Genomic DNA, 114,360 nt, shown 5'->3' on the forward strand with positions numbered 1-114,360 from the left:
GGACACGGTCATAGAAAGGGGCGGTATGGGTGGGGTGGTATCGACCCCCTCTCTTTTTCTTTCTTTTCTTAAAAAAATTGTGTCTTTGTTTTATTATTGATTATGTCCTGGCACGTGCCCCCTCAATCATGCCACTCCACTGTGCGTGGGTATCTATAGTGGGCATTCTCTTGACCAGTTTTTCATATGAGGGAAGACGTGAAAGACGGATGTGGAAGTAAGTGCTTACCGTAGAAAGGTGGTTGATTTGTAAGACGCGTATTTGGATTGTTGATGCATGATAAAAGGGGGGGGGGTACGTACTTTCAGGACGGATCGTTCAGAATAAATGGATGGACGAATAATAAATCATAAAGCTGGATTCATTAACGCTTGGTCGATACGGAATACTGTCTCTGAGCGCTTTACAGATTATCATTACCCTGGTTGGATTAAATCATGCATATAGTGTGCATCATCTCCACTCCATGGGGAGTATTGCTACCGTATGGTCACCGCAAATGCATAATGGCAATTACTATCACAAAGGCTTCGTCATGCTACCATGCAGGTCATCACTTCTCTCCTGGGTATGGAGTGGCAAATCTAGATTAATGTCTAGCCAAAGGACACTAGTCGAGATCGAACCCACGACCTTTGCATTTCCAGTCAAGTGCTCAAACATCTCAATCACTAAATCTCTCTCTTGAACTCTCCTGGTTGGGGTCGCCTCTTTTTCCCCCTCTTTCTACCAATCTCTCTCAGTCCCCTATTCCTTTTTCTCTGTATACCTTTCCTCATTCCTTCCTCCCCATTTCTATGATCTCTCTGTCTGTCTCCCTGCTTATCTGTCTCTCTATATCTAACACACACACCACTGGCCAACATCTGTATCTTTTAAATGGTATTTACCGTGGGAGTCTTGCACAATCCATTCAAAGTTTCATCTTGAATAAAATGCCCGTGTTTGAACTACACAGTGCGACCCAGAAAAAACGAAACCGAGAATTATCGATGTTTTATCATAACTTAATCACAATTATAATGAATAAATGACACATATTTGTAAAGCTTAGATCCTCCTCTTTCATTTGATGAACTCATATGATGCATATTTGACGGAAGGAAACCAAAAAGTCATTTGGCGGGCAGTATCTGAATTTCGAAGAAAAATTCACATTTCTAGAAAGTTCAGTTTCTGCCCTTTCATATGACACCTCAATCAGGAAAAATGAGCAAGGAATAACAAAGTTCTGTTTGTTTAAAGTGATGCTTGCATTTCCATAATTCGATTTTAAAAGTTCGTTTTCACTGGCTGCCTGCCGTAGCAACAAGCAGAATTGACAAAAGACTAAACTCCATTTCATTGACAATCAGCCATGCATGAAGTCTTTCGTCTATGTCTCATCGTCAACGAAACAGAGTTAAGTCTTTTGTCAATTCCGTTTGTTGCTACGGCAGGCAGCCAGTGAAAACAAACTTTTTAAAACAAATTATGGAAATGCAAGCATCACTTTAAACGGTTTCGTTCTTTTCTGGGTCGCACTGTATATCTCTCATATTTTAAAGTTTTTATTTTGTGGAGATTAAATGGATACATACACTGTTGCTCATAACGGTGGAATATTTTTTTTTATCCCAATTTATGGAATTATTTTAAAAATAATTTTAAAATACTAGATCTAGATAATAGTATACAGTCTCAGATTTTATTGAATAATAATTTGCCAATATGTGTTTTGCGTGACTGCTAAAGCATGTATATTATGCTACTATGTTTATCAACTAGGGGACCTATGCCCTTAAGTCATAAATGACAGTAATGAGGATTAATGCCTCACAAAAGGGCACTAATATAGCACATCGACACGGTGTTGATCCTGGGGCCTCACAGTTACGAGGCCATTGCTTTGTCACTGAACCATGACTGTACGCAGCGGGGGCTATGGTAGGGGGCAGTTTCCATAAATTAAAAAAAAACAGAAAATGCAATAAATTTTCAATAATTTATTGCATTCTACCCCGGTCCCCAACATAAAAAATCTTCTGTGTGCCCATGCCTTGAGCCATAATGCATGGCCGTCCAGAGGATTTTTTTTATGTTGGGGACCTGGGTAGAATGCAATAAATTATTCAAAATTTATTGCATTTTCTTTCTTTTTTTAAATTTATGGAAACTGCCCCCTACCATAGCCCCCGCTGCGTACAGTCATGGTTCAGTGACAAAGCAATGGCCTCGTAACTGTGAGGCCCTAGGATCAACACCGTGTCGATGTGCTATATCAGAGCCCTTTTGTGAGGCATTAATCCTCATTACTGTCCTTTATGACTTAAGGGCATAGGTCCCCTAGTTGATAAACATAGTAGCATAATATACATGCTTTAGCAGTCACGCAAAACACATATTGGCAAATTATTATTCAATAAAATCTGAGACTGTATACTATTATCTAGATCTAGTATTTTTAAATTATTTTTAAAATAATTCCAAAAATTGGGATAAAAAAAAATATTCCACCGTTATGAGCAACAGTGTATATTATGATGGACAGTAACAATGTGCCTTATATACATAGCTTAATATTGTATTTAAAAAATGAAACAAAAACAGCTAATGAGTTTAGAGCATATAATTTCAATTATTCAATCATTTAAATTACAATAGTAAAAAATTTAAAAGTACAAACAATATATAATATATCCCATTTCAATATATTTCTATTTCTTAATAAATTACATACAATTTATCTATTTTTCTTTGAAAATTCAAACAATAATGTAATCATGCAAGGCTTATGTCAATCCTAAAATATAAAGTAGTAACAATACTGTAAATATGGCTGCAACACAAATATAAACATGTCTCCTAAAATCTCACCAGCAATTACAGACCATTCACTGACATACGGACATCTACATTTCAACAAACATACAATATGATGTAGCCCATTTCATTGTCATGAAGCAAAAAATGTACTAAATAATATGAAAGGAGACCACATTTCATAATATCAATCATTAGAAGGAAAAAAAGGAAAAAAGATAAAAGAAACAAAAAAATATTGGAACAGTTAGCCCCAAATAGGTAAATATCAAGAGAATGATGCCATTACATCTGAAGAAGAATATAAGAGTATTGTCTAGTATACAAAAGGCAGACAAAGGTAAATCGACGCCCTTCTGGCTCATAGCAGACAAATTAAATATATACAGCATTCAATCACAAAGTATGAATATCTCTTTAAGGAAATTAAAGACAAGGAACATACTTTGTGCTGTCACTAAATGCAAAATTGATTCCCTGAATTCGTCTTGTTTAAATGAGGTATTAGGACAGCATTTTAGAAACAAACTATTTTCTTTTCAAATATTGCTATTTTCTTCTCCATTATTTCAGTTCAAATACAATATTTGGTATTATTAAATAGAATAAAAACTACAGTACTATAAACACAATACTAAGAAAAAAATACAAAAATACATTTTGCTGATGTTTATACCAAGAAGAAAGGAACACAATTCCTATAAGAAGCTATTAATTTCATTGTCTTACGTTTAAATACTTTTTTTCTAATGAATGACAGCGAGGCTCACACTTTAAGCTTTACTGGTTTATAAGTTTTCAACAAGGTTTTGTTTTAAGTTGGCCATCCACATGGACCAATGAAGAACCATGTTTGTGAATATGAAAAGGAAGATATCATAACTATAACATAACTACCACAATATATTTCACCTTGATTCTTGATAGATTTAATTAGAACCAATCAAAAGTGTTTTTGCTGAAGAACCCCTTGGATCCTAAGACAAGATTTATCCTCATTGGCTTAGTTGTCTTTGGTCAGTAATTTCCATCCAATCAAAAGCTTTCTTCTCTGATGAAGTAATTTTTCATACAAGATTCATCCTGATTGGCAGAGGGGTGTTTTTTCAGTCATTTCCATCCAATCATAAACCTTCTTCTCTGATGAAGTCCTTTTATCAGCCATAGAACCCATGGCACCACTGAACAGATCAAACACTCCTCCTGTCAGAGCAAAACAGAGAAATATCAAGAGTGAATTCATTCTGCAAAATCTACCATCAATAGATTTAAATTTTATGCATAATATTTAAACAAAAGTTGTTCTTGACAGCCTGAAAGCATGCCAAAGGCTTGCCCTACATAGCAAAAAGTAATATATGCAGGCTAGATTCCAAATATTGTAGTTCATTTATTAATAACAGTTCATGGAATAACCCGTCACTAGGTCCCCAGGAAAGACACATCCTTATATTTGACAAAATGAAGCCTGGAGAGAATGTCTCCTGAGCAACTGTCGTATTTACCTGTATGAATGAAGAGAATCTTGGATCCTTGGAATCTGTCTGGTTCCTCCTTCATCAGACGCATGAGGTGAAAGGTTGCCTTACCAGTATAGACTGGGTCAACAAAGATACCAGTGGTCCTGGCTACTTGGTTAATGCATTCAAGTTCTTCAGGCTGAGATAAACCATACCCGAGCCCTCTGACCCCTTCCACGACATCTACAATGTCCTCTGACCTGACCCCTGATGACCCTTGACCTTCCTGCATGCCAAGTTCACGTAAAACCTTGTTGATTTCTCCATGAAAATATTTTGCGTCATCACATATTGCCATTCCATGAATCCTGTAAGAATAGAATAAGATGGAATGAAAATGGACCATGTCACACAAAAACAATATAAACACACTGTTAACTAATAGAAGTGTCAAGAAGTATATCTCCCTGGGTCCAAAACACAAGATGTTTATTTATTAAAGTCATTTATACCAGTATTCATGCTGGTCCTTCCTTTATTTTCTGCCAATTAAATGACTGCAATTCACCCTGTTTATATCACCTGGTGCTATGTTCGTCTAGTCTTGGGCAATTTTGTGGTATCAGTAGTACCAATTTATGATTCTGGATATTAAAGCTCATGGAACGAACCTGAGTTTGCTTCCTGTCAGATAGTTGCCAATTGCAAGACCAGCTAGTGATCCACTACTGCCTGATGTTATGACAATATCGCTGAACCTCTCCTGAACATTCTACAATCACATGAAAAAAATGAAGGACGATTCTAGTTTGCACTAGTTGTAATAATAATAATAATAATACTTTGTTCTTTTTTAGCGATTTCATGTCTGTTGAAATTTCAATGCGCTCTACAATAAAGATATACATAAAGTAGTTGTCATTTTAGGGGGTTATATTTATCACTTGCTTGTTTAAAAAAAAATATGATTTTCTTCGTTATTTTCAAATGTCTCTTCCTTTTAATTCAAGGACATTATCAAATTGACTTTAAGTCATCTAAGAGGGCAGCAAGAAAGATTAATCTAGACAGTGTATAAACACAACAAATTCCTTTGATACCATTGATAATGTCATTAATCGGGAGAGAGCATCGATTACCAATATGAGACAGAAACAAAAGTTTTAAAAAAAAAAACAACAACAAAACCCACAAAATTATATTCAATTAGAAACACTACTGGATAGTAGCCTAGTAAACCTAGTGAACTTCAAAAACTGAATGAAATTATGTTTTATAAAACATACTTCTACATTTATCAACGATAGATCCTGATCTTTAAGTGTGGTATATCCTTAAAGAATTCAGTCAACTAAAGTAGACAACATATATCTCTGTAAATAAACATGACCTACAGAAAGTTTTTATGTTGCAAACAAATTTGCATCAGTATAATAGAGTTTGTGAATAAGAGGCATGCCAGAACTCTGAGCTATGTTGAGAGCTATTTTAAAAGTATTTTGCTAATGACCTGCTGGAGGAGTTCTCTGAAGCATTCCAGGTATCCAAAGACTCCTACTGAGTTAGATCCACCTATTGGGATTGGGTAGGCTTTCTTTCCTAGAGAATCTCTAAAAACAGAAAAGAAAGAAGGCAATATTTTCTCTCTCGCAATGTTACTGGCATTCATATTTTCTATAAATGTTAATTGATGGCATCACCGAACATTTACAACTTAGTTAATGTAGGAAATCAGCAGACACTCACCGATAGCTGAAAATAACTTCAAGCCACTGGCCCGTATTCTGAAGTCAGGTTTAACTTTAAACCTAGGTTTAAGTCTAGTCTAAGCCTCGCCTAACTCTCAGATTTAAACCTAGGTTTAATTTTGCGTTTCTGAAGTCAGGTTTAACTTAAACCTAGGTTTAAGCCTGGTCTAACTCTGTGGAAATTGTACACATATCTAAACCTGGGGTACACCTAGTTTAAGTCTGGCTTAAGTCAGGTCTAACTATTTGTTGGAAATTCAGAGGAGAAGAAGACACCATTAAAAGGCATTACGACGAATTATTGCAAATAATGAGACCGGAGAGACCTCTTGTGGAAAGAAAAGAACCTTTCATAATCATTGCGACGATGATTTTTGTGCATCGCTGTTGGTTTTTAAATACCAAACAAACAGCGATTTGCACTGACTCCAACAGTAAAAGGTGACACACACATCGGTTGCGGATGAAAGTGGGCCTTGCGATTTTATGCCTTCGGCAAGTTTGAACATTAATTTGGATACTTCATTTGCTTATTGAATCTTTATGCCTAAGTCTTAAGATTTTATATTTTATATAAGATTGTGTGATTTGTATAGTACGACAATACTTGAAACTAAAAAGTTGCCAAAGTAAATCGACAACACGTATCACTTTGTTGCAGAGGAAAACAAATATAGTAGCCCCATACCTTTTGTTTGACGTTATGCTCACGTAGTTTTGAAACTGTGAGTGCAATGCACATTTTTGAATTGCGTCCCAACGATGTAAACAAGCGCGAGTTAAAATAAAACTGTAAAAGTTAGGCCTAAGGTTGAATTAGAATTAAGAGTAAATTAATGAAGAGCTAAATCTATATTTATAATGGATTATCATGGATTAGCATAATTAAGAGCCAACGAGTGTGTTAAGCCGGAACTCTAGACCTAGTAGAGTTTTGGGTAGAATCTAATCCTACAATTTCTGCCCTAGATCTAGTCTAGACTCTAGACCGATTAGGCGCGCCTAGTCTATTAATATTATGATGTCAAAACATCCATAACATCCTAAAGATGCCCCGAAAGATGCACTAGAGGTCTAGATCTAGATCTAGATATCTAGATCTAGACCTAAATAAGATTAAAATGACTAAAAGAGAAATGATCACAAATACCTTCTTGATGCAGAATAACTAGTCCAAAGTCAACATTGAAGCTCATATAATATGGTCGAATTTCAAGCGTTTTTTTTTTAGGACAATGCAATATTTCTAAACTTACTTGAACGAATGAATGCGCGCACGATCGATGATGCGCGCACGGTGACCAAGAAGGAGATCGTGATACCCGAGGTATCCAATACCCGACACGTCGGTTCGAAAAAGGATTCCATTGTCCTAAAAAAAACTAAAAATCAAACAAATAAGCTTCTGCAATGTTGACTTTGGACTAGCTATTTTGCATCAAGAAGGTATTTTTGATCGTTTTTAGTTTCTCTTTTAGTCATTTAAATCTTATTTAGAGCATTTGTATGATGTTCTGGAAGTTTTGACCAATCTGGGCATACAGAAATTGTAGAATCCTGATTTTTGTATTATTTATTTTTCGTAAAGAACAATTCCACCTCGATTCAGACTTTTTCAGCAGTTTAACAATAAATCAAAGGGTAAAACAAAACAAAAAATCAGGTCATAACGTTCAATGGTTGCTTCGAAAGAGATTTGTTTGTGTCGAATATTTTAAATTGAAGTTATTAAATTTGCAGCACGAAATCCAGCTATAAAAAAGCCTATATCAGCTACCCTTGAAGATGGATGAGCTGTACTGAGCATGTGCAGTAGAAGCAGACTACATCTCCATGGTAGTTAAACCTTGGCTTAACTTTAAACCTGGGTTTAACTAAACCTGGCTTTCAGAAACTGAAATGATACTTAGACCTGAAGTCTGGCTTAGTTAAACCCGGGTTTAAAGTTAAACCTAGGTTTAACTAAACCTGACTTCAGAATACGGGCCATTGAGTATAGTCTGAATTAAGTGCAAGTAAATTATATATTTCATTGCATGCCCCTCCTCCGTTTCTCCCCTAGAAATATTTTTGGCAAAATTTTCAGAAGCTTAATCTTACAGTCCCATCATGCATCCTGCATTAATCAAAGCGTAATGACTAGAGATAAGAATAATAAACATGGCGATTCATCATCACTTGCCTTAGATACTCTACAAGCTGTTGCATTCTGGGATAGATGTGTGTGTTGTACTGAGATTTCTTGGGTATGAGATAGAAACTACATCCAACCATACTGTCTAGCAATGTGTTGCCTGTGAATGATCCATCTAGGTTCTGTGGTAAAATGTGAGAGAGATAGGGAGAGTGGAGAAACAGAAAGAAGCAATATACTACATAATTCAACTGGAGATACCCAGACATGTATCCTTAATCTTGAATCAAATCAAATCAAATCAAAATAACCAAAACTAAGGGTGATAAGTCAGTACAAAAGTGCTTTATTTGTCTTTTTGTGATAACCAATGGAATCTAAAGCAAAATGACAACTTTGACAAATGTAGTTGGTATATCTTCTTCTCATAAAAGGAAATCAAACAAATATAACATTCTACATGATTAGGATGTGAGATCACCCATGTTGTACTGGGGGATACAGAGTAAAAGAGTCAAGAGTGAACCCTTTATATGCCTCTTTTCAGTAAATACATGTATTTGTGTGTAGTTGGGAAAATAACCATCGATCAGATCTGATTAGTTACTGTCTGACAACCAAACTTTAATGTCACCATCAAATAGACACAACTCGGTTTCAACAAGGGTTGTTAGAGAGTCTGTTTAAAGGCAAATGCAGAGAGCTAGGAAATAGATCAACCAACAATTCCATTTCTTTATTTTTTGCCCCCCCCCCCCCCCCACTTCGGGGTCGGAGGGATCGCATGCATGTTCCCAAAATGTCCGGTAAAGGGGTAGTTTTCAAGCACCAAAGTCCGGCTCGTAGTACACAAAATTCCAGCCCGTATTGAATTTACCCACCGGACTTAGGGGGGTGTTTTCAAAAGGAGGGAACATGCATATGCTTACCCTAAATAACACTGAGTGGGGGGGGGGGGGGCAGGATTTTTTGTTTTTACTTACTGTTGCCTCTGATCTGAGAAGGAGATGACAGTCCATACCAAGTTGTCTGGTTGCTACGGCTGTGGTTCTACAGTGGTTGGATCTTACTCCACCACACGTTATCACTGTATCACAACCCTGGCTTACTGCATCTGCTAACAAGAATTCAAGCTTACGAATCTACAGAGAGAAGAAAAGGGCATACATAATCAACATCTATTATAGTTTTTGTTAAAAATATATATTAAAATAAATGAGAATGTATTGCTTTCAAGAACATTATTCTCATGGTTTTCCTTATTCTTCCCCTTCTCTCTCTCTCTCTCTCTCTCTCTCTCTCTCTATCACTCTCCATTACTTTCTCTTTCTGTCTCTCCTAGCACTTACTGTCTTTCCAAGTCTGTATGTTTGTCTCTCTGTTGCTCTCTATGTGTTTGTCTCTCACTCTCTCCCTCCCTCTTCCCCGCCCCCCCCCCCCACTCAGTGTTATTTAGGGTACGCATATGCGTGTTCCAACCGACCCCCCCCCCCCCCCCCCTTTTCAGCAAAAGTCCGGTGTGTAAAGTCAATACGCCTCGACCTTTTTCTTTTGTATACGAGCCTTTTTCAGCACCCCCCTCCCCCCCCCCCCCCTTTTCAGCAAAAGTCCGGTGTGTAAAGTCAATACGGGTCGACCTTTTTCTTTTGTTACGAAAAGGACATTTTGGCAACACGCATGGGGTCTGTTCGTTCTCGGAGTGGGGGGGGGGGGGCCGGGCCCTCTTCCCTTCTTCATTAGAGGTCTCTCTGCTTCTGTATTCATACCATCTTATCAACCGTCACAATAAACGCATGATACACATTTAACTGTAACTACTACAGATCAACGTCAAAAACAATAATTAGTCAACATCCACTTTAGCCTCAAACTAATGAAACATCCGAAATCAAAATATGGGCAAAGAGCAAGTCATTGCAAAAATGAATAGATAAATACAGTTAGATGGTATTATTCTCTCTCTAAAGCCATAAAAGGCTTAGCTCTTGATCATTGTGGCATATATCTAATAACACTTTTTAGGCCTGACATAAGGCAAGAAATTGTAAGTGCTTTGTAAAATCTAATATAGTACCGTAATACAAATTGTACAATATCAGCATCATCACACAAAATAGCTAGCATGTCCGTACCTTATTTCCTGACAATGAGCTCCCTGTCATGTCATCTCTCTTAATGAAAACGTCAAAGTTTGCTGGTGTTCCAGGAAGATTCCATCTGTGTATGGGGGTGTTCAGCATGGCAAGCTAGTAAGGGAGAAATAAGAAATAACCCTTTTGAGTAAAGCAGATATTGTTCACATGAAATAGGTAGTAAATTATGAATGTTCAAATCAGAATCAATAATCTCAAGACAGTTAGAGAGGAGTTGTCTTCAATCAAAATACCTTTTCAAGGTCAGTTTGACTCATAGTTATCAGCACTTGATTTAGACCAATCACTCACAATAATATAAGACATAGAATACCCTTTCATATAAACTACACTACAAGCATTATCAACAACTATTATGTTGAAACAAATAATATTCCAACTGTTGGGTCCTGGAAGTAAGATGTACATTGTAGTTTTAATCAACAAAAAAACATCATTCTTTCTAAAATATTTTGTAGGAACATTGCAATCTGTCTTTTGAAGGGTTCTTATAATAGCAAATAAATGGATATCATCATTAGTGATGTACAGTTATCAAAATCATGATTGACTTCAAATATTCAATTATTAGATGCATTGTATTGCACTGAAGATTGAAGAATATAAATCAGACACACACAACAACAAAATACTAACACAAATGACAGATGTGAGTAGAATGCTTTTGAAAGAAAAACAATTGAGAATAGACTAGGTTTACATCTACCAAAGATGAAATTTACTTGTCCATCCATTAAATTGCCTGGAATACACTATGAATAGGGAGGCCAATGCCCAAATCTAACTTTTTAATTACTAATTTGTTTATACTAAAACTAAGATTAAAAGAAAGCATTTACTTTCACTAAGAAAATCCACCCATCTGCCGACTCCATAGGTTCCATCAAATAGGAGATATCCAGCTGGTTTGTAGCCATTTCCTTCTACGCCTTTCCGTACGTAAGAGCCTTGAAACAATTATATTTCATGTCGCAAAGTTACGTTCATAATTAGACAGGCCCGAGGGACAAAGTTCATGATGAAGTTTAAAACTTCGCGCGAAAGTGCAATCACTCAACAGCGGCTAGCCTTGAATCGGTCGCACACGTACACACCTTCTTCTTCTTAGTTGATCCCTCCACCGACACAGGCAAGCCCCGATGCAGGCTGAAGTCCAGCCATCAATGTGCGAACGATTACATCTTCTACTACTACGAGCCGAAGACGATGGTTCAAAAAAGGAAAGAAATATATATAATTCATTGATATTTACCTTAGATGTGTATTCCAATAATTTGATTTCCTCATGAGTATTCCTTATTATCAACGATCGAGAAGTTACGAGGTCCAATTAAAATCCATCTTGCAGCGAACACAATCATAGCGCACATCCATGCATGCAACGTACGTGTACTAATATTTCTCTCACTCTCTCTCTCTCTCTCTCTCCCTTTCGCTATACGTAACATACACACTCACTAACCATGTATCATATACAACACACACCTTCAAATCATGGCTTTCATTTCAATTCTCAATTGGAGTATAGACTGCTCACGTAGACTTTTTTTTTTACTGAAATATCTTTTTTAACACTTCTCATACATTACTGCACGACACTCGTATCTAGTGCTGTGAGAATAAGGTACTAGGGTCTATAAATAAGACTACGCTTTGGGCACGCTCTGACCGGAGCTCAGATTATGTCGCAATACCCTTTATTTTTGGCGCGAACAATGACGTCACTGTTCACTGTTTTCCTTCTCATTTTGAGATGGATGTAGCTATAGGGCTCAAACCAACGCAAGATTGACAGAAACATCGTACTCTATCTACTTTCGAATGTTCAGTTTGTAAAAATCTGTATTTAAAAAGATATAATCTTTTTTCTTTATATTTTCTAGTTGTTAGAAGTGGCAATTGTGAACATCTGAAATGTTGATCTCTATCAAAAGTTCTTTACTCAAAACGGATCCCATATTTTTAGGGTCTACCTTCTGCCAATGAGAAGGTTTTTAGTGAGCAAACCTCTACGCCCTCTAGGATTTTCTTAGTCGGTGGTGCGAGTGCGTCAAGGTCGTCTGCAACCACAATTATTGGATTAAAAAACGTCAAAATCTGCAAGATTGTCAACAAATGGTGAAAGACTGTTACAGATCCGTGATTATAGGTATGTTGTGAAATGTATAATTGTATTTTCTTTTCATATTTTCTTCAATTTTTATTTTTACATCATTTTTTTCCCTTTGCTAATTTTTTGAAGTGGGCGACGAGCGCACAAATCGTAGGTGTAGAAGCCTTACGCCCGGGCATTGGCCTCCCTACTATGAAGTAATGTAATTACTAATTAGTTGTCATTGCTATGAAAAGGTGAAGGGGATTTTTAATATTTTTTTTGCAAAAATAATTAGATCTAGGGTCTAGTCTTCATCATGATAAACTCATACTCATAGTGTTTCAAATTTCAGGCACAATACAATTACAAACTAGTTGAAGAAAGGACAACGTTTACACAATTCCATTTCATCATAGATTTTAGACAATAATTATACTAGTAAAACTAGTAAAAGCACAGACTTCATATTTCATAATTGAATTCATAAAGATTGTGCAACATTCATGAAATGTGCAGGACTGACAACTCATTTTCATTTTCCTCTTTGAAAAAATGAAAGTTCGATAGTCTATTGAAGTTTGAAAAATCTACTTGCACTCCCCCACACCCACCTCGAGTCTATGCCTTGGAATATGCTTCAATTTCTCCATCCATGGCGCTGCAGAGTAAGACTTAAGAGGGAAATCGGCCATGGTTGCTCCCGATGAAAAAAGTCGTGATCGTGAGTTCAGATTTGTATTTGAACGCCCTGCTAATGTAGGCACTGGTAGGCAACAATCAAGTCTACGTGTGGGACTTAGGAGTAAGAATTTGCCTAAAACCTTGGTCATCTGGGCCGTGGAACTGGAAGACTTCTCGTGCAGAGAAACTTTATCGTCGATAGGTAAATAGCTTTGAAGCAATGCCCGGAATCAAAATGGTTGTTAAATTTGTTTTTATTAAACTATTACTCTGTAAAAATGGGAGGATAAAGTCTTTTTGAAGAAGATTTAACTTTTTATGGCACCAACTTAGTTATGAAATGCCAAATAAGGCGGAGGCAAATTAAAATAAGAATTATTTAATAAGTACAGTAATAGTTGAGGATTGTCAAAATGTTATCTAAATCATCATTTTAATCTTTTTTAGATTTAAAACATCAATCAGAGTGACACTTTACAACATATATCGGTCATGTACTGTCATTATTGTCACAACCATTCTCAAACTTGGTAACTTGGCTTGCCGTAGAACAACTGAGAGAGTAAATATGAAAATAAGCTACATGTAGACTCTATGGCCAAAATTAAGCCACGTATGACGTAGCTAGGAAGTCGTTTTGCCAATTTTCAGATCAGGTACTTTAATTTCATATACTTATTTCTAATCTTACTCTGATAATTCATTATCGCTTGATGTGAGATGTCATTTGATTATTTTAACTGGTGGTGAAGTATGTATTGAGTAAACATAGTCACTTAGTGTGGAGATACTGAGTCAGTGACACTAGATTCTAGACTAGAGTGATTGTTATTGCGCCGCGCCTAGCTTGTGTTGATGCTATATGAATAACGATCCTTCAAGCCGACCAACCCGGCGGGCTGGCGCGCAGCGCAGGCCTCCTTTGGCTCGGGGTAAGCGTTGGCTTAAACCGAAAGCTCAAGTCTCTGATATCGACAGTTGTTCACTTGTTAAGTATTTCACTTAAGTTTAAGTCTTATGTAACTATATTTAAGTTTGAAAAATTCTCATTTTCGTCATATTTAAGGTACAAACTGGAAATTTATTCTGAAATGTTCATTGATTTGTCTATTTTATGTTGTCTGCGTCAGTTATGTGTGAAGTGCGTTACCTGTTTAAAGTATGACATGTCAAAATCTCCATGGTGTGACATAATATTACGTATTGACATTTCCATTGAACTTAAGTTGCGCTTAAGAGTTAAGTTAAGAAGGCCCTCTCTTACTTAAATTCGAAGCAAGTTTGTTTTAAAAAACAGACTTATAAAACCACATTTTGTCATCATACCTTCTTCTTCTTAGTTGATCCCTCCACTGTTTTGGAGATTCCTGGAGTCCAAATAAAGTAAATGTTTATAATCCGACCGGTTAGGAGCTTTGGAGAGTCTTAGAACGAGAAGCATCAATTTTATGTAGGAAAAAGAGCGATAGTAGAAGTAAGTTATTATGAATTTCGGAAGGCAAGCATGGATGCAGGGGTAACAGAGTAGCAGGAGTAAATTGCTGTGGGTCATCAACAACATATAGGTTTAGACAGATACCATAGTCACACGCCGGAAAGTGGTAATATTTCATGTGTAGAATGTTCACAAAGAGCCTCCAACCCATTTGTTCAAATAGCTTTCCTGTAAATTTACTTTTATGTTGGAAGTTATTATTGTTCTGAATGTGTATGTTGTTTTTGTTGATCTCCTTGTGTAGGTGATGGTGCCATACTTGTGATCAGTTGTAGCCAAGCCTGTTGAGATGTCTCAGGCTGCATCACCCAGTGCAAAGGAGGGAGGGGACACTAAACAGTCCCCTGCCCCCAAGGCTGGCAAGGTGAGTAGTCAAACAACAGAAAATTTAAAGGGATCCGGTAACTTTGACGTAGATCCTTTATAAAAATCCTTGATTTCGCTCATGTCTCGTACACTCATTGCAAGTTGTATCAATTTCCAATGTATGTCGGTACTGTATTATTCTGGATACAGCTAAGTTTCTTCTCTTGCAATATTACACATTAAGATGTTAAACCTCTATCATCTGTTCAATATAGTGGCTCTTTAGATTATTGTTGGGTGAGGGTGCATAGTCATGCTATAATATGCTAGTGTTAAGCTTTTAATTCTTTTAATTTTCTTTATCAGCTGGAGAGTCTACCTAAGGAAGATCTAATCAAGTATGTCAAGAAACAAGCCATGCAGGTTCAGAAGATGAAAGCTAAATGTGAAGGTAGGCTCATATACAGTACAAAGGACAAGGGGTGTGCATGTAAGTTGCTTACATTGCAAGTTGTATCCTCCTTGACTTTCAAAATGGCAATTGACCATTTTCATAATGAATCAAATTTAATGCACAAATCTTTGTTAAGTGCCTTGTGCCAAATTATTTCATTCACCTGATAAGAATAATAGTAATTCAATAGTCAGAATGCAAACTGCATATATCAAGTGTTGCTAGGTAGGTCAAGCCATAATGTTTGTCCGACCTGGCAACGATTAATGTATGCAGTATGGATTATGTCTATTGAAATACTATAATTCTTACCAGGTGAATGAAATAATTTATATTGAGGCACTTCACAAATGCATTAAATTTGGTTACATTACGAAAATGGCCTATTGTACAACTAACATTATGGCTTGTCCTACCCACACTATGAACATGACAGACAAAGAAAGCGGACAAAATATACAGTTCCTCAGGTAGACAAAGGAACATCCCTTCACTGCTATTATGTAAAAAGGTGAATATGCATGTGACACCTGTTCTGCACATTTTTACATAATAACAGGGAAATGATGTTCCTTTGTCTACCTGAGGAACTGTATATTTTGTCCGCTTTCTTTGTCAGTCATGTTCATAGTGTCAGCAACACCTAATGTATGGAATTTGCATTCTGACAATTGAAATACAAGTATTCTCGACAGGTCAATGAAATAATTTGAAACAAGACACTTAAAGTTTTGTGCATTTGATTTGACTTGTGTACAAAAATGGTCTACAGATGCATGTATTTTGATGTACTGTGCAAGTATAAATATTTCTAGACACAACACAAGTGGAGTGCAAAACCTATGTGCAGATGGTTTTAATTTCTCCATAATATTGTGAAACCTGTCAATAAAGACTACCCAAGGGAGACAAGAAAGGTGGTCTTTATGTACAGGTTCCTTTAGTAATGCTGAGAACACAGCATTCTTCCAGAATCTCGGGTAAAGGTAAAGGTAAAGTACAAGTTTCAATGAGAAACCATTTTCAAGGGAAACAAAAAATGTGATCATTGTAGACAGGTGGTCTTTCTATAGAGGTGTTCATCAAAGTAGGTTTGACTGTACATGAATGCAGTTCATGGAATAACACACTTGTCTTACTTTATGGCTAGACAGCTGACTGGCAGTGTTTACTCACTGCTATGTAAAGAGTAGAATGTAAATTCTAATTTCTGTGGTAGTACTCTGCAAATTCCAGTCCTAGCGTTTATATTGGTACAGCTGCTCACAAGTAGAATTTCTATTCATGGATACAGTACGTCCCAGAAAAAACGAGACAAAGACAAAGAATTTAAGAATTGTCAATTGGCCATTTATTGCACCAAAGCTTTTGTAAGGGCACTGATATAACTGTGGTTTCTCAGACCTGCATGTGGCAGCGATTTTTTCATAACTCCCAAGTATTAATTAACCCTGTGTGACTGATATGTACTATTTATTTGTTACCTCATAGATTTGGCAAAGAAGAACGCAGAGCTTCAGAGTGAGAAGAAAAGTAGCCCTGCATCAGCGGAGTCAGATGGAAAGACAAGTAAGATGGAGGAAGAGCTGAAAGAATTAAGAGAGGAGAATGAGGGAGTACAAGCAGCATATAATGCCGTCCAGCAACAGCTTGCTCAGGCAGCAGAAGTACAAGAGGTATGATATGATCACACATAGTTGCATTACTATCCTGGCTGTGTATTAAAAGCTGTGCTATTGATTCTCAACATTTCAAACACCACTGTACAAAACTCAACTGATTTCACTAAAAATCGGTACTTTAGTGATAATTGATGACACCTAAAAAGCAGTAAGATACAATTTTTTCTACTTTCCGATGTTAGAAAGAATAATTTCAAATTTCAAATTGTAAGTCTACTGTCAAACTTGCCGATCAGCCGCATCGGCATGATTGTGTGCATTTGTTTGTTGTGAGTATATTGACTATTCATGTATTCAAATGCTGCCTATTAACTTGTAATGCAGTGGTATGTATGTAATACATATTAGCAATGACTCTCTATGCTTTGCTGGAGTATGGTATGATGGTGGTTGTTTGTTTAATGTATATCCAGCAAAGAGCAGTTGTGTATATGTCATGCAAGAGATGAGCCTTAAGAGAATGGTGATCCATGAAATATGATATTGATATCACCAAGCCTTAGTTAGCATGCATTTGAACTACAGAGCTAGTCATTCCCAAACACAACAAACCTTGCAAACTATCTTTGAGTTCACTGGAGGACTCTTCTTTATCTCGTCCAACACACTTTGTATTGTATTGTATTGTGTTAATTTACCTGACTGCTAAGAAAGCACAAACCAACAACCAGACGGCCGACAGGTTTAGGTCCTCTCTGAGGGACCTGGTAATGAGGATTAATGCCTTACCAAAGGGCACTAGCACATCGACTTAGTTTTGAACCCGGGTCACCGGATAACGAAACCACTGCTCTACCGACTTGGTATCGGCCAAGAATTTAAATGAAAAATGGGGAAATTTGTTACTGGAGTGATGCAGCTTTGCTGACCTTCCACATGTTACTGATGATAATGAATTAATATGAGATTTACATTACACAAACATTTTCCACTGCCAAGAGTTCGCGATGTTGATCATTGCCAGGGACACAAGTAAAGATTGGTGTAACAAAAAGGCTGATTTCGCGGTGTCAACTTCAAGACAATAGCGATTTGTGTTAAAAGGCGTATTCTGGTAATGTCGTTAAATTCAGTGAACTCCCTGCATGCGCCTTTGTACACAAAATGAATCACTTAGTGGCACAGGCCTTATAATTACCAGATTTTTTTTTTTTTAATCCCATTTTTTTTTTTTTTTTCTTCCAGATTTTATCCCAATTTTCTTACTCAAAAGGAGGAATGTTGTTCGATACCATTTTTCCCCCGAATCCTCTTCTTTTTTTTTACTCAAGGGGGGGCGTGGTTGAGGAAAAAAACTACTTTTTTTTTTTTTAGTGCTCACTACACTTTGAACATGGCGGACAAAGAAAGCAGACAAAATATACAGTTCCTCAGGTAGACAAAGGAACATCCTTTCACTGCTATTAGGTAAAAATGTGTAGGACAGGTGTCACATGCAATTCACCTGTTCTACAATTTTTTACATAATAGCAGTGAAGGGATGTTCCTTTGTCTACCTGAGGAACTGTATATTTTGTCCACTTTCTTTGTCCGTCATGTTCATAGTGCTATCACCCCTGGTGGCAAGGAAGAGGTTAACAAACTTTTCTTTTGTTTTGATGCTCTGTAGACTCTGCAAGAGGCTCTGAATGCCGCATCAGACCAGAGGAGTGAAGCTGAGAAACAACAGCAGGCTGCTGTAGCTCAACTAGAGAAGGCTAACTCCAAGATGAAGGTGAGTACTATAATATAAACCTCTTTATGAATAGACATACTCAGATTGTGGATGTATATGGCTAAGGTTTGTATGCCTCCGCACCAAAGTAGACAAGAGGCATGTTTTCGGGTTGTCCGTCAGACCGTACGTCCCGTTCTCGTGATCGCGTTATCTCTAGAACCGATTTATAGATTCCCGCCAAACTTGGGTCATGTTTATATCTTGCAGAGACAATAAGCTGAGTATACTTTAGGGCCACGAGGTCAAAGGTCATGGGGCTCATTATGTATGCAAAATAAACTCATGACATGTATGTATCTTGCAGAGCCAATGAACTGATTAGATTTTAGGGTCATGAGGTCAAAGATCAAAGGGTCATACATGTACAGTCAAACCTGCTTTAGTGACCACCTATCTACAAAGGCCACATTTGTTGTTTTCCTTGAAAATGGTTTCTCATTGAATCATTTGATTTGATTTGATTTATTTATTTCTGTTTGATTTTCTTTTTCTTTTGCATTTTTACAAATATATAACAACAAATATTGCAAATTTACACATGACAAAAGAATATATGTAGAATAAGGTAAGGCTGGGTGTAACTAATCGAGAACATCAAACAGGAGGGTTGACAAAATAAGCAAAGCTTGATAGTATGACTACCCTCAAAGGATACATAATAATACAAATATGGAAGAACAAAATATTGGTAAAAAGGGGGAAAAGACAGAAAAAAAGAAGAGAAAAGAAAGAGGGGATGCACATCAATATTCACAGACTTATGTGGTAGTTGGATTTCAAATTGATATATAAAGATTTTAAATAAGAAAAGAAATGCAAATTTGAATACTGAGTGGCCAACTTGGGATACAATAGAATGAGAAGACTCTCAAGGTTCGGACAGTAAGAATGTGAAAGTAAGATCAGCCAGCTGGTTTTAAACCTGGGCCTGCGAGTCAGAGCCTTGAAATGTTTGTATAGAAGACAGTGTTTATTCAGTATCCCAAGTAGGCCACTCTCTATTCATACGTGTATTCATACCAGGTCATGGAAGGTTATAATCAACGTTTCAATAAATGGAAGCAAAAAAAAGTAAACAGTACAGAAAATTATCGAGTTTTGTAATGATGGGTAAACGAGGAGAATTTATTTTGTTGATGGATTTAAAGATAATTTAAATCATGTCATCATAAATCATTGAATCATGTACTAAAGGAACCTGTCTATAAAGACCACCTGTCCACAAAGACCACTTTTTGTGTTTCCCTTGGGTGGTCGCTGTAGACAGGTTTGACTGTATATGAAAGATAGCGTGTAGTCACGATATTCTGAGAACTTGTTATGGATTACAATCAAACTTTAATTTTAAAATTGCTTCCATTTTGGTTTACATTTTCAACTGTGCTCAGTCGAAGATCCATCTAGTTTATTTCTTAATTATTTCTCATTGAACTTTCCCATTATAGCTTGCTATGACAGTTCATTGTGTAGAGTCTGGAGTAATGTTTGAATTTGAGCGTTCCTGCTCATATTCACGATTATTATTCAACCTAAATGAGTAGAATTCCAAGCTTCATTCCTACCACATTATACATTTGGTAACTTGTTTTAAGATGGCCATGCAAATTATTGTTCCATCCACACGGTAAACAATAATAATATCAGTCAAGCCCATTTAGAAAGACCATCTAAGGGAAGTGATCTTGATACTCATTTTGCCAACTTAATTTTGTTTTATCATGTACTTTACGTCGCTATTGTTTGTGGGTTTTTGGTTTGTTTTTGTTTTTTATTTGTTTTTATATATAAAATATCCAAAAAATCTAATATTGTTCTGGGGATTAGCCTCGACAGGCCCCTGGCCTTTGTTGGTCCCCCCACATGTTTTTTTTTATATCTACATGTATTTAGTTGTTCTTAGATTTTGTTCGCTTTTTGTTTATCTTAATATTATTGTTTGTTAATTGTGTATTTTTATACGTCTGAACATGTATGTAAAATTGTTGTTTTTTATGAACCACATGTGGAAATAAAACTTGAACTTGAACTTGAACTGAACTCAGTTTGTCTTTAAGTTTGTCTTTATGAGAAATAGTGTTCAAGAAAAAGCTCGAGTTCTGGTAATGATAGAAAATAAATATTCACAGTATCCAACAAAACTTGCATTAAATGTTCAATAATACAAATAAATGACATGTGCCAAACGTGGCTGAGTAATGAGCAAAGAATGATAAGGAAATCAAGGTAAGTAGGCCTAACACAATGTAAATAACACAGGTCACTATGTACAAATGAGAGTTGTGGATTTTATTGAAGGTTTTTATTGGTTCAAACAACCAATCTACTGCTGGATAAACAATCCAGAATGAATTATAGAATATAGCCATGTTCTCCATGATTCCCATACCAGAGCTCAAGATTAGCTTTAAAGCAATGTACATTGTATGAGTTGATGTGACTACCGGGTATATTATATTTGCTGCAGGGTTTGGAGGAACAGATTCAATGCATGGAGATGAAAGAAGAGACAATGCGAACTACATTCCAATGTTTACAAGAAGATCAACAAGCAATCACAAGCGAGAATAAGGTGAGTTATAAAACCATTGTCCTGTATTTTCAGAATTAGATTAGATCATACCAATTTTCATTGGCCTGTATTCTGAAAAGCAGGCTAAATTATACCAACATATGTGTAGTGATTATTGCTTCATTATGTAAAATGTTAATGTTATTTTCTATGATCATGTATAGTTGCTAACCACTAAGTTATTCATACCATTACCACGTTTTTTAAATCGTAAGTACCGGTATGTGAAAATTGTATTTGTCTAGATTTATGTTTCTTAACAATGTAGCATTTTAAAGTTTACATCTATAAAGTATTTAGCAAGGTCTTAATTCAACCAGTCCACCTTTCATTCTTAAATTACGAAGAAGAAAAAAAAAAGATTTCATGTGGTATGAATAATTTTGTTGTTAACGGTATGTGCACTATTGAGAGCAACTATACATTCTCATAGAAAACATTTTCTTTTATAATATTGATGCCATCTACTTTTTCTTACTTTTTGTTGACAGAGTCTGAAAGAGCAAATCACAATCCTGACTGAAGCCAGAGATCAGACCATTGAATCCTTAAAAGCCTTGAAACAATCTATGTCGTCAGAATCAAGCAAGGATGACGAGACCAAGAGACGGTTAGATGAAGTCATCTCAGAGAAAAATGAGCATGCCCAGAAGATTTCTTGTCTCCAGGAAGATCAGGTGACCATGCTGCAGGAGATGGATTCTTTGAAGTCAGAGCTGAAGAGTATCAACGAGGAGAAGAAGGAAATAGAGGATGTTTCAAGAAAGGCAAGTGAGGAGGCAGAGGAGGGATTGAAGATCATGGAGGAGGAAAAGCAAGTGATGATGAAGGCTGGGGTAGAGTTACAGGAACAGGTAGAGAATCTCCAGAAACAACTTACAGATGCAGAAGAGGGATATAAGACACGCCTTGAGACCCTGATGCAGACGTCAGAGGAAGCCTCCGGTTGTGCTCAACAGCTGCGAGAAGAACTGAAGACGATGAACGAAGACATAGCCGGACTTCTTCAAGAGAAGGAAGATCTCATCGTAACCAAAGATGAGGCTAATGCCAGAGCTAATGTCTTGGAGGAGAAAGTTCATGAATGGGAGAGAGAGAAGGAACGAGAACAGAGGAAGATGGAGGAATATGAAGAAGATATGTCACGTCTCAGAGTCCAGGTGGAAGAGCTGAACACTCTTAAGGGTCAACTGACAGAGCTTGGTGCAGAAAAGGACAGCTTAAAGACTGAAGGGGAGAGATTGTCTGGAGACAATTCAAGATTAACAGCAAGCGTGAGAGAGACTGCAGAGGAAAGAACACGTCTGTCAGAAGAACTTGAGTCTTTGAAATCAGGTCAGACTGATTTGAATCAAGTTCTCCAGAAGCAACTTGATGATACCACAGAAGAGAAGATCAGTCTTAAAAATAGTCTTCAAGAGCTTGAGCTGAGTTATGGGTGCCTTCAGAAGGAAGTTACTGCAAATGAGGCTGAACTTGAAGAGATAAAGAGATCAGTTAGAGAAAAAGAGCAACAACTTGAGAAATTACAAGAAGACAAATTGAAGAAGGAAGAAGAAATGACCAAGATCGAAGGTTCGCTGAAAGAATCTCTTGCTGCTGCGGTAGGAGACGCTGAGAGGATGAAAGAAGAATTGAAGAGTGTCGGGGAAGGTGTGGCAAGCGAGGAAAACAAACTGGTAGAGGACCTCACCAACGCCAAGGGAGAACTTGAGAAAATCATCAGGGAAATGAAAGAAGATGTTGTCAGAAAGGATGAAGAGATGAAAGATTTGAAGGAGAAGCTTGAATTAATGGCTCAAGAAGCAGAGGGAGTATTGGCGAGGAGCAAGGAAGAACTTGAGGGCGCTTTAGAGTCATCCAGAGAGGAGAAACGAAAGAAGGCGCAGTTGGTGGAAGATCTAGAAAAGGAATTGACAGCTCTGAAACACACTATGATGAAAGGAGATAATGAGAAGATAGAGGAGATGTGCCGAAAAGAAGAAGAATTACAATTAGCCCTGGGAACTGCAAAAGAAGATGCTCAAAAGAAGGAAGAGGAGATGAAAGAGTTGAAGGAAGAGATGGATGGAGTGAAGGAACAATTGATGCTGATCAGAACGGCTCATCTTGAAAGCATGCAGCAAAGCTCAGAATACCAACAACAAGTGGAGACCCTTCAGAATACACAGAGCTCTACAGTGAGTACAGTTGGCCTTTGTAGGAATCATGCAAAATTGACCATCACATGCATTCTATTTCACCATGATCTAGATGAATATGAATACATTTACTCTTTGCATAAAAGCGGAAAAGGGATGTTTGGTACAGTTTTTTTTTAAACAACAACAAACAAAAACTTACAGCTAATTATGTTGAAAGAAAAAAGCCTTAAAATGTTATGAACTCTGTGTCCATTGAAATAGGGAGGTTTATGAAGTTATAAGAAATACACAAAAATACATAAATTTAAATGAATTCATCAGCCAAAAGAATTTGATGGAAGTTGAATGATAGCTGTGAATCCACCAAAATGAGTTTAGGCATCCAAACTTACAAAACAACCATTCAAATTTGTTGTCCTTAATTTTCATGATTTATTTTACATTTTATGAACTCTCATTTATTACCTGATTGATTATTCAGAATACAGATTACAGATAGAAACAAGGAAAATATAATGCTCAGAATTTAAAAATGTAAATGTTCTCCATTCTTTTATATATTTTGTTTTTCCTTTGACAGAGTAAAGGAGATGATATAAGAGCAAGTAAGCTGGAATCCAAAAAAGCTGAACTGGAGCAGGAGAAAGGGGAAATAGAGAAGAAAGTTACAGCATTGCAGAAAGAGGTAGATCAAGGTAAAAAAAATTGTTTTGAACTACATCTTTGTCTGTGAAATTTGTCCTTGGGGGTTGTGGTGCCAGAAGCTTGTTTTCCTATGGGGTGCATGTAGTTGTCCAGGAGTAGTTGTCTTAAAAAAAGTTATCCAATGTAGGTTACTCCAGGGGTAGTTGTCTTATAATCAAGTTTTTATTGTGGACTCTTTGGTTTTACCCTTTAATATGTAGGTAAGAAAATCATCGAAGAATTGCAAGAGCAGAAGGAGCAGCTCCAAGCTTGCATCACCAAACTTGAAACAGAGATGAGCTCCACCATGAAGGAGCTTCAAGACCAGATGACCTTGCATGAGCAAGAGAAGGAGACGTACCAGACCAGTCTGCAGGAGCTTCTAGACCAGATGACCTTACATGAGCAGGAGAAGGAGACATACCAGGCCCGTCTGCAGGATCTTCAAGACCAGATGACCTTACATGAGCAGGAGAAGGAGACGTACCAGGCCAGTCTGAAGGAGCTGGAGCAGGGAGCTGTTCAGGAACGTAGGAGATTGGAAGAGAAGATCCTGGAGCTCGAGGGAAGCAAGGAGAAGTATGCATCAAACTTTGAGAAGCTGAAGAAAGCAAGCACGGCTAAGGTCCAGGAGCTGCAGGAACAGATCAAGGAGCTGAGGAGCTCCAGGGAGCAAGGAGACAACAACAAGGAGACACAGCTCATACAACTACAAGGTATACATGAAACCTGATAGACTAGCTTCCCAGTGTAGTCTCTGCTGACACCATGTGTGTATTGGGGTATTACAGACATGTATCAATCAGATATGATTATTTACGTCTGGGGACCGACCTTTAAATGTCACCATCTGAAAGACGTGACTCAGTTTCAAACCTGCGTCCTCGACTTAATCAGTTTGTAACTTCCATTGTTAGCTGGATTACAGGCGCACGCCACAACGCCTAGTTATGCCTACACCATTCATAATGATCTTAACTTTATCTATTTATAAATATTTTTGTTATAGTTATTGAAACATCCCATGCACAGATGTGATAGTCATACTTGCTAAATCGACAACCTGTCTATAAGGAGCATATAGTTTGTTTTCCCTTTAACTGTATTTCTCATTGAAATATGTTCTAAGAGCACTTGTCTTTATTGACACCTTTTCTAGTTGCCCTTGAGAGGGCGTCATTGATGGGCTTCATGGTCTGTGCCTTGATTTAAAGAAATGTTCCAAACTTTACGTTAGTCATCTTTCATCAATAGTGATCTGTCAGTTTATGACAGGTTCAGTGACCCAATCAAAATTTCATATCAAGTGTCTCTTCAAGTTCCTCGGTCTTGAGCCATCCTTTTCAGTCATCTTTACTATTCATTAAAAGGAGGAATTCTATTTTTGTTTTATAAACAGATAAAATAAGTGCACTGAATGATACTATCACTCAACTCCAAGATGCCAATGATAGCCTTCAGTCCAGACTGGATGAAGTATTGTCGGAGAAGAATGCCCTCTATGCTGACTTGGAGACAGCCATGCATCAGAACGAGGTCATGGGTCAGAAGGAGAGTGACATCACCCATCAAGTCAATGACCTAGAGGTCACTCGGCAGAAGCTGATAGGTCAAATGCAAACAATGCAGGTTTGTACTTCTCTGTAGTGTCTTGTGTGCTCATCAGAAGAATGCATCACTATGAAAATGTGTAGCACAGGTGAATATGCATGTGACACCTGTTCTACGCATGTTTACATAATAGCAGTGAAGGGATGTTTCTTTGTCTACCACAGCAATTGTTGAGGGTAGAATGAGGAACTGTATATTTTGTCCTCTTTCTTTGTCCATCATGTTCATAGTGCATGTGATTCATGTAGAATGGATGTGCATTTATATATATATATAATAAACATTCCAAAGATTTGACTGACTGCATTAGTGAATTACTTCAGCTATCAAAAATAACATAATGATAATGATAATAATTGGCATTTATATAGTGCCGTCTATCTAGACAATTCTATTCCGAGGCGCACAAGAAAAATAGAAAGAATGAGAGAGTTTGGATGAGTGTCATCATGCCAAGTACAGCTATTGTTGAAAAAGATAAGATTTCAGCTTGGATTTAAAGGTCTCTACGGAAGTTATGGTTCTCAAATTAAATGGGAAATTATTCCAAAGAGATATGCTTGACATTTGACGATTATACTAAGGTTTTCTTGCCAAAAAATATTTTACTCTTTATACTGCTTCAAGGATATATTTCATGTTTCATAAGTTGTCAAAGTATTTACTTCCCAAATCATTTTGAACTGAAAACTGGGGAAGCTATTTGTTTGGAAATAAGGAGTATGTAGCCATTCTTGAGTGCCATTTGCTATCGGAAAGACGATTTTATGCATAATACATGTACATATATTTTCTTTTTTTTAATGGATAATTTCTTGAATCCAAGTTATAATTTGATTTTAAGTAAAAAAAAAATATATTCTTTATATTATCTCTCTTAGTCTAAACTAGATGGGCATATTACTGAGAATGAGAGTCTGAAATCAACGGTGGAGGAGCTAAGATCTCAGAAAGATGATGTCACTAACCAGATGACTCAACTCAGAGAAACAGTAGCTGAACTCAATGCAAAGGTGAGTCTATGTAAGATCCTGAATTGTTACATAAATAGTGATGATGCTGCTTGTAAGTATCGGCTTGCATGGTGATGTAGATGTACAGTAGGCTTGCGGATGCACCATGTGAGAGAGAGGGAGGATTGAGGAGTCCTGAAAAGGACTCTCTGTAATCTTTCTTGAGGGTGTGTAGTCCTGAAAAGACTGTTGGTTATCTTTCTTAGCTTATAGTTCTAAGGAGAACTATAGCGCTTGGAGAGGATGGGTGGCGGGAGTGGCTCAACGTTTCAAACAGGTTGACTATCCATCGTCAGGAGAGATATTTAGATTGCTAAGTTTTTTTATTCTTCTATCTAGAAAAAATGCCCGATTAGCAGCAAATTATAGTGACATCAGACCAGTAGCACTTAAATCCTCTGACTTCTCACTACAAGGCTTACTGAGATACCATGCAATATTTATTAACATGTATGATCAGTATTCAGGACCTCGGTCAAATACTGTACAATTTACTCTTAGTCAGGTCGTAAAGTGTGCAGAAGTCTTTACTAGTATGAATATTTATGAGCTAGGTATCTTTTTAACTTGATTTCTTCACCATATGCCGTATGGCTATAAAATCAAGGACAGTGCTCTCCTAATATGCTTGGTGTAACAGGTGGAATGTGTAACAGGTGGATTGTGTGCTATATGAATATATAATTATTTCAAACCTGCCTTGTCTCTATAGAAAGGACAGTTGGAAGAGGAGTCCCTGCAGAGATCAGCCAGTCACAGTGAAGATACCCAACAAGAAATAGGTAAGACTATCAGTACTTCAAAAGAGTTTTGCAAATTATTACTCTGGCTTTCACTCTGGCAACTATTTTTCAGTTCAAAATACATTCCAAGGAATAATCTTGCCAGGTACTCAGTTGCCTCACCTGGGTCAAGAGAGGTGCTTGTAGATGGTTGTTTTGGCAACACCTTTACATCTTCTGGGGAGTGTTTCACAAAGACTAAGATTGACTTTCAAGTTAGACTCAACTATGGCAGGCCTTTCATGCCACTGTTTGATCTCACCATTTACTGGCATTGGTCTCTCAAGGGACGTACAAATCATGGTCACAAATCTACAGAATTTACATTATGTGATAGTTCTTTATTGAAGGAAAAAATATGTTCTAAAGATCATAATGGTGAGAGCAACCAGTGGCATGAATGGTCTGCCATAGTTTAGTCCAACTTCATTTCATTTTTCATTTCATTTTTATTTTTTCATTTCCAACAAAATACAATACATAATAACGAATACAATGTAAAATGTATGCAAAACATAGTTACATTTGTAATAAACAAATCTTAATAGTAATTTATATATTTGATGAAGACAAAAATTTTAGGTCGATCTTAGTCCTTGTGTAGTATTATGCACTCCAACATGATGTATGCACCACACTCCTGATATAAGACTTTCTATCTTTCTATCTACTGATGTACTTTCTTCTTTAAAAGGTAATCGCTATTTCTGTTAGCAGAGATGGGATTGTTGTCCATTAGGCAGTAATTGATTACTTTTTGTAATAAAATTTGTTTCTTAATTTCAAAATTGGTTCACAAAGAGAGGAATATCTGAAGATATTGTTGATTTCTGTTCATGGGTTTGGATTATCTTATACACTGTGTCTTGTGTGTTTAGCTGTAGTATTTAGTGTTGTCTTTTATCACAGTTTCTTTGAAGAAATCAGTGAGAGAATCTGAAGAGAAAGTCCAGAAGATGAAAGCAGTTGCTCTGAAAGCTAAGAAGGAGCTTGACCTTAACAAGAAACAGGTAAGATTACAGCTTTCATGGCCGCAGTTTTTGTTCCGCCTGCATATCAAAAAGCAAGACATCGCCTCTTTTCCGGTGACGTTGATATCATTTTGAAAGTATAACTTCTTATTTAAAGATAAGGGTGAGTTCTGGTCATCCGATTGCATTGTGAAAGAAAAGGTGTGGAATGGATCAGAAAAATTTGATCATGTAGCATATAAGTATTGGTGTGTACTGCAAAGTGCTGGAGTCATCATAATCATAATAAATTTGGCCCAGTCTTGGTAAAGTAACAATCACTGTATACAGAAATATGTATATGGGACTACACAAATGGTGTCTGGGCTACCAACCTTGATTTCCTAATCTTTCTATGCTCATTACTCAGCCAGTATACATTTTCTACCAAAATTGTTTTGCAAATGACATTTATTTGTAGTCTTGAACATCCAGTGTAAGTTTTGTTTGATTCTGAAAGAATTCATTTTCTTTTTTGTACAAGAACTCACCTTTATCTTTAATGAAACTTGGTTCAAGGAGTAATATTTCCAAAAGATCGGAAAGTTGATTGAGTGACGTGTTATTCAGTCGTGGCCATTTCTTACTTGAGCCTGTTCCTTGTGTTTCTTACTCATCATCGTGTCAGCTCCGTTGTGAATTCATAAATACAGTTGAATATGAGGTACAATTTCACGCACATTAAGTATCACGAATCATATGACACAAATTCTAGGTCAGTTTAGGTCAGTAGACTTGGATTATGTTTTCACAACTTAATATGAGAATTAATAAATCGATTTTTGTTAATTGTTCATATTTCATGAAAGTTATCAATGTTGGTACAAATAATAGTAAATTATTGTTCTGATGATTCTTAGTCAATATTCACTCCAAAATGCTGATTATATTCAGAGGATTCCATTTTAGGGGGCCTGCTAATGAGCCACCCTGCCTATAAATAATGTCCCGACCACAATTTTTCATCATATCGTATCGTGTATTGCAGGCAAGACCGCCGAGTGTTTTTCCCTTGGTTTGTTTTTACCTTGAGGGGTATGTTTGGGGTATATTATACAAATTATTATTTCATTTTTAGTTCTATAATGCTCCAGAGTACAGGAACCGGGATCCACAAAACACAGCTTTCTATAAGCTATCTGTCAGTAAACTATAGAGAATGTTTATTAAGCGCACAATAAATTAATTTCTCTATGCACTTTACAATCATGACAAATTTGAATATATAAACAGTATAATAAATAACAAAGTAGATAAGCAAATGACAAATAAAATATATTTATGGGAAAATAAACCAATTCACCTATAATTACATCTACCGGTAAGTAAAACTATTTGACTTTACATATAACAAATTCAACAAACAAACAGACACCCATAATGTCGAACCCACCTCCTAACCAGCAAAAAGACAAAGCAGCTCTAGGAAACCCTCAAAACAAATAGATTTTCAGGGCTCTTCCACAGCTATCAGTGCTCCCAACAACTCAAAGCTGGTCATGAAGTTGGTTTCACAAGACAGGCGCTGCCGTTGAAAAAGCACGAGAACCATACGTTTGGGTTGATACATACGTTATTACTAGTACCATATACAAATTGGTACACAAATGTTTGTTTACAGGTTATGCATGTTTTGAAGTAATTTATCAGAACATTCTACAACTCATGCTCTGCTGTCTATTGCCTTTAGGAACTTCAATCCAAGACTAAACACTAATTAACTTAAAGGTGATTTTAATCATAATATATTGATGAAGTAAAGCCTAGGCGTAATATCATTGGAGCATTGAAATATATAGTGTAATGTGCTATATGAATGTAATGCTATTATTATTATTGTACTCATCATTGGGTCACTGATGAGTGTAAATGAATTCTCTTTATCAGATGGTAGCTATTTCACAACAGAAGGAACAGACACAGTCTGAGCTGCAGACTATGAGTAAGAGATATGAATCTTTGGAAGCTAGGCTCTCTGGGAGTCACCAACATGTAGAGAACTATCAGGTTGGTCAAATTCCCTTGTCTTTTTTGTTCTTTCCCCTTTTCTGACTACTACTTACCTGCTTCCTGTTTCTGTTCCAGACATTGGCGATCAAGCTTCTTCCTGTTTCTGTTCCAGACATTGGCGATCAAGCTTCTTCCTGTTTCTGTTCCAGACATTGGCGATCAAGCTTCTTTCTACTTCTATCTCTAGTTCTTTGTAATGTGACGTTACCTCTGTTACAAGTCAGTCGTGTAAAGCATTGTCTTGTCCCTTTCTCGTCTCTGTTGGCATCCCCCTATCGGTATTTCTTTCCCCTAATTTGTAGTTCTTTTGGTAGTTCCGGATTATTTTATTTAATTCTCATTATTGCTAAGTATCATTTGAGGTGTTCACACTTGTACAAGCATTGCTTTTTAGTGGACCCCTCTGTTTCCAACATGTATTTCTTACTTTTGTTTTAAATGCTTATAATTGATTTGTAATGTTTTGTTGGAAACATGAATAAATTGAAATTGAATTAAAATTGAATGAACTTATCCATGTATATGATGGCTGTCTCCCTCTGCTTCTCTTTCTCTTTCCTTCAATATTTCCTGTCAGTATCACTGCTTACTGCCTACAGTTATTCCTCATTTTATATACTTCAATTCATAACTGATTGATTTCCTTGTAATAGCATTTATTTGTAATTATTCTTTGGTGACTTGAGCATCCATAATGATGGATATGTGTACTTTATAAATACAGTCAAACCTTACTATAGCGACCACCCAAGGGAAACACAAAAAGTGGCCTTAGTAGACAGGTGGTCTTTGTAGACAGGTTCCTTTATTACATGATTCAATGAGAATCCATTTTCAATGGAAACAACAAATGTGGCCTTTGTAGGCAAGTGGTCTTTGCAGACAGGTGGTCACTAAAGCAGGTTTGACTGTATTGTCATAATTATTGTGCTTCCTCTCTCATTATCATCTTCCTAAATAACAAGGATGGTATGCTGACTTTGTTTTCAACAAGAGACATTTTGATTGGAAGAACAAAATTACAATATGAAGGTTCTTTGGTGGAACACTAATGAAGAGGCACAGTCATGCAAACTGAAAGTTTTGAGTAATTAGATCATTAATATATATATGTTTTCTCCTCTTTCTAAATTTCAGAGTCTACACAATGAGTATGAGAAGCTTCAAGATGAATTGGAGGCAAAAACTGAAAGGTAAATCTAACAAATCATTAAGAATAAGTTCTATGACTCATTGGTGATCGGCAAAATTGCATCTTGCAGCAATAGGAAAAACTGGTAGCTAACTTCAGTGTGCCAGAACACATTTGAGGAAGGTCTCTGAACAATGACGTCAAAACTGTCACAGGTTAATACATGTACCCATGTGATGTATCACAGAACTTATTCCTAATCATTTAAACCATACTGATAAACTTGTGAACAGAAGACGAAAATTGTTTTAAAAATTATTTTTATTTAGTCCAATAAAGAGGCAAGAATACACTTTTTATGGTGTTGTACAATAATTACTTATATATAAATAAGAATATGATTGGTCTTCACATAATTCAGTTGAATCTGTTTCCATATCACAGATTTATAATACTTGTGTAACATTCCATTTTCTTTTTCTTTTTCTTGTTTTATTTGAAGGATAAAAGAATTGGAGAAGCAGATTTCAGAAACACAGCAAGACTTGAATGTAAGTGAATTTTATTGATCAAACATATGCCATGTTTAAAACAGTGTATATAGTGAGATACGTATTCACTTATAAGATACTCCCCTAAAGCTCAATTCTATGAATAAAATGAATTAATACTTGACATCTGAACACACTAGAATCTCTCAGTGGAGTGTACCCAGAAAGGCAAGTAGATCAAATTCCAAGACAGGTGTGTTTCTTAAATGTACAAATTATGTTTGAAATCTACATGTAGTAAGATAGATATTCACTTGATATGACCCTCATACCTTGAATATACCTTGAGGGCCACACCTCGCCATCGTTGTGATGAAGATCCAGTAGATAGTGTGGTGTGGCAGGGTTAAGGGGGTCCCATTGGACCCATTTAAAAACCCTGGGGGTGTTTCACAAAGACTAAGATTGACTTTAAGTTAGATGTAACTATGGCAGGCTGTTTATGCTACTGTTTGCTCTCACCATCTACTGGCATTGGTGTATCCAGGGACTTATAAAATCGTGGTCACAAATCTACAGAAAATATGTTTTTGATAGTTCATTATAGAAGGAAAAATGTTATCTAAAGATCATAATTGAGAGACCAATAGTGAATAGTGAGAGCAACCAGTGGCATGAATGGCATGTCATAGTTAAGTCCAACTTAAAGTTGACCTTGGTCTTCGTGAAACACCCCCCAGGTTGGATAATTGTCGTTTGAAGCTGAGGATAGCCTTTCTTAATAAGATGAATGAATTCTCTACATCCTAGAATCTCTCGATGGAGTGTACTCAGACGAAGCAATTGAAGGAAGAGCTAGTCCAGAGACTTGACGGTCAAGACAAGGAGATTAAGACTTTAGAGAGGGGCGTGGCCGAGATGAGGAGCAGGGCGACGGTTGCCGAGGAGGAGAGGGATGCTGAGAGGACAGAGAAGACAGAGAAAGAGCAACAACTGCAACAGGTCAGAATTCTATTTGAATTTATTTTTCTTCTTCTAAGTATATGTTATTATTACTTCTGCGCCTGGTGCATTCAATTGTCAAGCCTTATTGGCTTTTTACGGATGCACCATTGTCCATTTGTACTATGGTTTATACTCATATTTTCTGTCAATTTATATGTAATTTTGATTTTGTTATCTGTTATGAAATTCCATATTTTATCTTTGTATATATTGTCATGATGGCGACTCAGCTACACCCGGGGTAATAATATGGTACTTTGTGTTTAGCACATTAGAGTATATTCATATAGTAGCTGCGCAATATAAATGGACCTATTATTATTATTTACAGGCAAATGAGAGAGTTGTCATCCTTGAGAAATCCTTGAACGAACAGAAGACAACACATGATAACACCACTAGGAAACTAGGAGCTGCTCTTCAAGTAAGTTGAGTCTTTTTATACTTATGAACATATCAATACAGAACATGGAGAGAACTGTAATAAATTCGCCATTTATCAATCAGCAATCGATATTTGAGTCAGATTTTTATCATTTCATGTTGTCACTTTTATACATTTTTTATATTTTCACAAACAAATTTTATAAGATTTTTCACAGAACAATTGTGCTTCATGTGACAGTATACACTAATTTTTACGGGTACCTTTGTGATGTATAGGATGCTTATGTAAATATGATATGCTACAAAATGGGCTGAACCTCATGCAATGTGATCATATTTACAGGAACAGTTCCAATGAACATTCCATGCATCTACCTCTCTTTGCTATGAAGGAAGCCAATCAGGGACCTGTTTCACATCTCATGAGTCTTCAGACTTTATTGAACAACTATTATGAATTGGTTCTTTGATACATCCAAACATTATTAACCTTTGACAGTTTTACCTTCTATGATCAAGACATCTTCATCAGAAATGTACCGGTGAACCAATGTTAAAGTTAACTGCTAGTTTTTTAGATGACAACTAAGCGAAATAGAGTATTTTGAATATAACCATCGATGAGAGATGCATGAAGTTTACTAGTCTTGTATGATTCTAACTTTGTTTGTAGGAAGCCAGTCAGAGCAATCTTATGGATCTAGAAATAGCAGACTATGAGAAAACGGTATCAAGTCTGAACGCAACTATCGATGAGAGAGACACCAAGATTACTACCCTCACAACAGAGGTGGACAATCTGGAGAAGAGACTAGATGCGATGCAGAATGAAGTTGGTAAGATGTAATGTTCTTGCAGTAATTACGTTTCAAAAAATTGCTTTCTTCCAATCAGCTCCTTCTTCCCTAGAACTACCAAGGACTGGAACAACCTTCCAGTAGATCCAGTCTGCTCACTCTCCCTTGAGGCATTTAAATTCTCACTGGGGAAGATTCACCCCTTACTGCCCTCACGGGATTGAAAGTTTTTACTCGCACCCTGTACATATATGCACAAAGGATCCTGGCCAGCAGGCTCACACAGGCTCCTCACATGCACACACAGTGCGCGCAATCTTCAAGGCCTTGAAACACTTTCCTTGGAAGAAGAAGAATCAAGATATGTGCTTTGCAGAGTTTGAAATTGTCAATCTTAAGCTAAATGAAAATTATAAAGAGTAGATGAAGGAATTAGAAGCATGCAAGTTGATGAGGCATAGTTCCAAACCAAGGCAATACATTGTTGCATCAAGATTACCCTTCAGTTGGTATCTTTGTGTTTTAATGGCATTTGATTCTGTTAAGGAATCCTGAATTATGTTGATTCTGTGAGGAACATTCATAATATAATGAAATTTGTTGCTTACATAAATATCTTAATTTGTTTGTGTAAAAACTACAAACATGTACCGTAAATCTCCGTGTATAAGACACCGCCGAAAAAAATTGAAAGTCGGGGGTTGCGTCTTATACACAGGTACAATTTTTTTTTTTTTTTTTTTCTTGACCCCAAAATAGGGGTGCGTCTTATACATGGAGATTTACGGTATGGAAAAATAAAACTGATATTAAAACGGACTGGATTTTCTTATTTTGACCTTTGACCTTGATGTGCAGCTGCGGTGGGTAACCAGCGTGACCAGGCGGAGGAGAGAGCAAACAAGATAAAGGGGATGTTGATGAAAGCTAAGAAGGAGCTCTCTGATCTGAAGAAGACGGAGAGCGAGCAGAGAAGTGCAGAGGCTGCCCTCTATGGCCAGGTGGAGTATCTCACTCAGCAGGCCGAGGATGGCAAGATGGAGCAAGCTAAGATGGCCGCAGACAATCAGAAACTCAAAGACCAGGTTGGTTTTTTCATTATTTTTCAGAAGTGACATACATGTAACCTCTACAAAATATGTAACAGATCATAACAAGGATACTAATTGTTGTGTGTATTTACCACTTGTTGTTTCCCTTGAAAATAGCTTCTCATCGAATCATGTACTAAAGGAACCTGTCTACAAAGAACATCTGTCTACAAAGGCCACTTTTTGTGTGTCCCTTGGATGGTTGCTATAGAAAGGTGTGACTGTATAGAAATATATAATGCTTTGAGAGCCAGACCTCGAATAATTAAAGCAGTCTTTTATATGCCGAATTGAGACAAAAATCTACCAAGAAATTCTTACCTTATCCTTTTATTGAGTAAAGATTGGTTAAAACATCATGGAAAATCTGAGACACTGTCTGTTAATCTTTGCTGGAAAAATGACTGAAAGTTTCAATCATTTGGGAATCGCAGACAAAAAGCACTGTACGGTGTCCGCGCTCGCACAAAGACAATTTTAACATGTAAACCAATGGGGATCGCAGCATTAGGGCATTTTTTGAAAGACTATTGACCGATAGGCGGGTATGAGGGCACTTTTCAAAAGACTATTAACTGGTAGGCTGGGCATGGCTAAAATCACAACTCCAATTGCGACCAATCAGATGGATAGATTTCTAAAGTGAGGTATACAATAGTGATGCTATATGTATGCGTTGTCCCATGTACAGTATCCATATATGAGTGCCTTGCTTCTCACTGGATGTTATTTTAAAAGCAAGATTGTTGATTCCAAAACCTCACAAGAGACAATTTTATGAAATGCACAGATCAGACCACCAAAGGGAGACAAGGTCTTTATGTAGAGGTTCCTTTAGTACATGTTTCATTGAGAAACCATTTTCAAGGGAAGCAAAAAATGTGGTCCTTGTAGACAGGTGGTCGCTAAAGCAGGTTTGACTGTACAGAGCATGCAATGAGCTACACACTTTGGTAATGTCTCTCCTCCTGTTTGTATTCCTCAGATGCGCACATCCAACGAGGCTAACATGAGGGCGGTAAGGAGTCTAGAACAGAAGGCTACTCTGCTCCAGGAGGACCTAGACCTAGCCAACAGAGAACTCACTGGCTGCCAGGCTGAGTTTGAGAGCTATAAGGTATCAGTTAAAACATGTGCATACTAGACAGTTGTCAAATTCATTCTTCTGTGCATTCATGCACTTTACCCTGATGAGTGCAAGACAGCAAGCTTGGGTATGTTTGCATGTAAGCTAGACAGAGGAGCCTACAGAACCTTCTTATTCTTCTTAAATGATCCCTTCACTATTTTGGGGATTCCCAGAGTCCAAATAAAGAAAACGTGTAAATCCAACCGGTTAGGAGCTTTGGATAGCATTAGAACGAAAGGCATCGATTTTATAATAGAAAAAAGAGCGATATTAGAAGAAGGCTATTATGAATTTGGGAAGGCAGGCATGGATGAAAGGGTAATGGAGTAGCGTGGGTATATTTCTGTGGGTCATCATCGTACAGATTTTGTTTTTCAACATTCTCTCCTTTGCCTCCCTCTCTTTCTCCCACCTCAGGTCAGAGTTCATAGCGTCCTCAAGCAACAGAAGACCAGGGAGACCAATCCTGTTGCCATGGCAATGGATGCAAGGGAGAGGGAGGAGTCAGAGCAGATGATGCAAGCCTTGAGGAGTAAACTGAATGAGACGGGTGATAAGATGGTTGCTTTGAGGGCAGAGCATGAGCTGTTACAAGGAGAGCATGATCGTTTGTCAGCGAGACACAGTGAGGTCATACAAGATATGGAGGCTAAGGAAGCTCTGGCAAGAGAAAGGTAATAATAATGACAATGTCAATTTATAGAGCGCACATAACCATTCTAAAAGACTGCTCAAGGCGCTCTTGTACAACATCAAAATAATTATACAATATTCAAACTACGACATAAACAAATGGTGCTTAAGTTTCTTCTTAAATATTTAAATTGATGATGATTGTCTTATTTCTAATGGTAAAGTGTTCCATAATTTGGGTGCAATGTTAGCAAAAGCCCTGTCCCCCTATTTGTTATTGGTTTTGGGTGTACATAACTGGAGCTGTGAACCTGAATGTAAATTCCGTTGTGGGTGTAAGGTTTCAAAATCTGATACAAGTAATGGGGTGAAGAATGAAGAAGTGTTTTGTAAGTAATGAGTAACAGCTTATACATTATTCTTTTTGAGACTGATAACCAATGAAGAGGTATCTTAACTATCAGATACTGTACAATTCAGTCATAGGCCTGTAATGTTAACTCATTGCCTATGGGATCCAAGTTGTCACTGTATTAAGCCTATGTGAGTTAGAGAATTCAGTAGTCAAATGGGTGCACGTGCCAATAAGAATCACAAAAATATCCTGATATTTCCAAAAATAGAGTCTGTCGCAATCCAAAGCAGAACTGGGGAAGTTATCACACAGTAATTTTAGATATCAAATCACTGATTTCTATACTTAACCAATTGACTACTGAGTTCTCATATTCCCCATAGGGTTAATACAAAACCACCAGGTTCCAGTAGGCAATGTGTTCATAGTTTCCTCATCGTGCAATATGTTGTAAATCACTATCATGCTTAAAGAGAAGAGGGAAGAGGTGAAAAATAATTTGTGAGCGTCATCGTTGTATTAAGCAAGCGTGGAAGAACATCACATCACAAAGCATGTCTCTTTAAATTCCTTCATATTCTAAATATGGCATGTAACATCATAACAATTGGAACAATATGTCACATGTTTGTGTAGTCCCATATACATCTTTCTGTGTACAGTGCTTGTAAATTTGCCAAGACTGGGCCAATTTCTTATCATTTTGATGATTCCAAAACCTTGCAGTACGCACCAACACTTATATGCTAGATGATCAACCTTTTCTGATCAATTCCACAACAATTCTTTCACAGGAGTGTCAGGAGTGTCAAGTCTCACAGACATGAGCGCTATACAAGAACCCACTATTATTATTATTATTATCATTATTTATTAATCGCATGACCAGGGGGGTGTTTCACTAAGATCATAAGTTGGACTTAACAATTATGGAAAGCCATTAGCATCTTTAAAAATATTTTGTAAAAGTTATTTTAAATGGCATAAAATTTTGATTCAAATCGTTCATATTTTCTATTATGAAAGATTTTATGTTCTTGATGTGGAATTTATGAAAAGTCTAAAATACTCCCATTTTTTCTGTTCAAAATATTTTATTCTAAGGCTACAAATGGCTCTCCATAAAATTGTAAGTCAAACTTGTAGAATATTTGTGAAACACCCCCCAGAACTCAACTTTATCTTTAAGATATTCTATGTCATTATCTTTGTTAGGTTGGAGAAGCTTCGTATTGAGAGTCACAGCAGGAACATAGAGCATACTGAATCCATCAAAGAATTAACAGCACAGAATGAGGCCTTGACGTCGTCCTTCAAGGTAAGCCGTTGTGACTTCTGGATCCCCTCCCCCTGGAACTATCCACTAGACGATTAACCCTTGCCTTGAACATCCAAAACTAACAAGGGTTAATAAGTATATAATAACATCATTTTTTTTTGCTTCAATTTAATTCATTTATTTATGCATGGTATAATCAGGCCTGATAATTACCAGATTTCTATCGGTTTCCTGATTTTTTTTCTTCCAGATTTTTTTTTTTTTTTTTTTTCCTCCTGATTTTCCAGATTTCCCCCTTATGTTCTCTCTTCTTCTCTATTCTTTCCTATTTTTCCAATTTTCTCACTCAAAAGGGGGGGAATGTTGTTGTTTTTTTCCCCCGAGTCCTCTTTTTTTTTTACTCAAAGGGGGCATGGTTGAGGGGGAAAAAGAAACCCTTTTTTTTTAATTGCTCACTATCACCCCTGTATAATACAAAATGTGATGAGCAGCCAATGGCTGAATTGCTCACATTTTACAAGCAAGTTTTAAAAATACATAGACTACAATATTTCAAATGGTAAATTATAGGAAGACCAGATGATAATCAGGGTACATTGACCACAGTGGTTTAAAAATTCAAGGATAACAAAAATAGAACAAACATCATGTCATAGAACATAATTAATCTATTTTCTTTTTTGTGTGTGCTTCTTTAAAACCAAATACCTTTGCAACATGAAACTTAAGTGAATTATAAATTGGCTATCAATTCAGTGTCGTTTCTATGAAAAAAACTTTGTTTTAGCTAGCTTTTGGTAATAAAGTTGGCCGAAAACAATGAATGAATTTCAGGAAATGGAGATGTTTTTTCTAGTCATTATCATTTTCTAGGAATCTAATTTGAGTGTTTTATTTTTGTGATTAGATTCAAATGAGGCAACTGCAGGATGATCATCACCGAACGATGGACAGCTTACAGCGCCAGCTAGAGTCCACCGAGAACCAGCTTTACCGTGCCCAGCAGGAGATACAGAGGAATAACAGCATGGTCGTCATCCCAACACGCACTCCAGTGGAGTCTAGTAAAGAGAGCCCTCTAGAGTCAGCTATTAGGACAGTGCCTGGGGAGAGAGAACAGGCTGAAGTAAGTGGATATGAGACTGTCCTATGCCCCATAACAGCTAGGGAAGCCAGTTTGAATTCTGTTAAGTGGTTTCAGGCCCTGACACTCCCCAATACAGGCCTTACAGGCTTTATATAGTAAACCACATATAAACAATTTCTGCTGAGGAACCATCATACTCTAACCAATAATCGATGTATGTTATTATACAATAACGCTCTCACATGTTGATCATTTGTACAGGGTATGGAGCATACAGATACAGAGATACCCAAAAGTAAGCTCCGCCCCACTCTTCCACCAATCAGCACACAGAGCCCCACCCAAGCCCCGCCCTCTGTACCCTTCGCACAGCTCCTCTCCTCACCGACCGATGACAGACAGAGCATCTTCAGCGCAGTCAGCTCTACGGCCGAAGAGGAGCAGCTTAAAAGCCAGTTGACTGCTGCCCAGCATAGAATTGACCATTTCACAGAGGTATGTTTATCTTCTGGTTTGACCCGTTCACATTTAATTTGGAGTCCTAACAAATATACCACACGCACAAGAAGAAAGGGAAACAATTTCTGCTCACACTGCCAGGATCCATTTTGGTTTCATGACTATATTGCATGTGATGCCAGGAATTTTAAAAAAGGAAAATAAGCTTTAAAATCCTAATAATAAATTATATCTGATATTTATATGGCGCATATATCCACCATGCAAGGTGCTCCAGGTGATCTGAATATTACCCGGCTCTGCTAGGCTACCGATTTCGGCGCTCACAGCATTCAAGGAATTCTTTAGCGATTCCTTAGGACCTTTTTGTGTCTCCTTCAACAGTCTTTTTTGTACAGTTTTGCCAAAAGCAATATACCCTTATCTTATCCCAAGCATGTAAAGATTAGAAGAAGACCATTTAAAGGTAAAGACCAGTTTTGGAAATGCCCCCCCCCCCCTCAAAAAATGAAATGGAGGCTCTTATTACCTACCATGTGAAAGAATATGTTATGACTAATACATGATCATACAAATCTGATATATTTGGTAAATCATTATATCTATTTGGACCTGATAGATATCGTGCACGTGTCGCGTAGTCCCATATACATCTTTCTGTGTACAGTGCTTGTAACTTTACCAAGACTGGGCCTAATTTCTTATAATTTTGATAATTGCAGAACCTTGCTTTAACACACCAATACTTATATGCTAGATGATCAACCTTTTCTGATTGATTCCGCAACGTTTCTTTCACAATGCAGTAACATGACCAGAACTGATCTTTATCTTTAAGGTCACTTGTTTCTATGCCTCTTTTCTGCTAAACCGTAGATCACTGGAGAGAATGAAGCAGCTATCCTGAGGTTGACAGAGCAAGCAAAGGTCTTAAAGGAAGAGATCAGACGATTAGAAAGAAACCAAGCCAGGGAAAATGCAATCTCAAACATGGAATACTTGAAAAATGTTGTACTCAAGGTGAGAACTGTTTAGAGTTACTTGTGGCGTGAGGCTGATTTGCCTCTGAGATTCCAGTATTTAACAGAGTGTGTGACTTTAAAAAGAGCAGGCAAGTTGACTCAGACATTAGCGTGTTCTGTCTTGAAAACCAAGTTGGAAGTTGTATAAAATAAAAAGGATAATTTTTGTGATTTTTCTTCTTTTAATTTCAAACCGTTTTATTAATCAAGTACACACATTTTTGAAAGACCTCTTTATTCTTTTGTATAGATAATTCAATTCAATTAAAATTTCATTTGACACTCTTTATAAAAACATACAAATACATAATGGACTGATAAAAATAATAACAAGATGGTGCTAAAAATCACAATAGCAAGTTATGAATGCATTTGGTATAGGTAGACAGGAGGGATTCCTTATATGAAAGCCTACCTTTAAAGGCATCGTTAAATAATGTTAAATCTGAGATGCATGGCCCTACATGCTACCAGTGTCTTGTGATATGGTGTAATATTGAAGCCCTAAAATATCGCGCTTTGTATCTACTTGTAGAAAAGGCGCTATACAAATGTTCATTATTATTATTATTATTCAAAATGATCAAGAAGTGCCTCAAAAAAGTAAAAATCTTTGAGTGACCGGTTTTACCATACTCAATATCCCCAATAGACTGTAGTGTTATGAAAACCGTTTGGCAAACGCAGAATTTGGTTTTGATTTTCAATCATAAATATCTTGATAATCAGACTGGCAATCTGCGTGTAAAAGGCATGGAGTTCCTGACTGACCTAAGGTTTATAATTATCATTGCAACATGAGCTAAATCCAAGATTTTGATGCAGAATCTGAGACAAAGTTGCTGAATCCCTTTAAATACGCACATACAGGAAGAAATAGAAGGAAAAAAAGAGAAAAAATAAGTATTACGTGATTATTTATATTACTTTCTGATTCTCTTTCCATCAGTTTGTATCTCTTCCTCAAGGAGATGAGAAGGGGCGTCTTCTACCAGTGCTGAAGACCATGTTGAAACTCAGTGATACAGAGATCAAGCACTTAGCTACTATTGCCCAAGGTATATATTCAAATCTCATCATCTTACACTATGAATATGATGGACAAAGAAAGAGGACAAAATATACAGTTCCTCATTCTACCCTCAGCAATTGCTGTGGTACACAAAGGAACTTCCCTTCACTGCTATTATATAAAAATGTGTAGAACTGGTGTCACATGCATATTCACCTGTTCTACAAATTTTTACATAACAGCAGTGAAGGGATGTTCCTTTGTCTACCACAGCAATTGCTGAGGGTAGAATGAGGAACTGTTTATTTTGTCCTCTTTCTTTGTCCGTCATGTTCATAGTGAGAAGGGCATTAGCTCATACACAGTCAAACCTGTCCATGGAGGCTACCCATGGCAAACAGAGAAAGTGGCCACTGCATGTAGACAGATGGCCTTTCTAGACAGGTTCTACAACACATACTTCTTTCTAGAGGGAGATGGAATACATGGCCACTATATACAGGTAGCCTTTATAGAGAGGTGGCCACTAAGACAGGTTTGACTGACAAGACTATTACTTTTGGGCTCTATAGCCCTAAAGTTGATTTGACAACTAATAGTCATTATTTTCCCACTTGAAGACATTTTCAAGCCCCACCTTTTTTAGGGAAGTTCTAAATTAGTATTATGTTTCAAATGCAGTTGGAATTTAACTTTTTCATTTTTTTGGCCTGCAAATGGGACATAGTACCTTTAACAGAGAATTAATGCCCTTCTAGCTCTGAAGAGACAATATTCTCATGTCATGTCAATTGAATGTAGAGTCAGCATTTTATTTTTAAAATGTACTCATTTTTGTGAGCTTATGCAAATCTGCTTTTTAAGTGAATTCTTAAGACTATGTGAATAGTTTGACTGAAGTATTGACCTTTTTGTAAAAGGTGTATCAACATCATCATCATCAGCGTTTAAAGTCCATTTGTCCCACTTTGGTGGGGTTGGACATTTCATTTCCTTAATGGCTGCTTTCCAAGCTTTCATGTCTGTGGGATCCATATGACTGATACCCGATGTTTTGGCATCTTCTTCTATGGTTTCCCTCTCAAGTTTTCCTGTATGGTACTCATTTTCTGTGAGCTAATTGCAAGCATGTTGTAAAATGAAAACATAACACTATGTGAAAAGTATGATTGACATATTTACCACTTCGTAAAAGGGGTACATTATACAGATTCAGTGCGGAGCTTTTATATATTTACATTTTCAGGTTTGAGTATATCGTTAGCCTAAGGTTGTATTTTGTGTTTGTTTATTTACATTAAGCACATAGAGAGACTATAGTTTGATATGCACTATATAAATATATCTGCCTATTTAATTTGTTTCTCTCTCATTTTCATGTTCAGGTGATGATGCGACGCAGAAGTCTGGATCCCCAGCTGGCTCCTATCTTCATCGATGGTCAGGTGGCCTCTTATAGGCACCATGAACACCATTAAACTTAAGAAGGGGGCAAATCTGTCCCCCTCCTTTCCTGTTATAGACATGTTTGACTGTTGAATCTCGATTTTAAAGTGCATTAGAAAATATATCCACCAAGATGAGTACCTTCATTTTACTTTGTGTCACATGAATTTGTATACTGTAATGATACGTATTGAGATTTTATGATTGTGCCACTGGGCTTTCTGCTTTTAAATTTCATAGAAAGGTAAATAGTTGTGTTCATAACTTAAAGAACAAAATTACATGTATAGTTCTTCTACGTATCATCAAACTTCATTTGAATTATACATTATTTGTGTACATAGTGATAGTAATGGGGAATGATTTAATAAACAGAAGAAAAAACCTTCAGGTTTGTATTTTATATAGAGAGGTGTCGTGGTCGAGTGGATACGTCAACGGACTGTCGATCACAAGGTCCGCGGTTCGAGTCCCGTTGCGGCACTAATGTCCTTTGGCGAGACATTGATGTACATTTGCCACACTCAACCCAGGTGATGTAAATGGGTACCTAGCAGGAATTTATTCCTTGAAATGCAAGAGCGCCATAAAGCGCCGTAAATAACTCTACATGTGAAGGGATAGATTGTAGACTTTTGATTTTTGTTTTATATCACATATTTATTTTGTGCAGTAAGTTATGCTTCATTGTGGTGTTTGTACATGTATGTGTGTGCCTATTGACTGTCCTGAGGGGCGTTTCACAAAACTTGTCATCAGTGACAAATGACAGTTTTTGTTATAAGCTACTGAAATCCTTGCTTCTGATTGGTTATCAGCAGATTTGTCACTGATATTTGTCATTTATCATTGAAAAAAGGCTTTGTGAAATGGATCCCTGGTGCTTCTTACTGTAAGAACCCAAGAATATTCAAATAAACCAAAGTTGCTTTAGGCCACCACAAACAAACCGTACAACATGTCTAAGACTACATTGACAGACAAAGATATTGCAATAAATGTAGAAAGAAAAGAAAAAAATCTTCAGAACTGGAATTTTTCCCAATTAACATCCCAAACTGTCATTTATAGTAATATCGAAATTTCAGTAAATTGTGAGCCTTCGAGTCAGAGATGTAGAGTCACAAGACTGCTCACTCACTGACTGTCGGTAGATCGGGTATTTTCTCTGAATGGAAACGCTAACTGGTACATTTGCTTTTAATTATAATGACATTCCAATACCAATTCCTATGTTGAGATTTTTTTGTTACATGAAATTTTAAATTAGAGGTTGTAGATTTGTTCTCGAAAGCAGGTGTTCTCTTTGACCAATTGTGAAGCAGTTTTTTCAGGGTTGAACTAGTGACCCATGTTAGTAGAGGGTCATTTGCTTTATGATTTATTATAGAAGACTTATCAATATATGTACCTATATGTTCTCATGTGTTAAATTATATCGTTGAAGCAGCTAATATTTAACATTTTGTTGTCAGTTACACTTACTAAGAAGTGCCTGATTGATTGGGATGAAGTACAAGAACGCTTTATGAATAAATATCTATCAATATTTTATGATAATAAGTTGGCTAAAAGTCTCTTGGTTAGTAGGTATTTCTTTACAATAGATTTATCATGAAAACATAATATACTGTGTTTGCTGATAGTCATAAGGGCATCAACTGATATCCTTTTACACAGAGTTAAAGATAAAGGTGAGTTCTGGTAAAAAAAAAAAAAATAATAATTCTCACAGAATTAAACAAAACTGACACTGAATGTTCTAGATTACAAATAAATGTCACTTGCCAAACAATTTTGGTAGAAAATATATACTGGCCGAGTTATGAACATAGAAAGATTAGAAAATCAAGGTTAGTAGCCCCGATACCATTTGTGTAGTCCCATATACATTTTTCTGTGTGCAGTGCTTGTTATCTTTACCAAGACTGGGCCAAATTTATTATGATTTTGATGACTCCGACCTTGCAGTTCACACCAATACTTACATGCTACATGATCAAATTTTTCTGATCCATCCCACACCTTTTCTTTCACAATGCAATCGCATGACCAGAACTCACCTTTATCTTTAACGCCCTTCTGCCTCTCAACAGACGATGCAACATTCCACATTTCTAATACTGTATCCTCCTCCCTCATAGAATATTCACAACTTTTGATAAAGAGTTTTAGATATTTATCATTTCTTAAACAAAATTGCCATTGATTCTGAAATTTATTTGTCAGGTTGCATTAAATTTTTCTAATTGCATTGCAGACTCTTTTGATGCAGCTATTAGGGTAGAAATAATACAACCAGTATTGCCTGCCTTTTTTAACAGATATCATAGTGATATTAATGATTGCTTTTAACAAATACATGACATGGGAGTCTTGAGTGTTTCACAAAGACTAAGATCGCCTTGAAGTTGGACTTAACTATGTCAGGCCGTTCATGCCACTGTTTGCTCTCACCATTTACTGGCATTGGTCTCTCAAGGGACGTACAAATCGTGGTCACAAATCTACAGAATTGAGAGACCAATGGTGAGAGCAACCAGTGGCATGAATGGCCTGCCATAGTTAAATCCAACTTAAAGTCGATCTTAGTCTTTGTGAAACACCCCCATGGTCTTAAAGTGACTTGGTAACATTGTTGAGGGTTGATGAAAAAAATGTGTAATTTTTGTATGAAATGTTACTCAATATATTCCTTCTACTGTATTTGCCCTCTAAAATGCAAACAATCCTGAGAACATTCTCAAACCACAAAGCTATTTATGGTTTTATTTGAAGGCATCAATGTGTACCACCCTCACACATTAAATTCTCCCAACCACTTTGAACTTTCCCAACCTTTTTTCAATAAAAATAAGACAACCTTTTAAGAATCTTTCAACACTTAAACGTCTGGAATGATATAGAGGGCCAATTCATTGCTTTGTGACAATTTAAAATCACCTAAAATGTAATTGAAATGTAATAATATAGTTAGGGAAAATTAAGGAATCAATCAGATTAGTTTTTCCCAATTGTTATCAGTAATAATGGTCCGTTTTCATTAAACTTTCAGATTATCTTTAATTGTACATCTAGCATTGAAGTAACTACATGTACCTTAGAACCGTTTTCTCTCATCTTAGCAATGTCACCAGGTTCTTTTATAACTTCAACGAAGTGCATGGCGATTGCTCGCAACAAGAATCCTAAATGTCATCCTTACATACACACCAAAAAAACAGACGCAGGTTAACGCATCATATCTAAACAAGTTTTACTCTGTGTACATGTAAATGTATTACCTTAAACATTACAAAAAAATATTTCAAATGACTCGTCCTAATTTCTCTAGATTTAAGAAACTTTCCCAGTGAAGAGGAGAACTATTTTTCTATCAATTTCTTTCTACTGAAATAAAAGTCTCAAGTGGAGTGCTCTTGTTGATGTAGTTTTTTGTTGTCTGTAGTGCGTGTTGAGAATGAGAACTTGTCAAAAATATTATTTTGAAAATAACTTGGGATTTGAAATTTTCGATAGTTTAATCTTTCCGGTAAAAAGTGACCATCAATGTGTGTTTTGTTAACAGGCTTTCTTTTCCTATGTAATTAAACTCAATTCAACTTAATTCAACTTAATTTTACATGGCAATCAAAAATTGGGAGGTGTTACAATTAAAATATAATAATATTGCAAAAGATGGTTTCAATCAGAAAGGAGTGTCTTTAATGGCTTTTCATTTATGTGCATCTTTATTAAATCTTTGTAATGCTTTCTTTAAAATGACCAAATTACCTCCAAGTTTAGTATCGACTGTTTGTTTTCATTGGTAATATCGAATAGAAATTCCATTGTAATTCTAAATACTGGGTAGGTTGAATAGTAATTTATAAGAGAACCAAGCACAAGGGATACAGTGACACAATGGCAGTGATTTTCAAGATTTTATTAGAAAAATATTCTCTGAACAAAATGAACTTATCAGCCAGGGACAGGATGATCTAGTGGTTCCATGACACATGCTCCGCCGACGATTGCTCCGCCGACATTTACTCCGCAAAACGCGACAATTGCTCCGCGACATTTGCTCCGCGACATTTGCTCCGACGTCAAATGCTCCGCCGACAGGTGCTCCGCCGACAGTTGCTCCGCCGACAGTTGCTCCGCCGACAATTGCTCCGCCGACAGATGCTCCGCCGACAATTGCTCCTCCGACAATTGCTCCGCCGACAATTGCTCCGCCGTCAATTGCTCCGCAAAACGCGACAATTGCTCCGCCGACATTTGCTCCGCCGACATTTGCTCCGCCTGAAGCGACACTTGCTCCGCCGACATTTGCTCCGCCGACATTTGCTCCGCCGTCAATTGCTCCGCAGACAATTGCTCCGCCTGAAGCGACAATTGCTCCGCCGACATTTGCTCCGCCGACATTTGCTCCGCCTGAAGCGACACTTGCTCCGCCGACATTTGCTCCGCCGACATTTGCTCCGCCGTCAATTGCTCCGCCGACAATTGCTCCGCCTGAAGCGACAATTGCTCCGGTGACATATGCTCCGCCGACAATTGCTCCGACGACATTTGCTCCGCATGAAGCGACACTTGCTCCGGTGACATTTGCTCCGACGACATTTGCTCCGCCCAAAAAGTGTCCCATTAAATACAAATGCTACTAGTACTACGACAAATGCTTCGCCGACAATATTTTTTTTTCACGGGTTGTTTTTGTTTCTTTCTTTTTTTCTTCATTTTTTGAATGCATTTCATGACATTATGTAAATGAAATGAAATGAATGAATGTTAATAATGTGGGAGGAAAAAGCAGTTGCCTAAAAGTCATTTCGAATATACTGAAATAACTTTCCATCTATCACTGTACGTCCCACATAATGTACACTAAACACTCATTACATGTCATGGGAAGTTTTTTTTTTTAAAGTAGAGCAGCAAGCCACATTCCCCAATACGCGCATACCTCCTAGTTAATTTCAAACAGCTCATCAATATGTAAGACCTGAAATTACCTCAATGAAAGAAGACTAATAACATGAGAGGAAAGAAAAGAGCAAAAAAGACAACCGTTTTTTGCTATTCCCCATAATGTTTGATTTAAAAAAATAAAAAATAAAATTATAGCTCCTTACGCAAGTTCTCCGGCGAAAGATAATTACTCCGCTCAAAATCTGTTTCATGTATTACTCATTAGCTGATCCAAAGCTCAAGGCTATCTCTCTCTCTCTTTCTCTTTCTCTCTCTCCCATGCTCCTCCTTTTCCTGTTTACATCGTTTTCTTGTCTTCTTTGCTCTTTTCTTTCCTCTCATGCTATTAGTCTTCTTTCATTTCCATCACTTCTTCTCTGCTCCCCCTCTCGAGTTCTATTTCTCTCGTGAAATTGAAACGTAAAGTAATACAATCATGTAGTACATTCTTGTTTAGAATAATATTTTCAATAATATCCAGTCCATTTTCTAAAGGTTTCTTTCCTTTAGTTAAGTGTATGTAGCTTTAATATATATATGTTAGTGTGCAAAACACTCCGTTTCATTCGAGTACTTTGTTTTCACTAAATAATTTAAGGGACTCACGAAGCCACCGGAAGAACTAACATCAAACTGCAACAAAATGATTTGTATAAATGTGAATAAGCAGAAAGGCTGCCATCTCATTTTCCCGTCTGAATGGGTTCTCTTCCTTACGTATACAAGTGCCCTTATTTTCTAAACTTTTTTTTTTTATATTTGTGTGTTTATTAAATTTTCAATCATATAAAAATTACATATTTACAAGTCATTGGTAATAATTAGACAAACAAAAAAACCAATATGTATAAGAACAACTAACAATAATGAAAGGACAAGAAAGTTATAACAAAAAAACATTATAGTAAAAAAAAATACACTGTACACATATAAATCATAGTTTGAACTCCAGTGCATAAAGGGGAGTGAGGGGGCACAGGAATAAAAGTTAAATCAACATGAGTATCATAAGTCAAATCGCCATTTCTTAAAATGCGAAACAAGCTTGTTCCTTTTTTTCGCTGAGAAATATTCAATATCTTTTTGTTTCTTTATAAAACTCTTAAAAAGATCAACACTTGGTAAATCCCCCTTACTTATTTTCTAAACTTCCATGATGACCTATTACATTGTATAATGCTTTACCTAGTAAGATGCATTGATCGAGGTAATTTCAGGTATTACATATTGATGAGCTACTTGAAATTAACTAGGAGGTATGCGCGTATTGGGGAATGTGGCTTGCTGCTCTACTTTTTTTTTTAAACTTCCCACGACATGTAATGAGTGTTTAGTATACATTATATGGGACGTACAGTGATAGATGGAAAGTTATTTCAGTATATTCGAAATGACTTTTAGGTAACTCCTTTTTCCTCCCACTTCATCAACATTCATTCATTTCATTTCATCTACATTATTTCAAGAGTTGCATTCAGAAAATGAAGAAGAAAAAAAGAAACGAAAAAAATAGGTGTAAAGAAAATATTGTCGGCGAAGCATTTGTCGTAGTACTAGTAGCATTTGTAGTTTATGGGACACTTTTTGGGCGGAGCAAATGTCGTCGGAGCAAATGTCGGCGGAGCAATTGTCGCTTCAGGCGGAGCAATTGTCGGCGGAGCAATTGTCGGCGGAGCAAATGTCGGCGGAGCAATTGTCGCTTCAGGCGGAGCAAATGTCGGCGGAGCAATTGTCGCTTCAGGCGGAGCAATTGTCGGCGGAGCAATTGTCGGCGGAGCAAATGTCGGCGGAGCAAGTGTCGCTTCAGGCGGAGCAAATGTCGGCGGAGCAAATGTCGGCGGAGCAATTGTCGCGTTTTGCGGAGCAATTGACGGCGGAGCAATTATCGGCGGAGCAATTGTCGGCGGAGCAATTGTCGGCGGAGCATCTGTCGGCGGAGCAATTGTCGGCGGAGCAACTGTCGGCGGAGCAACTGTCGGCGGAGCAACTGTCGGCGGAGCATTTGACGTCGGAGCAAATGTCGCGGAGCAAATGTCGCGGAGCAATTGTCGCGTTTTGCGGAGTAAATGTCGGCGGAGCAATCGTCGGCGGAGCATGTGTCGGGTTACCGATCTAGTCTACATGGGATGGGGCACAGTGGTTAAAAGACGGGACTTGAAACTGTAAGGTTCAGGGTTTGAACCAAGTAGCATTCCATACACTGGGGCTTCAATCTCCAGCATTTCATGACATATTATGACAATTGCTCCCCAGCCATTATCTATCACTAGTATTCTAAACTTCAATTCTGGCCTTGACCTTAATCCTAGCCCGAACCATAAACAATCTAAAAAAAAATTGTAACTCTAGCCTATATCTCTTACAAAATAAGAAATGAAATTTTGGAACACAAGGCAAAACTTAATCTTCACTTTTAACTCGTTGACTACTGAAACTGAGTGGTGCCTGTATTAAAGCCTATGGGAATGAGAGTATTCAGTAGGCAAAGGGTTAATAATGTCCAGCTGCAGGACTTCCCTGGCAAGGGAGCAATGATTGACATTGACACGCCCATCAGAGTTCTTCCTTACTCATTTATTTGAAACGGTAGAAGCCTGGAGCTTCACTGTGGCGATGTCGGATCATTCTCTCAGATTCTTACCCTTTTCCTTAAATAGATGTAGTAACATAAGGGTGCAGTCTGACTTCCTTCATAAGGGTGCAGTCTGACTTCTTTCGTAAGGGTGCAATGATTGTATTTAGCTTTGTAGAAACAAGTCTAACGCCCCTTCTATAGTTCTCCCATGATCTGAGCTCTGAGGGTAGTATGTTCCATCTTGGAGGTTGCTTCCTGGTCTCATATAGATAGTCTGTATCAAGTATCACCCCCATCTTTCAATGTTCTCTGCCTAACATAGCAACGGGAGGAGCATATCCCAACAATGAGGGTAGCCTATCTGTTCATATCTTGATTTTGCACGCCTGAGCAGACATGATCCCTTCAACCAACCTCGGTTAGATGTCTTCAAAGTATGATTCTGTTTGCTTACATCATGCAGTCCACTTCAGACACCTGCAGTGAAATAAAAGAGGGCACAGACAAAATGTATTATGAAGCAAGGTGAGCACATGTACTAGGGATATCAGCAATAAGAGTTGAGGGGCGGGGAATGCAAGAATGAATCATCAGTACCCTAACTCAACAATATGAATTGAAATTTCAGCTGCATGTTGATAATTATGAATACATATGAATAAATCTGTATTTGAGTATGACAATGTAAATAATCTATAATATTTTTAATAAGTTCTGCTTTATTAGAATTATCTTTTTAATACAAAGATTTTGATGCCGAATTCGCCTCAGCTTTAAGGAACAATCATACAGGTTCAAGTCCAAGTAACTTTAAAATTTGGTTTAGACATACAAAATACCAACATTACTTCTAAAAATTCAAGGCCATAATTTTATCAAAATTATAATCATTTCATATGGAATAAATAGATCCACTCCTTCAATCTCAAGTAAGTGAATTCCTGCATCCTCCCTTTTCAACTGGAAGAGCCATTGTTTTTGTATACAAACAGAATCTTATTGCTTTTAAATTTGCATCTAGAGTTGTAGACAGTGTGCTTACCTGGTGTCCAAATGAGTCCCTAGACACTTAGTACAGCAGTACCGAGCTCCACAAGCCACACAGGTATAGTTAGATGGGAACGTGTGAAAAGTTAAGGAGAAATGCATAAAAAATACACAAGTACAGGAAGTAAAATACAATGCATCAATACTTCTACACAGCAGATAACGGTATGTTTCATAAGCATTCCACTGCAGGAACACTATATGTACTGATTGTACTTTACCTACATGTTTAACCTTTTTGTCCCTTGTGTGATAGCATTTACATTAGTACCAGATTACTGCTTTCTTTCGTTTATTTTCATCTTACTTACACAAAACATATTCTGATCCCCCCCCCCCCCCCACCATGTTTTATTATTTTGCATTGCATCATCATGCAGGTGAATCAATTACGTAAGCCTCCCCGAAAAAATATTTTAAAAAATAAAATAATAATAATAATTTTAAAAAATAACAAGAATAATAATAAATCAATCAATCAATCAATAAATAAATAAATAAAAAATACCCCCCCCCCCCCAAAAAAAAACAAAACATTAAATTAAATTTTTAAATCCAACTGATATGGATGATGATTATCTAGGTTACATAATGGATGTAGCTTTCAAATGCCTAAAATGCAAGGATTTAAATGACATCAAATCAATTAAAGGATATCCACAGACAGCACAGAACTTCCTCTGCGGAGCTGGTGAGTGTGGCATACAGCAGGTCAAGTAGTTTGGAGGTTCATTCATACTCAGCTGTTCTTCCTCTACCAACATGTGAAATGTCTTTCTAAACCTCTGCTTGAAATGATCTCCTCTCTTCTTTCTCTTCTTAGTGGTAGGGGCTTCATAAGGACAAAGAAAGAAAACAGATTGCATGAGTTTGTAGCATCCCTGATTGGGGAAAAAAGGGGGGAACTTGTTTTCTGTGATTTCCAGGATAGCTGGTACCCTTGATTCTTCTTCTCTTCTTCCATTTTGAGTACATACCTCTTTACAGAGTACTTTACTATAACGGGGTGTGTGCAGGTGGACCACTACACCGGGGTTTCCCCCTACTCTTATACGAATAGTGCAGTGGGTTCTTAACATGCAAAGGAAGTGACTCTTCTCTACACGGGGCCTCCATTTAATGTCCTATCCGGAGTGTTTTCCATTTAACATAGCCTGCGTCTATGAACAAGGGGAGGGGCGCGTTAACACACAACGCAGGCTTCAGTCATCCGTCTGGGTGGGATTCGAACCTGGGATCTTTGGTTTGGCAGGCAGACGCTTTATCGACTGAGCCAACTCGCCTCTTCCATGATTGGTAGACGCAGACATACTTACTGTCTTCATTGGAATCAAACTGAGGAAGTTTCTTCTTGAGAAGGACCAGGTTTGCGTGAGGGTCTTCTTGAAAGTTGTCTTGTTCAAGGGCTTCTAGCTGTCGTCGTAATCGCTTGGCTCGGGTGAAGGAGTCAAGAACTCTCCTCTGAGCTAGCTCCTTCTGTCGACCTGTGGATAAGAAAAGATAGAGATTATACTTCACATCACTCCAGCAAAGCATAGAGTCAATGCTTATGCATATTGACCTCAAGCACTGCATACTTGCTGAGAGGCAGGTATTATACACAAATACACACACTATTGCATAGACTGCACACAATACTAGGAATGATTGGACTGATCAGCAAATTTGACACTAGACTTACAATTTCAATTTTTAAGTTATTCTTTTTAACATCAGTAAGTTGAAGAAGTTGTATTTTACTGCTATTTAATTTAGGTGTCATCAATTGTAACTAAAGTACTGATTTTTAGTGAAATCAGTTGAGTTTTGTACAGTGGTGTTTGAAATGTTGAGAATCAAAAGCACAGCTTTTAATACACAGCCAGGGCAGCGTTTCTCGAAACCGTCATAAGAACAAGTTCACCGACATCCCATTGACATGCGTGTATTAAGTTTAACACGCGTTTCAGTGGGATGTCGGTGAACTTGTAGTTATGACGGTTTCGAGAAACGCTGCCCAGGTCATAGTGATGCTCCTAAGCTATGTGTGTGTGTGCAATATATTTTCACATGTTCAGGCAATAAACGACTTTTAACTCATGATCTTTATTTGGACATTTAATGAATATTTACTTCATGTTGGGTACGTTTTTAGTAGGGTGTCTCTACGCCGGAGTAACGGGTCAAATTTTAGATAGATCTAGGCATCTGATTCTGAACAAGGCTGAAGAATCACCCTTTTTCCCTTCAAAGACTTCTTCAAATTATAATTTCAAGTGGTTGGAAAGATGCCCAGACGAGTGGAAAAACATTGTAAGTCAAAATTGTAATTACTAGCTCTTTACATTGCGAAAAAAATGTAAACTAACACGCTGTTTGAATGAATCGTTTTCATAAACGGGGCTCTGGAGTCAGCTCCAAGAGTCCAATTAACAGGCAACAACAATTGTCCAACGCCTTCGGCATCGGCGTCGGAGCTCCCTGGAGTTTGGCCTGTACGTAGGAGTAGTAAATAGCCCCGTACATAGCCTAATTGTTACTTATCGTAAAGAAAAATCCCAACAGATTCAGTTTTATTAAGACTATTAGGTTTTCTCTAGAGCCAAAAAGAATTTATTGGTTTCTTACCAGATTCCCTCGTTTGCTCTTTCGCCGGCATTTTCATGATTTCACACCAGTACCAGCCACACACAACACGGTCAAGATCAACACAATGTGTATAACTTGTCGAGAGAGGGCAGGTTACCATAAATTTTTCTCTGGCTGCTGAGTTTTCGTGGACCAGTGGATCTGAGATTATATTAAAAAAAGGAAAAGGAAGAAGGGGAAAAGGAAGAAGAAAAAGAAAAAAAACATTAACAAAAACTTGAGATTTATGGAAAGTATGAATTTACAAATAGTAAACGAAAAAGAAAAAGAAAAAAAGTGAAAAGCGTAAACCATGCTAATTGCTAAAGCACAACAACAACTTGCCCTCTTTTGCTGGGCACGCGCCCTCTCCCCTCTCTCATTTTTTCCAGCAAAACCCGTTTTTTTTTTTTGTTATTGTTTGTGAAAAGCAACGGAGAAAAAAAATATCATTGAAAAAAAGAAGAAAAAAAAATTATCATACATCTCAAGTGCACGAAGAGATGGAGCCCCCTCCCCTCGACGAAAACATACCGAAAGGCGTGCTTCCTGAAAAGTTTGTCGTTGTTTGGTATAGTTTGTATAAAGCTTTATAGATGTTCTAACTCGTTTCAATTAATATTTTGTTATTCTCTCTCTCTCTCTCTCTCTCTCTCTCTCTCTCTCTCTCTCTCTCTCTCTCTCTCTCTCTCTCTCTCTCTCTCTCTCTCACTGTGCATCACTTGACCTGTTAATGAGGGCATCAGTGGACTTTAGTGCCGGTAATGCAATAGGCCTAGGCTATTTTCGTATAATGTAACCAAATTTAATGCACTAGTCTTTGTGAAGTGCCTCAATACAAATTATTTCATTCACCTGATAAGAATAATAGTATTTCAAATTCAATAGACATAATCCGAACTGCATACATTATTGTTGCCAGGTAGGACAAACATTATGGCTTGACCTAATGACCTATATACCTAGCAATATGCAGTTTGCGTTCTGACTATTGAAATACTATTGTCAGTCTTATCAGGTGACTGAAATAATATATATTGAGGTACTTCACATATACTTATGCATTTAATTTGGTTACATTACGAAAATGGCCTATTGAAACAAAAAACAAAAGTCGAAACAACAAAATGGCTACATGTTAAGCGCCCTTCATGGGAGCATATACCTATTAATAATTTGAATTTTCTGCCATGATCACAAGATGATGGGGCGTTAATAAATTAGACTGGGCCATTATATGGGTCTAGTACAAGCATTGACATTGGCATTGACAGCATCACTCATTATTGGATGATGATATAGGACTATACTATATCCTTTGTCAATACATGATACATTAACACTTCACCCAAGACAGTGAGGTAGGCCTAAACCTATAAATGGTGATCCAATAAATGTCAACGGTTGATAATTTAATCCCTTGTTTCAAAGACTTCATCGACAAAAATAATGATCACAATCCTGGTTCAACAGTGAAATTAAATGTCCAACCCAGAGGCATGGCTCCCGTGGGCAAGGGGGGGGGGGGACTCAGTATATACCACCCCACTTTGTCAAAACTGCTCCTATTTACATGGGAAATGTACCTCTTTTACTTCAGATTAGGCCCTTTTTAGGTGCCCGTTCCACATTGTTATAGGCCTAAGTGCATGCCTCCCTTTTACTTTGACAAGAGCCTCATTTCCTTTGTATTAATAATAATTAATGTCCCCTTTCACCTCCAAGTGATAATTACCCTTTTTATTTTGACTCCTGCCCCCATTTCCTTTTTAATAAGTGCCCCCATTTCACCTCTGATAACTATCCTTATTAAAATCTGATGCGGCCCCTTTTTGATAAGTGTCCCCTTTCCCCTTTTACAGGAACGAGACGTTTCACCTCGGATAGTTGCCCTTTTAAATTTGATACGGATTATTTCTATTTTCTAATAAGTTAGTGTCCTTTCCCCCTGTGATAAGCGCCCCCTTTTCTTCCTCCATAAGACAGTGGGCCCCTAATTTAAAGCGACTATATAAGAACAACTTTGTTTTTTAATTCCCCAAAAGATCGCTTGTCCACATTATAGTTGATGTTATTTTGTAACTTATTAAAGGTCTTTTCGGTCTTTCATGATGAGATTCATCAGGATTTATATTTCCTCCTATATTACTATATATAATTATTGGTCGGAATGCGATCTCGCAAATATTCTTTTGTTGTATTATTAAACATAAACGTTATTTCTCGTAAATGTAGAAAATAAGTTTACACGAAACTGACAAACGAAACTTACACTGATAGTTCAAGATTATACAAATAAATGACATGTGCCAAACAATTTTGGTGAAAAATGTATAGTGGCTAATTAATGACCATAGAAAGATAAGGAAATCCGGGTAAGTACATGTTGGCCCGACATCATTATGGGAGTTGTGGTATTTATCGAAGATGATGCCCAGTATCTTTTTGTGAGTAATTTTTATTTTACTATAGTTCAAACAACCAAGCTACTGCAGAATAAATCATAGCAATTTCTCTCAAAAATACGATTCCGTACCAGGGCTCAAGATTTGCTTTATGGTAGAAGCTTGTCATTGTGTGATTTTTTTGTTACTCTTCTGGCCTCAGGTTGAAAGAGACTGGGATGCCGGACCAGAGGGGATTAAGAAAAATAGAAAATGGTACAGAAAAATCAGAAGTAAAAAAGATATCATTATAAACAGCTAAGAGAATAAAAGAGAGAATGAGATATCATTATGAACACATGAGAGAATAAAAGAGAGAATGAGATATCAATAACAGAAATAAAGAGAGAAGAAGAAGAAGAAGAAGAAGAAGAAGAAGAAGAAGAAGAAGAAGAAGAAGAAGAAGAAGAAGAAGAAGAAGAAGAAGAAGAAGAAGAAGAAGAAGAAGAAGAAGAAGAAGAGGAGGAAGAAGAAGAAGTTCAAGTTCAAGTTCAAGTTCACTTTATTCAATACTTTCATTAAAAATATACAAAGGAAAACAAACTTATAAAAGTTAAAATATAATACATGTATCAATATATAACATGAGAGTAACACAAGTGGAGAAGACCTGAGGAACAAGGGGAAAACTTCTAAACATGTACATTAATGAGTATGGAGACTAGACAGGAAGGCCGGGCCTTATGTAAAAGTCTGTCTCCAGTAATTGTATAAAAACTAAGTATATTATTTAAATTTCTCATTTGTTATTAAAGGAAGAAAAAAGGAAATAATTTGCATTCACATGGACTCTCTCCCATACACACCAACACACTCTTTTCAGTCTGATGAACATTAAGAATAGAGGTTTTTGCACTTTTGAGTATTGGCCTACAGTTTAAATTTTCTTTTAAAACTATTGAGAAGAAGAAGATGAAGACGAAGAAGAAGAACCGAGAACTTGAAGTGGAGATGTGATCATGATGAGTGGAGGAAAAATAGTTGGAAATAAAGTAATAGGGCCTAAAAGAATAACCGCCGAAGAGAGAAAGCAACAACAAAAGATGCTAAGTAATAGATAAAAGAGAAACCTAGAGAAAAAGAACCAAAGAACACTAGAATAGTTTCTAGGCGTCGATGTTCATTTTGAGTCACTAGCGGACACGACCTTTATCCAGCCTTTGCTCAAAGAGGGAACTCCCTATATACCGCACCACGGCCACCATTGCATCGTAATGGTCTGCGGAAATCATTCTACCATTTCAGCTTCAATTTGGCAACTATATAGTGCATCCCATGAAAATGGCGGATGATATTGCATCGACGATCCGGAGAAAGCAGGTAACAAATCAAACTGGAAGACCAATACTCTCGTAGAAGCTGTTGGTATTTTACCTCTGAACTTGTATACGAGATTGTGAGGTGCTATTCTGGATAAATACCTGCCATCAATAAGGGAATTTTGTGAGATAAACCTAACGACAAAGGATCCACGTCGAACATTTTTTGACTATTTTGTGCAGCCAATGAAGCAGCAGGACCAGTGACGCGTTGTGCAATCATTTCCTACGCTCATCCTCTGGCGTGCTGTGCTGGTGGTGCGGCCTGCGGTGGTGGTAGTACGGCACTGGTATACATGTACATGGTACATGTACACACTCATGTGTGAACCTGCGTGTATCAGACATAAAATCTAACTAAATAACAAAGTCGAAGACTGTATTGTCACATGGAATATATAGAGCATCTTTATTATTGTCTGGCAGCTACTACATGTACCTCAACAACTCGAACATTGAGATTCTGACTTCTGAGTCCTTGACTCCGATTGATTTGTCTGCATGTGCTGCTAAACCTGAGGTCAATTTAAATTTTTCTTCAACTTTGGATTTTTAAGTCTCATATCGCACTGTTCTTGTTTGCATATTGTGAAGAATAATAGACTGCATTTCAATCAATCGTTTACCAGTCCTCTGGAATATATTTGTGGATCTTATTCAAATCGAAGACAGTGACAATTTTAAGAGGTGCTTTGTGGACATCAGGGATGAAGGATATTTTCGACATTCGGTAGCAAAACATCAAGACATCAAAATGAGTAGCAGAAATGCACATCACAGTTTAACGAAGGTTAGTATACTTACTCTTTTGTTTAAAAAAATGATGTAGACTAGAGTCTACATGAGGGTTAAAGGAAATTTTCAAATTTTAGAACAATATTTTCAAGAAAGTAAAGGCGAATTATAAGTGTAAATTTGTAATTTTAGAAAGTTTGTATGGATTTTTTCATTGACTTAATGGAAATTATGTTGAGGGAGCCCTCCACACACACTTTTTTTGAGAAGTGACTTTGAGTTTAATTATCTGCTTTTCTTCTCTTTCTACGATTGCCATTTTGATTTACTAATTAATATTGTGAACTGAGAATGGATTTAGAAATTATTGAGATGAGCTTGTAACACAGCTGATTTATTTTATATCTATCATGTATACTACAGATATACAAATTTACATTTTATGCCTACCGTATTTGCCGGCGTATAGGCCGCAGTATTTTTGGAAGAGAAAATATCAAAAAGTCGGGGTGCGGCCTATCCGGCGAAAGAGTAAATTTTTTTTTTTTTTTTTTTTTTTTTTTTTTTTTTTTAGTTTCGATTTATGGCGCTATGCCTGGCAATGTCTCCCAGCTCAGTAATCAGTGTGTTGACTCACCACTCGGAAACTACAACAACACTAAAATTTGACTGTCATCTTGGTTTGAAAGTAATCTTTCTAATAGATCTCAATATGTAGTTTATAATAATAGTTCCTCAAATTTTTTTCTATAACAAATGGTGTACCACAAGGTACACCACTGGTACCATAGGTACTTTATTGTTTTTAATTCACATTAATGATCTTACACATTCTTCTAAAAACGACATTGCTACTATTATTTGTGACAAGTTTACAAGCACAAATCAGCGCCTTTAACTGCACCTCGATGTTAAATGAAGGTCCTTCCACGCGTGGGTTTTTCGGCAGCAAAACAACAACAACAAAACCCAAAAAAAAAAACGTTTTTTTTTTTTTTTTTTTTTTTTTTTTTTTTAATGTCAAAATCGGGGGTGCGGCCTATGCGGGGGTGCGGCCTTTACGCCGGCAAATACGGTAGGCCCTAGATTAGTTTCAATATTATTTCATAGTCATTGCTATGATAGTTTTGATTAATTAAAGAATATATTTAATAGTTTAGTTTTTTATTTTTAAAAAAAGAAGAAGATTTTCATGATGATTGTTATACAGTATATTGAATTGAGAGTTTTCCAGTAGACTTACTTACTAGACTTACGTACTGTACATGTCATACAATGTACAGTATCCATGTACGGTACAACATGTATGTTAAGAACATCTGGATTGGAGCCACTGATTCTGGGCATGATTCAGTCCCTCTACAATGGTCTTGAGAGCAGGGTTTTCTGGGATGGCAAGGTTAGCGGCCCTATACCCATTACGCAAGGAGTCAGGCAAGGAGGTGTTCTATCCCCAACTCTATACACTGTGTTTGTCGACGGGCTCATCAAGGAATTACGTGAGAAAGGGCTGGGTTGTGTCATCAATGGACGTTATTCAGGAGTCATTGTTCTGGCTGACGATGTGGCTCTTCTTAGTAACTCTGCCAGTGACCTACAGGAGATGTTGGAGATCACGTTTGGATTTGCAAGACAATGGCGCTATAAGATCAACCCCTCCAAAAGTGCTGTGGTAATTGGCAAAGGTGGTAAAGGTACATTCCAAACTTCATGGACTGTTGGTGATGCCATTATTGAGGGGAAAGTTTGTCACCCGCATCTTGGAATCCAGAAGTCGAGTGTTCGCAGGGATCCAACTGATGAGATAATTGGGAAGGGTCTACGTACTTTCCATGCCCTATCAGGAGCTGGTGCTTACTCCGGTGGTCTTATTCCCATTTTGTCAGCTCGTTTGTGGAAGACCTTTTGCATTCCCAGAATGCTATATGGCTCATCAATCTTTAACTTTACCAAGTCAATGGTAACTAAACTGGACCGAGCACAATCTCATCTGTTCAAGAAGATCATGGGTGTACCCTTAACTGCTGCAGATGAAATAGTCTACCTCCTCACGGACCTCATCCCGATGTCTCATCAAATTGACCTTGATAAGCTCCTCCTTCTTGGTCAGGTCCTCAATCTTGACAGTGGAAGGTTTGAATCACGGACTTTTCTAGCAGCTATCGCGGTGAATGCTCCTTCCATCCAAGCACTCCGATGTATACTGCAGAGATATGATCTTCCTGATCTTGAGAGTCTGATGCTCAATCCATTTTCATATCTCGAATGGAAGCGGTTGATAAAGTTCAAGATTAAAGACGCTGTACATGCCAAGACTGCTGTTGGTGTACTCTCCAAGTCGTCCCTTCAGTATTGGTCAGGCAAGATACCTCTGGATCCGCATCTGCTCTATCCACAACATTCTCCGTCTTACATCATTCGGCAAGCTCTTTCGCTGAGGGCTCAACTTCTCTCCAACTCGTATTTGGTTCAGACAAGATTGTGCAAAATCCAGAAAGCAGCTGATCCGCTATGCCTCCTGTGCAAAGGTGTTGATGAGACAGTTGAACACTTTATAGCATCCTGTCCGACTCATCTTCAGATATACGCCATGACTTTGTCTCCAAAGTAAATAAATGTCTCCAGGATTACCCATTGTGTGCGTCACAATATGATGACCGTGATCCGTGTTTATTCACCAATGCTACTCTTCTCCCATTTGATCCTGTACTGCCACTTACTACATATAGAAGTTTACTGGCTATTACTTTACTCTTTGTCCATAAAATGCACCTATCGCGATCGACTGCTATCAGTCCATTACCTTGATGTTTACCTTGTGCTCCTGTTTAGTTATATGTCTTGCGGCCCATGGGATCGCTGATCTCTGAAAAAGCGGAGGAAGAACAAGAAGAAGAAGAAGTATGCAGGGGTGGGGGAATGCAATCAAAGACTATTTAAATATTTGAATACCCTCCTGTTTTCAGGAAAATGATAATGAAAGAAACTAAGAAAGAATAAAATATAGATAATGTAAGAACACTTAATTAAAGGACTCACTAAACATATTTGACCAATAGGTATGTACATGTACATGTAGGCCCCTGCATTTAGAAAAGTACATGTTTTCAATAGCTCTAGATTATGGTTCATGACCAATATTGGCTGATGTGTCCAAAATTATTTTGGATTACATGTACTTCCCCTTCTAGCAGTCCATAATTGTATGGGTTTAATCAGTATCAGATGTGCATACTGGTACATGTAGGCTATACTTAATAGTTTGAACATATTTGTGGCTTATGGTACAGTGTACATACATGTACATGTGTACATACTGTTAAATTATATTATTATTTGTACTCTGCCTGATAAGGCATCCCATATAATGACTCGGACTTGGTATTTTGGATTTTCTCTCATGACAGATAATTAAGGAAAAATATCAGAGTGTTTTGGCAAGGATACCTTACAGAGATCCCTATTTCCTATTCATAATGAGATTTTAAGCTTGTTTACATTGTACAGTATACATGTACAGTACCTGTATGTAATTTATATTCAGCACATAATGTACACAATTAAATTATGTACAGTCATGTAATTTAAAGCAGTTGGTGCTTAGAATACATGTACATGTACATGTAGTTTTGTACACAAAGGTACATGTACAGGTAAAATAGGTGACAATTTTTGTACATACGTGTAAGAGGAACTGCCATCATAATATGGCCTGTTTTGATGCTTTCTGTCACTAATTCTAAAGAAATTTATTCGATTTGATAGTACGTAGACTGCGTACCATGCCTTTGTTAAAAAAGAATGTAATGCACAAAGAATGTGCTAAATACCAGAACCCCAGTGAACCATGTATACAAGACTACAAGTAGTCAGGTAGGTGACACGACATTTGCTCCTGCGACAATTGCTCCGGGCTTTATTTCGTCTAAGATGTAGGGTTAGGGTTAGGGTTAGGGTTTCAATAGGGTTTTATGTTAGGTTTAGGGTTAGGTTTAGGGGAGGGTATAGTGTTGAATCCAGGGTTGAAGTTAGCCATTCGATTAGTGTATGAAATTTAGAGCGGAGCAATTGTTGCCGGAGCAAATGTCATGGAATCGTCAGGTACATAGTTATTTTAAAAAAGACACACAATAACTTTTTGATATTTAATTAAATTACACTAATATATGAGTACATGTACATGTACAGTAAGGCCTACGTTGACAGTAGGCCTACATGCAGTACTGCATGATGCTTACATGTACATGTTTGTACATGTACATGTACATATACACATGGGCATTTCCATGTTAAGTGGGTACTTCTGTGATGTAAATATGGTCAAAATTGTTTTCACCCCTAGAGCAATCAAATTTCTCCCTTTGCTTGTCCAATATCTATATTCTATATTTTTATGAGGGAAAAGATAAGTGTGATTTCATGTTAACTTTGCAGAGGTCGTAAAGTAGGACATGTATTGGGGGGAACGTATGTAACATTGGACAGAAATTTGTAACTTAAATTACCTCTGATTTATTATTTGCTCAATATATAAATGCAATGTTCATTCATGTGAGTTAAGTATCAATAAAACATCAATTTAACAATCATCTCAGATTTTGCTTCTTTTTTTAATTTTTTTTTATAGCTTTTTTTGTGAATCAGAAAAACAAATATTTAAGGAATGTTTGCAATGTATCATGTATTATTGAATGAATAAATCTTTCACACATGTTTTAATGGTGCGTACTCTATTAATTTGGTGTCACTGTGTACTGGATGTTGATGCTATGTTCATATATTCCAGGATAAAATAAAATCTAGAAGTTATAATTGTTGATGCATGTTGGAACCAATTAATAAGAATAGGGAACGTATGTAACGGTTGGACAGAACAGGCATCTAAACGTTTGTTTGAATTCTGTTTTGGGACACATATTTCATAATCAATATATTCATAAGCGTTGCATAGGTTAAAATGTTTCATTGTATTGATCATTTTAAATTGTTTTGTGTTTAGGTCATTGTAAATTCATTTTGTTTCAAATCACTGCCTGGCCAATGTTACATGTGTTCCGTATCAGAACTTCAAAAGCTGCAGATTTATGGAGAATAAGTGAAATGTGAATGGTCTTTAATTATTAAGTATAATGAAATCAATGAATTTGCCAACTGATATACGGTTTGTAAATCTGTAAAATAGATTAATTGATAGTTTTGAAATCTTATCTCACCTCTCATTAATCTTTTGACCAACTGCAAAAGCAAGCAACAAACTTCAGTGTACAACTTAAATTGTCCATGGATGAACCATTTATATAAATTTATAAAATTATGAACACCTGAATTGCAAATTCAAATTTAAAAATGATAAGATAGTAACTATAGTCACATGGAAAGAAGTTGGCACAATATAGAATAAAAGGCAAACACTAATCATTTCATTGAAATTGAAATTTCACAAAACCTTATATACAAATTTAAAAGTAGTCTAGGTGATGTCTTTAATAGTCAGTAGCCAAAATGTGTCTCGGACACAGAGCCCAATAATAACAGACTGTTAAACAATAATATTGAGCATGCATTTCACTACATGTAAGCATTAGCTTGTAATCAATTCCCATCAAGACTGGGAAAGTAGTTGACACAATATAGAATAAAAGGCAAACACTATTCATTGATATTTCACAAACATCATGTCGTTAATTACAAATTGTCTATACAGGATTTGTATGCTTTTATTCTAGAGTTCTTTTATCTGCTAACTACAATGTGTATGATATTTACCTTTTATATTTCTTAATTTTTCATAAATGCTCTATTTAATTCTATTTTTGCTCAAAATTATGATCATTCATTTCAAGTAAGTTCAAATCAAATACATGTATTTATAACAATCATTTTGATGTAATTCAGATCTGAAATTCAAAAAAGATTTGACACTGCATACTCAATGGGTTATTTTGCATATTATAATGCATCAATTCAATTGAGCATTCATTAAATATTTTCAGTAAATAATTGTGTCTTTGTGCCAATTTTCCATGAATTTTATTTGTTTTCATAACACACAAGTCTATTGAGGTGATTAAAACCTTACTGAAGTACAACGTGAGAACAATAAATTAGCACGATCCAGCCATTTAATCATGTCTCCTTTTTAACATCAATACACGCAGTTCTAGGTTTTCCTCTTACACGAGAGTCAGAGAATATTGTAAGGATTTTAAAACCGATGGTTTGGGACGATATCGGGTGTGCTGGACTTTACACAAGTTCTCTGAAGAAGTTGGAATGACTCGATTCATTATTAACCAATCTATGAGTAATAAGACATTCATAAATTGTATGGAACAAGTCATGATTCTGGGGAGAGTTCTGCAAAGGTGAAAAATTGTAATCTAGTGCTGCTGATGTCTTCCCGAAGGACAGGGTTAGGCATTTTCTTCACTATCTGTTTTCTACATTCCCGAGACACATCCTCACGTGCTGGCCATATAAATAGCCCCGGATGAGACTCCGACTCGGCCATGTACTTGATGACAAGATCTTCTCCCACAACATCTTTCACCTGAAATCAAAAGAATTAAAGATGAAAAAAAATCATGAGTTTAAAATCCATTGTGCTAATTCAAATTTAAATGTATTTGTATTTTTTTTTCTTTTTTGACTTGTTAAGATTTTCTCACGTTAATAGTAATCATGCACATTTTCACTCCAAACAGATAGATATTTCCTGGTTTTGAAACATGAAGGCATTAAATGATTAACAGAAGGATTGTAAAATATCAATGCAATGATATGACTCAGGTAATGTAGATGCAATATTTTGTATAATTTAGTGTAGGCTCAATAATGAAATAATTCTTGTGTATAAAATGTCATCCATTGAAAAGTAAAATAATTTTTTTTTTTAATGCGACCTTTTGAAGAAAACACAATTTATTGAAGATAACCAACATTAAGTAATCAAGCAAGCTGTTGGTAAGTATAAATTTGTTTTTTTGTTTTTCCTGATTTAGGCAACTGCAGTTGCTTTTATTGCGTGAGCTAAATTGGGTTGCGGTTGCACCTATTGAAAATGCGAGATCGGCGAGAGTTACCAGTGTTGCATACATGAAAAGCTACATATGGGACTGTAATGTAATAATATCACTACACGTTAAAATTTAGCACTAGCAGACCAGAAGAGGAAAATATAATCGTACACCACTAAAGTTACACATGACTCATTTTCGGAAACATATTATGATCTTTTACTGTATTTCAAAAAGATTTTGAATAACAAATACGTACCATTCCACGATTTTCAAAGCCTAATCTAATTACGATCGGATGTCGTCTGCTGCTCACGTCCGACACGTACGTAAATAGGACAGAAAACATGTTCTGTCATACGTGCGTACGTGTCGTTCTAACTACCAGCAACCGTGAACGTACGCACAAACTGGACAGAAGTTATATAGAGCTACACGGCCCCGCGATTGTAGAAGTCAGCGCATGGATTGCAAGTACAATCAAACGTTGCAGTGCCTTGGTTCACTTGACTGATACGTGGATTATCCATGCGTCATATTCGCGGACGCCACGGTCCGGTTTTTTAGTTGTTACGTACGTTCGTGAGTTGGACCGAATATTGCACTCCAAATTTTGAATAGATTTTATCTCTATTTGCGTTTATTTTGACGATTTTTTTCTTGGTCTACATTTCAACCTTCATCAAAAGAGTTGCAAAGCACATAAAACTGTTGGGTGACACAACTAATAATTGTGGGAAAATTCACTCTGAACGTACGTAACACAGGTGGACAGAATCTCTCATTCAGCCAATGTAATTTTCAACTCTCTCACTCTCCCTCTTTAAAGCTCAATCGCCGTAACTATGATCAATGCCGTAATCCACCCGCATCAAAATCTCTTTTCAAAACATGAAACATCAATTTCTTTTTAGAATTTTTATTTGCATCACCCTCAAAATCACACCACTCAACATTTACTGATTGTACTTTGGAATTTTTAATAATAATCATTAAAGAAAAGAGGACAACACAACCAAATGACATTATTAGTGCATGGAATTGTCTTTTTTATTTCTTTATACCATCAACAATGAAAATAAAAACACAGAAAGCCACAGGATATTTATTTAATTTTTCTGTAAGCGCTTTATTCTTTCACACACAGAAGTACCCTATTACCGTGGAAATGCCCACATACCAATATATAAATGTATCACATAGAAAACAACTATAATAAATGGGACAAGGAGTTGCTATTTCTTGCCAAAACACTGGTATAATTTAATAATTTCTGCTCGTTTTACAGAGACAACTGTTAAAACAATATGTACAACTAATTCAATCTACACAATATTTGATAATAATAACTGTCCTTGTTCACAGTCACTCTTTTTGGATTTTTATTTTCAGAGGCAACTTTCATGCTGTACAATACATGTACCGTACAGTACATGTACATGTAGGCATAAAGGCAAAGCCCTATTTATACAAGTAGTTCATTTTAGCTTCCCAGAGCTGCACTGCTCACCATTCCCTTGTACTTTTGTCCCCCCCCCCCCCCCCCCCCCCAAAAAAAAAAAAAAATGAAAAAAAAAATAAATAAATAAATAAATAATGTCTACTGACTCTACTGACAATTGTACTCGTTTTTATGTCTGGTCAAATTGGTTGTTTTATTGAATGAGGAATCACCTGATGTTGTTGATTTCATGGTGATCATTTAATGACATTCATTGAATGACACTCATTGGGCGTTAACAGGTCTCATTAAGCTTCTGAACTCTTGTAGTCTTGTGCCAGACATTGATATGTCATGATAAATGCATTTTCAGAAATATAATTTGAAGGAAAAAAAGGTGTGTTGTTCCCTTGATTAACTGACTTTGATATGTGTACGTGTATCTACTGTTGAAGAAGCCTTCTTTAAAGAGGAGACATCTTCTTTTCCCAGCACATTCTTCAACACTTGGATTCTGCCATTTTGGGGGTGAAATTGCCAGTTTTGCCACCCATGGCACAAAAAACTGTTAAACAGTTGAGAAAACTCAGGCTTCTTAGCAGGAAATGGGTTTACCCCTGGCCCAAATATGTATGGTCTCACAGCATCTTTAAAGGGATCCGGTAACTTTGTCTCAGATTCTGAAATAAAATTCTGGATTTAGCTCATGATGCAATGATAATTATAAACCTTTAGGTCAGTCAGGAACCCCATGACTATTACAAGCCGATTGCCTGTCTGATTATCAAGATATTTATGATTGGAATTACAAATTTTGAAAACCGTTCGCCTGACGGTTTTCATAACACTACAGTCTATTGGGGAAAATGAGTATGGTAAAACCGGTCACTCAAAGATTTTTACTTTTTTGAGGCACTTCTTGATCATTTTGAAGCGCAATTTTTTTAGGGCTTCAATATTACACCATATCACAGACACTGATAACACGTAGGGCCGTGTATCTCAGATTTAACGTTGTTAAACGATGCCTTTAATAGGAGCGTTACAAGGGGAAAACAAAAGCAATTTGCAGACCTGTCTAAAAGTACAGTATACATTACATGTACATGTATACTGTATGTAAAGGAGTTATATTTACAAGTTGAGGCGTACCTGGCAGGAATTGATTGCACATGTACATGTACATGTATATGCTTGAGTGCCATAATGGCAGCCAAGTAATTGTGGAGAGCCAGGTGTGTGTAAACCGCCAACTCCAAGATTATGATTTCATGCATACAGGTACATTGTACATATTTGTGGAGAATAACTGGAAATTTAGGATCACTCATGCTTGGTTGGAATGCCAGCGTTAGACTAGTTGGCATGAATTCAACACAACTATTTTACGCTGTGTATTTGTGTAGAGATAATGACGCGCTAAATAGGGCCAGTACTGGTTACCTCCTAGGTCCAAAGTCCAAGTCTATAGTACAAGCACCTGACAATGAATAGTCTGCCATTGAGACCACTGGACACCCCGCCCCCAAAACAAGCAAACAATCAAGTTTGTGGTACCTGTACAGTGTCATGTCACATCCACAACCTTCATAAGCCTCATATCACAGTTCCCTGGTTACATACATTGTACATGTCCAGTATGTACAAATTTGAATATGATTGTTTATCTACCTGCTATTAGGCCAAATAAAAAAAAAAACATGTTTAGCGTCCTGTTTTTTTCGAAAAATAGGAAGGAGGAGGCCCTTTTTATTTTTTATTTTTGCTTTCTAAAGGGCCGCTCAAAATGGCCACTCGGTACATTTTCCCTGACAATCGAGGCTATTTTTTTTCAAGATGGCCGCCGACAATTTTTTTTTTTTTTAAATCAGAAATAGAGCCATTTTAGCAGTGTTTTTCATGTTTTTTTTCTTTCAAAAAAATTTTTTTTTTAAAAATTAAAAAAAAAAAAAAAAAAAAAAAAAAAAAAAGGAGGCGGCCCCCAAAAAGGAAGCGGGCGGGGACGCTAAACATGTATATTTTTTTAAATGGCCTTAGAAAGCATGTGCTGTATAAATTTAAAGCAGCCAGGGGACCGATGGCTTCAAGTCCTCTCCCAGGGTAATGAGGATTTAATGCCTTACCAAAGGGCAGGAGTTACATGTACAAGACCACTGCTCTACCACTGACCATCTTGAGCCACCTATTCAATACATGTGCAAAATCACTCTCAAACCACTGTGGAGTGTATGTTGAGCAATGGACAAAAACAACAACAGTTTCGTACAATATACTAGAGTCTGTTATAATAGGCTAATGTGTTACATCACAGATGCCTAGTCTGATATTTGTTTGTACCGGTATGTTTTTTTGCCCCTCGCTGAACTATTCACCAACAGTGATGTTATTTTACATTCATTGTCATTTTTCTCTTGGCGAGGTCTCACAAATGGGGTTGCATGATACCGAATTCATTAACTCCCAAATTCAGAACTCTAATTCTTATTTTTCACTTCATAGTGAGAGGCTCTGTCTGCTAATGATGTTTTCGAGGTACAAAAAGTCAAATACTGTATAAGGTCAATTTACACAGCCCAAACACCATTTTGGAAATCATTGATTTTTGGACTGCCATTTATATTACTGAAAAAACCCATTAAAAGACATCACTGTTTGCTCCTTCCAGTTGTTGAGTAGTGTGCGTACATTACATGTACACGACCTGTTGCTGCTCTGCATACGATCTCACAGAAACGAGGAAAGTCACATGACGAAATACCAGAAGTTTTGAGAGCACAAAATCTGTGAAGTTTTGGCAGGTGTTTAAAACAAAATTCACAGATTTTGGCAGGTGTTGTTAACAAACACACTCAGGAGACCTGTGTATTTTTGCGATTTCAGAGTTTTGTCATGTTTGCAGTTACAATGTAGATGTACATGTACATGTACCAGTAGTTGCTTTGCCAAAATGAAACCCCAGAAAATGAGAAAAACCAACAATTCTTGCTTGCAATGTACTGTAAATGCAGCTACATGTACATGTACATGTATCCTCTATGATAACCGGATAGAAACATTAGTTCTTAAAGAGAAGGTTGAGTTCTGGGAAGAGGTGAAAAATAATTTGTGAGCATTACTCATTCTTATTATGCAAGTGTGGAAGAACATCAGTTAAGACATGTTCCCTGAAAAGCATGGCTCTTCAAATGCCTTCATATTCTAAATATGCATGTACAGTGTAACATCGTAAAAATCGGGGACCGGCTTTTTACGCCACGTGTTCGTGTAGTCCCATATACATCTTTCTGTGCTAGTGTTTGTAACTTTACCAAGACTTGGCCAACTTTCTTATCATTTTGATGATTCCAGAACCTTGCAATACACACAAAGTCTTATATGCTGGATGATCAACCTTTTCTGGTTGGTTCCACACCGTTTCTTTCACAATGCAATCGCATGACCAGAACTCAACTTCATCTTTAACATGCCGGTAGGTACAGTGTAGGTATTTGCTTTATCAATGGGGCAAAAAACAATAGGCCTACACTGTACTGTACATGGACTGTAAACTACAAGTAACCTTGCTGAAGTTGCTGTCATCATGAGCGTCTTTGTTTTCAAGAAAATATAACAAATTAGACATTGTTTAAACTTTTTTTTTTATCAGCAGGGTAAGGTACATGTACATGTACATGTACTGTATGGCCTATCTCCAAAGACACAATGCATTTCTCATTGATTCAGTTATGTAACTTACTTCACATGTACAGGTATAAACATTGGGCGTACATTCAAAACAGAAGAGGGAAGACAATAGAGAGGGATGAAGACAGAACTAATAAAGAACTCAAGAGGGCTCTGTTATCTGTACCTGCCCTTGGCAGAACAACCAAGATAGAAACAATAGGGCTGTATTGAAAAAACTTGTAGCAACAGAAAGCTGTGTGCGCAAAAACTACTACCGGTACTGTTTGTTTTTAGGAATAAGCTTGTTAACATTGTTTATTACAATGACTACTGTACATGTACTAGTAAATATTATTTTTTGCCTTCCAAGGTATCTATCTTTGTTGAAAATTGACAACAAGAAAGATGAGGCCATTACAAAAAAAATATTATGTTTAGCGTCCCCGCCCGCTTCCTTTTTGGGGGCCGCTTTTTTAAAGTAAAAAACATGAATAACATTCTGCTAAAATTATCTATTTCTGATTTTACACACACACAGAAAAAAAATGCCGACGACCATCTTGAAAAATAGCCTGACTGTCAGGAAAAATGTACCGAGCGGCCATTTTGAGCGGTCATTTTGAAGAAAAAAAAGAAGAAAAAAGGGCCTCCTCCTTCCTATTTTTCAAAAAGGCAGGACGCAAATCATGTTTTTTTTTGGTTTTATTTGGCCTAATTGATTTGTATCATACCCTGTGGCAGGCCTGTGCTATTATTTTCTTTCAAATAAGAGGAAAACTGAATTGTTTCACTCACCTTAGTTGAAGAAGCCTGTGAATCTAATCTCAGCTTGTTATGATCCCATGTTTACTGCACTTTCTATTACGTGATGATCGGTAATATGGGAAGCCTGCAATTAGGACCTTGTCTCCTTCCCCTGGCTCAATCGAGTTAAAACACCTCTTTTTCCCCCTCTCTGAAAGGTTTGCCTCTCTTCGTCTGTTGTCTCAACAAGGTCTACAGGCAGAGAGGGTTTCTCATGCTGTAAAATCATGTATCCTGTTATTCACAGCTCAAGTTCATGTACACAAAATTTGTTTTGAAACAAGTTTGAGTTCAGCCTTCTTATATGAAGGTTGTTTGTCAAGACCTACTGTACTGTACGTGGAAGGTGGTTTCGTCAATCTACCCGGGTCTATTCGCGTCATGTTAGGGAAAGTTCAGGCAGCCGGCCTTTACCTGTCATGAACTGTGCGAGAGGGAGGGGGGCAAGAGACCTGGCTGCAGGAGATAATGACACAAGCTATTTGGAGGGGGACATGCGCAAAGTGATCTTGACTTAGTCACCGTCACGCAACCGCTTAAGATTTAGGATAGAGTCAGTTAAACTAATCAGAGACTTAGCCAAGGGAGTAGCAATTTTATGTTAATGAGATCATGAGGATAGTCAACGAGCAAGGGGGATCAACCTTTTTTTTCTGATAGATCATCGTGCAAATAGTTTAGTTTGTTTGGACCATTCATTCTGAGCCATGATTGAAAGTCAGGAATAGACAGGGCTGCTCTGTCTCTCGGTTGAATGATTTGCTGCTGATTTTCTGACAGATTTACCCAGTGTGTGCCTGCATATTCTTGGCCTTTGTCGACTTGGCCAGGGCCAGGGATAAATCCACTGTGTTTGTGTATAGGTTTTGGAAACCACTTGTAGCAAGTTACTTTGGTTAGGGTATGTGATTTGCAGTGAGCAGAGAGGATTTGAAAAGGAATAATATGTGAAAAGAGTAATTGTTTGGGACTATTGATTGTTGACGACCAGGATTTTGTCTCTCAACTCCCCCTTTTCAAAAGTTTTCTTGAAAGTGTTATAGAGAAGAGGGATTTTCTCATACACTGTAGTTCTGCCCTAGATAAGCACCAAACTCCTTGCATAAACTTGCATAGCTTCATACAGGGTGGATCCTACTAGCTGACTGTTCATGTCCTGTTACATGTTTTTGGCGTTGATGATTTGATTGTTGACAGAGCGTCAAAACTGTGATTCTTGTTGCTCTGAATCAGTGGCGCATGGAGTTTTACTCATGATCTTGGATTTAATATTCTTTGGATATACTCAAAACCTTGGATTTAATGTGAATCCTGATTGCCTTGATGAGTTATGTTGTGATGAGGATAGTGCAATAACAGACAGACAACTGTATTCAGGATCAGTTTGATAGAACTTTTGTGCAATATTGCACATGTAGATCTGTACATGTACATGTTACGTTCATGTCTATGGATTTCACTTGTTCTCAGCAAGTTTATAATATGAAGGATGTCAAACTTTTTATAGCAGTTTGATAGACCTTACTTAGAGTTCACTTCTCTGTAGTCGTGGTTAAATTTGTGAATTTCGATGCACAAGCGTTACAGCGCCCTCTGTTGTTCAGTGGGCATTGATTCGTTGCGGATCAAGGAGAATGAGAAACCATCTAATACACTGCCGTGGGATCGCAATGGCCATTCAAAATCAAGGCAACAGGTATTGCAGTTTGTAGCAGGCCTGATAATTACCCGATTTAAATCGGTTTTCCAATTTTTTTTCCTGATTGTTGTTTTTTCCTGATTTTATCCAGATTTTCACCTTATTTTCTTTATTCTGTATTTTTCCTATTTTTCCCAATTTTCTTATTCAGAAGGGGGAATGTTGTTAGATGCCTTCCCCCCCCCCAAAAAAAGTAATTCTCTTCTTCTTTTTTTTTACTCGAGGGGGGGGGGGGGGGGCGGGGTGTAGCCAGAGGTCAAAGTTCTTTAAAAACTTTACTTTGTATATCAGTGAGGAAAAAAGAAGACACCATGAAGCTCTTTAAAAACTATGATAAAATAACAGATGCATGAAGGTGATTTCGGTCAGTGTTATGTAGAGTACAATTTGTCAAGTTCAATTTGGTTTTAAAGTAGACCTTTTACCACATAGAACCTTGTCTAGAAAACATTACAGTTCTCGCTTGTATTTACATGTGTGTGAGTGCTTAGAGAAAGTCCATGAAATTGTGTACATTTACATAATTATTTTGTCAAGTTTTATTATTTTTATCCTTTTTCATTTGTACCTCCTTAGAATATGAAGGCGGACCCAGAGAAGCTCTACACGAAGCTAGAGCGTATCGGCAAGGGTTCCTTCGGCGAGGTCTACAAGGGCATAGACAACATCTGCAAGGAGATCGTAGCCATCAAGATCATCGATCTAGAGGAGGCTGAAGATGAGATTGAAGACATTCAGCAAGAGATCACCGTCCTCAGTCAATGTGATTCGATTTATGTCACAAAGTACCATGGCTCATACCTCAAGGTAAGTCCAACACATTTTGGTGATACATATGTTTTTGAAAGCTTTTTTTTATATGACTGTATTTTTTATGTAAACTTGCATTTTTAGTTTTTGACAAGTCTTCAATAAAACCTCATATTTTGAATTGAATTGAATTTGCTCCTGCAACAATTGCTTCAGGTGTAATTTCATCATTACAAACTATATTGTACATGTACAGTTTAGAGTTGTAAATTGGCTTTGGATTATGTTTAGGGTTAGGGTAAGTGTTAGGGTTATCAATACCAATATCAGGGAAAAAAATACTTTATAAATTTCGTGGGCTACTTTTCAAGCTTGCTTGCATGAAAATAACACTCTTTATTTTGTTTTGCATTGAACTCTATACAATTTTGGGGGGCTCTTTTATGACTTTCGGGGTATTTTTAGCATTTTGGGGGCTAATTCGCTCTGAGCACCCGTGTATTTTTTTCACTGCCCTAAATCTAATTGATCTAGAGGAAGCTGAAGAGGAGATTAAAGACATTTAGCAAAAGATAACTATCCTGGCTCAATTAGTGTACACAGATATTGTAAGCCCAGCTGATTTCACTGTTGACACAGGTCTACACATGAACATGTGTTTGTATAGTGTACCAATTATTGATAATGATATGATAGTAAAATACCTGAGTCATAACACATTTGATAAAGCTTTAACTGGACTGCCTTGCACCAATCAAACTGCCATTCACCAATGAATAGAACTTGTTGTAAAAACATACAGCCATTTTAATATAGACTTTGCAAAATATTTTGTCCATTTCTAAACAAATGGAATGAGCAAATAAAATCTCCCTCTTGACACTACTTGTAGGTGAATAGAAATCTCATGCCACTATTTATTCACTGATGAAGGATATTAGTCATGTTCATATTTCAATTAGTCTATAATATATTGATAAGTTCCTGTTTTTAAGAGTCAGTCAGTGAATACTTGTGAAAATTTTTCTTCTCAAACGAAACATGGTCATGTTTGCGATTGCGACACATGGGCGAATGGGGAATCATTTCTGTGCCTGCCTACGTGACTGCCAAACGCTTGTAACAGAGGCTTCTATGATATGTTCACGTAATGAAATATGAATGCACAAAGTACAGGTACATCAATGAAATGGGCTTACTTCAAATCATCAGATTATCCATCAGGTCAGGTAGTCACGTTATCTAACCTTTTGTGAAAACATTTTTTATTCACAAAATGTCAGGGGAATGTTTGTGAAACAACCCCTCCCATCTACCAATGGTCCGGTCCAATTTACCCTACTCTTTGTGAAAACCCTAAGGCAAATCTACGAAAGGTTGCATGATCTTCCGTTTCCGTTTCCCGAAAGGTCGTGTATGGCGACCACCCGACCGGACAGGATTATTTGAAGTAAGCCATGAAATGTCATCCACCATCCCTGCTGGGCCTATTCATGTACATGTACTGTGTGTCCATGATTGGAACTCCTATGGTGTGATGTAGAGCAACAGATACATGACAGTCTCTTAAAGATAAGACCAGTTCTGGTCATGCGATTGCATTGTGAAAGAAACGTTGTGGAATCGATCAGAAAAGGTTGATCATCTAGCACATAAAGTATTGGTGTGTACTCTGCAAGGTTCTGGGATCAGCAAAATGACAAGCACTGTACACAGAAAGATGTACACATGAATATGTGACTACTATGACACATGCGTTATATCTATCAGGTCCAAATAGATATAATAATTTACCAAATATATCAATTAGTAGGCGGTTTTTTGGCAAAATTTGTATCATCTCGTATTATTCAAAACATATTCTTTCACATGATTGGTAATAAGAGCTTCCATTTCATTTTTTGAAAGGGGGGCGTTTCCAAAAGGTCTGTCCTCATCAGCTCGAGATTGCCAAATATCCCGCTATTTTCGGAACTCGGGATATTATCCTGATGCTCAAAATCGCATCTTCACCAAACCGATAGCCTACACTCATCACAAACTAGCTAGAAAAATAATCTTGAGATTGATGCATGCACACTTCAGAGACCGACTGTACGACCAGAATGCAGATTTGAGATTTTACCCGCGCTGTAAGGCGTAAACAAGTATCGGCTGTGCATGCATGCAGCATGGGTTAGAGCATGTGCTACAAGCTAGTTTATTTTCAAACACGGAAAACGGAAATTGTTGTGCATGATGGGATCTGGACATTTGACTCCGTACTTCAGTCTGATGAAGACGGCGCAAACTATCCCGCTATTTGGGAAATAGTGGGATATTTTGCAAACTAGACCAAGCTTTCTGGGGATAGTATCCCGACCAAGTATCCCGCTAATTGCTATTTCGGGCTGATGGAGACGCAAATTAGCTGAATAATTTGCGATCGGGATAGTTCAAATAGCGGGATATTTGGCAATCTGGAGCTGATGAGGACAGGTGTAAAGAGTCTGTGTTTTGAGACTATCGTATGAGTCTGATTGTGGAAGTCATATATGCCTCAGACAGGAAGAGTAGACCTCAGCAGACTTGAGAGAATTTGTCAAGTCCATTCAGATGTATACTTGATTGAAACTCATCCCAGACTGACTAGACCCAGCCAGACAACCAGCTGTGCCCATTTCAAGAAGCAGTTTAGTTTGCCCCTTGATACATACTGTAGTACAGTAGAGTACAGTGTATGTGTTCAGAGTAGTTTGTCCAGGCAGGCTAGTCTGCAGATTCATACTTGATATAAATATACTTGAACGTCATTCCATGAATTCTTGAGGCTAACCTAACCTGACGGTCTCTGGCAGTATCAAACCAGAGTACAAAGCCTATGGTATACTGTCTACATGTATGTATAGTCTCACAGTTCAGCCTCGTGTTATGCATAACAACTGCAGGGAATAATTTTCCTCAAATATTTTGATTAGCAATTTCAGCTGATGGATAAATATTTCAAATGAAATTCTGTACTTTTCTATGGAAGAAAACTGCTACACAAACAATATTTTGTATAGCAGTCATGCAAAAATGCATAGCAAATTGCGATGCGATACCAGGAAAATTATTCCCTGAACTGACAAGGGTATGTTCCTGCAAACTGGACTTAACCACACCAAGGAGTGACTAGACTCTCCTAGTGACTCCTTGCCCCCCCCCCCCCTCTCAGTGTTATTTAAGGCACGCATATGCATGTTTCCAGCAACCCCCCCCCCCCTTTTTTCAGCAAAAGTCCTGTGTGTAAAGTCAATTTGGGTAGACCTTTTTCTTTTGTTACGAGCCGGAGAATTAGCCCCCGAAATGCCCAAAAGAGCCCCCGAAAGTCATAAAAGAGCCAAAAAAAATTTGCACAGAGTTCAATGCAAAACAAATTAAAGAATATTATTTTCATGCAATTTTTCCCCCTGATTTTTAGTGTCAAGTGCTGCTTTCTTCAAATTTCTAATCTTATTTCTGATGTTTTTCCTGTTTTGATCAATATTGGTTGCAACTCTGCATGGTTCCTGCAGCGTTTTTAGAAATATAATCCCCTAATACAGGAGTATGTACAATGCTGCCGATGCAATAAACTACCTTTTTACTACATGGATGTCCCATTTGCAGGCCAAACATTTAAAAAGGTTATATTCCAATGGCATTTAAAAGAGTTATTATTTTCTATTTTCCCTGCAGTGGTTTACATGTACTGCATCACGTGTAAACGAACCTTGGATAGATTCATTAATAACGTTAGTGCCATTATCCATCAGTAAGGATAGCTATTGTTAACAAAGAGCATGCAGTCTTTAATGTCTGGCTAGCCAGGAATAATTGAATTTGTATTTGAATTTTGATACCGGCCTTCACGTTTCTGAAACCTTGCACGATACGATACGAGAGGGGTTGCTGATTTGATGACTCACGAGGCAAGATTTAAGGATGGGCAGTCTTGACATCTTGCCAGAGCCGAGAGTGAGAAGGAAAAAAAGGGCTAGAAATAAAATCTTACTTTTACTTGTAGTTTTAAAAATAGAACCATTTTGGTTAGCAATTTCACATTATTAGATCAGTCGGGGGTGCCCTTCAATTATGTGTTTGAGATCTCTTTCTCTGCATTCATGAGTCATGCACCAAGCTTGGTGCTCTAGCTGAAAGTCAAGGGCTGCTTATGGTGCATAGACCTGTGGGTGTTTGTATACAGACACAGTGGGTAAGCAGGCAGAATAACAGTGAGAAAAAAATACACGGGGGCTCGGGCGAATTAGCCTTCGAAATGCCCAAATGAGCCCCCGAAGCCATAAAATCGGGTAAACAAAACCATCAAATCGGGTAAACGAAACCATCAAATTCAAAACAGAAAGTGCCATGGACGGTCAAATGCCGGACAGTTAAACATTTGATCACAGCACTACTCTGTACAAAGGTCCTGGGAAATGGGATTGTAGAACTTTTGTACATGTACATGTGCATGTACAAATGTAGGTGCTGCTTCAATATCCTGTTGTTTTATTACATGTACAGTACGTACAATGTACGTGTAGCATGTATTCCAACCAAACATTAAAAAGAGCATGATATGGGTTCTTGTTGTTGTTCTGCTTGCCTTCTGCCCAGAATGGACGTAACTCAGTGATTACTTTGCACTCCATTGCATCTTGCACTTGCTGCTAGCCTGAAAAGTAATCAATCAGTGGTTAATAATTGATGTTTGCGTTTCAAATAATTGCCCATTTGTGGTGAAAGTTGCTTATGAAAAGAGATTTGTATTAATAATGGCATATCATTGCCTAGAGGTATTACTGTAAGAAACAAATCTCAGTGCCATATCAGCGCTAGACTACAAGTCTGAAAATTAGCTCTGGTATACAAAATAGTTACACCAATATTTGTTTAAAGAGAAGGTTGAGTTCTGGGAAGAGGTGAAAAATAATTTGTGAGAGTTATCATTCTTATTATGCAAGTGTGGAAGAACATCAGATATTAGACATGTTCCCTGAAAAGCATGGCTCTTCAAATGCCTTCATATTCTCCATATGTCATGTAACATCGTAAAAATCCAGGGTAGGATTTTTATGCCACGTGTTCTTGTAGTCCCAAATACATCTTTCTGTGTACAGTGTTTGTAACTTTACCAAGACTTGGCCAAATTTCTTATCATTTTAATGATTCCAGAACCTTGCAATACACACAAATTCTTATGCTAGATGATCAACCTTTTTCTAGTCGATTCCATACCGTTTGTTTCACAATGCAATCGCATGACCAGAACTCAACTTTATCTTTAAATATACTTTTCATATATACATGTACATGTACCTTCTTTACATGCCTGTAATTTCACAAGGTACAGGTCCATTGAAAAATGTCCATGCTATTACTAGTTTTAGAAAATGATAAGTAAATCTGCATGGACGTTTGCAAGACTGTGTAATGTACATGTACACTGTACATGTACAACAGTACAAGTAACATTTCCCTTTTCTCTCTTTTTTGTTGTCGTCTTCCAAACTACAACCCCCCCCCCCCCCCCCCCCCCCCCTGTGTACAGTATAATATCTTGTAATATAACACTGGCTTTATAATTGATAGAATGTGATGGCTTGCATGCATACATGTGCAGGGTAGCATGTCAGTCATTCACATTGATGCATTGATGATGAAACTGATTAGGCTCGTCAGTATGTATAAAGCCTCTCTCTACTAAGATGGGTGTGGTCATCTCTAGACAACACAAACAGGTCTCATTCACTACTCACCAAGTCATAGTCTCAATTACTACACCTGTTACACCCATGTTCACTTGTACACTTGTGTGCAGGGGAAAAAATACACGGGGGCTCGGGGCGAAGTAGCCCTTGAAATGCAAAAAAAAAAGCCCCAAAAATCTGCATAGAGTTCAATGCAAAACAAATTAAATAGTGTTATTTTCATGCAAGCTAGCTTGAAAAAAGCCCCCAAAATTTGTTTAACATTTTTTTTCCTGCTTGTATGTGGTAAATCAACAACAAAAAAAGAAAAGGAAAACAAAGTTTTGCTAATAAAAACATGGTACATTGTACATCTGAATGAATGGCAAGTTTGGGAGGAAAAGGATACCGTAGTTGCATGCAATTTTTTTTTAAATTCCCCTATCCCAAGTGTAATTAAAGTGAATCAGTAAAATCGGTAACATTGCCTCAGATTCTGAATCCTGGATTTAGCTCATGCTGCAATCATAATTATAAACCAGTCAGGAATCCCATGACTTTTACAAGCCTGTCTGACAGTTTTTTATAACACTACAGTTTATTGGGGAAAATGAGTATGATAAAACCGGTCACTCAAAGATTTTTACTTTTTTGAGGCACTTCATGATCACTTTGAAGCGCAATTTATTTAGGGCTTCAATATTACACCATATCACAGACACTGATAACACGTACATGTAGGGCCATGCATCTCAGATTTAACATTGTTAAATGATGCCTTTAAAGTGTGTTTACTCAACTGTGTGAATGTGAACTGCATCAAAAAATGTTGTTCTTTCCCATGGTGGTTTTCTTTGAGGTGTCATGCAAATGTATGAACAAGGCGTCATGGTTGTTAGCCACAACTTTATCCTGGCTTTGGCTTCATGTACGTCAGGCACCACGCTCAAGCACTCTTAAAAGAAATTTTGTTCTCACCGGAAATTCATTCACTTCTCCGAGATAGAGAAACATCAAATCTAGGACAAGAAACCTGTTTTTCAGACAGAGCATTTCCTTGCACAATCACCATACATGCGTGTTGGCTCTGTAACTTTCTAAAGTGGGATGTGCTTTTTGAAAATATTCCTTACAAAACAAAATATTAAGGTGTTTTGAATAGAAGCAACTGATGTTATAATAGGTGGTGACCATGGTGTGTCATAGTGCAGTTATTTAGAGGCAGTTCAGATAATGATCAATAAGGGATTCTCATAGAAAATGTAAAATGTAAAATTAATATTAAAGATTGCAAATAAAAGAGAAATGACTCACATTTTGATAGAAACTATTATAGCTCTGTTATGATAAAAAGAGATATTGAAATTAAGCTACATAATATACATGGCATTTTCCATGCACTTCAACGTGCATAATTACAAATACAGGTTTTAATAAATGAGATTTTCAACATGTTTTCATAAATTTATTTACATTTCTTGCCAGGACAAGCAACCCATATGCTCCATGATCAAGAATTTTGAAACACTTTCAGACAGATTCTTTAAAATTGCATACATGTACATGTAGGCCTATACATGTATGAGGACCCAAGATGAGCTAAGTTGTACATGTAATACAGTAGGTAAATAGAATATCACTCAAACAGACCCATTTTAGCCGATAAAAGCCCTGTGATTTTTACGATCACAATGAGTAAATATCATGTGAGTAGTTTTAAAGCGGTGATTTTCTGGGCGGAACATAAGCGACAGATTGACAAAAAGGGTTTGTGAATGCATATAGTGTTTGCGCACAATGTACATTGCACGGTAGGGCAGTGAGTGAGAGAGATCAATTCACTGATGTGTATTGTAATGTGTAAAGTTCTACATGTACACTGCTGACTCATGCATCAGAAGAGAGAGATAGAGAGGCCTCTCTCTCTCTCTCTCTCTCTCTCTTTCTACCCTCGGCTCTTTTGAATGACAATTGTCTCTGCTTATTTATTATCAACCCTTCTACTCTATTCGATCCTATTGTATTCATTGGGGTTGGGAAGGGGTGGGGTTGAATGAAATGATCAGCTTAGCTTGAGGGAAGGGATGTTTGTCTCCTTCCAGACTTTGCTAGCGTACAGTCACAAACCCTTCTCAGTTTAACACGGTAGCTACTAGTGCGGGGCTGTACAGACTTACACTTTTATACAGGTCGTTTACTAGCAAAGCATTATACAGAGTGAGTCAGAAAAAATGTCCCACTTTTTAAAAGTTGTATTGTTTGAAGTATGAATATTTAATCATGGGTTTCATGATATGTCTTGATAGAGTTATACTCCTAGTACATTTAAGTACCATTTTCATTTGAATCTCTGCATGCATGACTGAACATCATACAATCTTTACAAGACTGCCAGATCTCACTTGCGCCACCGTTTAAACACACATGTACATGTAGTGATGAAGTTTGTTGGAGTTCAAACCATAGTAAATGTTGTGTCGATATCAAATAAAGTCTGGACTTGCAGACTAGCTTGTATTTGAATACATGAGGATACACACACAATGTAGTACATGAATGTATCTTCTGTTTGGAGCCAGAAGGGTGTTCACTTGTAAGCTATAAACGTTTACCACAGAGTTAAAGCTCTCTGGCTCCAAACAGATGATGTCATACCCTGTACCAGTGTAAAGATATGTATTGTCCATACGCTATATGCAGTTGTAGTTTCTCACAGTTCACATTTACAATAATAACAAAACAAAACAAGTCTCTGCATGGTTTCCTTTGTATGCATGTACTGCTACAGGTACAGGTATGGGTGAACTATGGATATGAACACTGCTATTAATGAACATGTTTCTCATTATATGCATAGAAATGAGCCTGAGGAACACAAAGGCTACAGTTTACATTTTTGAACTCATTTCTATTTGAAATCTGTATTTATAATGCACAAACTCCACATGACTAATGTGCTCACGAAACAAAAGAAAAGTGAGAGCATGAAAATACTCAAGAATAAGTCTTTCCCTTTCGGTTGAAAATCTAACTGATCTAGTTACAATGTTGTACCGGTGTTTACAATGGCAACAAGACAACTTTTTGGCCATTTACTCTATAATGAGTTTTTTTTAAAGGCAATCACGGTTTGATGATGTTAGTACAACTGTTGATTAGTTATAGAATATGATGAATTGAGGTCAAGCGGGGTTTGGGGAAATAATGGCTCATTGAAAAACCACCCATAAACAGGGTTTCTTCTTTGGAGGGGGGGGGGGGGGGGTGAAACTGGATTGAATTGAATTGAAATTTATTGTCCCTTTCAGGAAATTCTTTTTTCACTGTACATTGTACATGTACATAATACAGGAAGATACATAATACAATGATAGGAAATGTACATCGTCACAAACATAATAACATGCTGAAAATGATTGTTACATTGGAAACGGAACAATATATATTTGATTGCAGTATAAATGAGGAAATATATTGGACATTTGGAGTACAGTAGAAGGCAAAAGAATTTTGCAATAAATTTCAAGGGATGTGATAGCTTGATTTACAACTTGCAATGGCTGCTGTAAAGAGAAGGTTGAGTTCTGGGAACAGGTGAAAAAAAAGAATATGTGAGCGTTATCATTGTTATTATGGAAGTGTGGAAGAACATCAGAAAAAAAATGTTCCCTGAAAAGCATGGCTCTTTAAATGCTTTCATATTCTAAATATGGCATGTAACGACATAAAAATCAGGTCAGATTTTTATGGCACATGTTTGTGTAGCCCCATATACATCTTTCTGTGTACAGAGTGCTTGTAACTTTACCAAGACTAGGCCAAATTTCTTATCATTTTGATGATTCCAGAAGCTTGCAGTACATGTGCATCAACCTTTTCTGATCGATTCCACACCGTTTCTTTCACAAAACAATTGCATGACCAGAACGCGACTTTATCTTTAATATGCAGCAAATATACAAGCTAACTACACATTACTCAATTCAATTCAATTCAATTTAAAATGGTTTATTTCAAATAAAACTTTCATTGCGGCGTTTAGCTGAATTACAAAAGTTTACAAACAAAATTAATAACACATAAGTTAATATATAACATAGCATAACATGATATATTGAATTTGTAAAATAAATCAGTATAACTACGAGAAATACTCTCTACACATTTACCATCTCTGTAATTGAAAATAAATTGTGTTAAAACCAAGTGAAATAAGGAAATGATGCACTTCAGATAATTGAAGAGACTTCAATCATATGACAATAAATAAATAGAGATGTTAGCTCATATGATGGGATAGTTTGCTCATGGTTTCAGTTTCAATTTCAGTTATAATTGTTCATACTGCATGCGACAGGTACAGACCGGTACAGTGGAATAAGCTTTACCCTGGACTATAGGTGGGGCTAAGATCCCCATTAACCCCACCTATAGTTCGAAGTTTGAAGTTTTATTTATTCCACATTTTACATAGAAAAACAGTTTATATTCTTTCCTTTTTTATACAGGCGTATATTATTATTATAAGAATAGATTTCACACAAGAAAAAAAAAATTAAAGATTTCAAATCAAGTATAATGTACAGAAAATAAGTTCGAAATTTCGAAATATGTATATATAACAGGCTAGGTAGAACAATGTAAAATGTGGGGAGCCTAAAAAAAATTAGTACGAGGTTAAGCAAAATTTTGCCAGTGTGAAAACAGTATACATGTACAGTAGATGTATTTCAAGACAGACAGCAGGTTGCCTGCTATGATGAGCAGATATAGTTGATGTTTCAGGCTGGTGGGTTCCTAATGGAACATTTTGCCTGGAGGCCTTCTTTAGAATCATCTTCCATGCATCTCAGCTTGCATAAGGACTATGATGATACTTGATACTCTGGCCTTTCAATGCAGCGCATCAATATGTCAGATTATTCATAGAATTACTTACATGTAGCATTCAGTCTGTCATGCCAACAAAAAAATATAACATCATTGTAATAGTTGGTAAATCTCTGTGTATAAGACGCACCTTTTTCCTGCCGACAAAATTTGAAAGTCGGGGGTGCGTCTTATACACAGGAACAATATTTTTTTATTTTTTAATAACAATTTTTAATATTTTATTTACGCCCCTCCACCTGGCGCTGTGCCTGGCAATGTCTCCCAGCTCAGTCATACACAGAGTGTTGACTCACCATTCGGAAACTAGAACCACACTATGTCCAGATATCTGTTTGGACTACAAGGAAAATTTGGCTGTCATCTTATACTTTTAAAAGCAACATTGTTACTATTATTTGTGACAAGTTCACAAGCACAACTCGGCGCCTTCAACTGCGCCTCGCTGTAAAATGAAGGTCCTTCCCCGCATTGGTTTTCAAACACGGACCTGGCTTACTGCCTACAGAGTCGAGTAGTTGTCAACAGTGCGAGTACTCGTCACAGCTTTAATGTACGCGTTAGAAAAACAGACAATAACAACATTATTCTTGATTTATATAGCACCTACAGGTACACGTATTACATCTCTAATTTTTGTCAATTCTATTACAATTACCCCGTCATCCGATCCGATCCGATCATGCCCGCATACATTACAGATGAGCTTTAACATCCTTTTTAATACATGTACATGTAGATAGAGTTGAGTTTTGGTCACATGATTGCACTGGGAAAGAAACTGTGTACGTTTGGAAGAGATTGGAAAAGGTTGATCATGTAGCACTTCAGTATTTGTGTACACTGAGGTTGGGATAAAATGAAAATGAAATTTGGCAATCATGCTTAAAGTCACATGCAATATACACAGGAATGCTTATATGGGACTATGTGTACATTCAAATGTGGTATGAAAGTGTGGTTCACAACCATGGCTATTAATTTGCATATTTTGAATTTGAGGGAATTTGAAGAGGCATTTTCACAGGGGACAGTATTTCTATAATATTCTTCCATACTTACCATGTAGATAGAAAAAATGAAAAAAATCAAACGTTCTTTGAATTCACCTCTCGCAGAAGTGAACCTTCCCTTTAAAGGCTTCATACAGGAAACTGTTCTGGGTAGCTTGTGTGAATCCGGACTTCCCCTTTTCATGTCAAGTGATAGGGACGTATGGGGGTATGACCACACCCTAAAGGGAGATCATATTATGAGCATGTTATGAGCAATTCAGTCTCAAGGTTCAGCCCTAAAACCCTGTGCACAATCGGGAAATATAGTCTTTGTAGACAGGTTGCTTTAGTACATGTTTCAATGAGAAACCATTTTCCAAGGGAAACAACAAATTTGTTTTTTGTAGACAGGTGGTCACTATTAGGTTTGACTGTAGTAGGTACTGTAACCTGTAAAGGATATGTGTGGGAACTAGGAAGAAACTAAGAAAGAGGAAGGAGGTGACAAATATGATTGCACTTGGCAAAGCATGTGTACATTAATACTCAGGTACGAAACCAAACAAATCAATGCCATCGACAGTAATTGGTTGACATGTAGATAGGAGCTTGTGTTTCGCTGATCTATACTGAGAGATAGCTCTGTAAAACAGAGAGATTGCTTATTTATTAAAAGCATGAAAATGATCGGAGTTGAAATATGATAAAGTGTTTTTATGTGTGCAATTACTTGCTTGTAAATTAAAATTAGTAGTTTTATTAAACAGACTTTATTTTAAATTCAAGTTCAAGTTTCAAGCTCAACTTTTATTTGTTCCACATTTTACAGAAAATATAAACATATATATAAAATGAAAAACATATACAATATAATTGTAGTATAAATGAGCACATATCAATAATTCTCAATTCATATATGTGAGGAACCTATTAAAAAGCAATGTTTGTATAAATTGAGAGCATGTGTTGTATAACTTGCTGTTTTGAATAAAGTCTGTCTTTGGAGACTACTCATTATTCAAAGGCGGAATACAAACAATGTCTGTTTGAATGACCCAACAGCTCTATATACAGGTCAAACGGTTGACAAGTATTTTGTTTGACTACCTTTATCATTCGATTTACATGTTTGTTCAAGATGATGACTGGACACTAAAGAATAAATGCAATTTCCATGCTTGAATTTCTTTTATTTTAGCGTTTTCTGTTATTATGAGTATGATTTGTGGATATATGCACAATCTTAAGCTCTAGGAAACTGTTGTTTTGCAGAAGTCATACCGATACCAGAATATTTATCATGTACAGGTATGCAGCGAATGATTTTATTTGAACCAGCAAAATGTTAACCTGGAAGAGGACTTAAAGCCCCACCGCACTACTTATACTTGTAGCTACTTGCGCCCTCTATATAGCAAACAATGCCTAATCGGTGCCTATTGGTCCCCATGATCCTCTTTTTCTTATGTTAATTGAGAACTGATTTAATGGGATAACCACCTGTCAGTGACCTTACAGGTAGATGTAATGCCCCTGGCCAAACTAGTGCAGACGGGCTTTAAGTCACCTGGTCGCTTGCTTGGAGCATGCACATGCTTTCTTAGCAGTCAAACAAACAAACCAATTGTTGTAACTACAAAATGTGAACAAACTTTTACACAAGTTGCAGTGATGTTTCCTTTCACTGCAAAATAACATGCAACTGTGGTCTATCACCAGACTCTATATGTGTTATAATTCAGATATTAAAGGTAAAGACCAGTATTGGAAACGCCCCAATTTCAAAAAATGAAATGGAAGCTCTCATTACCAATCATGTGAAAGAATATGTTTTGACTAATACATGATGATAACAAATTTGCCGGGAAACCGCCTACTAATTCATATATTCGGTAAATTTGTTTCTCTCATGGTCTGTGAGATATATAGGGTCGTCCCATATACATCTTTCTGTGTATAGTGCTTGTAACTTTACGAAGAATGGGCCAAATTTCTTATCATTTTGATGATTCCAGAACCTCGCAGATGCTAGATGCTAGATGATCAACCTTTTCTGATCGATTCCACAACGTTTCTTTCACAATGCAATCGCATGACCATAACCGGTCTTTACCTTTAAACTGTTTTTCTTGTTTTGTATTTCACTTCATTTTTGAAGTGTTACATATTTTTATCAATACTGTAGGGTATATATTTGTGGCTTAGAAATTAATTACCAATTTTTTTGCATATTTCAGAGAAATTCATCATCCCTGAAATTAAGATTACGGTACCTTCAAAAGCATCTATAGGAATTTAGGAAATGAAAATGAAAAATGCTAAGTAATTAAATAGTAAACAAAGCAACTTCTTCTGGTATTGCAGATTGAACTTTAACCCCATTTAATCAGAGCATTCATTTCTGTATTATGAAATGCTCATCCATCCATCCTTTTAAATGAATAAAAATCCTAAGAGAACAGGCGTAAATATCCACTTCTGAATGACAAACGCCTATAAACTAAAACAACAACAACAATATTGAATGAAAACTGTCCCTGGAAGAGAATCATCAAGTTGAATTGAAGAGCCCCAATCTTTGACTAGTTTGCAAAACATCAAGTCATAAAACCGTCATAATACAATGATGAGGATTTCAGTTGGAAATGATAAATACAGACCTAATTGAATATGTTTGGATGTGACCCAGATTCCAGAGCTAGAGTTTATTGTTCTCATTGTTTGTGAAATCAGAAGGATATACGTGTATAGCATGATATTCAGAATGGTCGGATGAGCATTTTATAATACAGAAATGAATGCTCTGATTAAACGGGGTTAAAGTTCAATCTGCAATGCCAGAAGAAGTTGCTTTGCTTACTATTTAATTACTCAGCATTTTTCATTTTTATTTCCTACAGTGCTGACTTCCAATATGTGTAGCTGTATTGTATGTATGGTATTCAAATGACAATGGGTGTCTGGAAAACAGTCAAAACAAAATCTAAACTGAAAAGAAGTTCTGAGATTAGCAAATACATCTTGTAGCTTAAAGTGACTCAGTAACATTGCCTCAAATTCTGAAACAAAATCCTGGATTTAGCTCATGCTGCAATGATAATTATAAATCTTTAGGTCAGTCAGTAATCCCAGGACTTCGCCTTTCTGATTATCAAGATATTTATGATTGGAAATCGAAATCAAATTTTGCGTTTGCCACACGGTTTTCATACACTACAGTCTATTGGGGAAAACGAGTATGGTAAAACCAGTCACTCAAAGATTTTTACTTTTTTGAGGCACTTCATGATCATTTTGAAGCGCAATTTTTTAGGGCTTCAATATTACACCATATCACAGACACTGATAACACGTAGGGCCGTGCATCTCAGATTTAACATTGTTAAACGATCCCTTTAATGTCAAGAGCTGTTGAGACTCTGAAGTGTTCATGCTATGTTTGTAGGCCTACATGATCTACTTTCTGTTTCTCTACAATCTGATGTGACAAATAAATATCAAACCCTCTCTGCTGTCATCATTACAGTTAAATACAAAACTTGTGTTTGATTGATTTATTACAGGTTTATACATTGTAGAACTTTCTACCTTATTTAATTGGATTTTTCCTCACTCTTTTGCTCATGGATCTGTTTTAATTATTCACTTTTATGCTTTTATTGAAGCCACTGTACACGTTTTAAAATGCCCTTCTGATTCTGGCTCTCGACAGAAAACATGTCATCCAATTCTGAGCTAGAATGCAATCTCCAGTGCTATAATGTGCATGTGTAGTTATAGCCTCATGGCCATGACATTGGGGGCAACTATGCAGGTAATCATGCAGCCATGAATCACTGGTCGTTGATTGTTTTGTCATTGTATGTTAGTACATAGCATGCATTATTAATTTTACTACTGGCTTACAGATTATGATATTCCAATATTTGAGTCAAGTTGTGATTATACCACTATATATGGATGCATATTGCCCTTGAGAAAATGAGCATGTGTATGCATGCTTCAAAAGCAAATACATGTACATTAAAGTTCATGGACATTTGTGATCATGGAATTTGTCTGCTGTTTGATAAGCATTCTGGCATGAAGATGTTGACAATTACATTACAGGCATTGCACAGTGTCAAAGCAGTAAAACAACAAGTAGAAAAAAAAACATATTCTTTTCTTTTGAATAGTACTGTGAGGACATAGAACATTGGTTACATTATTCATCAATCTGTCTTGAAAATCAAAGGAGGAAAAATCAATAATTAGTGAAAATATCAAAACAATTTGATGAACAAAATAATACATACCACAAAATAGATTTGATAAATGTATTTTCTTATGTGTGTGTACAATTTATTACATAAAGACTTTCATGCAAACGCATATACATATACATGGTACGATTGCCACTCCAATATTAGGTCTTTTCAGCAAGACAGTGATCTACATGTGCCACTCGTGACCCATGTGAAGCACATACCGTAAATATCTGTGTATAAGATGCACTTTTTGGCCGCTGAAAACAAATGAAAGTCAGGGGGTGCGTCTTATACACAGAGGTTTACGGTAAGTAGGAAGAAAATCTTGAATCCATGAAAATCTTATCATGGAAGTTTGGCTCGTGGTGGATGAAAATTTGTGCTTATTTGCAGTAAAGTGTAATGTGATTAGTATTCCCACCATCCATCCTCTCCAATTGGCGCTATAGTTCTCATTAGAACTATAAGCTAAGAATGATAACCAACAGTCTATTTCAAGACTACACAAACAGTCCTTTTCAGGACTACACACCCTCAAAAAAGATTACAGTGAGTCCTTTTCAGGACACCCCAATCCTCCCTCTCTCTGTCACATGGTGCATCCGCAAGCCTACTGTATAGTAATGTGATTAGTATTCCCACTTTATAAATTCATCTATCCTAAATGTCATTTTTCTATTGTTGATGTTTTCAGGGCACCAAGTTATGGATCATCATGGAGTACCTGGGAGGAGGGTCCGCCTTAGATCTTCTCAAGTCAGGTGCAATGGATGAGATCTACATTGCAACCATCCTACGTGAAGTCATCAAGGGATTAGATTATCTGCACTGTGAGAGGAAGATACATAGAGATATCAAAGGTAATCTCAACATCGAAACACTACTGTCTCATCATCATCATCATCATCATCATCATCATCATCATCATTTATTAAAGTCAGCATTTTCCCTCTAACAAGGTGTTAATGACTTTCACACCATGATAACACTCTCTTCCTCCACTACTTCATGTCTCGAGCATCCTCCTCATTTAGACTAACCTTGCTGCTTTCTTTCTTAACCAGGGGGGTGTTTCACAAAGATCCCAAGTTAGACTTAACTCTAAGTTGGACTTAAATATTATGGAGAGCTATTTGTAGCCTTAAAATAAAATACATTCAAAAGCAAAATTCAAGTATTTTAGACTTTTTATAAATTCCACATCAAGAACATGAAATCTCCATGATAAAAGAAAATATGAATGATTTGAATCAACATTTTATGCCTTTTAAAATAACTTTTACAAAATGTTTTCATAGATGCTAACGGCTTTCCATAAATTGTTAAGTCCAACTTAGAGATAAGTTCAACTTAGGATCTTTGTGAAATGCCCCCCAGATCTTTCCATGAAATACTTTGACATACGGTAATGATCCAGACCAGGGCTTCGTAACACAGAGGTTTGCAGTCAGTTTCAAATTTAAAATGACGATTCTGATTGGTCGATAGTCGGTCTTTGAACAATATATGTGCATGCAACCATGATCTTGATTGGTCATTGTCATTATGCGATTGATTACTAACCTTTGTGTAACAGGGTCCAGGTTATTCAGAGGAACATTGGCTGTCTGTGAGGAGGTCTTAATAGCTATGCATTGTCAATGATATTACTAGTAACTACCTTCTTATCGCCAACCAACATAAATATATATATATAATTTTTTTTTTAATTTAAGATTTCTTCAGGCCTCCTTGTACCATCTGGAAGATGAAAAGAAATTAAGAGCAAAAGATCAAGAACATTTCAGTTTGATCCAATGACAAACATTCTGTGGTCAATTTATATCTTTTCTCAAGTTCCTAACTCAATGGCTGAGGCAATAATATTGTCAAAAGATCTTACAGTCAGACTGTTCTTACGAGAACGTAAATGTCAATGTCTTGAAATCTAACATTAAAATGATTGAAATTGATTTTCTGTCTGTCTCTCTTTCTATTCCAATCGATCAGCTGCAAATGTATTACTGTCTGAGAATGGCGATGTCAAACTGGCTGACTTTGGTGTAGCCGGTCAACTCACAGAGACACAGATAAAGAGAAATACGTTCGTTGGTACACCGTTCTGGATGGCTCCTGAAGTCATTAAACAGTCAGCTTACGACTCAAAGGTAAGAGACTCATGTAGGGGCAAGGCTATGGGGAGGGGGTGGTCGGAGGGGGTGGTCGGAGGGGGTCTGGATTGTAATTGTAAGGGTCTGTATGCATGCATCCCTGCTTCCCTATTTAAGTGCTATGTTTTGTGGCTCATGTGCACCCGCCCCCTTCCCCCACTCCGGGGTCGGAGGGACCACTTTCATGTTCCCAAAAATGTCCGGTAAAGGGGTACTATTCATGCAACAAAGTCTGGCTCGTAATACACAAAAATCCGGCCCGTATTGACTTTACACACCGGACTTAGGGGGGTGTTTTTCAAGGGAGGGAACATGCATGCGTACCCTTATTAACACTGAATGGGGGGACCAGGCACCAGACAGACCCCTGTTAGTATCATACCCTATATGTTTCTAACCAGGGTGAGATGGAGGCAAAGGAGACTTGTCTTGGGGGTACTTGTTCACAAATCCTTCAAAGCATTGAACTTCCTTCATCAAACACATGTGCAGATCAGTGGCCTCATGATTATTTGGCTAGGCTAGTTCATGTTTATACTGGATCTCCTGTTGCAGTGGTAGGCCCTCACAAATGCATCCGTTTGTTTACCATGCTATTAATTTTAATATCAGCAAAGATTAATATAGCTGCGCGATCTGGCAGGGCGTCAAATAGTCTTCTAACCTTTGATTTGTAAGTTGTTTGAGCTCTATAAAATAGCTTGATAAATGAGATAAGGGTTCATGTGTATGTTTGTTGTGTCAAATTCCTTGATAAGAAGTAAATGTTTGGGAAGGGATGTTATAAAATATTTATGCAATTATCTCTTTTTCATAAGACCTTACTATTAGGAATTATATCTTTTACTTGTTTGTAGTTTTCTTTGAAAATATATTCAACAGGTTACAGTATCAGAATTAAATGCAAGCATAAAGTGTTTTTTATTCTTGAAGAATATCAAATATTCTAACAAGTATCTTTAATGCCCTTCTGGCTCCAAACAGACAAATACTAGGTGATGAGTATGATGGATCTGGTATGAATTTGTCTTTGATCATATTCATCACTAGAATCCAAAGATATCTTTAAGAGAGGATGTAGAGAGAACGGTAGGGATGAAGGAGGGCATCCCGTTGCTGATCTATCTATAGCCTTGTTTATATTGAGCCATGCATGCTTGAGATTCATACCAGTCCATCAGGTGTGGCCAGGCAGGATGGCTGGGGATGGGGGTGAGCCTAGATTACAAGCCAATCTTATTACCAGCTGTCTATCAAGGAGATTGAATGTCTGGGTGCGAGGGAGTGTACCTAAGAATATATCACACCTCATACCGTTAGATGGGAAACCCATATGCCTCCATCATCCTCAGAAGATGATGTATTGATTACAAGCACAGATGAATGGTAATGTTGTTGTTGTTGTTGTTTCATGTACATGTATACACAGTCTAAACTAGATTTACAGTGTGCACTGAATATTTTTATCATTAGAACTTACAGTACCATTATCTGATCCAAACTTTTTTTGTGAAAGAAGTGTGTGTATACTGGTAGTAGATAATACCAGACTACATGTTCATGCAAACGGTATCTCACATGCAGGTTACCTGCACTTTATCTCTCAAAATCTTAGCATTTTGGCCTTAATTCTTACAATTTTATAGATTAAATGTGACAAGAATTTTGAGTTTGTATAATCTGAGTACTTTTGAATCCATCTCCATGTAAATCTAAACTGCCCCGTGTAGAGGAGAGTCACCACCATTGCACGTTAAGAACCCACTGCACTATTCGTATAAGAGTTGTAGTGATCCACCAGCACGCCCACATCAGGCCGAATATATATGGCATCTGCAAGAATCTTCAGTATTGAAGGAGGCAGATTATCTTGAAGAAGAAGGAGAAGAACAAACTGAACTCCACAAAACCTTGTAGAATGATTGAAACCTTATTGTGGGTGTGTCATGTAGTAAAGTGCATTGCACTCCTTGATAACCTTGCATATTGTAATGTCATCTGCTCTTGTCCTCGTCATTTTCACAAGGCCTATCTTCACTAGCTCGAGATTGCCAAATATACCTCTATTTGAACTATCCAGATCGCAAACTATCCAGCTAATTTGCATCTTCATCAGCCCAAAGTTGCAATTAACGGGATATTTGGACGGGATTGTCATCCCAAGATATCTTGGGATAGTTTGCAAAATAACCAGCTATTTGTCCGGTGCATTTTCACCAGACTGAAGACTTGCACTATGCGCGAACGCTGAGCAAAATATCTTGAGCTAATTACTCAAGGTCGAGTTTGAAGTTTCTACGTCGAATCTTGAGCTGATGGAGACGCGATTTGTAACTTCGGAATTATTTCCCAAATCAGAAATAGCGGGCTATTTGGCAATCTCGAGATGATGAAGACGCGCCTAAGGGTAATAGACCCTCCCTGGATATCAGTGTTATGCACCTGAGATATGTATCTAGATTGAAAGGCTGAGAACAGGGGCAGTTACACTGTCATCCAAACACGCCAAAAAATGCCAAACCGGAGCCTGGCCGCGATGTTACCAAGGGCAACTACGCTTTACCGGCAGACATGCCAAGCCCCAAACATTCCAAAACGAAGTGTGATCTTTTGGCGTGTTTTGGCGTGTTTGGCAAGTATAACCGCTCGCAGTTGTAACATCGCGATGTTAGGCACGTGACTTCCGGCACTTCCGGATTGTTACCCGCGCTCTTTTAAACCACGTTCTTCCCGTGTGATATTTATAGCATTTCCATCGTCGCGCGTGTTATCCGTTCATTCAGCTCCGTTTGTTCCAATTCCGTTAACTCATCCTTTATTCAATCTTCGTTATTCCCGTCTGGCCATATCTGTCTAGTAGTAGTATTTGAGTGTTTTGTTAGATTAATTAATATGGAAGTGAACAATTCCCATTGGACTGATGATGAGATGAAGTTCTTGATTTCGATGTGGAGGCAGGGAGAGCTCCTCCACCAGACTTCCAAGCGTCCCTGCAAACGTGGGGAAAAGGGCTTCAGTGAAAGCATGAAATTAACAATTAACAACGATGATTTTCTTAACCTTCCCATATCGTTTGTTACTAGATTTCGATTGAATTTGGGAAAACTGAATCAGCAGCCGTAGTCCGTACTTCGTAACTTATCCACTCTTGCCTCAAATACTACACGCGAGATAAACAAAACATATCGCATGCATGCGCATGGGATGTATCGCTATTTAGCTAGCTATAGCGCTAGCTGGAAATTGCGCGCGCTAAAAATCTTATAGCAGGCCGGGGTCAAAGGTCGGGAAGACTGCACATGCGCATTACCAACCGAAACACGCCAAAACATCGCTGAACAGCTCCGTCGGTGATGTTTCAGCACAAGTGTAACCGGGTGCACGAAACATCGCGACTTTTCAAAATGAGGTATTTGACAGTATAAATGCGCCTAACATTGCACTTTTGTGGAGCATCCTGTTATCTTTGGTTGGTGAAGGGTACTGGCGATAGTAGTAGAAGAAGGTTGTAAAACTTGCATCCATGAACTTTTTTCTTATTTTGAAGGTTGCTTTCATCAACTTTCTAGGCTGCGTAGTTGTGTAAGTCTTTGGTTGCGTTTATCTAGCAAATTTTTGGCTAGAATCAGGTTTCTCAAACGTCTTTCAGGCAAATTTAGAAGTTGATAAACGCAAAGCCTTTTTCAAACGTCTTTAGATATGGGCATATCTAAATACGCAAAAAGGTGCGTTTTGAATGTGACATACAGCGAGAATCATGTTTCTGAGAGATCGATAAACGCAAAGCCGTTTAGAACCTCACATACAAATAGGACCCCCCAGGTGTTGTGTACAAGCATGTGTGTGAAGATGACCTCCGAGAAACTGTCTGCTTCCCGGGTCAAAACAGCTGGGCAGACACAAGGCCTTTATTTTGAATCGTGAAGGGACGATAAATGCGACATCCCGCAAATCACGATTGTATAGTGAGGTTCGATAGTGGGGTTTGATGTGGGGTACGATATGTACATATCTAGTGGCAAGCCTTGATAAACGCGCCCTATGTGTACAGTACATATTCGTGTACACATTCAGCTTCTGCCATTGAAATGCTAATTACAAATAGGTAGATAATACATGCACATATACCTGTACTGATAGTTTTATTAAGAACTTTAAATAATGCAATTTAATTAACTGTATACTTGTTGTATTCATACTTTGCATCCATATGCTAGGGCTTGACATTTTCCAGGGGCCCAGAGCTGAGGACCCCCCTTCTCAATTGATAAATTTAAAGATTTTCTAAATTCAAACAGACCATAAAATCTCAATTTGTACCCTTGTGAAAAAAGTACTGGTAGGGCCTACAAGTTATACTGAAGTATACAATGGTATAGGTAGGCGAAAGAATCAATATATTTGCTATTAATCATCGTTCTTGTCAAGTTTCTAGGCCGTCTAATTAAACAAAAACATTACTGGTAAAATATGTCATCCCCCTCCCCCTCCCTCTCTATTTATCTCTTTTGTTTGTGTGTGTTTTTGTTGTTGTGATTGCTTCATATTGAAAGAGAAATGACCGCCTGGCTTGAGATTCTTTGGTAAGAGTAGGTTGACAATTCTGTATGGACGATTACTCATGTGTATATTTGCATTGTGCTCCGGTGTTCCAAAATAAATGTATTTTTAAAGAAAACGCCTGTAAAGTAAACAAAGTTCATGACAGAAGTACCTTCATGAAATTTGTATTGAAGGCATTGTTTAACATTGTTTCCAGTTATACAAATTTGAGATGCATGGCCCTATGTGTATCAGTGTCTGCGATTTGGTGTATTATTGAAGCCCTAAAAAAAAAGGCGCTTCAAAAAAGTAAATATCTTGAGTAACCGGTTTTATCATACTCCTTTTCCCTAATGGACTGTAGTGTTATAAAAAGTGTTGGGAAAATGGTTTTGAAATATCTTATTCCAATCATAAATATCTTAATAATCAGACAGGCTTGTAAAAGTCATGTGATTCCTGACTTACCTAAAGGTTTATAATTATGATTTAGATTACAGCATGAGCTAAATCCAGGATTTTTTAGAGAATCTGAGGCAAAGATACACAATCCCTTTAATACAAGTACAAGGTGCAGACTGCAGCGATAGAAATCATAGAATGTACATGTAGTTACTGTATTGTTGTTTACATGAATATCACAACTGGATAATTAATGTCCAGACTTGCTTCCTGTATTGGTTTTAGAATAATAATAACATCCATACAAATATTGGCACAGTGGATAGTTTGAGAATAATTGCAGTTAGTGAGTAGAGGATATCCACCGTGCATATGACGCATTATACCTGACATGTAGGCCTATGAGCTGGCTGCATGTAACGTTGTTGTTCACCAGTCACGCACTTACATGTATAAATAAAATACATATTCACAAGGTACCTGCACCTTTCTTGAGATTCATTTATATAATTTTTGTTGGTATTGAATGATCCTTGATTAAAGAAGACCTTGTAAACATGAACAATATTCATACATACCTGTATGTACATTGTACCCAAGTATTTTAAGATAAATTTACGTAAGCATATACATGTAATTCTGTTTAAAATCTGAACCTGGTGGACATGAAATGTAGGCCAATACATGTGTACATGAGCTGTGGTTTGCTGTTCAGAAACTTAGTCAGTTGAAACTGAAAGCATTCACAATTTAGTTATTAAAGAGATAATGTGGGCTTTGTACCTGGACGAACATTTTTTTTATGTTGACACCCGAAAGTCGATAGATAAAATGTTGCTATGTATCCTCTAGTAAGAGCTAGAAAGGCATTGATTCATACATAGAGCAAAGGTCCTTCTGGATGTGAGCAGATCATGTACAAGGACATGTCTACATGTAGATGTAGATGTAAATCTTGTTGAGTCATGGCCGTTAGGCCTAAAAGAAAAAGATGTTGTATTGCCACTTCTTCTGCCACTTCTTCTTCCACTTCCTAATGGTGGAATTGTCCTGTTGGTTACCGTACTAGAATTAGAAATATGAGAAAAATTTAATGTTGGGGTCATACCAATATATACATTGTACATACATATATGTACGATTGTACCTTTCATGAGGTACAAGGAATGCTCATATTATTATGTAACTTATGGTGTGCCGCTAAAGCTTCCAAGCCCCTACCCATTATTAGGGGTCATTTTGGGGGATTTTTCTTGAAAAAGACCCATTTTTCACAATTTTTGGGTGCTTGTCATTTTGCAAATATTTGAAAATTAAAAAAACAGACCCATGTTTAGCAATTTTTGTGTGAAAAAGTGACCCTTAAGAGCGGCATACCCTTGTATGTCCTAACATGTGAGTACCCCCCCCCCCCCAGGATTTACGTGCTAGTCTTCCGATACAGAAATTGTACTGTACATGCTCGTTGAGGCAATCAGTGTATAGGCGTCGAGTACATAAAGATATTCAGTGATCTGTAGCATCTTTTGTCTCTTTTCTCATTTACAAACTGGGAAGATTTATAATTGTATGGAATGCCAATTCCGTGGAAAAAGGGGAAAATCCCTTTTTGAAATGGCGTTAAATAAATCTCAACATATTCTATAATTAACCTTTCTGTCTTGGAGATCTTTATTATAGTTTATTCAATCTACATCCTGGTGTATTATCTGACTAAGGAAGGGATTTTAGGATTACATCGTCTGTCACGCATACATATGTGTTTGGGATGTGTACAAGTTTGTGTATGTTTAACGATAAAGACCAGTTCTTGTCATGCGATTGCATTGTGAAAGAAACGTTGTGCACTAGATCAGAAAAGGTTAATCATCTAGCATATAAGCATTGGGTGTGTACTGCAAGGTTCTGGAATCATCAAAATGATAAGAAATTTGGCCCAGTCTTGGTAAAGTTACAAACACTGTACCCAGAAAGATGTATATGGGACTATGCACATGTGCGCGACACATGCGTTTATCTCTCACATAACAATAGATAAACTAATTTACCAAATATATCAATTAGTACATGTAGGCGGTTTCCCAGGAAAATTTGTATCATCATGTATTAGTTAAAACATATTCTTTCACATCATTGGTAATAGGAGCTTCCATTTCATTTTTTGAAATTGGGGCGTTTCCAAAACTGGTCTTTACCTTTAAACATGATTGAGCAGAGGGCTTTTTCAAACACAACATTAATATTTACTAGCTAGAAAGTGTATGATGAGTTAAAAAAAGGGAAGTGGAAGAAAATATTGTAAAAAGTATAATTTTTCATATACGGTATGTAAAAACCCAGAATCAAAAACAAAATGGCATCATAACATAGGCACCCAGTGCATACAGCCCTTCAGAACACTTAGATTTTGGAGAGTAATGAGAGGCCCTGTGCACACTCCTGGTCCCGTATTCAATTCAATACTTAAAGTTAAAGCCCCACTGTCCTACTTGTAGCTACTTGCTCCCTCTATATATAGAAAACTTCCCCAATCGGTGCCAGTTGGTCCCCCATGATCCTCTTTTTCTTATGTTAGTTGAGAGCTGAGTTAATGAGATAGCCACCTGTCAGTGACCTCGCTGTGTGGTCCAATCCCTTCTGGCTCAGTAGTATTGACAGTCTTTAAGTACAAAATGCAAGCTTTTTACTTAGTATTTGGCTTAGATAAAATACTTAGCCAATTTAGGTATTCAATTCACACTTTTGGCTAAGTATTTAACTCTAAATCTAAGCCAGACTTACCAGACTTAAAGGTAATACAAAGTTTTGGTAAGGGGTCATGAATTTGGTTTAAATGAACAAATTGGAAGCGTATGAGATCCTACAATATTCAGTGATCGTTGTCGCGGTCGAAATCGAGTCTACAGTTATGAAATTGTAAATAATAAACACCTTATGTTGAATAGCTCCCTCTCAAGGTCAAGATTTTAATTAAGCTATAAAACAATGTCTATTGACTAAAATCGACCGATTAGCTATTCGCGTTCGGAAATTATTTACCACAACTACATACTCTGAGATTTTCATGGTCGCAGCTACCATTTTACGGCCGTAGGAGCTATTTGAAATTTATCAATATTTACCGGGAGCACCGGTGAATTTTTATATTCAATTTTTCTCGAAAGCAGAAATGTTTTAGGGGCTAAAATTTCTGGTGTTTTTAATACATTCACAGGGGCATCCAAATATATCAAAATTGTAAAGAATAACTATCCACCCATTTTTCAAAATTTCCCAAAACTTTGTAATACCTTTAAGCCAATTATTTGGATGCCTTGATTGGCAGGCATATGGTTTTCTTACAGAGTATTATAACCTGCGCACAATTTGTTAGCGAGCATTTATTGGAATGCATCAATTGCCCATAACTTTTGATTGACCGTATGTATATCAGTAAGTATTTTACTTAGATTTTGTCTTACGTAAGTATAAGTCTAAAATGCGATTTGAATACGAGATAAGTAAATTTCTTACTTATGCGTAGTATTGAATTGAATACCGGCCCTGACTCCCACTGAACAGAGTCTGTGACTGCGGAGCTCTGCCTTATACATTGTATATGCCTCTCTTCCAGTTAACCATCAAGCTGACTAAGGGGGAAACCCCTACTAAGATCTTCAATCAGTCTATTGAGGGTTCTTTTTTCAATTATGATAATAATAGTGATGATATTATTGATATGCCGTTCTTGTAAAGTGTATATCACACCTTATGATATAATGTCTTACACATATACATGTATACATGTCTATTTGTTTCTCTTTCAGGCTGACATGTGGTCCTTAGGCATCACAGCTATCGAGCTGGCTAAAGGGGAACCCCCTAACTCTGATCTTCACCCCATGAGAGTCCTCTTCCTCATCCCAAAGAACAACCCACCCAAGCTAGAAGGCAGCTATACCAAGAACTTCAAGGACTTTGTAGAAGTCTGTTTAAACAAAGACCCACGGCATGTAAGTTCAACATCTTTCAAACATCAAATTCCATGTATCACTATAAAGTAGGTCCATGGTATCTGTATCTGTCCGTGACGTACAATGACCAGCATCTGGTTGTCACGTATCACATAACCCCAATTTTTTTTTAATTGTGTATGACGTCTGTGAATTGTGCATCTGTTTTCACAGTCTGAATGTATTGCAAATACATAACATTTCTAACTTCCACAGTGGGTTTCACCCCCCAAAAGCTTATGGTTTTATCTTAACTTTAATCTGTTCAGTTGGATGCGTACCGGTAATGCTCCACAAGATCAAGTGTAAACCATGTTTGACCTTGGAGCAACTTATGCAAACAATTCTTATAACCACTGCATTTATTCATGAAATAGCAGAATTCTAGAAGAGTCATGCAGAATATATTGAACACAAAGAAATCTCAATTTCCATCTCCAAATCTAAAATCTATTCCATAGCAAAATACCTGTAAGTATAAGTATAAGTATAAGAATTTATTGTCCTTTACAGGAAATTTGTTTTCCACTGGTTACAGAGTATTACAATACAAATATATACATGAAATATTACAAGACAGTGATAAACATGAACATTATGATAAGCATACATAAAGAATGAGATAATATGTGAGTAAGCCACTGTATATATGGCAGTATGGTGGTTGAAGAGATAATATCAGATTCCATTTTACAAAATATGAAGCTAAATTATTTAATATTCATTGATTATTCCATATTAAATCTTAAAATGATAATAAATACATGAATTATTATTATTATTATTATTATTATTGATTACCATTTTCAATAGTATAATTAATACCGGCATCGTTATTATTGTTAAGTTTATTGATGACACATAAGTTGTAGTTACTGGCTCAAACGTTAGTAAATAGTTGGATGCAGTATTCATGGCATATACATTTATATTGATACATTAAATGGTAGGTTCATAGTAGTCAAACACGTTTTGCTTTGGAATTGAAAAGATGAATGGAGTCGGGGATAAAGGATCTTCGGAAACCTGTACAAAAAGTACTTAGCTATTATTATCACTAACAACGCTGTTAATAATGAGGCTACACAAGCAGTTATTTATCAATAATGTCTCATCTGATTCCCAATGCATTTGTGACTGTTGTACAGGTATTTGTACTTTCTAATCCTTGTGTTATCTTGTATGTTCCAGCGGCCGACAGCCAAGGAGCTACTAAAACACCGCTTCATCAAGCAAGCAAAGAGAACCTCCTACCTGACAGAGCTGATTGAGCGTTATAAGAGGTGGAAGGCAGAGGGTAACGACTCGCCGGACTCAGACCCAGAGGATAATGAATTGTAAGTTTTCGTCTAGGAGCTCTCCTCCAGGGGCTCAAAATACTTTCATTTAAATATTTTTTCTGTAAAATTTAAAGGTAAAGACCAGTTTTGAAATGAAAACTCTTAACACCAATCATGTGAAAGAATATGTTTTGACTAATACATGATGATACAAATTTTGCTGGGAAACCGCCTACTGATTGATATATTTGGTAAATTATTATATCTATCTGGACTGAATAGATTCAGAGTAGTCCCATATACATCTTTCTGTGTACAGTGCTTGATGATTCCAGAACCTTGCAGTACACACCAATACTTATATTCTAGACGGTCAACCTTTTCTGATCGATTCCACAACGTTTCTCTCACAATGCAATCGCATGACCAGAACGGGTCTATACCTTTAAGGAATTGAAGCTATGTAGGAGCGTATATTGTATATTGGCTGTTAAAGGGACTGTTTGGTCACAGCTGCCATCTCAATATATGTGAAGCAACCACACACACAAAATCGCTATTTTGTGTCAAAAAGTTTTCTCAGGGTGGGGAGGGGGGCCTATGAAATACTGTAATAAATATGAACTTCTGATTTCTTTTTTGGATTAATCTTCGATGAAGAATGAAGAAACTGAAGATAATGGCAAGGTCTCTCCTCTTTAAATGTGGTTTTTTCCAGTTATTACTGTACTGTGTAGCTGTAAATCTCAATTGACAGTTAATGAGCAGTTCTGTTTCCCTCATACTTTCATGTTTGTTGTCGCGTGGGAAACTGGATTAAAGTAATGATAATTAGCCACAAGTAGAATGATAGACATTGGAAAGCGAAACCAAAGAAGAATAGTGAAGAGTGGGTGTAGCTAGTTTTGCCTCCATTGTCTTGTGGTTTTTTATATTTTGTAATATTGAGATGGGGTTCTTGGTGCTTAGGAAGGAAGCAAAAACATGGTTTTGTAGAAAGTGATTCACAAATTTCATTTTAACTATTTTTAGCAGTGATTTCATGGAAAACTGCTGTGTTGTGATGACTTGAAAATCAATATTTAGCAACTTTGTGTGAATAAAACCACCCCCAAAAAGGCTAGGTATTAGTTGATTTGAAGAAGAACAAAAAAACAAAAACATGGCAGCCGTGTACACGTGTATGCGATCGTATGTCTGGACATGTACACGACTACCTAATTACACGCTTATGCACAGCCTTAGTAGCTTGTCTGCTAAAGCTAGGGGTAATACAACCTTGCACAGGTCAGGGCTTAATACTGGTAGAACTGTAATTATTAAAGGCCCATTGCACTACTTGTAGCTACTTGCACCCTCTATATAACAAACAATGCCTAATCGGTGACCATTTTTTTATGTTATTTGAGAGCTGAGTTGATGAGATAACCACCTGTCCAGTGACCTGGCATGGTGGTCTAAACCCTCCTTTACACTAGTACTGATAAGCTTTAAGTTGTATTTACAAGTAGATGTAACTGTTATTTCTTTGTATTTGATTTTCCAGCCCTAATGAGTCGCTTCAGAATAACTTGCCTGATTTTGACTACGGGAACACGATCAGGGGACCACAGTACATTCCTGAGCCTCCTCATCCTGAACCAGTTGAATCTATCCCTAGAAGACAACCTAAATCAGAGTGCATTCAGTCCCTCCTTGGTCCTATACTCAGAGATGTAAGTAGCAGGTAGTAGGCGGTGGTGGTGGAAAGTTTTACAGTCTCTTGACCTTTCCTGAATTGTCCCTTTTAATGAATTTTCCAAGTTCTTTCAGCCACTCGTCAATATATTTTTTTTTTGATGTGCTGTATTTATCTTATGTTTTAAAAGAAAGTATTAACCCTATTTGATTTGAATCAATTTGATTTCTGCATTTTTCCAAATACAATAACTGAATAACAAAGAACACATATATGTAAGATTTAGTAGAAATATACAAACAATAAGTTCATGTCAAAATGTAATTTTCATATTCACATATAATAACGAACTTAGTATTTCTATAACATTATTATGAATTTAAAAATTATCTGCGGATATTACATATTTGTGGATATTACAGCTTTGGAACGCTCTCCCAGTGTCGCTACGCTCCATGACTGATTTAGAGAGCGCTGAAAACTCACCTTTTTGATGAATGCTTCGAGTTATTGTTATGTAAACGTACATTGTAAAGCGCTTTTAGAGGGCCTTTGGTCCTGAAATGCGCTATAAAAGAACGAACTATTATTATTTTTATTATTATTATTATTATTATTATTATTTCAAATAATGCTCTGTTTGTTTTGACTTCAGCTCAAGCGCAAGAATGAGGGTTTATCCGGTGCCATCGATGAGCTTCAGAACAGCTTTGATATGGCAGAAGAGTCGAGTCCAGGAATCTGTGATAGATTAGTCAGTCAGGTTGTCTCTAGAGTAGAAAGGTAAACAAAACCAGTGATATACAGAGAGGGGGGATTGAGGAGTACTCTTTCTCTCTCACATGATGCATCCGCAAGCCTTCTGTAAATCTGCATCACCATGCAAGCCGATACTTACAAGCAGCATCAAAACCAGTGTTATAGTGGTGTTATAAAGTGTTACTTTGTTGAATAGAAGAAAATTGATACTACTTGTTGCCTATAAAGGGATGCAGTCTACAAAATAATCACATCTTTAAAAGAGTGATCTGCACATTGGATTGTTTGGTAGGCAAGTTTGCTAGTTGTTCTCCTGAAGATGGTTGAATCATACTGATCAATGGCCGTGAAACAACAAAGCTAAGAATCCAAACTATACTGTGAATGCAGCTCTTAATATATCTCTTCATTTTTTAAAGTTTTGTCAATCATGTAAAACACTCTCAACTTTGTCCTAGCTATAAACTTGAGTTCTAGTAAATATAGAATATAAATTCTCACAGAATCCATCGAAACTAACACTGAATGTTAGAGATTAAAAATAAATGACATGTGCCAAACAATTTAGGTAGAAAATGTATAGTGGCTGAGATATGAACTTAGAAAGATAAGGAAATCCGGGTAAGTAGGCCATGTGCTTAACCAAGGTCACTGTGTGCAAATGGAAGTTTTATTGAAGATGATGCCCAGTAAGTTTTTATTTCACTGGTTTAAACAACCCATTTACTGCAGGATAAACAATCCAGAACAAATCATAGCAATTTTCTCTCAAAATACGATTCCCATACCAGAGTTCAAGGTAAAAGCTTTAACACCTGAATGATTCATACCCATTGCAAATTTGATGTTTTTGTGTTTTTCATTTCTCAAGAATGAAAGTTGGACTGACTGAATTAGGGCCTTTGTTGAATACTTGAAGATGTAAGCTTTGAGATATCACATTCTCAAGACATATCAATCGGGACAACATCAGTTTGGCACATAATTAAACATTATACAACTTGGTAAGGGTATGAATAATTCGATTATTAATTGCATATCTTCTCATTTTTCCCTTCCCAGTCCTCCAAGACCATCAGTGTCAAGATCAGGTCAACATTAACCAATCATCACACCCCCACCCACCAGCAGCCATCGTGTCATGCTCGTGAACAGAACTGTACCAGCAAGCCAAGCATGAGCAAGCAAGCCAAGACTGTATGAACAATGATGAGCACGGTCAATAATGCGGCACAAGACACCATTGTGTCCTCATCGGTGGTGACTTCTTTGCGGCAGGCATTCGTGTCATTGTACTGGTTCAGATGCTAGATGGCAAGGAAGAGATTAGGATGTCATTGATGATATCAACAGAGAAGGGCATTTTTCAGAAAGGGCGTATCATCGATACCAAGCTGTAAAGAAGGATGTGTGATGATTATCAAGCGGTAGAGTGTGTGCTTTGAGATGCTTAACCCATTGCTTACTGGAACCTTGTGGCTCTTGTATAAAGCCTATGACAATGAATGAATTCAGTAGTCAACCGGTTAATGGCTAATCTTTTCAGGATTTGTCAGCATTGGAGAGAAAGAAGTTTCTTGTTTAAAGGAGACAGAAGTGATTGATTGATGTGTCCATTCGCTTTCATAGAAGAGTTACAGCCAGAGTGAGAGATGATTAGTAGAAATGCCTTACTCCAGTTCTAGTACAGCATGTAGACGTGTCTCCCTCCATTGGTACTGCTAAGAACGGTGTCACAAGAAATAGCCTTCAGACAGACATTATTAACATCATAACACTCTCTTGTTCCAGTCTACAGTAATGACAGTAGAAATAGTATATGTATCTGGCTGGATTTTCATTACATTTGATGCTTGTAGACTCGGCTTCATGGAGAGTCGTTATGACAAACACTTGCGGAAAAACCCTTCTGTGAATTTGTGCATGTTCATGAAAGAAAGGATCGTCCCGCAACCTTTGCTTTTGCGAGGAACCCTTATCTTCATTTTCGGGTTGTATGCTATAAGATTGTAATATCCCTGTTACAATGCAACTATACTGCTTAGCTCTGTCTCGCTACAATTTAATATGATACAGTGTTACTGAGTAACCATACATTTACACTGTAGCTCTTGTATAGGGTAATACATCCATTAATTCTTCTCTTTTCCTCACTGTAACACAGACCCTAGTTTGATCTTCAACATAATCTTACTTACACTAATACATCTGATAGATAATCATCAGTGTAATATACTCATTTTGACATATAAATATATATATATTTTTGCATACTATTTCTATCTCTCATATAACCCCAATATTATTGTATGGCCATAGGGAGATGCCCTAACAGTGTTTAAATGAAAGCAAGTTTCTTTCTGTTTACAGAAAGAACTCATCATTTTCCAGGCTTATTTTTAAACAGAATATTCTGAATTTACAGCATAATATACACTATTAACGATTATAAAGGTGTTAACAAAAACAAAAGACAATTCTGCTTTCCTTACAATGGCAGCAATACGCTCAAGGTATTTGGCACCAGAGTTCAACTTTGTTGTACTATCTAACATTTGTAAACCTTAGTGATCAGACAGCCTGAATTCAAAATTATTTGGTCTGTGATTTATGAGTATTCTGAATATGTATTGGGCATCGATTAGACAGAAGAGCTGCTGATGGGCAGGGAAAATCCCCTAGAAATGAACACACACACACATACAGACAAATAGACAGACACAGACAAACAAAGACAAACACTGTTGGGGTAAACATGTGGCCAGGTTTGTTGAGAATGATAGTAATATTTGAGATGTGCTTATGATGTACATGTAGATTTAGGCTTCCATGTTGGTAGGTTCCAGTCTCTCTTTCATCAATTTGATAATGAGTTTGAAATGTTCTGTCATCGTATTATGATTTTTTTTTTTCCTTCTCCATGTATGTGTGTTGTAAAGAAGGAACAGATGTGGTTGTATTTATTCCTTATGTCAATCAGATTTTGGTATGATAGACTGAATATAATTTCATATTAGATGAATTTCATTGATGTAGGTTTATCGTTTGCATATTGACCTCTGACCTCTCAGATGCAATAAGTTATTCATCCTTGATGGAAACAGGTTTGAGGTTTGTAACCCAACGTCAAGATGCTTTTATTTTAAGTTGTTTCTTCTCAAAGTTAACCTCAAAGTTAATCTCAAGCAGATTCTTATTCATACAGCACCTATACCATATTTTCACTTTTGTGCTATTGATTTCATTTCAGAATCGTAAATGGCCTATTTCATCTTCAAGTCCAATCTGTGTATTTATGAATCAATTGAGGGTTAGATTGTTTTGAGATTACGTGCTCTTGCATTTCTGATATCCCAGAAGCAATTCCATCATTGTTATAATTTAAAACGATACTTGAAGTAATTTGCTTGACAATATGAATTAAAAAGGATGGCTGTTTTTTTTTATAAATCAAGTGTGATGATAAAAGCCCGGTTATCAGGATTTTGTCATTGCAAGTGCACCTCTCACAATATGCAATAATCAGTTGTGTGCGATACAATTCTGAATCAACTTCCATGATCTTTACTACGTAATGATACCAAATGAATGAGCTACAGAATCACACTCTCCATGTATATATATATTTCATTCTGTTTGGGACTGTTACAAACTACCGTAAGATGAGAGCATGGTACTTCTCTACCTGTTAAGGTCAAAGGTCAAAGAGGCTTGTCCTCTTCCAATTCACTACTTCTCATCAGAAACCTGCAATCATGTGATCATGTGACCTGCAATCATAGAAGTCATGTGATTCATGTCATCACATTGGTTTTGAAACAAAGACACACTCATGCCCACATGGCCATACAATGAAGCATTCTTCTTAATGATACAAAGTGATGAATAATACCTGATAATAATAATAATATATTACATTTTATTATTACATAAATCACTTAATAAAATGTTTCTAAGCACTCAACAAAAATACAAAGTAACGTTAACCTACAACAATATTATACAGGATACATAATTCTAATAACAATGTATATAATGATAATGATAACAATTGATCTTTACATAGCACTTTATAAATAAACAAACAAAATATAATTTGATTACATATTGAACAGATAAGTTTTAAGTTTAATCTTGAAGTTTTCTAAAGTTGGGACTCGTGTATTTTATGGGGAAGTTTGTTCCAAAGTTGGCTTTAGCTGAGATACCCTAGAGAGGGAGGCAATGAAGCATTCAATGAATTTTTTCCTACCCGGAACCTATTAGCTTTACCTGGGTGGAGAGTGGCGTATGTAGACTAATATGTCTTGCTTAAGGACATGTCATCTGACGTTCAGATCCAGAAGGGCCTTTATTGTGTGTTGAAGTATGAAAGTGAACACTCTTCAAGCTCCACACACTGTATTACCATCTGACATTGAACCTACTCAGTCACAGAGTCACTTTGGGGTGCTGACTTACAATGTAGCCCATGCAATGCATAATCCCAATCTCAATCCTGTGTCGTTAACATACTATGTATTTTCCATAATAATTATAATAATATTGAATATTTAGGAGCGCTAAAAACAATACCGGTAAGTACCATAGCGCTTACAAATACAAACATATGAAAAAAGGACAAAAATGTACAGTACAGGAAGTATATCACATAGATCATTGGGGGGAAAAGGTGAGTTTTGAGGGATCTTTTGAAGGTGGCAAGACAGGTAATTTCCCTTATGGAAAGAGGGATGCTGTTCCAAGTCTCTTATGCAGCTACTGCAAAACGTTTTTCAGCAGCTGAGAGTCTAGATGACTCTTGCAAATTATCCGCATTTTAAGTACAAAAGTACCCTTATGGCCCTCAACATTCATCATGTGATTTAGTCAAGCAGTATAATGCCTTATTGAACAGAGAGAAAGAAGTAGTGAATTGTAAAAGGCTTCAACTGAATTTACTTTGCATGAAGCTGTGTCGCAGCGGAATAGAGTAACCAAATTTGAAGCAGCATTATCTTGAAGATAGGATTAAAGTTATATGGTTGTGTTTTTACTGATTCGCTCAGAAGCAGTAGGCCCCTTGAAGGCTTGATTTGTTAAATTATGAGAGAGTTTATGTACATTCTTTGAATCATAGCTATTATTTTTGTGTTTGAAATTCAGTTTGTATTATTTTCTTTGCACAAATTATTCAGAGTGCTGCAACAGGTTTGAATTTGGTAACACATTCTGTTTCTTTAAAGATAAAGTTGAGTTCTGGTCATCCGATTGCATTGTGAAAGAAACGATGTGGAATCGATCAGAAAAGGTTGATCAGCTAGCATATAAATATTTGTATGTATTGCAAGGTTCTGGAATCATTAAAATGATAAGAAATCTGGCCCAGTCTTGGTAAAGTTACAAGCACTGTACACAGAAAGATGTATATGGGACTACACAAACAAGTGGCGTAAAAATCTGTCCCGATTTTTACGATGTTAGATGCCATATCTAGAATATGAAAGCATTTGAAGAGCCATGCTTTTCAGGGAACATGATTTATCTGATGTTCTTCCACACTTGCATAATAACAATGACAACGCTCACAAATTATTGTTCACCTCTTCCCAGAACTCAACTTTATCTTTAAGTGTCTAATTTACAGAGCTCTCTGAATATTCATCATTCTCAACATATATTATTTCTTCATTTCTGTGTGCAAACTATCTCCTTCCAATGGTCATTAATATTCATCTTCTTATTGGAGTATGAATTGATAATAATCCTTTTATGTAACATATTTGATGTGATGTTGCATGTCATTTATTACCATGTATTAAATTCTCTCGTTTTTAAAAACTTACAATGAAGAACATAATGTCCCTTCAATGTTTGACTAATTATCTGATATTCTATAACACGATGATATGTAACTTGTATGCAAATGAGTTTGTACATTTTCTAATTCGACTGACAGAAATCTGGTCCAATTGAAGCCTATTTTGTACCGAGTAATTTTGATGGTATTTATCTCTAGGTCATTAGATATTTTGATATGTATTTCAGCTTATGTGATTGAATCTATTTTGTATTTCTAGGACCATGAGGATTTTCCATGCCACATGTAACATTGTTTTTGTGGTATTTATAGTTGTACCAGCAACATGGTCCTCATACAGATCTCATTGTAAAGTTGAGAGAAGGAAGTATTTTTTCTTGTTATAGTCTGACTTTTGTTTTACATATAGGTTGGTCCTTTTTTTAATTAATAATATTTACTAATTACATACTTGCTTGCATGGTTGCAGATTTATCATTTTTTTTTGTATTTTTCTCTTACTTCATAGTGATTAGTCTTTGTATGTTTGGAATGTTTAACTTGGAAAAACAACCTTTTTTCAATGAGATTTAAGAGCATTGATACAACAAATGTTGTCTCTTATAAATAGATAATTATCTGTCAAGTAAGACATATGCTTGTTTATCTGGGATTTCTTTCTTAAAATGTAAAGCTTTTAAAATTATCTTTATTTATTTGTTTCCATTATAGCAAGATGATATACAATTGTGAATAGGGGTGGTGGTAAAACTTGTAGATTTGTAGAGTATTACTTTTTTTTTTAAATTGAAAGGAAGCATATTTCCTATGATTAGGGAAGTATGATTTTTTATACATGAAAAATGATTGATTTGTAACATGCACACATGTACAAGTACCGGTTTTTCTTCATGAGAAAGAGGTTTTATTTGCAGTTTAGATGTGGTTGTGAAACAAATATGATCCTTCTTGTGGATGGCGGCTCTCCTAATGGACTTTAGTTGAACTTGCTATGAACTCGAGCAATTAATCATGCAAATTCTGTCACACATTGAACAATACAGGTCTAATACAGTCGAGTACAATTACAAAGATTGAGATAGTACTTTATAAAAGTAAATAAAGATTTATGTTTCTTTTTGAGTGCATTTCATAAATGCTCCCTGGGAAAATGAGTATATAATCCATGATATCGTCGGCTCAAAATTCAAACAAGAAATATTTTCGGCTCGAAATATTAAACAAATAATGTTGACTCAAAGCCAAGAGGGTGTTTAATAATTACTGTGAGGACATGAGTTACTGTAACACCCTCCTGGCTTTCAGTATACATTGGATTGTCCTCAGTCTGTGTGTATTTTTCTTTCTAACTCACACCCTTTTATGGTATACCATAGATATTTAGCCCAGGGTTAAACAAATCTTGGAACTTCTGATACAAGATGAACATGTTGAGGTGGAATCCCAAATTTCATGATGGGATTTAAAAAGAGCAAAAGTTTATATTAACCTAGAAGAAAATGGAACAAATGTTTTGCTCATGATACTTTTCCTGGTGTAGTTTATGCCAAATATCAACCAATAGACAACCATTTATATTTACTTTAAGTGTGACTAATACCTGTCATCTTGACTTTGTAATATTATAGAAAGAAACAAAAACTTCTCTTTTTTAAAATCAGTATTTGTTTTTTGCTTTGCTCGATGATTCTGTTTTCTTTCTTCTGTCTTGTTTTCATACAAATCAAAACGTAGTTGAAAGAAAACCATTGTAATTATTTTTTGTCAAAATGGTTATGTACAAATGAAGAACTGACGATGAAAGTACTACCTGTCTTTGCGTCTCTTGTTTTTGTGTTGTGTGAAAGTGTATTGAAAGATTGCTCTATTATTTCATGTTATATTCTGTATCAAGTACTATTTGGGAGTTGAAAATTTTTTTTGGATCAAATATTTAAAATCTTTTTTAGACAAAAATTGACATTTTAAAAAAATTCTAAATTCCCAAAATGTTATTTTTTTATTTGTTATGAATAGATTGTTGATGCAGGATATAAAACAAATATACCTTGCCTTCTATTTGAGATAGTGGTTAAAACTATGGGCCTCGGTGACTCCAAAAGTATCGATTTCGACCCCGACAACGATCATTGAATATTGTAGGATCGCATTGCTTTCAATATGTTCATTTGAACCAAATTCGTGACCCCATACCAAAACTTTGTATTACCTTTAATTCTGATGTGGCTCCTGGCTACCCTGTGTGAACAACATGTTTTAGCTGCTGGTGTTGGCTGTTATGGCTACTGTTAATGTCATTACAATATGATCCAAGTTGTTGAAACCACCAAATCAGAAATATGATTTGATCCAAAGTCTGATGAAAAGTTATCACACAGCGGATATTTTTATCATTAAAACATACTCTATGCAAAAATTAAGTCGCACACTCGTTCAAACACATAATTGATGTAAAAATGTCAGATTGAGACATATTTGATATTTCTCAAGGAAGTTTTTATTTACAAATAATAATATATCACACATATCCACTGTACACACATTACTGTAAACTTGTCAAATATATAGGCACTAGACTACTGTGATGTCTACACAGCACAGTATTATCTATCTACACATATTTACAACTCGTTGCATAGAGGCAAATACCAAATATATTATTCACTTCATAGTGCAAGTTGATCAGAAAGCTTTTGTCAGTTAACTAAAAGTAATTCAAAATATAACTGGACAGCTGCATGGCTCTTGTCAGAAACATATTTGATGAAAATTGTTTGTACTGGAGGGGGGGGGGGGGGGGTGTTTCACAAAGATCCTAAGTTGAACGTAACTCCAAGTTGGACTTAAATATTATGGAGAGCCATTTCTATCCTTAAATGAAATATAATTATTCAAATCAAAAATTGAAGTATTTTAGACTTTTCATATATTCCACATCAAATCTCCTTGATAATAGTAAATATGAAAGATTTGAATCGACATTTTATGCCTTTC

The 114,360-nt window shown here is 36.8% G+C and overlaps 3 protein-coding genes and 1 long non-coding RNA gene across 6 annotated transcripts; 2 read left to right on the forward strand and 2 right to left on the reverse strand.

Annotated features, from left to right (window-relative positions):
- Positions 1-3,409: 3,409 nt before the first annotated feature.
- Positions 3,410-13,410, reverse strand: LOC115922795 (bifunctional D-cysteine desulfhydrase/1-aminocyclopropane-1-carboxylate deaminase, mitochondrial-like). Its single transcript, XM_030982465.1, has 8 exons — positions 13,005-13,410; positions 10,278-10,391; positions 9,129-9,287; positions 8,194-8,327; positions 5,774-5,873; positions 4,935-5,035; positions 4,309-4,631; positions 3,410-4,006 (listed from the first exon to the last, which is right to left on the reverse strand). The coding sequence occupies exons 1-8, from the start codon at positions 13,221-13,223 to the stop codon at positions 3,882-3,884; spliced, it is 1,275 nt and encodes a 424-aa protein (XP_030838325.1). The 5' UTR covers positions 13,224-13,410; the 3' UTR covers positions 3,410-3,881.
- Positions 13,411-13,623: 213 nt separating this feature from the next.
- Positions 13,624-44,306, forward strand: LOC590289 (GRIP and coiled-coil domain-containing protein 2). Its single transcript, XM_030982466.1, has 28 exons — positions 13,624-13,730; positions 14,814-14,933; positions 15,242-15,326; positions 16,821-17,005; positions 18,621-18,725; positions 21,193-21,297; positions 21,789-23,477; positions 24,022-24,136; positions 24,347-24,841; positions 25,525-25,754; positions 26,618-26,749; positions 27,462-27,531; positions 28,441-28,541; positions 30,429-30,548; positions 31,689-31,744; positions 32,186-32,234; positions 32,985-33,176; positions 33,511-33,603; positions 34,240-34,402; positions 35,222-35,448; positions 36,440-36,571; positions 37,001-37,257; positions 38,787-38,889; positions 39,758-39,976; positions 40,199-40,432; positions 41,273-41,416; positions 42,368-42,476; positions 43,816-44,306. Exons 2-28 carry the CDS (start codon positions 14,859-14,861, stop codon positions 43,887-43,889), a joined length of 5,559 nt encoding a protein of 1,852 aa, XP_030838326.1. The 5' UTR covers positions 13,624-13,730; positions 14,814-14,858; the 3' UTR covers positions 43,890-44,306.
- Positions 44,307-51,788: 7,482 nt separating this feature from the next.
- Positions 51,789-72,619, reverse strand: LOC115918546 (zinc finger HIT domain-containing protein 1-like). The gene is made up of 6 exons (XM_030982467.1): positions 72,478-72,619; positions 55,062-55,223; positions 53,771-53,938; positions 53,112-53,286; positions 52,450-52,530; positions 51,789-51,884 (listed from the first exon to the last, which is right to left on the reverse strand). The coding sequence occupies exons 2-6, from the start codon at positions 55,180-55,182 to the stop codon at positions 51,863-51,865; spliced, it is 567 nt and encodes a 188-aa protein (XP_030838327.1). The 5' UTR covers positions 55,183-55,223; positions 72,478-72,619; the 3' UTR covers positions 51,789-51,862.
- LOC105438688 lies at positions 58,684-109,185 on the forward strand. Of its 3 annotated transcripts, none has more exons than XR_004063624.1 (9): positions 58,684-59,614; positions 74,762-74,992; positions 91,458-91,623; positions 92,753-92,910; positions 101,664-101,849; positions 103,041-103,186; positions 104,676-104,844; positions 105,463-105,590; positions 106,629-109,185. It is a non-coding gene; the product is annotated as a serine/threonine-protein kinase 25 (long non-coding RNA). The 3 variants fall into 3 exon arrangements; XR_004063622.1 differs by lacking the exon at positions 58,684-59,614 and adding an exon at positions 73,190-74,182; XR_004063623.1 differs by lacking the exons at positions 58,684-59,614; positions 106,629-109,185 and adding an exon at positions 73,182-74,182 and having other exon boundaries at positions 105,463-105,594.
- Positions 109,186-114,360: the final 5,175 nt, after the last annotated feature.

Source organism: Strongylocentrotus purpuratus, unplaced genomic scaffold, assembly GCF_000002235.5.
Source record: "Strongylocentrotus purpuratus isolate Spur 01 unplaced genomic scaffold, Spur_5.0 spur5_scaffold_12, whole genome shotgun sequence".
In the NCBI taxonomy this organism is placed as follows: domain Eukaryota; kingdom Metazoa; phylum Echinodermata; class Echinoidea; order Camarodonta; family Strongylocentrotidae; genus Strongylocentrotus; species Strongylocentrotus purpuratus.

What these genes read in the sequence shown, in the direction of transcription:
- LOC115922795 (XM_030982465.1), bottom strand. Translation starts at nt 13,223, where the DNA reads ATGACCAAGGTTTTAGGCAAATTCTTACTCCTAAGTCCCACACGTAGA. An exon ending in GCTCATTGTCAGGAAATAAG is followed by an intron (nt 9,288 to 10,277) that starts GTACGGACATGC and finishes TTCTCTCTGTAG; the next exon opens with ATTCGTAAGCTTGAATTCTT. An exon ending in TTCTCAGATCAGAGGCAACA is followed by an intron (nt 8,328 to 9,128) that starts GTAAGTAAAAAC and finishes ATTTTACCACAG; the next exon opens with AACCTAGATGGATCATTCAC.
- LOC590289 (XM_030982466.1), top strand. Translation starts at nt 14,859, where the DNA reads ATGTCTCAGGCTGCATCACCCAGTGCAAAGGAGGGAGGGGACACTAAA. An exon ending in CTGCCCCCAAGGCTGGCAAG is followed by an intron (nt 14,934 to 15,241) that starts GTGAGTAGTCAA and finishes TTTCTTTATCAG; the next exon opens with CTGGAGAGTCTACCTAAGGA. An exon ending in AGGCAGCAGAAGTACAAGAG is followed by an intron (nt 17,006 to 18,620) that starts GTATGATATGAT and finishes GATGCTCTGTAG; the next exon opens with ACTCTGCAAGAGGCTCTGAA.
- LOC115918546 (XM_030982467.1), bottom strand. Translation starts at nt 55,182, where the DNA reads ATGGTAACCTGCCCTCTCTCGACAAGTTATACACATTGTGTTGATCTT. An exon ending in AAGTTCTGTGCTGTCTGTGG is followed by an intron (nt 52,531 to 53,111) that starts ATATCCTTTAAT and finishes AACTTTTCACAC; the next exon opens with GTTCCCATCTAACTATACCT. An exon ending in GGGACTCATTTGGACACCAG is followed by an intron (nt 51,885 to 52,449) that starts GTAAGCACACTG and finishes ATTTCACTGCAG; the next exon opens with GTGTCTGAAGTGGACTGCAT.